The sequence below is a fragment of the Glycine max genome, chromosome 11 (genome assembly GCF_000004515.6).
Source record: "Glycine max cultivar Williams 82 chromosome 11, Glycine_max_v4.0, whole genome shotgun sequence".
Taxonomy (NCBI): Eukaryota; Viridiplantae; Streptophyta; class Magnoliopsida; order Fabales; family Fabaceae; genus Glycine; species Glycine max.
Genome location: NC_038247.2, coordinates 12,753,595 through 12,897,773, shown reverse-complemented (window position 1 = coordinate 12,897,773; position 144,179 = coordinate 12,753,595). Strand labels below are relative to the sequence as shown.

General features: G+C 38.3%; 2 protein-coding genes, 1 long non-coding RNA gene, 1 other non-coding gene and 1 pseudogene across 4 annotated transcripts; 2 read left to right on the top strand and 3 right to left on the bottom strand.

Annotated features, from left to right (window-relative positions):
* The window catches only part of LOC121173057 (receptor-like cytosolic serine/threonine-protein kinase RBK2), a 3,353-nt pseudogene extending 1,171 nt beyond the window's left edge, over window positions 1-2,182 (top strand).
* A 31,360-nt stretch (window positions 2,183-33,542) lies between these two features.
* Window positions 33,543-33,649, bottom strand: LOC113000931 (small nucleolar RNA R71). Its single transcript, XR_003266227.1, has one exon. It is a non-coding gene; the product is annotated as a small nucleolar RNA R71 (small nucleolar RNA).
* Window positions 33,650-54,881: 21,232 nt separating this feature from the next.
* On the bottom strand, window positions 54,882-55,826 carry LOC102666004 (uncharacterized). Its single transcript, XM_006591521.1, has one exon. The coding sequence runs from the start codon at window positions 55,824-55,826 to the stop codon at window positions 54,882-54,884; it is 945 nt and encodes a 314-aa protein (XP_006591584.1).
* Window positions 55,827-77,298: 21,472 nt separating this feature from the next.
* On the bottom strand, window positions 77,299-79,291 carry LOC121173039 (uncharacterized). The gene is made up of 3 exons (XR_005887159.1): window positions 79,070-79,291; window positions 77,869-77,972; window positions 77,299-77,764 (listed from the first exon to the last, which is right to left on the bottom strand). It is a non-coding gene; the product is annotated as an uncharacterized lncRNA (long non-coding RNA).
* Window positions 79,292-84,917: 5,626 nt separating this feature from the next.
* Window positions 84,918-122,893, top strand: LOC100804339 (RGS1-HXK1-interacting protein 1). Its single transcript, XM_003538020.4, has 9 exons — window positions 84,918-85,222; window positions 85,462-85,528; window positions 85,606-85,683; window positions 86,530-86,582; window positions 103,317-103,400; window positions 113,769-113,821; window positions 113,911-113,975; window positions 114,086-114,144; window positions 122,724-122,893. Exons 1-9 carry the CDS (start codon window positions 84,995-84,997, stop codon window positions 122,811-122,813), a joined length of 777 nt encoding a protein of 258 aa, XP_003538068.1. The 5' UTR covers window positions 84,918-84,994; the 3' UTR covers window positions 122,814-122,893.
* The last annotated feature ends 21,286 nt before the right edge of the window (window positions 122,894-144,179 follow it).

Genomic DNA, 144,179 nt, shown 5'->3' with positions numbered 1-144,179 from the left:
TTTTGAGCCTCAAGTGCCTCTTAAGCCTCACACATCGAATCATGGAACTTTTTATGTTCTAAATCAAATTAGGATGCTAATTGTTTGATCTGAGTAAGTTTGTTTAATGTTAATCTTATACCAGATATCTGATTTTGGGCTTGCAAAGTGGTTACCTGACCAATGGACTCACCATACTATCTCCAAAGTGGAAAATAAATTCGGGTTTGTATATTTAACATCTTTATAAGTTTTCTGTGTTTACATAATTTTTTTTACTTCTTTTCACCAATTAGAAAATATACATTATATTATATTAGCAAAAAATACTGTAAAAAACAGTATGGAGAATTTAACTAATCAGGAAAAAAATAGAACTCACGGTTAAGAATTAATAATTCAGATATGGCTGCGGGCGCTGACAAAATAGGATTGAAACGTTGATTATCTTGTAAGGATACGTTCTATTATGAAAATATTTTATTAATTAAATTCGAATAAAAAATATTTGTGAGCATATAAATTTAATTAGAATATATTAGTAATATAAATTGTTAATGTCATTTAGTCATAAACTATTATATAATCAAGGAAATATTAATTTAATATTAACTTTAAAAGTTATAATTAGAATGAAGTGTAATTAATTATTTGATTAATAATGTAAAAATCTTTACATTAATACAATATATCAAAAGTAAACTCTATTAATTCTCTCTCTCTCTCTCTATATGTATTTAAACAAAAAAATCTCTTTGTATGTAATACACATAGATTTTTTTTATAATAAATAATAAACTTATAAATGAATAACTTATATTTTTTTTATCAGAGTATCCTCCTATAAATTATTATTAATGCAAAATCAATCTTACCACCAATAATTACCAAAACTAACTTGCAATTCAAGGTTATTTGAATTAGTTGACACACACATATGGAGAGAAGAAAGACCAATTCATTTCAAGTTGATTAACAAAGAATCCTATATAAATGATTAATAATACAAAATCGTTACTAGTACTAAAAGTCTAAAACTAACTTAAAAAAATTATGTTCTTTTTTACTGATTTAACATAGATTTATTGACATGTGCCTATATAGACACATACACGAAGAAAGATCAACTTATATACTTCAAAAAAATTGATATTATTTGTCTTCTGTATAAATGTTGTAGACTATTTTCTTGTTCTCACTGGAAAAACAAAAATTGGATCCACCACTATATATTGCATTGTAATTTGCAAGTATGAATAAAAAAATATAGATGAACAAAAAAAATATTGTAAATTGTAAATCAAGTAACGAGCCATCTATATTTGTATGTCAACATCGATAGCACTATGCATATAGTTTACCAACATAAATTAGGTTTCGTGGAAAGAATTGGTCTCCTACAATATAATTGAATCAAGATTTCCAATTCTCACTAAAAAAAATCTTTACTTTTCTAATGATAACCTTAACTACTTTTTTTAATTGTGTATATCTTTTTAATTTGGTGTATCTAAATATGACGTGTTAAATTTATGCCTGGGTAATAATTGCTAAATGTACCGATTCAGAAATTTGAATAATATTTTGTGTATACTCATATGCCTATTTACACTTAAACTATGAAAGACACACAAAGTAACTTATCATGTCTTCATACTTCTTATTATAATGTTGATGCATGTCTTTGTGCTATTAGCCAATTGTGTCACTATGTCCTTACCTCTGAGGGCATAGCAATGTAGTAAAATTTTACTTCTATATTTTTTTTTGTGCTTTATTCTCTAGTCTCAACTATTAAAACTTGTTATCAGATACTCCTAAATCTATTTTATTAATGAGTTTTGATGTTTGAATTACTGGATTTTGAGAGAATGTGTTTTTCATTGAATTAGGCCAATGTGGGATTGATTTTCACCAAAGGTGACTAGGAGGTTAGTGAGGAGGTTGCTAAGTACAAGGTAAAGTGATATTTGCATACTTTTCAATTTATTTATATTCTTACTATTTAATTGATTGCATTGTTGGTGTCTCAATGATTACTTCACTTTCATAGGCTATCTCATACCCAACACTTATCGCTGCACCACACATGTTTGTCAATGCCTACAAGAATGTTCTTGCTGTTGTGGTTGAGATAGATTATTCTTTCCCTGAGACAAACAAGGTCAAGGAGTATATCAAGCTATTGGCTTTGACATTTTGATCAACTATCACCAAAATATTATAATTGTAGTTATAGTTGTTCTCTGCAGAGTGAATTTGTGAATAGTGCTTGTGCCTGATTGGTTTCTTATTCTGGAAAAAATAGATAAAATGAAAATATGAAAAAATGGACACAATGAAAATCTGAAGACAAAGTGAATCTATGGTTGTGCATTTTGTACCAAATAATTATATATTACACTGGTGAGAGAAGTGCACTTGAAATGCTTGATACAGGAAATTAAAGGAATAATTATATATTGCATTGGTTATAGTTTTCTTTATTTTTAATTTATCTGCATATTGTTTCAAGTTGGAAGGGAGAAGTTTTTAATCCCATGGCTTCTTGTGGTGAATCAAAAAAGTACAGAGGTTCTAATAATCAAAGTAGATCCGATAATGTTGTGCTTATGATAGGTCATGTACATGATGTTGTTCAATTTATTCAATTTTGTACTGGACTATACGAGTTCTAAATTTGTTTCTAATTCATGAATTGATTGGAATTTAGGAAATAATTTGCATGGTGTCACAACTAAAGTTGTGGATATGCCTCATCACTGTATGTTGTTCTTCTCTAATCATATTTTTGAAAATGTTAAGTTCTATACATAGAGGCTGGTAACTGAATTGTGACCTTTTGAAAATGAAAGTATTATTCTTAGCTTATGCATGTGACCTTTTGTCAAGACTCTTCTGAAATGTGTTGGAAATGTCAGGGAGTGTGCTTGTAAACTGTTTGTCGATCCAAAAGCTTTTTAATTCAATGTTCCTAAAGTTTATTTGAAATTTGTATGCATTTGACAATTTAAATCTTCACTTTCTTCTAATTTTATGTTTATCAAACTTTTTTTTCTCTTTTTATGAGGTGACCATTCTACTTAGAAATTTTACCTAGCATGTCTGAAGACATTCCATTCTTTGTAACTGATTAATGTTGGGAAATAAGCATTTAGTGACTTAGTGTTGATGAATATACTTTACAATAAAGTCATTATGTGGAACCTGTATATTCTGTAGACATTTAGTAAACAATTCCGGGATTCTTAGAATTGGCCAAAGCATATACTCGTCCAATATACATATATGGTTTGTCATTTGTGTTATTTTAGTTGTAGCTATATATTTCATATTATATAGTCAATCAATATTAATTTTGAAGTTTGAACTAATTTATTGCTATTGAAGCCATTGATCCAATTTTCTGGCATTTGAGGGGGTAAGTTATGTATATCCAAAGATACATGAGAGTTCAGAATTGGCTAAATCTATCCCTTACAACAATAGAAATCAACCACTTATGGAGAAGAATAGCTTGGGTTTTGCAAGGAAAGGTGACAAAATGGATGAAGAACACATGAACATTTAAGAGCTTTTTTTACCTCAATACAACCGTACAAAACTTCAAATGTTACATAATGATACAAAAGAGAAGGGCGAATCATAATATATTCGTAAGTCAAGCCTAAAAATACAAAAGGAAACATTTTCATTTTGAGTGCATACTCACTCAACAATGGATTTTGGTTGGGCCAAACATGAATCTTCATTCTTCTTGAATTTTTGTTTGTCCAAGTTTATCCTTTTTGGAGTTTCAATACTCCGAGATTGCTCTCCCAAATACTTCTCCCATCTCTGAACCTTTATCTACAAAAAGGTATAAATTACTACAAAGTAGCTAAAATGTCAAAACATTATACTAAAATTCATAAACTAATAAAGATAACGCAATTAGAGTCAATTCCTCGACCTAAGGACAATTGAAGGAGGCATGGACAAAGGAAGGATCGTCGATATAGATAAAACTGGTATTCCTTCTCTAGCCTCCATAGACAACATCTTATATGTTTGGGTGTTGCATAGCTTCCAATACATTAAAGTTGAGCTCCTTATCTTGCACTCGTATTTTGAGCTTGCCATTGTTTACATCAATCAATGCTAGAGTTGTCATCATGAATAGTCTTCCAAGAATAAAAGGAACTTCAACATGTTCTTCCATATCCATGATTACAAAGTCAACCAAGAATATGAATTTATCCACCTTCACTAGCACATCTTCCATTACTCCATATGGAACTTTGATTGATCTGTCAGTTAAAGTGTCATCCTTGTTGGCTTAATCTCCACATCTCCAACTTTAGTAAGCATTGAAATTGGCATAAGATTAATGCTTGCTCCCAAATCCAGTAGTGTTTTACCTACAAAAAGATTCCCAATTGAGCATGGAATCGCAAAGCTTCATGCTTCCATATCCATGAAGGTAAGTGATTTCTAAATTATAGCACTGCATCCAGCTTCCAATTGAATAATGCCATCCTCTATATATTTCTTCTTCTTGTTGAGGAATTCCTTCATGAACTTGTCATAGGTTGGCATTTTCTCAAGAGCTTCTGAAAAAGGAATGTTAATTTGTAGCCTCTTGAAAATGTCCAAGAAATGGGAAAATTGTCTTTATTTATATTTTCTTGTTGGCACATTAAGATAGGGTAGTCCTTGAGGTGGAATAGGCTTGGAAACTTTTTTCTCCTCCTTCAAAAGTTGGTTTTTTGTCTTCTTTGGCTCAACACCTTCAACTATACTCTTTTGTCTACTTGCCCCACAAGTTATATCTTCCTTCTTACCACTCGATGGTTTTTCTATGGCTTCTACCTCATTTTCCTCACTCAGAACCTCTACAACTCTATTTTTTTAGTTTTCTCTCTCTCCACTCACATTCCTCCCAACAACACCACTCGTAGTTGTAACTACCTTACATTGCTTTTTGGGGTTGGTTTGGGTATTGGACGAAAAGGCTCAACTTTTAAGGTTTGCCAACTCCTTAGCAAATTGGACCATTTGGAATTCAAGGTTTTTTATGAAGGCATTTGTGTTCTTTTGGTAGGTAAAGGAGACTTGCATAAACTGGTTAAGGGTCTCTTCTAACTTAGTGGTTTTGTCTTGGTGTAAGGGCTAATGTTGATAAAAGGCTTTGGTAAGAAGGTTTGTTGGAGGGTCCATCCTTTTGCTTCCATCTAGGATTATTATTCATCCACCCTTGACTGAAGGAAGGGTAGGAGTTGATGTTGTAATTACCTTGGTGGTTTTGTTTCCCCATGTAGTTTGCTTCTTCTTGGGGACCATTTATCATGTTGCACTGATAAGTAAGATGACACCTCCACAAATAGCATAATTGAAAACTTGTTGAGTAGCTTGTACACTCAGAAGTTGAGGAATTTTCTCAATTTTCTTTGCCAATGCATCAAGCCTTTGAGTGATCAACTGATTTTGAGCCAAGAGTGCATCTTAAGAGTTCAATTCAAGGGCTCCTCTCTTTTGTACAACTATAGGTGTTTTATCTCGACTCATTTCATAATCATTGCAAGCCATGTTCTCAATGATTTCCTTGGCCTCTTTCGAAGTCTTGTACAAGATCTTGCTTCCAGCTAAAACATTGAACATGAGCTTGGTTTAAGGCCTCAGTCCTGCTAGGAAAGTGTTCATTTTTGTTGCATTATTCAGACCATGGGCTTGACATTGCCTCAATAAACTATTGAATCTCTCCTATTTCTCGCATAGTGGCTTATCTGTTGACTGGGTGAATGTTGAAATTATTGTTTTCCTCTGTGTCATACGCTAATTTCGTCTGGGGACTATTGCTTGATGGCATGCAACCTTTGATTGACCGCTTCGAAGTACTTAGCACCCTTTGTTGCACAATATGTGAAGTCCCGAGACGCGCCGGAAATCAAAAGAAAGCATGGTTATGCGATCCGTGAAATTCCGTAATGTGGCGGAAAACAAAAGAAAGAATTGTTACGCAATCCGTGAGTTTCCGTAACTTCTTCAAAAGCTAAAAAAGAGTAAATATATGATCCATAAGGTTCTGTGGCCTTACAGAAAGAAAATAAGTATTGTTACGAAATTCGTAAAGTTTCGTAACGTTAAGGAAAAAGAATCACAAAAAAAACAAAGGGGGTGCATTTAGTAAAAAAAGGGGGTGTAAATAGAAATCAGGCCCACTTGGGCCTTCCAGTTTCTTCCTCCATAAGGCGGTTGCTTCTGGAGGAAGCAACCTGGCTCGCCTGGGCGAGCTGGGTGGCAAGCTCCTCCCCTATTTTGCTATAAATAGGGGGAGGGATGAAGAAGGAAGGGGTTCAGCCTTCTTGGCACTTCGTATTCTCTTAAAATTGATGAGGAAAATTGTTTCCGTGAAGAAAATCCAAGCCGAGACGCTTCCGTAACGTTTCCGTGTGTAATTACGCGAAGATTTTCAACCGTTCTTCGACATTCATCGTTCGTTCTTCGTTTTCTTCGGTCTTCAACTGGTAAGTACCCCAAAACCGAGCTTTTCAATTCATTCTATGTACCCGTGGTGGTCCCCATTTGTTTCATGTACTTTTATTCTCGTTTTCATTTACTTTCCGTACCCTCTTTTGACGTGCTTCAGTCATCTATTTAAGTCATTTCTCGCCTAATCAAAAAATAAAATAAATTTCCACCGATCATTTGATTTGTAATATCCGTTAATTTCTGTTAAAATGAATTCCGACCGTTCGGTTGTGCCGTAACCATGTTGGAAATAAAAAAAGAGGTAAAATAATAATATAATAATAAAAAAATACCTTTTAGTAAAATGAAGCGAAAAAATCAATCGGACGTTTTCTCTTTGGGATTTCTCATTCTTAATTGAATTGACTAATAACCAAAGTGAAACTAAGGCTAAAATCAACTCGCCTAGTCAAGCTCGTCCACAAAAAAGTCACTAAAAAGGGTTTTGAAAGTTTATTATCTCAGTTTTCCTTACCAAGTAAATGGATTATTTTTAAGGTCCAACGCCTTAAAATGATCACCTTTCAAGTAAAAAGAATCTCTTGATTCACTCTTAAGAAAGAACTACGTAGGTCTGATTTCCTCTTCGATGAAGGGTACGTAGGAGCAAGAGCCCCGCTTTTGTCGACCTCAAAAATAAAAAAGAAATAAAAGTTAAGATAACACAATTTCACAATTCTGAGAAATAGGTTGTTGTCCTTTGAGACAAACGTGAAAGGTGCTAATACCTTCCTCAAACGTAAATACAACTCCCGAACTTAGAATTTTCGTTTTGACCGGTTTCCTTCGGTTTTTTCCGACGTTTTCCACAAATAAATGTTGGTGGCGACTTTGCGCATCTTTCCTCCTTTGGAAAGTGCACCCGTGAGCCTCGCCTCGCACGCCCGCAAAAGGGCATGTTGCGACAGTTGGCGACTCCACTAGGGACTTTTTGTGAGTTAGGCCTATTTTAAGGAATTGTGGAATTGTGAAACTTTGTGTGTGCAATTGTTGAACTGTGTAAAATGTAAATAACTGTTGTCTATTTCACATTCTTGACATTGCATTCTAAGCACCCACGGGTTTGAGTAAAAAAGGGGCCCTATACCCGGGTTCATGGGAATCTAAGGAGTGGAGGTGAATCTATCATCATGCTAGGTCTCCGACTTGCTTGATAATAGTGAAACCTCGTCTAGAGCTTTCTCTCTTTATAATATGTTGTCGCTGGTATTCCATACCGCCACAATATTATTATTTTGAGTGATGATACCTCTAGAAAACAGCCGTGTGAGTTATGAATTGTTGGGGGTAGTGATTAGAGACCCCTAGATATTGTCCTATAGGTTCCCAAATAGGGGCAAAGAGCAAACACGCTCCGTGCCATTTGTTCTCATGCATTTTTTTTTGCAAATAGCACTAAATTATAGTTTTGCTAATGATATTTTTGTTTCTTTAGTGTAATACGTAACTTTTTAATACTTACATTGAGGTACCATGATGCCTAAAACGTAGCATTAAAAAGATGGATCTTTGCGGTCTCGTATATGTAAATTACCCCTTTGTTTTGTTTTCTTTCTGTTTCATGCATACACATTGCATCATTCATATCGGAGTCTTGATCCACCCCTTTTTTAGGTAAATGATGGGGACAAATCAAAACGGAAAAAGATTTTATCAAGTCAAGGTTAAGGGTCTAGATGTCACCAGCCTTAAGGAATTGGGACGATTGATGGGACCTCTCCAAAGGAAAGCCTTCCGCAAAGTGTACAAAAAGATTCTAGATTTGACCGCAGCGAAGGTATTTACAGAAGCTGTTGTATCCCTCGCCCAATACTATGACTAGTCATTGAGATGCTTCACGTTTGGGGACTTCCAAATGGTACCAACTGTTGAAGAGTTTGAGGAGATATTAGGATGCCCTCTTGGGGGAAGAAAACCGTACCTTTTCTCCGGGTTTCTTCCCTCCTTGAGTAAGATTGCAGCTATGGTCGGAGATTCGACAAAAGAGTTGGATCGCATGATGCAAACTTGGAACAGCGTAGTGGGCCTGCCGAGGAAATACTTGGAAGGCAAGGCAAGGGATATGGCAAGCCAAGAGAAGTGGGTCCCGTTTGCGGATATACTAGCTTTGTTGATTTTTGGGGTTGTCCTCTTTCCGAACGTGGAGGGCTTGGTGGACTTAGCCGCGATCGATGCTTTCCTTGCCTATCACCATAGCAAGGAGAGCCCAGTGGTGGCTATCTTGGCGGACTTATTTGATACCTTTGACCGAAGGTGCGAGAAGAACAGCGCACGGATTTTCTGTTGCTTACCCGCTCTCTGTGTGTGGTTGGGTTCGCACCTATTCCAACAAGACATAAGACATCCGTGCCCGCTTCAAAGTTATCGCTCGTGCGTCGAAAAAAGAAGAGTCGATTGGGACCAACACTTGGCTGGGATAGGAGGCAGCGCAATCAATTGGTTTCCTCGATGGAAGGAAGGAAAGGAGGGAGTTCTTTTCTCGTGTGGGGACTACCCTAATGTTCCGTTGATAGGGATGAGGGGTTGTATTAACTATAATCCCGCACTTGCCATAAGACAGCTAGGGTACCCCATGAAGGGAGCGCCAACAGAAGAGAGTCTCTCGCCTTTCCTTGTGAGAGATTTTGGCGCGCAAAGTATCAAGGTTATACAAAGAGTCCACAAGGCGTGGAGAAGTCCATTGTGGAAAGACAAAGAGCTTAGGGGCATCCGTAATGGCGTCATCGGTGGTTATCATGGATGGCTAAGAGTTCATACGCGAGGGTTAGATTGGCTCTCCAAGTTGAAAGTTATCAATGAGGAGAACTTCGAAGCTCCGGAGGAAGATGAAGAAGTCCAAGCACTAAAATTAGAGCTAGGGAAGGCAAGACTCGCCAAAGAAAAGTTCAAGTCAGCTGCTACAAACATCCAGAAAGAGTGCACCGAGTTACGAGAGGAAAACGCGGCCATTGCAAGAGCCCTTGAACAAGAAACCAAAAGGGCCCGCAAGGAGGAACATGGCCGAGATAAATTCTGAGGAGCTTTGTGGGGTAGCAACAATGAGCTCAAGCTCCGGAGAGAGGAAAAAGACCAGTCACAGGTGCATGGCATGATCTTAAAAGAAGAATTAGCTGCTTGCGCAAGATCCAAGAGGAGTTTGGCTCAACACTTGGAAGCCACGGAGCAAAGCATGCTAGCTATCATAGGGCAGTACAAGGAAGAGTTAAACCAGTCTGTGACCCATGAACAAAAGCTAGTAGAGGATTTCGCACAAGTGTATGCCGAAAAGGAAGCAAGAGGGAGGGTGATTGATGCATTGCATCAAGAAGCGACTATGTGGATGGATAGGTTCGCCTTGACCTTGAATAGAAGTCAAGACCTCCCGCGACTACTAGCCAAAGCAAAAGCCATCGCTGAAGTGTGTACAACCCCCAAGGAAATTCACGGGCTAATCAATTACTGTCAACACATGATAGATTTGATGGCCCATATAATTAGAAACCGTTAGGTTCTGTTGTAACACCTTTGTATGATCTTGGCTAGATAAAAGCTTTGTTCTTTTTTATAAAACGAGAAGTTCTGAACTCATCACGTTATCTACAAAGCCTTGAGGTGGATCCAAGTGCTCCGATCATTCATTTGTATATTCATGTTTTGGTGGCATACTCACCATTGTTTGTTTCTTTAGGGAACTCACAATAACTAAGAAAGCGCAAAGGCACCCCTATAACACTCGATCCAGAAAAATGGATAATGAAGAGGGCATGCAAGAACAGATGAAGGCCGACCTATCGGCCTTAAAAGATCAAATGGCTTCTATCCCGGAGGCCATGCTAAAACTCCAGAAAACTATAGAGGATAATGCCACGGCGACCGCCTCCAATGCAGTTAGGGAAGCGGAACCGGTGCTACAGCCCGCAATAAACTTGGGCCGAGATAGAAACACAACGATGTTCGGTTGGAGGTATAGTCCGCCAGCTTACCCTTATGGCTTGCCTTCGGACTTCACTCCCCGTGCCGCTCCGGAAGATTTGAGCCAAGCCCCTACCTTCGAGGGGCAACTCCCTCCTTATGCCGACTATCCCCTGCAAAAAGATGATGAAGGAGATGCCCATCTAGGCCCTCTGCTTCCCCTCAAGGATCCGGCCCCCCATGAATTACCCCAACCAAACATAGTCCGCCATGTCCCATCTTCACCCGCACCCGTAAAAGAATCCGTTCCCTTCGCAGAAGATAAGGGAAAGATTGATTCACTTGAAGAGAGGCTAAGAGCGGTAGAGGGCCTCGGCAATTACCCGTTCTCGGATTTAGCGGACCTATGTCTGGTACCTGACATCGTCATCCCTCCCTAGTTCAAAGTTCCAGATTTTGATAAGTATAAAGGGACGACATGTCCAAAAGGGCATCTTCGGATGTATTGCCGAAAGATGGGGGCGTATTCTGCGGATAAAAAGTTGTTGGTGCATTTCTTTCAAGACAGCTTGGCCGGAGCAGCAGTGGCATGGTATACCAATCTAGAAGCTTCTCAGATCCGGTCGTGGAAGGACTTGGCAACTGCCTTCATTAGGCAGTACCAATACAATACGGATATGGCTCCCGATCGGAACCAACTTCAGAGTATGACCAAGCGAGAACATGAGTCCATTAAAGAATATGCCCAAAGGTGGAGAGATCTTGCAGCCCAAGTTGTCTCGCCCATGACGGAGAGGGAGATGATCACAATTATGGTAGATATGTTGCCTATGTTCTACTATGAAAAGTTGATAGGATACATGCCAGCTAACTTTGCGGATCTCATCTTCGCCGGAGAAAGAATTGAGTCCAGACTGAGAAAAGACAAGTTTGAATATGCCTCCAACGTGGCCCCCAACAACAACAGAAGAGCCCCAGTGGTGGGCGTGAGGAAAAAGGAAGGAGATACCCACGCGGTCACCACCGCCCCAACGTGGATGAAAGCACCCCAAAATAACCAAAGCTCATACCTGCCCAACCCCCCGAACTTTTCAATCCGAGCCGAGAGTTCCCTCCCAACTCAAGTGAAAGGACCATCCACAGCAGAAAGAACGCCGGCCCAACACAAAGCTCCACCCACTCCCCGGCCAGTCAATAATACAGCTCCTGGTGCGAGCTATAATAATGCACGGCGCCCCCCCCCCCCCGAAAGATGATTTCTCTCCTATTCCCATGGCATACTCCGAGTTGTGGCCTTCATTATTGGAGAATCATTTGGTGGTGGCCATACCCGGGAAGGTCTTCCAGCCACCATACCCCAAGTGGTACAACCCGGATGCCAAGTGTGCATACCATAATGGAGCTCCCGGACACAACATTGACTCCTGCATCCCGTTCAAGTATAAGGTGCAACACCTAATTAATGCCGGCTGGCTATCATTCCAAGAGGAGGGCCCCAATGTTAAAACCAACCCACTAGCCAGTCATGGGGGGCTAGCGTAAACGCCATCGAAGAGGATGGGCCATCGCGGGCAAAGTGATTAGAAGAGGTGGCTACTTCTAGACGCTTCATCTACCAATTGCTGCGAGCAGCATGAATGGTCTCCCGTGGCGGAGATGAAAGGGACGAATGTTTGTTTCACCTCGGGGAGTCACACGACATGGAAACCTGTCCCGCGGTGGAAGAATTGCTTCAACGGCTCATGGACTGGGAGCAGCTAGAAGTGTCCAAAGGAGGGAGGGAAGAACCACAGATTTGCATGCAGTCGGAAGAAAAGAAGGTTCCCCCAACCCCCAAAGCCCTAGTAATATGTTTTACTAGGAAAGGGACCGGCTCCACGCCCATATACCCCCAGACAGCGCCCAAGCTGACGTCGTTTGCATATCAAACCAATAAGGCCATTCCGTGGAAGTATACCCCTCCCACATTTGGAGAAAGAGTTGCAACCGAAGTTGACTCCCTGTCAGCCAAGGTGACCAACATCACCGGCCTCAGTGGCGTAACCCGCAGTGGCCGGGTGTTCGCTCCCCCTCACTCGGCGGAATTGCCCTCCAAGGGGAAAGCGCCCATGGTCCAAGAGCCCACAGACGTAGCCACCCCCTCAAAAGAAGTGGATCCCCCGATGTTAAAAGGGGCTGAAAAGAAAGAGGGTCTTCAAGGAAAGACGGTGACTTTGGAAGAGGCTCATGAGTTCCTTCGCCTCATCCAACAAAGCGAGTTTATGGTAGTTGAGTAACTGAATAAAAATTCAGCAAGGATCTCTTTGCTTGAACTGCTCATAAACTCCGAGCCTCATCGTGTGCTGTTGATAAAGGTTCTCAACGATGCCCATGTAGCACACTATATCTCAGTGGAGGGTTTTGAAGGCATCGTTAATCATATAACCACCAATAATTATATCGCGTTTGTGGAAGAAGAGATTCCCATTGAGGGGAGAGGACACAACAAGGCTCTACATGTGTCGGTGAGGTGTATGGACCATGTCGTCGCAAAGGTACTTATCGACAATGGATCGAGTTTAAATGTGATGCCGAAGACCACCTTGGAAAAGCTTCCTTTTAGTGCGTCACGTTTAAAAGCAAGTTCGATGGTGGTACGAGCCTTTGATGGTACCCGACGGAAAGTGATGGGGGAAATCGACATTCCCATTCAGATAGGCCCCCACACTTGCAATGTGGTGTTTCAAGTGATGGACATAAATCCTGCCTATAGCTGCCTCTTGGGGAGACCTTGGATTCATGCGTTGGGAGTGGTCCCTTCGACGCTTCACCAAAAATTGAAATTCACGGTGGGTGGACTTTTAGTGATAGTGTCGGGTGAAGAGGATATGTTGGTGAGCTGCCCCTCCTCCGCACCATACGTAGAAGCGGCGGAAGAATCATTGGAAACAACTTTCCAATCCTTCGAGGTGGTGAGCTGCGCCTCTGTGGAACCAAGTTCGTTGCTACCTTCTCTCTCCAACGCGGCCATAATGGTGGCACGGGTGATGCTCAAGCACGGATATGAGCCCGGGATGGGTCTAGGCAAGGACGGCCTCGGGAATGCCGATGTAGTCGATATTAGGGGAAATCCGTACAAGTATGGATTGGGGTATGAACCTAGGATGCCGGGAAGGAGGAATGCACCGTCAAGATTCTGGGCGGATAGGACATGGCCCGGTCATGTTAGCCAATATTTCACCAGTGCCGGAATCATGTTCGACGAAGAGGTGGCAGCAATCGGAGATGAGTGCCCTCAAGACCCGCCAAGTTTCGTGCGGCCATGCCATCCCGATTCCCAAGTGGGGAACTGGCGCATGATAAGCCAGTCAGAGGTCTATACCGCTGATTCAATGTAATTAGAGGCTATAGTTTCCTTTCTCTCTTGTTTTTTGAAATCTACCTTATTTAAATAAACAAAGAGATCTTGTTTCATCTGTTCTTGCAGTCCCACCTTTTCTCATATCATTTTGCATGTTTTTGTTTCTTTTGTCTTGATTGGTATAGATATGAGGGTCGATTCTTTGGGGTTTCTAACGACGAGGGTTTGACAATCGATTTCGACCAAGATGTAAGCCAAACGATGAACGAGGAAGAGGAAGAGGACGTCCTTTCACCAGAGTTGGAGAGGTTGATTGCTCAGGAAGAACGCGAAATGAAGCCTTACCAAGAAGAAACCGAACTGGTGAACTTAGGGACCGGAGAAGGAAAGAAAGAAGTAAAAGTAGGAAGCGGTATGACCGCACCCATCCGCCAAGGCTTGATCACCCTTCTTGAAGAATATCAAGACGTCTTTGCGTGGTCGTACCAAGACATGCCCGGTTTGGACTTCGACATTGTGCAGCATAAGTTGCCATTGAATCCTGGGTCTTCCCCAGTTAAGCAAAAGCTACGAAGGATGAGGCCCGAGATGTCTTTAAAAATCAAAGAAGAAGTAAGAAAGCAGTTCGATGCGGGTTTCTTAGCTGTAGCTCGATACCCGGAGTGGGTAGCCAACATTGTCCCGGTCCCGAAAAAGGACGGCAAGGTGCGAATGTGTGTAGACTATCGGGACTTAAACCGAGCCAGTCCTAAAGACAATTTTCCCCTGCCACATATTGATATACTGGTAGATAATAAAACTAAGTTCGCCCTTTTCTCGTTTATGGACGGTTTCTCGGGGTATAATCAAATAAAGATGGCACCCGAAGATGTAGAGAAGACCACTTTCGTCACCCTATGGGGGACGTTCTGCTATAAAGTGATGGCCTTCGGGCTGAAAAATGCTGGGGAAACCTATCAGCGTGCCATGGTGGCGTTGTTCCATGACATGATGCATAAGGAAATAGAGGTCTACGTAGATGACATGATTGCCAAATCTCGGACTGAGGACGAACACCTCGTCAATCTGCGTAAGCTGTTCGGAAGGTTGCGGAAATACCAATTGAAGCTAAACCCAACCAAGTGTACCTTCGGGTTAAAGTTGGGGAAGTTGCTGGGATTTATCATAAGTTAGAAAGGGATAGAGATAGATCCCAAGAAAGTGAAGGCCATTATTGAAATGCCAGAACCACGCACGGAGAAGCAGGTTCGAGGTTTCTTGGGCAGGTTGAATTATATCGCGAGATTTATCTCGCAACTCACCCCTACATGTGAGCCCATTTTCAATCTTTTACGTAAGAACCAGGCGGTCCTGTGGAACAGCGACTGCCAAGAGGCCTTCGAGAAGATCAAACAGAGTCTCGCAAACCCCCCGGTGCTCATGCCACCTGTAACAGGAAGACCTCTTTTTCTGTACATGACCGTGTTGGACGAGTCTATGGGGTGCATGTTGGGTCAGCACGATGATTCTGGGAAAAAGGAACAAGCCATTTACTATCTAAGCAAGAAGTTTACCGCATATGAGATGAATTACTCAATGCTGGAAAGGACGTGTTGTGCTCTGGTATGGGCATCACATCAGCTTAGGCTGTACATGCTCAGCCATACCACGTGGCTTATTTCCAAACTGGATCCCGTGAAATACATCTTTGAGAAACCGGCCCTCACGGGACGAATCGCTAGGTGGCAGGTACTACTATCTGAATTCGATATCGTGTACATCACCCAAAAGGTGGTAAAGGGAAGCGCCTTGGCAGATTATTTGGCCCAGCAAACCCTCCAGGATTATCGGCCGATGCACCCTAAGTTCCCAGATGAAGATATCATGGCCCTGTACAAAGAGAAGCGGATGCACGAGGACATAGACAAATGGATTGTTTGCTTTGATGGGGCATCTAATGCTTTGGGTCATGGAGTAGGGGCAGTCCTTGTATCCCCGGATGATCAGTGTATTCCTTTCACGACCAGGCTAGGTTTCGATTGTACCAATAATATGGCCGAATATGAAGCATGCGCTCTTGGGGTTCAAGCGGCCATTGATTTTGATGTAAAGCTGTTTAAAGTGTACGGAGACTCGGCTTTGGTGATACGCCAGTTGAAAGGAGAATGGGAAACTAGGGATTCGAAGTTGATACCCTATCAAACTCACATCTTGAAGTTAGCCGAGTTCTTTGACGACATTTCTTTCCACCACATACCTCGGGAAGAGAATCAAATGGCTGATGCATTAGCCACCCTGGCATCCATGTTTCAACTTGCCCCACGCGGGGATCTGCTGTACATCGAATTCAGATCTCAGGGCAGGCCAGCGTATTGTTGTGCGATAAAGGAAGAGCGGGATGGGAAACCGTGGTACTTCGATATCAAGCAATATGTTGAGAACAAAGAATATCCACCAGGGATTTCCGACAATGACAAAAGAACGTTAAGGAGATTGGCTACTGGTTTCTTTGTAAGTGGTACCATCCTGTACAAACGAAACCACGACATGACCCTCCTACGATGCGTAGACGCCAAAGAGGCAAACTTCATGATTGAGGAAATCCACGAGGGTTCATTTGGGACACATGCCAATGGGTATGCTATGGCCAGGAAGATCCTCAGGGCCGGTTATTACTGGCTCACTATGGAGAGCGATTGTTGCGCCCATGTAAGGAAGTGTCATAAATGTCAGGCATACATGGACAATGTCAATGTTCCGCCACATCCTCTGAATGTTATGTCCGCCCCTTGGCCCTTTTCCATGTGGGGAATAGATGTCATTGGGGCCATCGAACCCAAAGCGTCGAATGGTCACCGCTTCATTCTTATGGCGATAGATTACTTCACCAAATGGGTCAAAGCGGCTTCTTATACTAATGTCACGAGAAGTGTGGTGGTCAGATTCATAAAGAGGGAGCTGATTTGTCGATACGGACTCCCTAGGAAGATCATTATTGACAATGGCACCAATCTGAACAACAAAATGATGTAAGAAATGTGCGAGGATTTCAAGATCCAGCATCATAATTCCACCCCTTATCGGCCAAAGATGAATGGGGCTGTAGAGGCCGCGAATAAGAATATTAAGAAGCTTGTTCAGAAGATGACGGTGTCATACAAAGATTGGCATGAGATGTTGCCTTTCACCCTGCATGGATATAGAACTTCGGTACGAACTTCTACTGGGGAAACGCCGTATTCCTTGGTTTACGGGATGGAAGCAGTACTCCCATTTGAGGTAGAGGTTCCTTCTCAGAGGATAATAGCGGAATCAGGCCTAAAAGAGTCAGAATGGGCTCAAGCATGCTACGACCAACTCAACCTTATTGAAGGTAAGCGTTTGACGGCGATGAGCCATGGGTGTCTATATCAACGAAGGATAAAGAACGCGTTCGACAAGAAGGTACGCCCGCGCAAGTTCAACGAGGGGGACCTTGTGCTGAAGAAGATGTCCCACGCTGTTAAGGATAATCGAGGCAAGTGGGCCCCGAATTATGAAGGACCTTTCATTGTGAAAAGAGCTTTTTCTGGGGGTGCTCTGATACTCACCAACATGGATGGCGAGGAGCTACCCTCGCCCGTGAACTCCAATGTCATTAAGCGATATTACGCTTGAAGTCTAGGGCAATTGAGAGGACCATTGCATGTTCTTTTACTTCTGAGTTTTTTGTTCTTCTTGGTTTCCTCCAGGGATTCCCTTTCACTGTAATTGTCTCGTTTCTTTAAAAGAAGAGAAGATGGGTGAGTCTTCAGTCCTCCCTTTGGTTTTAAACCTTGTGTTAGTTTATAATAACCTGAGCCCTCTTTGCTCGGTTCATGGAGTGCCCCAAACGCTTAAATTAAAACTGAACCTAACCAGCCTTCACTAAGGAAAATCATTGCATTAAAAACATTCATACATGTACGTACACATGCATATCTTGTGGTAACAGGGGCAGAATCGTCTTAGGCCGCGGTCAGAAGTCGAGACAAAGTTGACGGCAGAAATCAACCAAGGTAAGACAATGACCCGGTCACGATTGGCCGCACATTGTTTGTTTCCTACTTGCAGGTACTTAGGGACGGGTGCAAATGGAAGATAGGGTCACGACCGACCGATCTTCGTCCCTTCCCGGCGCTGGACAAGCAGAGCACGTCGCTGCAAGGCAGCCCAGTATCCTTTGAATTCATAGTATTTTTACTATTGTTATGTTGAATAAGTAATCGATGCCTATTTCTAACTTAAGTAGGTTCGAGTAGGCAAACGCTAACCTGTAAAAAGGGGGGGGGGGACTGTGGTTATGTTTCCCCTTAAAAAAAAAATTTGCAGGTTAGCTCGCCTGGGCGAGCAACCCCTGCACCAGATTATAAAAAATAAGGGAGGGGGACGTTTTCTGCACCCAAAAACTCCCCCCCCCCCCTCATTCAAAAGAGAGACCTCACGAAGCTTGCGTTTTTTGGTCTCCCAAGCCACTTTTGGTCGCATTTTGCTTTCATTTTTCATATTCCTAGTCACTCCAACAAGTAAGTATTCAATCCTTGAGTTTTTTGCTTTCCATTGGTGTATTTTGTTCATCTTTTGGAGCTCTAAGTTGTAAGAATGTGCTCATATTTGCGGGGCAGTTTTGGGGTTTTATATGCTTGATTTGTTAGAGTTAAGGGGTTGTAGGGGATGGCCTTAGGCCTATGTGGTATTCTGAAACAATGAGGCATGCCACATTGCCCCCATTCTCTTGCAATTTATGCCTAAACACGCGCCCACCAAGTGCTCGGTGAAATGCCCCAATGACATATGAATGTAGTTTTGTAAGATTGGGGTTGTGGGACTGTTTTATGTACATAGGGACAACATAGAGGATTCGAAATAGATGCCCACATGCAGTTCTAAGCTTAAGAACCCAAGCTTTTAGTTTCAATGCAAGGAAACATGGCTTATGTCTAAAAATCTGAATTTTGGTTTTAAAAGTAGAAAGGCATGAAAGTTAGGATATGCTTGTGAGAGTTTTTACCCGAATTTGGGCTGCCCCATGAGGGGTACTTTGCACCTAGGTAGCATGGAAAATACCTTTCAATGGTATGTAAATATGTGTGTAAATATAGGTAGCATGGAAAACACCTTTCAATGGTGTGTATATATGTGAATATATGGCATAAAATTCCTTGCAAAGTGGGAACGAGTAGCAGAAAAATGTCTTTCAACATATTCGTATTTGAGGATAGGTAGCATTATGAGCCTTTTAGAAAATGTACCCATGTCAAAAAGGGCCTAGGACGCTTCCTAAATGAATATATGATGGCTTGGAATTTCCTTTTCAAATGCAAGTATGTGCATGATGTAAGTAGCTTTCCAATGTGCATATAAATAAATGTGAGTGAAACAACAAATTTTGTATGATAAATACTTCAAATATGTGTAGTTAGTTTATGATAGCAAAATATTTAGGATGTGGTTAAGTGTAAATTTTGACACAATGCCTTGAGCACAACAATGTGTGCTCTTTTCAAAGATGTATATATTGTGTGGTAACTAGAATGTGTTGGATATCCTTGTACGTTGACATAAATAATAGGATATTTTACACATATGCATGTGCATGAATGTGTTACATTAAACGTGTGCATGAGTTCGTTCTAAATTGGAAGGATTAGCATGTCATTTTTGTGTTAAGATAAGCATTATCTTGTAAGACTAACTTCCCAAAATGTTTGTCCTCACAGGAAATGGCTCCGAGAAAGCTTCCTGCAAAGAGATCCAGGAAGGACAAAGCGGCTGAAGGGACCAGTGCCGCTCCTGAGTATGACAGCCATCGCTTCTGGAGCGCTGAACATCAGCAGCGTTTCGAGGCCATCAAAGGATGGTCATTCCATCGGGAGAGACGTGTCTAGCTCAGGGACGATGAGTATACCGACTTCCAGGAAGAGATAGTTCGTCGGCGGTGGGCATCGCTGGTTACCCCCATGGCCAAGTTCAACCCAGACATAGTCCTGGAATTTTATGCCAATGCTTGGCCTACACAGGAGGGCATGCGGGATATGTGATCTTGGGTGAGGGGTCAGTGGATCCCTTTCGATGCTGATGCCCTCAGTCAGTTCCTGGGATACCTTTTAGTGCTGGAGGAGGGCCAAGAGTGCGAGTATGGCCAGAGGAGGAACCAGGCCGATGGGTTTGATGAGGAGGCCATCGCCTAGTTGCTGTGTATACCGGGGCAGGATTTTGCCCGGACTGCTGCTGGGAGACGGGTGCGGATCATGCGCACCAACATGACTACCCTGACCCAGATATGGATGACGTTGCTGCTCAGCAACATCCAGCCCAGCGATCATAATTCCAACCTCCCCCTGCCGAAGTATCAGCTAGTGTATGCCACTCTGACATGGATGAGCATTCATGTGGCTCAGTTGATCACTGATGCCATTTGTCTATTTGCAGGTATGCCACCTACCAGGCACCCTTTAGACCCAGATAAGTCTAACAGGGCCTTGGGTTTTCTGGCATTGATCACGGGTCTCTGCCAGTCTTTCGGGGTTCCTGTTGCGCCCAGTAAGGTGATCCGATCGCCGATCACTCGCGCTTTCATAGAGAAATACTGCACAACTAGACAGGCACAGGGTGGTGACCCTCAGGCCCCAGATGCACCGCCACCACCTCCTCATGCTGACCCAACTGGGTCATTTGACACAGAGCAGTATTTATGGCATTTGGTTTTCTAGCAGACGGCCAACCACCGGGTGCACGTGCAGACCCATGACTCTCTATATCAGCTTAGCCTCAGCCTGCAGAGCCAGGGTTTTGCTTCTTTTCCATGCCCTACTCCGGATCAGTTCAGGGCAGAGGTCGCATGGCCAGGAGATTGGCTTGAGGCCCAGGCAGGGGAGGCATCCGCAGAGGCTCCCGACGAGGCAGATGAGGCCCACGAGGACGAGGAGATGACCGATTTGCTTGATTTCTTGGGAGGGAGCGGAGCCACATGATGGGGAGATCCCTAGATCCATATTTTCTTTTATGTTTCCTCTTTTATATGTTACGTATCATTTTATTTTTGTTTAACTGAGGGACTAGCGTTGTTTCATTTTAATTGACTTTTGTTTTGTGCATACATGTCGTTTGAACTGTTACGTTAGTATTTACTTCGTTGTTGTCAATAGTGTTTGTTGAAATTCCGAAATCGCGTAGAATTTTTCATTTAGGAACGTCGTCCAAAATAAAAATAAAATGAACCAAAATCATGATAAAAAGAAAGAAGCATTGTGAATAAAATGTCTACGTATATAAAGAAAAAGAAAAAGTGTTTTTAAAAAGAAAATGTGTATAAAAGAATTTTTGTGTGTAAATGATGCGTGGAAAGGAATTCTTGTGTGTGTGAGCAACGAGTGTATATAAAGAAACTTTTGTATGAACCACAAGTGTATGTCGGGAAAAACGAAAAAATCTTCGAACATGAATAGGGTTTGTATATAGACTGTGTGACATAAAGAAAAAGGGTTCTGATGTGTATACAAAAAAGGGTTCGTCATGTATAGGAATGAAAGTGTACAAAGAAAAGTTTTCTCACAAATAGCAATGGGTGTATAATTTTGTGAATATAAAAATGAAACAAAAAGAAAAAAGAAAGAAAGACCTCGAAGGTCGACATGTTATGGTTAGGAAGAATAAATCATTCGTAGAGAGCAAACGTATCTTTTGGAAACAAGGGACTGACGCTAAGAGTTTATTTTCCTGAATAACCAAGATAAGAATGGATGAATTCGTTGAACTGATGAAAGAACATAATTGGGAAACGTTGGGTCTGTTTGTGTAAATTCCCAACCGTAGTATCACAATGCCATGAACGGGATGCTTGAGTGCCCACCTGGCTGTGGCCATGACTAATTTTGCACGTTGTTTCCAAATCATTATTGTTGCACGTGCCTTGTGGAATAATATGGAAGTTCGGCCCCAGACCGACACCTTGACACGCGAATTTGTTTTGCCCCAGATATCAAGATCGGGCTCCCACGATAAAAGACCCCATTGAGACACAACCTTAGACTATTTTGAACCTTGGCCTACAAAAAAGAATCCTCATCCTTTCCCCCAAAGCAAAGGACAGCGGAATCTCCTCAAGGGAGAGCAAATAGAATACTAAAACCCGATTTCCCAAAGAAAGGAATGAAAAAGGAAAAAATGAAAAGGAAGAAAAGAAAAGAATGAAAAGAAAGGAAAAGAAGGATTCCCGATCAAAGATCGGAAGAAAGTAAAAAGGAAAAGATCGAAGGAAAACAGAGTAATTCCCGATCAATGAAAGAAAGAGAACAAAAAATCTTTAAACCAGATAAATTTTCGGCAAGGTAAGTGACTGCCGGCAAAGGAAAACCCATTTTTTGGTGGTTCTTCCTTTCGGATTCCCACTCAAAGTCATTCTCGACTGGCGATATCCCGCCCCACATAAACAAAGAGGAAAAGACCGAAACACCCAGCTTCCTCTCCAAAAACACTACCCTCGAGAAAATCCTATTGATCCGTGATCATACGTGTTGATCTTTGATTCGATAGGAAATCGTGTGCAAAATAAAGTCATGGTGCAGTTATGGTTTGGGATTAGGGTAAAGCACTTGCCTGTGTGAGCTTTTTATACACTATGAGTGATTTATTCCCAGTTTCAGCTTAACCCGATGTTTCCCCTGAATGTTCATTTAAAAGCTAAATGTTGACATCCTGCCCTTCAATTTTGGTTACAAGGAAGATTACCCTTGGCATGAGTATATTGTTTCTCTAAGATATGGTGCTCTCGCGAATGATTTATTTTTCTTTGCAGAAAGCATGTTTGCCTTCTTAGGTGGAAAAAACCCGATGGACCATTCGGTCCTGCCAACACTTTTATTCGGAGCCCCATGAATTGATTGTCGTTTATGCATCCTCCACCCATGAGTCTGGAGCCACGCGTAGTGATTGCCTAGTGCAATTCTCCATTCTCTACTTTTATTCGGAGCCCCATGAATTGATTGTCGTTCATGCATCCTCCACCAATGAGTCTGGAGCCACGTGTAGTGATTGCCTAGTGCAATTCTCCATTCTCCACTTTTATTCGGAGCCCCATGAATTGATTGTCGTTCATGCATCCTCCACCAATGAGTCTGGAGCCACGCGTAGTGATTTCCTAGTGCAATTCTCCATTCTCCACTTTTATTCGGAGCCCTATGAATTGATTGTCGTTCATGTATCCTCCACCAATGAGTCTGGAGCCACGCGTAGTGATTGCCTAGTGCAATTCTCCATTCTCCACTTTTATTCGGAGCCCCATGAATTGATTGTCGTTCATGCATCCTCCACCAATGAGTCTGGAGCCACGCGTAGTGATTGCCTAGAGCAATTCTCCATTCTCCACTTTTATTCGGAGCCCCATGAATTGATTGTCGTTCATGCATCCTCCACCCATGAGTCTGGAGCCACGCGTAGTGATTGCCTAGTGCAATTCTCCATTCTCCACTTTTATTCGGAGCCCCATGAATTAATTGTCGTTCATGCATCCTCCACCAATGAGTCTGGAGCCACGCGTAGTGATTGCCTAGTGCAATTCTCCATTCTCCACTTTTATTCGGAGCCCCATGAATTGATTGTCGTTCATGCATCCTCCACCAATGAGTCTGGAGCCACGCGAAGTGATTGCCTAGTGCAATTCTTCATTCTCCCCTTTTGTTCGGAGACCCATGAGTTGATTGCCTAGCGCTGTTCATGTGTCCTCCACCATCAAGTGCGGAGCCTCCGGTGACTGGGAAATGTGGTTTTTGTTATTTTCCCGATTGGTTCCTTCGCCAAACATGTGTATATACGTATATTATGTTATTGTTGTTTTTGTTGTTGTTTGTATTTTGTTTTGTGTTGTGCAAAAAAAAGAAGAAGTAGAGACGAGAGTCGTCATAGGCTAATCACGGAAAGGGTAAAGACGGACGAAATCAGTGTTTTTATCTTTACTTTCCTCTTATCTCCGATAAAAGGTAAGTAAAGAGGGGCAACTGTCATACCCTAATTTCGTCCGGGGACTATTGCTTGATGGCATGCAACCTTTGATTGACCGCTTCGAAGTACTTAGCCCCCTTTGTTGCACAATATGTGAAGTCCCGAGACGCGCCGGAAATCAAAAGAAAGCATGGTTACGCGATCCGTGAAATTCCGTAATGTGGCGGAAACCAAAAGGAAGAATTGTTACGCAATCCGTGAGTTTCCGTAACTTCTTTGAAAGCTAAAAAAGAGTAAATATATGATCCATAAGGTTCTGTGGCCTTACGGAAATAAAATAAGTATCGTTACGAAATTCGTAAAGTTTCGTAACGTTACGGAAAAAGAATCACAAAAAAACAAAGGGGGGTGCATTTAGTAAAAAAAAGGGGTGTAAATAGCAATCAGGCTCACTTGTGCCTTCCAGTTTCTTCCACCAGAAGGTGGTTGCTTCTAGAGGAAGCAACCTGGCTCGCCTGGGCGAGCTGGGTGGGAAGCTCCTCCCCTATTTTGCTATAAATAGGGGGAGGGATGAAGAAGGAAGGGGTTCAGCCTTCTTGGCACTTCGTATTCTCTTAAAATTGCTGAGGAAAATTGTTTCTGTGAAGAAAATCCAAGCCGAGGCGCTTCCGTAATGTTTCTGTGGGTAATTACGCAAAGATTTTCAACCGTTCTTCGACATTCATCGTTCGTTCTTCGTTTTCTTCGGTCTTCAACTGGTAAGTACCCCAAAACCGAGTTTTTGAATTCATTCTATGTACCCGTGGTGGTCCCCATTTGTTTCATGTACTTTTATTCTCGTTTTCATTTACTTTCCGTACACCCTTTTGACGTGCTTCAGTCATCTATTTAAGTCATTTCTCACCTAATCAAAAAATAAAATAAATTTCCACCGATCATTTGATTTGTAATATCCGTTAATTTCTGTTAAAATGAATTCCGACCGTTCGGTCGTGCCGTAACCATGTTGGAAATAAAAAAAGAGGTAAAATAATAATATAATAATCAAAAAATACCTTTTAGTAAAATGAAGTGAAAAAATCAATCGGACGTTTTCTCTTTGGTATTTCTCCTTCTTAATTGAATTGACTAATAACTAAAGTGAAACTAAGGCTAAAATCAACTGGCCTAGTCAAGCTCGTCCACAAAAAAGTCACTAAAAAGGGTTTTGAAAGTTTATTATCTCAGTTGTCCTTACCAAGTAAATGGATTATTTTTAAGGTCCAACGCCTTAAAATGATCACCTTTCAAGTAAAAAGAATCGCTTGATTCACTCTTAAGAAAGAACTACGTAGGTCTGATTTCCTCTTCGATGGAGGGTACGTAGGAGCAAGAGCCCCGCTTTTGTCGACCTCAAAAATAAAAAAGAAATAAAAGTTAAGATAACACAATTTCACAATTCTGAGAAATAGGTTGTTGTCCTTTGAGACAAACGTGAGAGGTGCTATACCTTCCTTAAACGTAAATACAACTCCCGAACTTAGAATTTTCGTTTTAACCGGTTTCCTTCGGTTTTTTCCGACGTTTTCCACAAATAAACGTTGGTGGCAACTCCGCACATCTTTCCTCCTTTGGAAAGCGCACCCGTGAGCCTCGCCTCGCAGGCATGTTGCGACACTCTGATTGATTTTTGAATTAGGAAATAACTTGTTTAGAAATTTGTCACATAGCTCATCCCAAGATAGGTTTGGTGGGATGGCTTCATACCAATGTCCAACCTTTCCTTCTAGTGAGAAAGGAAAAAGGCCCACACAAATAAACTTATCATCCACCTAGTCGATCTTCACAGTGTTGTAGATGCAAACAAAGGCAGTCAAGTGTGCATATAGTCTTCATGATCAAGACCATGCAACTTGTTCTGTTGGATCAAATGAATGAGAGAAGCTCCAATTTCAACGTTAACTACTAGTACATCTAGTCTTGCAAGTGAGTCAAAGTACCTTGGTCAAGTGTTGGCCAAGTAGTCATGCAATGTTCTCCTTGGTGGTTGGTTAGGTTCTTCTTCAGCCATGTTTAGTTCTTCTTCTTCCCAAATAGGTGGTAATGGAAGATTAGGAGAAAAAGAAGGAAGTGCTTCTTGGCTAGTAGATCTGTTAGTGGTTGCACTCCTCCTTGTCTAGATCTTGTTCAACTTTGCAATCCTTTCAAAAGAATAGTGGCTCAGGCGACCTCCTACTATGCATAAATAAAGAAACAAAACACTAAACAACAGGTTAGCACAAGAAAACAAAAGATACAAAAATTCAAAATACAACACAACATAAAACAACAAGTATATGATAATATGAATGCTATGTTGCCTTATTTTGGGACATGAGTCCCTGACAATAATACCAATAAACTTGTTGAGGATATTTCTAGAAAGTGCACCAGTCAAACAAGTAATACAATGGATAAGTCCATATATCATTATTAGAGATAGAGAGAGCAACATGAGCAACATAGTGAACAACCTAAGGCTAAAGCTTGAAGCTCAAGGAAAAGCTAGAAGAAGTTTTGGCTTTTACATGCCCAACTCCTTTGAGTGACATTTGTATTGGTTGTTATCTTGGTTGTTGCATCTTAGTACAATTGATTTTTGTTTTGCATTGTGCGTCATCATAGTGTGTGTGAAGAAAAGTTTCTAAGTTAGAAAAATTTCTTTAGAGGCAAAAACTCTTTGTTTTAATCGATTACAGAGTTGTCATAATGCAAAAGACTTTCTCTCAAATCTGAAGCTTAAAGAGTTATGTCTCATATCGGTTTAATCGATTACATCTATCTCATAATCGATTACAATGTTGTTTGATACAATGATTGATTTATTCAGGAGTCTCTACTTTAATCGATTACCAAGTAGATTAATCGATTACTTGTCTCTTGTTTAGTTGTTCAGAGGTGAACAAGAACACTTTAATCGATTACTTAGGTCATCTAATCGATTACATTGGTCTTAAGTTGTTTTTCAGATGTTGGATGAACACTTTAGTAGATTACTTAGATAATCTAATCGATTACTTTTTCAAAATAATCGATTACCTTATAGATTTAATCAATTACAGCTCGTGTTCACATCTAAACAATCAAGAGATCAATAGAGAATACTTAATACATCTCGAAAATAACATCTTAGCCTTGGAATAAGCAAGATTTTGTGTTGTCATTAGTGAATAAGAGAAGAGAAGAAAATAGCTATATAGTAACTCACAACTTCTTAATCGTTTGGTTATGAAGATTGTTTCTTGAAAGTGAGTTGTGTCTTTTGAGTATAAAAAGATCACCTTCTCAATCCAGAAAGGCTTTTGTGGAAAGATTGGCTAGGTTGTATCTCTCCTACTTGGTTTTTCTTGTATGGTTTTTACACGGTTTTTTTTTATTCGTGAATTGCTTACAACATGCTAGAATAGGGTTTTCTAGTTTGGGTTTCTCTTACGCTTATATTCACAAAGGACCCTAGTATTGGATGCCTTAGTCTTTTTTTTTCGAGGTGGGAATTGTTGATTGGTTGTGATTTCTTGTAAGGATTCTTAATGCATAGTGGAAATCTAATTCAGGTTGTGGATTAGATACCTGGATTAGCTTCTCTAGAAATAGAGAGTGAACCAATATAAAAAGATTGTGTCTTTCTTCTCTTGTTCTGATATTTTTCTCTCATTCAAGTATTAATCAAGTCATTCGAGTATTAATCAAGTTTTTCATAAAGATTCAAGTTTTATGATTGTGAAAGAAAGGAAGTTAATGAAGGATCATGTTTAAGGAAGGATTGATTAAGTATTGATTTACGTTCGATTCATATATGGTTTCTGACACGATCCATACAAAAGTTTTTTTTGTAACTGTTTTTTTTAAAGGTACTTGTTGTATTGAGTTTATTGAGTTCCATCATTTTTTTCAATCATTTCCCAAGAGACTCGTGTAAAATAAGCAAGGCAACAAACTATTATCTTAAGCTTAGGAATAGTACAAGAAAGCAATAAAAACATGAACTTGAAGGTGGCTTTGTTGGGTAACAAACATATCAAGTTATGAAACAAGAAAGTAGATGCTTTTATGTGATTATAAGAACAAGAAACACAATAAACAAAATGTTACACAGATGGTAGAAGCTACGACAAGGGTAGATTTCACTAAGTCTTCACTATCTTTATGCATTAATGTGCAATAAATACTTCATTCATGCTCTTATGTTAAAATCAGTCAATAAAAGTTTCTTAGTTCTAATCCCTTAGGTAAAAAGAGTCCACGTAACCTTCCCTAAGCCAAGATCCCTCTACAACATAACAAAGACACCAACATTAGGAGTTTTGACCAAAAGATTACCAGAAAACTTAGTTCCATTCCTAGACACTAAGCCTCATGGACATTTTGTTCAGTTCAAGATAATAAAAGTGCTTCACAACATCAATTACATCCCAAATTCCTGTCATGGTTGGCCAATCCACAACAAGCATTAAAAAAAGACACAAAATGCTAACATAGAAGACAAATATGCAACATATATATTTGATCAGATCCAAAGATACATGAGAGTTCAGAATTGGCTATATTTATCCCTTACAACAATGGAAATCAACTGCTCATGGAGGTGAGTAGCTTGGGTTTTGCATGGAAAGGTGAGAAAATGGATGAAGAACACATGAACACTTGAGAACTTCTTCTCCCTTAATACAATAGTACAAAACTTCAACTGGTACAATAATGATACAAAAGAAAAAGGGGAATCGAAATATATTTGCAAGTCAGGCCTAAAAATATAAAAGGCAACATTTCCACTTTTCTGCAGGCTCGTTTAACCATGTATTGTTGCTTGTCCAAATGTCAACATTCATTCTTCTTGAATTTTTGTTTGTCCAAGCTGATTTTTTTGGGAGCTTTAGTACTTCAAGCTTTCTCTCCAAGATACTTCTTCCATCTCAAAACCTTTATCTACAAAAAATGGGAAAAATTACTACAAAGTAGCCAAAATACCAAAACATTATACTAAAATTCATAAACTAATAAAGATAACACAATTAGAGTCAATTCCTCAATGTAAGGCCAATTGAAGGAGGAACGGTTGCCTTTGGAGGCATGGGCAAAGGAAAGATCACTAGTATAGGTAAAATTGGTATTCCTTCTCTAGCCTCCAAAGACAATGTCTTATATGTTGAAGGACTAAAATATAATTTGTTGAGCATAAGTCAATTTTATGACGGTGGTTATATCTTGTATTTCAACGAAGACCAATGTTTAGTCAAGGTAGAATATGGAAAGTCCTTCTTTACTACCAAACGACACAACAATTTGTATAAGATTGATCTAATAGATCTCATCCAGTAGAATGTAACGTGTATGGTATCCAAAGAATATGAGAGATAGTTTTGGCATAAAAAACATGGGTGTGCAATCTGAAACATTTCAAAATTGTCCAAAAAGAATTTAGTAAAAGGACTACCTAAGACTTATTGGAAACTCTGTCTTTTCTATGAAGCTTTTCAACAAGGGCAATGTAACGATCCGCCTCGTCACTATGATTACCACTACTCTAATACACGTAATTTCAATTTTAAGTGAAAATTCTATTAATTTGATTATGAAAACAGTGGTAAATTTATCGCGATATACATTCACCAAATGACGCATAAATATGTGCACGCATGTGTATGTGTGTGTGTATTAAACTACTATACATCATTCACATGTCAAAATATATAATTCAATTTTTTATATGTATCTAAACCTAGGATTTACATGCCCAATCAAAAGAATCAAAGAACCAACTAAGGAAGAGTTGATAACAAAACACAACTCTCTTCCAAAACATCAACATTATCATGTCGGCTTGGCAGTTCCCACAAAAGAATATCCCTCCAAAATCACCTACTGCTACTCATTTACTCCCACAAATGAAAGTTTAAGATTATCACAGGCACCAACCACATGGTACAAAAATGCAAGGGTGAGTTTATGGTAAAAGATCAACAATTATCATATGACGATGATTAGAAAGAAAACAATAATGAATAATCACAATTATTCTCAATAATCCATTAGCTCAACATACACACAACAAACTAGTCATCAACTTTCAACAATTCAAATAAATTATATTAGAATGATGCATGCACCTGACTCAACTCTCAAATGTGATGAGGTACCATTCATAGGAAATAGCCTAAGCGTGTCCACATTACACTCTCACTTAGGAAAACTAGCAGCAATCTATCGAGGTCATCCTATCGTGCACATGTCACTCCTCCCTCCATGTTGATCAACATGAGTCTTAAGGGAGTTCCAAACCGAGTGACATGCCCCTAAGTACCAGCATTTTTCCTCATGAAAACCACAAGTACTTACTAACACTATTTCCACACAATTATGCAATATGAAACATGGACACCATCAATGCATTGACCTTGAATAGTTTAAAATTCTAAACAACACCCTTCCCTCTTCAGGTACGCTTATAATTTTTAAACCAAATCCCATTCCCTCTCCAGGGATATTCAAACAGGTCATTGCACCCTGCATGTACATAAATAGCATGCATTCATCTCAATGACATTGTCAACATCAACATCATCTCATCTCAATGTCATCATCAACATCAACATCAACATCATCTCATCTCAATGTGATCATCAACATCAATATCATCTCATCTCAATGTCATCATCCACATCAACAATTATTTCACCCCAATGTCTTCATCAACATCAACATCATCTCATTTCAATATCATCAACAACATCATCATCATCTCATCTCAATATCATCAACATCACAAGCAATTGCATTCCACATATACATATATAAACTCATGACTGGGATTCACATTCCCTGGGTCTTCATACCACATAAGTCACATATAATAACAATTCACAATACAACGAGATTGATATTTTAGGCAAAATTCTGAATTAAAGAGGAGAACTATGGTATACAAAACAAACTCTTGTGCCCATTTAAAATTTAATAAGGAAGTAATAAAGAGGACATTAATAAATGTTGGGCAAAGTCTCCTCTATAATTAAGACTTTTCCTAAAAATTCCAATCAATACAATAACAACATCATTCACAGTTTTATTTATCAATAACAAATATATCACATCCTATTAGTTTAAAACACGATTTTTCTAGAAAACCAACATGCAACAGGGACAACATACAACTCCATAATTGGGTTCCCTAACCCCAACTATGGTATCAAAACCTATAAACAAACCATAAAATCCCCTCACCTATCTATATCTCCCCATTAGTTCCTCATAGTGTTGTTTAGAGATCCCCTAGGTTCACATTTGTCGGTCCAAACACAGAGCTCTATATACCAAATCAAAGACAATTCAATATAAATTTCAAAGACAGGGTTAATTTTAACATTTGGGATCAAATACCCATTCAATTTTTAAAGAGGCTACACTGGTGTTTTAGGGTCCACATCAAAGAGACGTCATTTTGAAATTCCAATCACGCTAATATGATCGGGTTTCAACAAAGGTCATTGATGTGTCATTATTTTCTCTTATTTCTAAACCCTTTTTGTCACCATTTTAATTATTGATTAGCCTTAATTGTCAAATTAATTATGCAGTTTTATCATTTGGGCCTACTTGACTAATTTTGTGTTTTTAATTTAATTTTAGGAGAATTGTAAGCAATTGGGCTTGGACTTGAAGAGAGCAGTCAATTTTATTTTATCAAATCTTATCTTATCCAGATTTTATTTCATCTAGATTTTATTTCATCCAATCTTATCTTATCTTGTCCATATTTTATTTTATTTCATTTATGGGCTTGGACTTAAAATATATTTGTAAGCTTTGGGGATGAGGACCTATATAACAGCACCAGGGTTTTAGTTTAAGGAGTTTTTGGAGAGAGGAGAATAATTTTAGGGTTTTGGCAATTCCAGTTTTTATTAGTGTTCATGCACACTGTTCACGTAGAATAAAATTCATTTTCTGCAATTTCGTTTCTGCTTCAATCTACAATTTCGTTTTTTGTTGATTAATGGAAGGCTAAGTCTCCAGCGTTGTTTTCTCTTGAGGATCAAGCACAACTCTCTTTGAGGTTTTTTTATTACTATTGAATACTGATCAATTTTTCCTCTTCACCAATTTCTCTGTATTTGTTGCTATTAATCCATGCATGCTTAGTGCTTGATTAATTGTCTATGCGCTTAATTTACGTTCATGCTTAATGATCAGTTTCGTTCATGATTAATTGGTGTATGTGTTGCTTAATCACATAATGACAGCCTTATGTTAATTTTTGCTTAGTAATTTAATTTAGGGTTGGATTAAGTGGTTGAACTGATTAGGGATAAATCATTGTAACCTAGGATAAGAGACTTGCTTGTGAATCAAGAGGGAACAACATGTTTTAATTCTGTTATTTTCTAATTAAAATTTGCTTGCTGTTTAATTTACAAAAACAAACAACCCCCCCAATTCGTAATTGTTTTATCACTATCTATTATGAACGTTTGGTTGACCATTGCTCATTGGGAGACGACCTAGGATCACTTCCTAGATACTGCATTTTTAAGGTTTATTCGATTCGGGTACGACCTTGATCAAATTTGACGACGTTGCCGAGGAGCAGTGGGCCAAAGGTTCATAATAGTGTTTAGTTGTTTTGTTTTGTGTAGCGTTTTGTTTTGCATTTCAGTCGCGTCCCCTGTTTAGCGACTGTTTTTAGCGACTGTTTAGCGACTGATTCATTGGTGTTCTGCTGTGAATAGTGATTAGCGACTGATTTTGAAATTTAATTAGCGATTTTTGTTTTGATAGTTAGAGTTGTTATTTTTGGCTGATTTTTTGTGTGGTAGTTTCTTTTGATCCATATTTTGTGTGAAAAATACCAGGAGCACTTGGTGTGGTTGAATTTGAGAGAGACAAAAATTTTGGGAACTTTTTTTTAGCAAAACTTAAAATGGCCATAACTTTTGCTTCGGGTATCAGAATGATTATTATTATATATGCATTTGGGGTAGAAAAAAATTTCCCATACTATATTAATTGGCAAAGCCGGTTAGGGTCTCCCAAACTCGAAAAATCAGCTGTTTACTAAGTTTTTTTTATTTTTCAAGTATTATTGTCCTATTTTTCTAAACTTTTCTTAAGTAGTTTTCATAATTAGACTTTGAATTTTTGTTTGAAATTTTTTGTGCTATCTTTGCATGATTTTAGGGTGTTGCTCACAAAATTTCAGCTCATTTGGATATCATTTGACTATAGTTGTAGTTTTAACCCTCCCCTGGTGCTTGTTTGAGAACACATTATTTGCTTCATATAGTGCATGACTAGGGGCAATCCAGGTGATTTACAACCCTTTGATCTTGAAATAGATAGAACATTTCATAGATTAGTTAGGCATAGTGTGCATCCTGATCATTCTGTGCATTTTGAGCATTGTGAGCATTTTGAGCATTCTGAGTATTTTGTTACTAGTGATTCTAAATATTCTGATTTTGAGCATTCAACTACTAATTTTCATATTGAGAACATGACTCAACCTCGACCTCATGAGAGGACTCTTAGGGAGATGGCTGCACCTGATTTCACTTATGAAAGCTTGTGCATTCAATATCCTGATGAGGATGTTTCATATGTTCTCAAGACTGGACTAATACATTTGCTGCCCAAGTTTCATGGTCTTACAGGTGAAGATCCTGATAAGCATCTTAAGGAGTTCCATATTGTTTGTTCCACCATGAAGCCCCCTGATGTCCAAGAAGATCATATCTTTCTAAAGACTTTTCCTCATTCTCTAGAGGGAGTGGCAAAAGATTGGCTATACTACCTTGCTCCCAGGTCCATTTTCAGCTAGGATGACCTTAAGAGGGTATTCTTGGAGAAATTCTTCCCTGCATCTAGGACCACTGCCATCAGAAAAGACATTTCAGGCATCAGGCAACTTAGTGGAGAGAGCTTGTATGAGTACTGGGAAAGATTCAAGAAATTGTGTGCAAGTTGTCCTCACCACCAGATTTCTGAGCAACTCTTTCTTCAATATTTCTATGAGGGACTTAGTAACATGGAGAGGAGTATGATTGATGCTGCCAGTGGTAGAGCTCTTGGTGATATGACCCCTGTTGAGGCTAGGAATTTGATTGAGAAGATGGCTTCCAACTCCCAACAATTCAGAGCAAGAAATGATGTTATTGTCCTTAGAGGAGTCCATGAGGTGGCCACGAATTCATCTTCATCTACTGAAAATAAAAAGCTTGAGGGAAAACTTGATGCCTTGGTCAACCTAGTAACTCAGCTTGCCATGAATCAGAAATCTGCACCTGTTGCTAGAGTCTATGGTCTATGTTCTTCTGCATATCACCATATAGATCTTTGTCCTTCTTTGCAGCAATTTGGAGTCAATGAGCAACCTGAAGCTTATGCTGCAAACATTTATAATAGACCCCCTCAGCAGCAAAACCAACAACAGTAGAATAATTATGATCTTTCAAGCAACAGATACAATCCAGGTTGGAGAAATCATCTAAATCTGAGATGGGCAAGTCCCCCACAACAACAACAGCCTGTCCCTCCTTTCCAGAATGCTGCTAGTCCAAGCAAGCCATATGTTCCTCCTCCAATACAGCAGCAGCAATAGCAGTAGTCACAACAAAGACAACAAGCAACTGAGGCTCCTCCTCAACCTTCCTTAGAAGAGTTAGTGAGGCAAATGACCATCCAGAATATGCAATTTTAGCAAGAGACAAGAGCCTCCATTCAGAGTCTGACAAACCAGATGGGGCAGATGGCTATCAGTTGAACCAAGCTCAGTCCCAAAATTCTGACAAATTTCCTTCACAAACTGTGCAGAATCCGAAAAATATGAGTGCCATCACCTTGAGATCTGGAAACCAAATTCAAGTGCCTGCAGCAGTAGCAGCACCTGCACCTGAACCTGTCAAGGTTCATTCTACACCTGAAAAAGAGGATGAGATAGTTGCACAAAAGAGAAAGCTTCCTAACAAAAATTTTCATGCAGGTGGACCTTCTTCTAGTAATTATGACTTACCGCAGCCTCCTATCCCTCTTCCATTCCCACCTAGAGCAATTCCAAACAAAAAAATGGAAGAAGCGGAAAAGGAGATCTTAGAGACCTTCAGGAAAGTAGAGGTGAACATACCTCTGCTAGATGCCATCAAGCAGATTCCAAGATATGCCAAGTCTATAAAGGAACTGTGCACCCACAAAAGGAAGCTCAAAGGTAATGAAAGAATTAGAATGGGCAGAAATGTGTCAGCATTGATAGGTAAATCTGTTCCTCACATTCCTGAGAAATGTAAGGACCCAAGTACTTTCTGTATACCTTGCATTATTGGTAACAGTAAATTTAAGAATGCCATGCTAGATCTAGGAGCACCAGTTAGTGTCATGCCTCTGTCCATTTTCAATTCTTTATCTCTTGAACCTTTGCAATCTACAGATGTGGTGATTCATTTGGCAAATAGAAGTGTTGCTTACCCCGCAGGTTTCATAGAGGATGTGCTAGTTCGGGTTGGTGAACTTATTTTTCCTGTTGATTTTTATGTTCTTAATATGGAAGAGGGATTTTCCCATGGTTTAGTTCCAATTATTTTAGGAAGGCCATTTATGAAAACAGCCCGAACTAAGATAAATGTTTATGCTGGCACATTGTCTATGGAATTTGGTGATATTGTTGTTCATTTTAACATTCTTGATGCCATGATACATCCATCTGAGGATCATTCTGTATTTCGTGCTGAGATAATTGATCATATATGTTTGATTTTGATTCTATTCTTAATGGTAGGAAACATCCATTTTTATTTGATCTGCATACTTGTCATTCCTTATTCATTGAATCTGAATCTGAGTTTGAATTTGATCATGTATCTGATTTTTATGCTGAGAATGAATCTGAATTTGAGTCTGGTTCTGATTTTCTGGGTGTTGTACCTCTTGATGTTGATTTTTTAGAGTCAGAATGCATTAACCATGTTGCAGGAAGTACATATACTTCTGACTTGCTTTATGAGGTACAGGCTGAGGAACCTTCTTCTTCTCCTACCCTGGTTCCTCCCACTGTTTAGCCACCACCCACACCAGAGTTGAAGCCCTTACCAGCAACCCTTAAATACGCTTACTTGGAGGACAAGGAAAAATTTCCAGTGATCATCTCTGCTAGTTCTCAAGAAGCACAAGAAATCCATTGGATGGACTTTAGCAGACATTCCTAGTATTAGTCCATCTACCTACATGCATAGGATACTTTTAGAGGATGGAGCTAAGCCAGTGAGGCAGCCACAGCGGCGACTCAACCCTGTCATTCTAGATGTGGTGAAAAAGGAGGTGACCAAGCTCTTACAAGCTAGAATCATCTACCCCATTTCTGACTGCCAGTGGGTGAGTCCAGTCCAAGTGGTTCCTAAGAAGACAGGCCTCACAGTAATTAAGAATGAAAGGGATGAGCTTATCCCCACAAAAGTGCAGAACAACTGGCGAGTCTGCATTGATTATAGGAGGCTGAACCAGGTAACCAGAAAATATCATTTTCTCCTGCCATTCATTGATCAAATGCTTGAGCGCTTGGTAGGTAAGTCTCATTATTGTTTTCTTGATGGTTTTTCTGGTTATTTACAAATTCATATTGCTCCTGAGGATCGAGAAAAGACCACATTCACCTGTCCCTTTGGCACTTTTGCCTATAGGAGGATGCCCTTTGGCATATGCAACGCCCCTAGCACCTTCCAGCGGTGTATGCTTAGCATTTTCAGTGACTTTTTAGAGAGTTACATAGAGGTGTTTATGGATAATTTTACTGTTTATGGATCCTCTTTTTATACTTGTTTGGATAGTCTGGATAGAGTTCTTAGTAGATGCATTGAAACTAACCTTGTGTTGAATTTTGAAAAATGTCACTTCATGGTAGAACAAGGTATAGTTTTAGGGCATATCATTTCTAGTAGGGGCATAGAGGTAGACCCTGCAAAAATAGATGTTATTTCACAATTGCCTTACCCCTCTTGCGTACGAGAGGTTCGTTCTTTTCTTGGTCATGCAGGGTTTTATAAGCGCTTTATCAAGGATTTTAGCAAAGTGGCCTTTCCACTATCCAATCTGTTGCAAAAGGAGGTGGAGTTTGATTTTGATGACCGATGCAAAGAGGCTTTTGATTGCCTCAAGCGTGCGGTGACTACCACCCCTATCATTTAGGCACCTGATTGGACAACCCCATTTGAGCTAATGTGCGATGCATCCAATTACGCATTAGGGGTTGTCCTTGCTCAAAAGATTGATAAGCTACCTCGGGTGATCTACTATGCTTTGAGAACTTTGGATGCTGCTCAAGCAAATTACACTACCACAGAGAATGAGCTATTAGCGATAGTTTTTGCTCTTGAGAAATTTCGTTCATATTTACTTGGTACTCGTGTTATTTTTTATACTGACCATGCAGCTCTGAAGTATCTGTTGAAGAAGGATGAATCAAAGCCTAGATTGATCAGGTGGATGCTTTAGCTCCAAGAGTTTGATTCGGAGATCCGTGATCGGAGCGGTGCACAGAACCTTGTGGTTGACCATCTAAGTAGGATTGATCGTGTGTTTGAGGACTCACCCATTTGGGATGATTTTTCGGATGACCATTTGTACTTTCTGTATAGTATTTCCGATTCCTTCCCCACTCCCTGGTTTGTTAATATTCTGAATTATTTGGTTGCTTCTATTTTTCCTCCCTTGGCATCTAAAGCTCAAAATGATAAAATTAAAAGCGATGCTAAGCATTATATTTGGGATGACCCTTATTTGTTGAAGTTGTGCAGTGACCAGGTTATTAGGAGATGCATTCCAAACCATGAGATTGACTCAGTCCTGCAATTTTGTCATTCTTCTGCACCAGGTGGCCATCTTGGCATACAGAGGACAGCTCGCAAGGTGCTTGACTGTGGTTTCTATTGGCCCACCATCTTCAAGGATGCGTGGAGAATCTGTAGCACTTGTGAGTCTTGTCAGAGAGCAGGCAGCTCACTTTTATGGAGACAACAAATGCCTCAACAACCCATGTTATTTTGTGAGGTGTTTGATGTATGGGGTATAGATTTTATGGGGCCTTTCCCTGTCTCTTTTGGTTTTGTTTATATTCTCCTTGCTATTGATTATGTTTCAAAATGGGTGGAAGCCAAACCCACCAGAACTAACGATGCTAAGGTTGTTGTGGATTTTGTTAGATCTAATTTGTTTTACAGGTTTGGAGTCCCTAGAGCCATCATTAGTGATCAAGGCACCCATTTTTGTAACAGATCCATGTATGCCTTGCTCAAAAAGTATGGGGTCATGCACAGAATTTCCACACCTTACCACCCCCAAACTAATGGGTAGGCTGAGATTTCAAATAGGGAGATAAAAAGGATCTTAGAGAAGATTGTGCAGCCGAACAGAAAAGATTGGAGCACCAGGCTGGATGATGCTCTTTGGGCGCATAGGACTGCCTACAAAGCACCCATAGGAATGTCGCCTTATCGGGTTGTCTTTGGCAAGGCATGCCATCTTCCTGTAGCGATAGAGCACAAAGCCTACTGGGCTATAAAGACCTGCAACTTCTCTATTGATCGGGCAGGAGAGGAAAAGAAGTTGCAACTAAGTGAGCTAGATGAGATCCGTTTAGAAGCCTATGAGAATTCCAAATTCTACAAGGAGAAGACCAAGAAGTTCCATGATAGTTTGATCGCTAAGAAGGACTTCGTGGTTAGACAGAAAGTTTTATTGTATAACTCTAGGCTTGGACACATGAGTGGTAAGTTGAGGTCAAAGTGGATTGGTCCTTTTGTGGTGACCAATGTTTTTCCTTATGGTACAATTGAGATCAAAAGTGAATCCACAGATAAGAGCTTCAAGGTCAATGGACACCAGCTGAAACCATTCCTCACAAATCCCTCCTTAGTGGATGTAGTGGTGGAGGAGACCTCCTTACTTCACCTTACTTCTCTTCCGCCATGACTTAGGGAGTTTTCTCTTTTTTTTCTGTCTCCTTCTTTACTTTTATTGCACTTGTCCAATTTTATTGATTGTTTTGATTGCTCTTAATCTTGTGATTGTGCTACATTGAGGACAATGTGTTGTTTTAGTGGGGGGGTATTGTTCTTTAATTTTGTTGATTTTGTTGGGTATTCTAGATTAATTTTGTTGGGTTTTCTAGTTTAATTTTGTTGATTTTGGTTTTATGTTTTATGTACAACATTGCATGTTTCTCTTTGAATTATAAGTTATGTACAGGTAATGGGTAATTGTTTTTGAAATAGGAGTTTCTTGGCATTTTGTGAATTGTAATCCTTGTTTTTCTCTGCATGTCAAGTTAGTTTTGAAAGTTCGAATTGGAAGTGATAGATTTACCCTTGGTGAGAATTTGAGCCATCATCATCTATTTTATTCGGTGTGTTTTGCCCCATTGATTGCTTGCACAATAGCCTTGGCTTGACTCTTGTTGATACTTATTGCTTCACATGCATGTTGGGAGATGATTTAGGCATTTTGTTCTTATAAGCCTCTAGCAAAATGAGCCTACCTTGAATTAATTCCTTTGATAGCCCCTTTGGGCCTATGTTCCCATTTTCTTTGTTTTGAAGCTCATTACAAGCCTTAAGTGAAAAACCATGATCTCACCCTACCCTTAAGGAATTTTGGAGCTTTGGAATTGTTTTGGGAATAAGTGTGGGGGGGTATGTTTCATTGGATAATATGTTTTTGTTGGTCATGCTTGATGATGTATTTTGGCAATGCTTGATGTATATACATATATTGCCTAATTGTTGCTTTATTTTTCAATTGCTACTGTTCACGTTAAAAAAAAACAGAAAAAGAATGAAGTTGAATACATGAGGTCTTGGTTTGAAGACTTGGATTGGTTTGAGGACTTGGTTGACTTTGTTTTTGGGTTTACTTTTTATGATTAATTTTTAATTTTGGTTTTGGGGTTTACTACTTTTTCTTAGTTCTCACTTATTCCCCAATTGCTCCTCTATTCCTTTGGGTTTTAGCTACTTATCCCATACTTTCCTCTACCTTGTCCTTGGCCCCATTACAACCTTAAAAGACCTTTTGATCCTCATATGCATGTGTTTGTGGTGTGGTTGTCAATTTTAGAGTCTTGCCAAGTCTATGTGGTTTTTTTTTTCATGGGTGCTCTGAGAGTAAACAGTAGCCTAGACACTTGAGAGATAGAGTGCATATCTTATGAGGCTTTATCACTTTTCATTCTTGAGCTGATTGACTATCTTGCCATGTTTGAGATGCTTGGATGATTTTCATTACTGTCTTGATTCTCTAACTCTCTATGTGTTGGATGTTGCCCATTCCTTTCATTCCTTGAGATTCAGTGAGAAATATGTAATTGTTTTTGTGTTTGTTTGTTTCTCTTTAATGTCTCTGGATTTGTTCCTTGCTTTGCTTTTTGATTTTGCCCAGGAGTGCAAAAGGCTAAGTGTGGGGGGATTTGATGTGTCATTATTTTCTCCTATTTCTTAACCCTTTTTGTCACCATTTTAATTAATGATTAGCCTTAATTGTCAAATTAATTATGCAGTTTTATCATTTGGGCCTACTTGACTAATTTTGTGTTTTTAATTTAATTTCAGGAGAATTATAAGCAATTGGGCTTGAATCCGGAATTGGGCTTGGACTTGAAGAGGGAAAACAATTTTATTTTATCAAATCTTATCTTATCCAAATTTTATTTCATCTAGATTTTATTTCGTCCAGATTTTATTTCATCAAATCTTATCTTATCTTGTCCAGATTTTATTTTATTTCATTTGTGGTCTTGGACTTAAAATAGATTTGTAAGCTTTGGGGATGAAGACCTATATAACAGCACTAGGGTTTTAGTTTAGGGAGTTTTGGAGAGAGGAGAATAATTTTAGGGTTTTGGCAATTCCAGTTTTTATTAGTGTTCATGCACACTGTTCATGTAGAATAAAATTCGTTTTCTGCAATTTCGTTTCTGCTTCAATCTACAATTTCGTTTTCTGCTGATTAATGGAAGGCTAAGTCTCCAACATTGTTTTCTCTTGAGGATCAAGCACAGCTCTCTTTGAGGTTTTGTTATTACTATTGAATACTGATCAATTTTTCCTCTTCACCAATTGCTCTATATTTGTTGCTATTAATCCATGCATGCTTAGTGCTTGATTAATTGTCTCTGCGCTTAGTTTATGTTCATGCTTAATGATCAGTTTCGTTCATGATTAATTGGTGTATGTGTTGCTTAATCACATAATGACAGCCTTATGTTAATTTTCGCTTAGTAATTTAATTTAGGGTTGGATTAAGTGGTTGAACTGATTAGGGATAAATCCTCGTAACCTAGGATAAGAGACTTGCTTGTGAATCAAGAGATAACAACATGTTTTAATTCTGTTATTTTCTAATTAAAATTTGCTTGCCGTTTAATTTACAAAAACAAACAAGCCCCCCCCCCCCCCAATTTGTTACTATTGTATCACTATCTGTTATGAATGTTTGGTTGACCATTGCTCATTGGGAGACGACCTAGGATCACTTACTAGATACTGCATTTTTAATGTTTATTTGATTTGGGTACGGCCTCGATTAGTCACTAAAATAAAATCAATTTCATAAAAACACAACTTTTATAACATCTCATTTTCAAGGGTATTTCAAAGGAAACATAAAAACATCCAAGAATGGTGACCAAATCACAAAAGATACAAAGATAGGCTCTATCTAACTAGGAGAAGGCATAGAAATCCCGATTACCTTGAAGAAACCACAAAGGGAGGGTTGAAGACTTTGTTTTCTACTAAATCCTCGAGTTAAGTTTCAAAGATTTTGCTCTGATTAAAGTGCTCCTCTCTGTGTGGTGGTTCGGGGGCAAGCAGTAGTGGCTTGTGGTGGTCACCGGTGGTCGTGGGATGAGTTAGGGTTTAGGGGAAGAAGAAGAGTGAAAAATGAGTTTTTTGGCATTGATGGACGTATTAATAATTTGCAAGACTCGCTTAGCGAGCTCATCTCACTAAGCGAAATTCAACTTTTGGCGCTGAATGTGACATTTTGTGTTGAGCAAAATTTCTCTACTGGCAAGAATTGCACTCAGTGCGTTGGTTTAGTTGAGCAAATTATTTCCTATGGGTGGAATTGCGCTTAGTGAGCGGGTTGTAGAAGCAAAGCTTCATGGTGAATCAAAGGTGATTCAAAGGTGTTTTGATGATAACAATGATGATAACAAAAGATGATGACAAAGGTGATGACAAAAAGTTCAAAGATCAATCAAAGAACAACTCAAGTGAATCAAATATCAATCAAAGAACAACTCAAGTAAATCAAGAAGAATTCAAGACTCAAGAAGAAATTTTAGAGTCAAGAATCAAGATTCAAGGTTCAAGATCTCAAGAATCAAGATCAAGATTCAAGAATCAAGAGAAGGCTTAATCAAGATAAGTATGAAAAGTTTTTCTCAAAAATTGAGTAGCACATGATTTTTCTCAAAACATGTTTACCAAAGAGTTTTTACTCTCTGGTAATCGATTACCAGATTGTTGTAATCGATTACCAGTGGCAAAATTGTTTTAAAAAAAGTTTTCAAATTGAATTTACAACGTTCCAATTAATTTCAAAATGTTGTAATCGATTACAATGTTTTGGTAATCGATTACTAGTTCCTTTGAACATTGAAATTCAAATTCAAATGTGAAGAGTCACATCCTTTCACATAAAAGCTTTGTGTAATCGATTACACTTATTTGGTAATCGATTACCAGTTCCTTTGAACATTGAAATTCAAATTCAAATGTGAAGAGTCACATCCTTTCACATAAAAGCTTTGTGTAATCGATTACACTTATTTGGTAATCGATTACCAGTGACTGTTTTTGATAAATCAAAAGATGTAACTCTTCAAAAAGGTTTTGACTTTTTCAAATTGGTTTTAAGTGTTTCTAAAAGTTATAACTCTTCTAAATGGTCTTCTTGACCAGACATGAAGAGTCTATAAAAGCAAGGCTTTGTTTTGCATTTTCATTCATTCATTCAATACTTTTACACTTATTTCATATAATCCTTTACAAGCCTTGAATCTCTTTGAACTTCTTCTTCTTCTTTGTACCAAAAGCTTTCTGAAGTTTTCTGGTTTTCTAAACCTTGAAAACTTGTGCTATTCATCTTTTCATTCCCTTCTCCCTTTTCCAAAAAGAATTCGCCAAGGACTAACCGCCTAAATTCTTTTTGTGTCTCTCTTCTCCCTTTTCCAAAAGAACGAAGGACTAACCGCCTGAATTCTTTTGTGTCTCCCTTTTCCCTTGTCAGAGAATTCAAAACGACACAGTCTGAGAATTCTTTGGATTCTTCCCTTTCCCTAATACAAAAGTGTTCAAAGGACTAACTGCCTGAGAATTCTTTTGTATCCCCATTCACAAAGTATCAAAGGTTTAACAGCCTGAGATCTTTGTCTTAACACATTGGAGGGTACATCCTTTGTGGTACAAGTAGAGGGTACATCTACTTGGGTTTGACTGAGAACAAGAGAGGGTACATCTCTTGTGGATAAGTTCTAGTGGAGGGTACATCCACTAGGTTCAAAGAGAACAAGGGAGGGTACATCCCTTGTGGATCTTTGCTTGTAAAAGGATTTTTACAAGGTTGAAAGAAATCTCAAGGACCGCAGGTCGCTTGGGGACTGGATGTAGGCACGGGTTGTTGTCGAACCAATATAAAAACTCTTGTGTGTTTGTTTCCTTCTTCCCTACTCTTTTACTTTTCGCTGTGCATTTAATTTCCGCTTTTACTTTCTGTTAAGTTTCTCTTCTACTCCATATTCTCTTAACAACATAAGTAAAAGCCTTAGAAGAGTAATTTTTTAATTAGTAAAGGTTTAGGAATAATTAATTCAACCCCCTTCTTAATTATTCTGAGGCCACTCGATCCAACACGGGTCTTGCTAAGTGAGTTGTCTAAAAATTTTATTTTGTAAATCCCAATGGTCAAAACATGCAGACCTGGGTTTCAAACCTACAGTCCAATTTTGAAGGCGATTCAATGGTTAACGAGTCCAAGATCGTGGTTTTACCGAAACAAATTTTGGGTCAATCTCGAAATCACACAGTTACAACATAGATCAATGAAACTCCACATATACTAACATCCATACCAAGCAGTTGCACATGGATAATTCAAACAACACTTCAACTAATCCAAATTAATCAAATAATCAAATAACACAAGAAATACATCAAACATCTATTTTCAGTTATTGAAATTTCAGGGTGTTACAAGCAACATATTAAAACCTCCTTTAAATCTAAAGATTTTGTTTCCACTTCCAGACCATTACAACTGTTGCACATGGATATGTTTGGACCAACTAAAACATTGAGTCTAGGAGGTATGAAATATGGTGGTCATAGCCGATGACTATTCAAGATATACATGGGTATACTTCCTTGCACATAAACATGAGTCTTTTAAGGCCTTTGAAATATTCTATAAGAGAGTTCAAAATGAAAAAGGTTTATGTATCTCTTCTATCAGAAGTGACCATGTGACTGAGTTTGAAAATGTTGAGTTTAGATCATTACGTGAAAAGAATGATATTTTCCACTACTCTTCTTCATCGAGAACACCTCAACAAAATGGGGTAGTTGAAAGGAAAAATATAACTCTACAAGAAATGCATATGACCATGCTCTATGAAAAGCCACTCCTTGAGCACTTATGGAAAGGAGAAATAAACACATGCAGGTTGCTATGTTAAAAAACATAATATTGATCAAACCTTTGATTAAAAAGACTCAACACCAAGGAAGACCCAATATTTCATTCTTTCATCCTCTTGGATGTGAGTGTTTTATCCTCAACACCAAAGATCAACTTGCTAAATTGATTCAAAGGTAGATAAAGTGAAGTGACAAAAATACCACAAGAAGGGTGGGTTGAAAATAAACAAGTTTCTAATATAAGTTCAAAATGAGACAATTCAGAATGAAGAATTGTTCTAAGCTTAGAACGAAAATGCATGCAATTATGGAAAAAATTTCTTTCAGAGTTCAGAGATCTTATTTCAAAAAGGTTGTTTATTTGAAAATACTTTGACAAACTAAGCTCAATTTTATGTGTATTTGTGAAAGGTTTGTCTATTTTAAAGATCAACAAAACTAGTAGATAAATCTGTTCAAAAATTAGTGCAATGAGAAGGAAGGATAAGAGTGCACAATGATTTTTATACTGGTTCACCCTAACCTTGAGCTTTGTCTTATCCTAGCCCTTCAAGATGAGATTTCATTAACTCAAGCAGTCATTGTTGGACCAATAACCACTAGATTTCAACAACCTGCCACTACTCCCATTGGACTTCCAACCTAGCCTCAACTAGACCAATAACACTGGATTTTGACCTTGCCAACAATTGTTGGAGTTACAATATCAAAGGGATTCTATGTTTTAGACTGCACATATACAAATTTTCACCTCACAAAGGTTTTCTGCTTAGGAAAATGAGATTGAAGAATCTTGTATCTCTTAGCTTAGGTTTTGATTTTTATCTTTTTACGTGCCAAAACATATTTTATAGGTGTGGCATTGTATTGAGTGTTCTATTTAGGCATGTGTGTGCTTAGAATACTTTTATAACTTCTACATGCTTAAGGATAATCATTCATGATGACTTGGTGCATAAGGTTTTGGAAGAAAAGCAAGTTTTTCATAGTGTAATCAAGTACCAATTAGTGTAATCAATCACAAGGTGAAAAGACTAGCACAAGAATTGACTTCTATTGAGATTTTGCCTTAGTTCATCGAATTAATCGATTACCAAATACAATATTTGATTACCAAGCTTGTTTCAAGAGAAGTTAAAGGCTATGTGAAATGAAATAATCAATTGCCACATATTGTAATCGATTACAATGCTTCTAAAATGCTTAGCTTTCTCTCTATGTATTGAATTAATCGATTATTGTTTCTTGTAATTGATTACTTTGGGTCACACAAGAAACAAGAGCTCTCTGTCAAATTAAGATAATTGATTGCCACATAGTGTAATTGGTTACCATGATTCTGGAAATGCAAAACAAGGGTATTTTAATCGAATTAATCAATTACGGGTGTTGGTAATCGATTAAAACTATTTTATTAGTTAAAACTTTAAGTATCCCATTTGTTCTTTCTCATTAGTGGCTCTTGTTATGATCTTGCCTTTTGAAAAATACTTTATGAGAGTCATCTACAGAATGTTTTCTGCATATCTTCAAGAGAGTCAAGTTGATCAAGGATCATCCATTATTCATCATGGGATGATCATCTATAGGAAAGCCTAAAAAAGTTGTGATTTGCACATTGAAGGTGTATTCAATTCCATTCTGATTTCTTTGTAGATTTTAATCTTGGTTAGTGTAACATCCCTTTTTTTAAGAATTTATTTAAGAATATATATATTATTTTATTAAATATTTTATGTTATTTATTTTTTTAGAAAATAATAATAATTAAATTATGTTGGGTTAAATGCTTTTCGATCTTTGGTCTTGGGAAGCCCAATTCTACTCTTCCATTTTTTATTTCTTTGTAGATTTTAATATTGGTTAGTGTAACATCCCTTTTTTTTAAGAAAAATATTTTAAAAAATATATTAGTTTTATTAAATATTTTATGTTATTTGTTTGTTAGAAAATAATAATAATAAAATTATGTTGGGTTAAATGTTTTTGGGTCTTTAGTCTTGGAAAACCCAATTCAACTTCTGAAAATCTAGTATGCTCCTTACACCATCTCTTTTTGCTCTCTTTGGGGTACGTGCCATTAGAATCACAAACGGAGGAGGGAGAGGAAATATAGTAGATTGTCATTTTTGCCATTTTGCTAGGAGGAACACATAATTGAGGTAAGGGGGAGTGGGTTATCTCTTTCTCTTCTATTGTCTATGATCCAAATTTATGTTCATCACTTAGATTCAATTGGACAGATTATGAATTTGTTGTTATGATTTAATCACGTAAGTGTTTGATTGTATTTTTGAATTTGTAGGAATTTTGATGAATTACATTTAGAAAAAAATGATACACTGGTATGGTTTCTAATTAAATATTTGAATTATTTTATCTTTGCAATTTCGTTGGTTGTTATTTGTAGAGCATCTTAACTTTATTTTTTGGTGATAGTGTATCGCTTCTCTATCGATACACAGTGAATCCATGGGGCATAGAAATAAGAAAAAGGCATGGTCTACATTTATTCGAATCTGGCCAAAAGATTTTCTAATTTTATATGCACTGGAGCTTTTCTTTTTAGAAAGGTTGGTTTACAAGCTGGCATTTTCATGATGTCTCATGTTCGTAAGTTTATTCACGCGCAAGTTTCTTTAATAGCTAGGTTCAGTAGTTAATTTTGAGATGTCATTTCCAATATGCATATTTGAAGTTTTGATTTATTATATATATTTTTTCTTTATGTTTTTCACTGCATATAGTTTTTACATTCCAATTATATGCATGTACTTACCAAAATCCGAAGCTAGCACATGTTAGGGTGGATGTTTCTAAGGTGGGCTGTCGAACATCACACGTCAACTTTGAGAGTTGCCTTTGTTAAGAGGATAAGAGGGGGGACCTGCAGAACAAAGGACTCTAATGCTCAAGTAAGTATACGAGTTAAGAGAATGAGCAAGAACGCATTGTGAATGTATGTATATAGGTTTTTGATGAAGCCAAGTATAAGCAAACAAGATTGCTTCAAGAAACATTCAGGGTTAAGCAAATAGAGATTGCTTCAAGATTAATTCAAGGTCAAGCAAACAAGATCAAGAAAAAGATAAGGCCTTAGTTTATTTGTTAAAATAATCTCACATTGGTTGATCAGTTTTCTCCTCAAACAATTATTTTCAACAGCTAGAGGCACTGGTAATCGATTACCAAGTATTGTAATCGCTTACCAGAGACAGATTGCAAATGGGTTTTTCAAAAAGGGATTTGAAATTTGAATTTTAAATCTTGTAATCGATTACCAAATGTCTGTAATCAATTACCAATAATGACACTTCAGAAAATACTTTGAAAAGTCATTACCCTTCAAAATATAACTGTGTAATTGATTACCAGTGAGAAAATTTCAGAAAAACTTTTTGAAAAGACACATCTCTTCAAACTATTTTGAAAATGCACAATGGGCCTATATATATGTGTGTGTCTGACTTTGAAAAGTAAGAGAGAGATGATTCAGAGAACTTAATTGTCAAATTCTCTCTAAACAACTATTGGCCAAACACTTGCAAATCTATTGAGAATTCCTCTAGGAACTTCAATTTATATCATCTACTCTAAATGAGATAAATCTTCCCGTTCATCTCATAAACTCAATTGTAATCAAGAGAGCGTTTGTCTCTTGGATTGTGAGAATATTGAACACAAGGGTGAGGGATCCCCAGGTGTGTTCAAAGACTGTAAAGGATTTACAGAGATAGTGGAAAATCTTAAGTGGGCTGCTTAAGGACTGGACATAGGCACGGGAAGTGGCCGAATTAGTATAAATTGAGTTTGCATTTCTCTCTTCCCTTATCTTAGTTATTTTATTATAGTTTACTTTGTCTTTTGCAGTTAAAAGAACATTATTAAATTGATTGCTTCTTCTTCTTCTTCTTCTTCTTCTTCTTCTTCTTCTGCATTTTGAGCCTATCATATATCATTTAAAAGGGGGTTAAAATTTTTAAGTGGGAAAATTTTGATACTTAATTCACACCCCCCCCCCCCTCTTAAGTTATTGAGGCCACTTGTACAACGTATAAGAAAGTACACAAGTAGGTGTGTGTAGTGTGCTTGAGATGTGAGTGCATAGGCGTGTTTGCTCGTGTGTTGGTGTGTGTTGAGGGTTCGAGGGAACTTGGTATTTATAAGAGTGAAATTAAGTTGCGGGTCCTTGTTTGTAAGAGCTATTATACAGATAATTATCGGCTTGTAGATAATAGTCGGTAGCTTATAGATAAAGTTAGAAATAATGTATTGGTTAGAGATAATTGCTAGTAGATAATTTAACACTTACAGATAATGAGCAGCTTTTAGATAATTGAATAGCTGCCAATAGATAAAGTGATTATGGTATATTCAAATATTTAAGGGGTTAGAGATACCTTGTCTATGGGGGAACCCGGCTACTAAGGGTTGGACGTCCATGCTCCTGTGCTAGGGCTAACATGGAGGGTGGGCACGTGTCTAGAAGTGCCATGTAGGATGCCACGTGTATTTTGTTTACCCTGGACAGTACATAAGGCCCCCAAGCTCTGAGCCAGCTTGTAGGCGAAAGAGGTTGTCCAGTGTTGAAGATTGTCTGATGTCTAGGGTAGTAGTTTTGAAAAGCAGGAGGATGATGAGTTTCTTGAGCCCCAAAGCATGGACGAGTGTTGTCCCATGTCGGGTGTGGTGACCTCAACAGGTGTGAGAATTATAGGTATGTTCAACTTGTCAAGCCCCTGAGCCTGGACAAGTGTTGTCTAGGCTGCTTCTATCAAGTTTTCCAGGTTGGACATGCTTTTGGTTTTGCAGGCGAGGTGTGGCATGTCAGGTGAGGGAAGTCTCTATATTTGACAACTCTGCCCTTTTTTGATTGTTGGATGGTGCATTGAAGATAGACATTACGTTTTGTCTACTTTAAATGGAGGAGACGTTTGATTTCGGGTTACTGTTACTTTGAGTTCTTGTCTCCTTTCTCCGAAATTCCTTTGCTTCCATGCTTGCTTATTTCGAATTTCATTCTTCCCCATTCATCCTCTTTTCTAATCTTTAAGGTATTTTTCCATGATAATGTCTTCATTTTTGTGTGACTCCGCCATCGACATGGGTGGCAATGATTCTGGGGGTTCGATTCAGTAACCCCTGATGGACCGAGAGGTCATTTCCATTGGAGGTTCCTCCTTGAAGGATAATCACCATGGTGTGATAGAAAATCCTCCTCCACAGAGAGGTTGAGGGCTTCATGCCGTACTGGTGAAGGCACCTCTCGCCTCCATGGGAAGGTGCGACCTTCCGCTGCTTCCCCGACCAGGGATCAAGGAAAAATGGTGGGGACGTTAGGGCATCCCCCCATGTGCGTTGCAATCTTAGTGTTGGGTCGCCATCGTCTCTACTTGTTGTTGCTGGCTATGAGTGGGTGCAGGATGATGTTCCGAAGTATAAGTCCTCCCTCACCTCTATGGCGAGTGTTGTTGATTTGCAACGCCAGGTGAAACTGGCGAATCTTGAGGACTCCTGCAAAATGGTCGTACAAGCTTGCAGGAGTGATGACTTCCCTTTCTTGAGGGTGGCATCGGGCAATTCGCCCTTCTTTTTCATGTACAGGTGTCTGTTTGAGGTCTTGGGTTCCCTTGACCACTTTCTTGTGTGCTTTTCTCGAGCACTTGAATGTGGCCCCTTCCCAACTTCACTCGAATAGTTGGGCCATGGTGAAGGCCTTTGAAATTTTGTGCCTCTTCTTCAACATCCAGCCTGGTGTGCCGGTCTTCCTATTTTTCTTCCAAATGAAGCTGATTGGCAAGATTGGTTGGGTCTCCTTGAACAATGTATCCAAGAAGTTGTTTGAGTTCGACTCAAACATCTTTCACCACTTCAAGGATCAGTTTTTCAAGGTCCTGGCTACTGATGTCATGGCTGATGGTTTACCACTTATATTCAATAGGGACAGCGAGCCTCATTTCTCGTTCTATTAGCAATTTGACCCCACCAGGTTCAAGTCTTTTGACAAGGATCTATTGACCCTTGTGGAGAGGGTCAATAAAGCTATTCTGGAACAGTTGTCGGCCTCACTGGACATGCGGGCCATTCTATCTCTTCCTTCAGTGAATAATCCTCTCGCTGCCTTGGACAGTAAAATGCCTAACCTTGTCTTCTTTTGTGTTTAAGGTCGGTGTTGGCCTGAACTAACACTTGCATGTGTTGTTGTCACTTGTTTTGTAGGAAATATGGGCAACTTTGCTTGGAGGCCCTTGTGAAGTAGGTCGGACCTAAAGATGGAACCGTGCCACCGTTCATTGTCACTCCTGCTACTGTAGAAAAGGGTCAACCTGCTGGTGAGGTTGGTCTTGTTGTTGTTGTTGTTGAGGTCGCCCCCAATGCCCCTTCCTTTATTTTGGCAAAGAGGAAATAAGATGATGGTGTTGGGCCATCTAGCCGTAAAAATTCAAGGGCCCCTATAAGCCTTTGTATCCTAAGGCAAGCTAGAGGGCTGACGCCTGTTGCAGGTTGCTCTTCGAGTTTACAAGATCCGCCTTCAGCTCCGTCGGTCGTCGAGGCTACTACTTCTACTATTTTTGTTGTTGCTACTACTCCTACTCCTCCCCTCTTCTTGTCATACCTGTTCGGGAGGTTACTCCTACTGCTGGAGTTGATATCCCAGCTACTTCAGCCAATGCTGTTACGGCGTCTACATCCACCATTGCCACACCCTTGCTGAGTGCCAGTGTAACGACCACTAATGCTCCTATGATTTCGTCTCCTCCTTCTCCGGCGTCTACTGTGTTGGTGGTGGTGTCACCTTCCTCGTCTTCTAGTCCCCATGTTTCTTTGGACCACCTGTACACTTCCAGTGATGCAGATTCACTGTGGGGTGCCAATTACAAACTGAAGCAGAAGACCTCGGTTGACTTTGTGTCAGCCTTTGATAGAAACCTCATTCGATCAAGAGGGGTGCAAAATGCTACGGAGTCCACCAAAGTCTTCCTCCAGAGAAGTTTGGCAATTTGGAGGAGAATGGACAACGACACCAAGAGGCTTTGGGCAAGGTGTCATCCTTGGAGACAGAGGTTGCCAAATGGAGGGCTACTGCTTGCACGATTTGGAGACAGGAGCGCCCTAAGGTAGCTATTGCCACCATCACCTTCGTTGAGGCTGTAAGGTCGAACCACCAATTGTCTTCCAAGGTTGGCAGTGTCTTGGTCAAGTTGCTGCACACGAGGTTGGATAGTGATGAACTGCCCATATGTTGTAAGGGCTTGTAGGAAGAGAAAAAGAACTTGGCCGGCAAGGTGGAAGGCATCGCGGTGAAGAGGGATGAGCTTGCCAAGGTGGTTGTTAATTTAGAGGCCTAGCTTAAGGAGTTACAGTCCAAGCTGGAGGATTTTGAGCTATAGGCGAGCAAGGAGAGGGAGGCCAACAAGGAGCTTGAAGAGGAGCTTACAATGTACAAGAAGGAGGCCATGGAGCAGCATGAAAAAGGGTTTCAAAAGGCCATCAGGAAGGTCGAGTTCTTCACCAAGGATCTTGACTTGGGTCTTTTTGATCCTTTCAAGGACGCAAAGGAAGGTGTTCTTCTTAAAGAAGAAGAAATTGTTGTGAAGGAGGAGGCTACTGATGACAAGCAAGGTGAAGGGAAAGAGGCAATGATGCCCAAGTTTAGGCTGCTTTCTGTTTATTTTCTTCTTTTCTTTACTGTTGGATTTTTTCCACACAGGCCTTATTATTATGACAATTGTTATTTTTCTTCAATGCACATGCTTTTCCTTCTGTGATGAATTTTTTTCTGTATGTTATGTATGTCTTGTGTGTTTGCCTTTGTCTATGCAATGCTCTGTTACTTGTGGTAGTATGATTGAACTGCCATGATGAAGGTGAAATCTTTGATGGCACAGGAAGCAAGACCTTATTGATGTGGAGGCAAGACTTTGGTGGTCTTGTGAAATAAAAAAGTGGATGATGCAAAGTCATCTCAAGTTTAATTCTAACCTGATTAAAGGTCTTGTCGCCTATGTGATGTTGCATTCTTTCGCTTTTTTTTTGGAATAAGGAATATATATTGCCAAAAAAAAAGAACATTACAAAACAAGCCGATCCAAGATCCAGGTCCAAACTGACAAGACAAAGGCAAGCAAGACTAAATATTCATACTACAGTACATCATGAGTTTTCTATTGGTTTCTACTCTTCTAAGAATCACATTTTTTATGGTGTCATATTGAAGCTCCTTTTTCCTACCATCTTGAAATATGATCCGGTTTCTCACACACCAAATCATATACGTCGTTTCAGCCACTGCCATCTTCAACAAACTTCTTTTACAGCCTTTACCTTTCATGTTTTGCACAATCCACTTCAGCTTCTCATCCCACATAGCAGGAGTATGGTTAAAACCAATCCAATTCAATATTTTCTCCCTAACTGGTTTAATATCACTGCAGTTAAACAACAAGTGTTGACAAGTTTCCGGCATTTTGCAGAAAACACATAGCCCATCAATTGCCATACCAAATCTATTCATTCTATCTTTAGTTAACAGGCGCTTATTACAAGCCATCCACAAGGTGAAGATTGCATGAGGCCTAGCATGGTTCCCGATCAAAAGTTTTCTCCACTCTACCTGCGATTTAACACCTCTAATCACTTGATACATTTTCCTCATACTATACTTTCCAGCATCATGCATTTCCCCCCAAGCCGTAGACTGAGTCAGGAGGTTTTTATGCTTAAAAATAGCTTTCATAGTCCAAGAGCAGCTCCATCCCGGTTGGAAGTTACTGGCTTCTATATTTTTCATATAGTAAATGTGAATCCAATGAATCGACAACTTGTCTTTTTTCTCCCAAATATTCCACAGAAGTTTACCAATTGAAGCTTTATTCCAGTCCTCAAGGCCTATCAAATTTAGTCCACCAGCATATTTAGGATCACACATGTGATCCCAAGAAATAGGAGCTTTTCTACTATTGCTGCTCTTACCTGTCCAGAGAAAACTCCTACAGATCCCCTCAATATGTTTAACCACTTTCTTAGGTAAAGGAAAAATTTGAAGCCAATAGTTAGCTATGGAAAACAACACACTGTTAATTAACTGCACTCTGCCAGCATATGACAGCAGCTTAGAACTCCAGTGTTGAACTCTTCTCAGCATCTTATCTATAAGGGGTTGACAGTTACTAATAGTAAGCTTTTTACTGTCAAGAGGAACACCAAGGTACTTAAAAGGCATTGTACTAACAACAAACCTAGATTCTTGCTGCATTTGTTTCTGAATTTCTGCATCCACCCCTCCAAAGTAGACTTTACTCTTAGAATGACTAATCTGAAGACCTGTAGCAGCAGAAAACTCCTTCATTTTACTCATCAGTAAATTCATTGATCCAAGATCTCCTCTTAAAAATATAAGAATATCATCCGCAAAACACAAATTAATGATTTTCAGCTTCTCACACTTGGGGTGGTAATTGAAGTTATAGTTTGATCCAAGACCATGAAGCACCCTATAAAGGTATTCCATAACAAGAACAAAGAGAAGAGAGGAGATTGGATCTCCTTGCCTCAACCCTCTTTGGGCTTTTAAAATACCCGATGGAGTACCATTTAGGGAGAATCTGTAGGAAACTGAAGTAACACAAGCCATCACCCAGCCTATAAATTTCTGAGGGAACCCCATCTCCACCATAATATGCTGCAAAGCTTGCCAATCCACCGTGTCGTATGCCTTCTGAATATCCATTTGCACCAAGCATCTAGGAGACACATTTTTCCTACCATACCCTCTCACCAGCTCCTGAGCAAGTAATATGTTATCTTGGATATTCCTACCAGGAATAAAAGCTGATTGAGTGTCTTCCACCACACTATTTATCACATCACTCAGTCTGCTAGTCAAAATCTTCGATATCACCTTATAAATTGTGCTACAACATGATATTGGTCTCATGTCTTTGATGGTTTTTGCCTCCGGGGACTTAGGGATAAGTGAGACAATAGAGCAGTTGACAGCTTTGTACAACTTACTAGAATTAAAAAATTCCAGGATAGCATTCTGCACATCATTTTTTACAATAGGCCAGGCAGCTTTGAAAAAATGAGAAGTAAAACCATCTATACCAGGAGCTTTGGTTTCACCAATATTCACTAGAGCAATCCAAATCTCTTTTGTATCAATAGGCCTAATGAGGTGTTGAGCAAGATCCCTAGATAAGGATTTTCCATCTCTCAATATAGGGACATCAATACCTTTCAAACCATTAACTTTAGTGCCTATCAGATTTTTGTAAAAAGTCATAATTTCTTCTTCTATCCTCTCTTGAGTGCAAAGCAACGTCCCATCTAAAGCTGTCAAAGTATAAATGCCTTTATTCTTGTTTTTTTTCCTTCACAGTTGCATGGAAATAGGCATTGTTACTGTCACCAAGTTTAAGCCAATTGACTTTAGATTTTTGCATCAGAATGTCTTCTTCCATTTGGATCAGCTGAATGAATTTCTCATTCTTCCGCCTCATATCCTCCAACATCACATTATCAAATGGATTCTATTGTAGTAACATCTGGCCCTGATGTAACTCCTGTCTAGCTTTCTGGATTTGGTTTTGCATATCAGTGAATTTTCTAGACAGGGGTCTTAAAACATTTTGAAGTCTTTTGAGCTTGCACCAAAGTTTTTCCATAGCAGTCCCTCTAGTTTCCATCTGCCAACTGCTAGCAACCAGCTGCATAAAAGATGGATCCTTAGTGATACCGTTGATGAATCTAAATAAGTATCCTTTCCTAGGATTTTGAATCTGCATGCCAATTTTGATAGAGGAGTGGTCTGATATATTAGGATCAAGAACTTCATAATAGGCATCTTGGTACTTCTGAAACCAGTCAACATTACCTATAACTCTGTCAATCCTAGAGTAAATCACATCAGCAATATGCTTATTCGACCAAGTGTAATGGTTCCCTTTCATATCAGCTTCAAACAAACCCATATTAGACATCATGTTCTTAAGATCCCTAAATTCAGCCTCAACCACATGATTACCACCAATTTTGTCCTGATAAGCCAGAATATTATTGAAATCACCAATCACAATCCAAGGCCCATTCAGGTTTATCCCTATGTCTTCAATTTTATTCCACAACTCCTTTCTTCTATCCAATTGATTAAAAGCATAAATCACCAAAGCCACATACATAAGGGATTGATCCAAGGAGTAGACTTCCACATGAATGAATTGTTCACCAGTTTGAATAAGTTTCAGGTTCACTTCCCTGTGGTCCCATAACAACCAGATTCTCCCATTCTCATGTTTGTCATAGTTGTCCATATAATTCCATCTGCCACCTATTTTATTCCTTATTCTATTAGCATTCTTCATTTTAACTCTAGTCTCTAGTAAAGCCACTATAGGAACATGAAATGTACGAAGGTAGGAGCTAACCTCTTTATTCCTAGCTACCTTGTTAATGCCCCTAACATTCCAACTCACCATCATTAATCAAATGGTGTGTTCCCCTTAGGACAATCTCCAATCCTAAGGGGTGTGAAAGTGTTTGTGTTCTGGTAAGGCACAAATGAACTTTTAGGAGTATGAATCATTTCTCTTTTACCTCTTTCCATTCTTCTTGATGTAATAACAGTCCACTCTGCAGGATTCGGTTCTTGATTTGGCTCTTCTTGGTCCTTTTGTGGCTCTTCTTGCTCCTTTTGTGGTTTTTCTTGCTTTTCTTCAATCTTCTTGGCAGCCTTAGTTTCAGTTGGCTTATTTCTATTTAGTGTCTCCTCAGTTTGCTTGGTAGGTTTCCACATCTGTACTAGTTTTTTCCCAGGAACTTTCTTAATGGCACAGTCATGTCCAATCTTCAAGCATGACTGACAGTAGCTTGGTCACCATTCATATTCAATTTTTTGCTCCATGAGTTTTCCTTTGTGATCCTTGATGTCAACAGTTTCTATAGGATTTTGAGTAATATCCACTTCAACCAGGTCCCTAGCATAAGAGATTCGTAATTTCTTCGCAGTACATTCATTTGTTGTTATAGGTTTACCAATCACACTAGCTATTTTCGAAATACTCCTTTCCCCCCATAGGTGCAGTGGCAACTGAGGTAACGTTATCCAAATTGGAAGAACACGCAATAGATCTTCCTTCATCTCAAATTCAGTGGTCCATTTGCGAAGAAATACTGGTTTACCGTAAATGAAATAGGGACCTTGTTCCATAACCAGCTCCATGTCTTCCCTGTTCTTACATTTCACAATGAAGTAACCTTCATCATTGTAAAATAGTTCTGGGAGTGAAATGAAATTCTAGGTCTTCTCCATGAACTTCTTAACCGCATTCATAGACAGAGACTGTCCTAGTGCAAAGAGAATGATCGAATTCTCCTAGAATTCCAATTCCTCATAAACATCAGATTCATCTATCGTAATTTCAGCTTTACCGTTCACGAACGTTGGAGCTATGAAATCCATCGCCATTCCACGATTCAAGCTTCTATTTCCCTGAATTACCTCCACCCAAGGTTTAGGTTTTGGTTCATCTTCTCTCACCGTAGGCTTCAGTTCTTCACCACTCTTCATCATCGGAATCTCCAATTCATCCACATTGATGCAATTTTCCTCCGGCAATGTCAAAACTCCTTCAATTTCCTCAACAAGTTCCTCTATTTCAACAGTGGCTTGTGTTATGATCGTCCTTTCCACCCCTTTCCGGCGTGTTTCCGCCTGAATTCTCGGCCGGCCAACACCCCTTTAGCCCATGGTACCAAACCCTAGCAGAGCATCGTTAAGAACGAATTTTTTGTAGCAAAACATCGTTCATGGCATTCTTTCGCTTTGCAGAGCTTCTCCCCTGATGCTGGTGAGGAGTTAGTGTGATTGGCACGTGGTTGAAGAGTGTGTTTGACTTGCCCCTGTTAAGGGTTTTGCTAACTTGTCTTGGGGTAGGTTATTTTGACTTGTGAAGCCTAGACCTTAGACTAGGATCGTCAACCTATCAGGTGATAGGTCGTCTCTGCCTATGGAGCTTTTTTCCCCTAATGGTTATGAGGAGTGTGTTTGACTAGGCCCTTGTTAAGGGTTTTGCCAACCAGTCTGGGGGTAGGTCGTTTTGACCTGTGGAGCCTAAGGTTTTTGATATTCCTGCAGACTTGTATTCATGCACAGATAAATGTTAAGAATAAAAAAGATTCTCAAAGGTAGACCTTGTGTACCTTGAGTTCTTATGGAGATGGAACTTAGCAAGAGAAGGGCTCACCAAGGGTGAACCTTGGGTTTAACAAGCCTTGGACTAGGGACGTGTTTGCCTTGGGTTTTGACAAGCCTATAGAGTTGCATTGAGGCTTACCAAGGATAAGCCTTGGGTTTTGTGAACCTGTGAAACTCACCAAGGGTGGACCTTAGGTTTAACAAGCTTTGTATATGCAGCACACATGTTGTGTTCTTGCATACATGTCACTTCATGGAGTGGCACGTATTAGAGATGTGGTGCGTAAACTTGTAGGACTCACCAAGGATATACCTTGAGTTTTTTTAGCCCTTTAGAAGATTGACAAGGGAATTGTATGACCTAGGTTTTAGGTGTTGTGCTCTTGCATACGTGTCACATACTGGAGACGTAATGACGTGTTCTTCCATATGTGTCATTCGTCGTGGGTGATGCGCACTAGAGACGTAATGACGAGCTCTTGCATGTAATGTGAGCATGTAATGAAATACAAACAAAGGAACAACATATAAAATAAAAAGGGAAGGAAACTCCTCAAATGCCATTCAAGGCACATCATTACATGAAATTGGTGGCAAGATGAAAGAGAGGTTTGCCACAAATTCCTCCTCCACTTGGGGTTCTCATGAAAAAGTTTGATTTTGTGACCGTTCACTTTAAAGACTTTGCCGATAACTTCATTTTTAATCTCAACTACACCATGGGAAAAAAACATTAGTAATAACAAAAGCATCACATCTAGATCAAAGTTTACCGGAAATAAGCTTGAGGCGGGAGTTAAACAAGAGCACTTTTTGGACAATATAGGGTTTAGGGGTCATGAAACCTCTTCACTTGCTCATTTCCTTTAAGCTTCCTCTTATGAGTGCATAAATCCTTCAAGAACTTTGCATACTTTGGAATCTTTTTTATGGCATCCAAGAGGGGAATATTGACTTCCACCCTCTTGAAAGTCTCAAGAAGATCAGAATTCAGCTCCATTTTCTTTGCAGGAATGGATCTAGAAGGAAAAGGTAGAAGGATCTATTTTGCTGCAGAATCTGTTTTGGCACTATCATCAATTTTTGCACCAACATCTGTTGGCTTTGAAAGCTCTTTGTCACTCTTCAAGGTTATAGCACTCACATCATCAATTTTGGCACCATCATTTGTTGGCTTTGGAAGCTCTCTTTCACTCTTCAAGGTTATAGCACTCACATCATCAATTTCGTTCGATTTGCTACTTGAAAATTCGGTCCATAAATCTCTGGTATGTAGTGCCCGCATTTTTTAGGCAAGGGCATGACCCTATAGCAAAAGTTGGCATCCTCAGTGATTAATGTCGTTTTCTCCTCATCTGGAGCATACATCCTAATCTGGTTGTATCCAGAGTAAGCATCCAGGAAGTGTAGCACCTAGAACCTGGACGCTCCATCAACTAGTCTATTGATGTTGGGTAGAGGGTATGCATCTTTGGGGCACTATTAGACTATTGGCAAGTGTACCAATGTCGTCGCAGGTTACAGATTTACAAAAAGAGACCGTCTCCACAGGGACTTGAGTTACTCAATACCTCTGAATAAAAGTAAACAGTTCAATAGTTATGTATAAGTTTAATCGAAATATCGTGGGTTTGTTTAACTAATGAAAAATAACTAAAGTAACAGAATAACTGAATTAACAGAGTTTAGTGCATCAAAAATACGTAAAATTACAAAAACAATAATAACGAATTTAATTAATTTAGGAAAACGTAGGATCGGAATTCATCATTCATTCCTTTAATATCTTAATAAGATTAACATATATAAATCATTTTCTAACATTATTGATGCACACATTAAGTTATCTCGAATCGATCCCTAGCACTTGAGAATCATAAGAATATTTACCGAATATCGATCCCTCGCATATGAAGTAAATATCCCAGCATTACAATCGCAATCTCGTGCATTTGCAATAAAAAAACGTTATGCGCTAAGAGTACTTCCTAGTCAAACTTAAAATCCAATATCATGAAACTAGTGATCAAATAGAATCAAGCATTACGAACAGAATGAAATCACCAATAATGAGTATAAAAATTCATACATACATATATAATATCAAAAGAGATACATAAGGGTACGAAAATTACATCAAATCCTTTGGAGAAGCTAATCGATCATTGCATAGAACACAAAATCAACAAGAGAAATGACGAAGGATGTGATCCATGGTCACAACTTTGGAGCGCTCGGGCTCCACTTTCCACTTTCTTCTTTATTTCCTGTGTTTCTCATGCTTTGTCTTTGCCTCTGGTGTATCTCTTCATCATTTGCATGCCTATTTATAGAAAAGAGCCAAGAGGTGCAGACAAATTCACCCAGGCAAGTTGATTACTTATGCCTGAAGAAACTTGATAAGCCTAATCGAGTTAGTTGCTAGCCTGGGCGAATGGATGTCTGAAATCTTGGAAAATGACCATTTTTCCCTTTCTTTTAACTTGGTTTCTAGATCCAACAAACAACCATCAAAACCTACAGAATCATGGATGAGTATTCCATATTTAAACAAAAAACATTAGTAAATGTACAATATATAAAACAACTAGAAAGAAGGGGAGTTTATAAGAAAACTATTACAATCAAAAGATAAGTGCTAACATTTTAATCCCAAAAATAACTAAATTATGGCACTTATCAGCACGCCCTATTCAGATCAGTATAGTTGGTGCACATTCACCATTTTACGTTGGCCTTTTTGACCATGATGACATTGATGAGCCAGGTGGAATATTTGACTTCTCTAATGAAGTTAGCATTGAGAAGTTTGTCTGCTTCTTCTCTGATAGCTTTGTGTCGTTCTTCTCTTATCTTCCTTTTCTTTTGTGATACAGGTTTGGCCTGGGGACAAATGGAAAGCTCATGGTAGATAATGTTGGGATGGATTCCTGGCATTTCAGATGGTTGCCAAGTGAATAGGTCCACATGCTTGTATTCATGACTGGTGAGGTCCCTACTGAGTTGCGTACACTGCCCGGGTTTGGCTCCGAGTTGTAGCTTGACTAGCTCTTCGATGGGCTTTGGGCCTTTGTCAGAGGTGTCATCATGCTGATCTATATCAAATTCTTCATCCAAGCTCGCTTGGTAGATAGTCAAGGCTCGGATTAGAGGCCCTTCGTCCACGCTCATGACTTAAGTACCTACAGTCATTGTAGGATAAGGCTTGGTAGGCTCCTTAGTGGGAGAATAGGATGCCACCTTCAGGCTCTTTGCATAGCATTGTCATGCTTGTTTTTTATCTGTCTTGACGGTCACAATCTCCTAGATCAGGGTGGGGAATTTCCTTTTCAGATGCAGCTCAGAGACTATGGCTCCAAGCTCGTTAACTATATTTCTGTCGATCAAAGTAGAATAAGATGTATCTGAATCAACAAGTAAATATCTTATTATGAAGCTCCTGGAGAACTAGCCTTGACCAAAATTGGTCATTAGGTCCACATAGTCTTTAGTTTCTACTCTTTCACTTGCAAAGCCAAAGAGTGGACTGGCGTGAGGGTGGACAATGTCAAGTGAGACTTTGAGCTTCTGGAAAGTTTTCCAATATAGGATGTCAATGGAGCTGCCATCGTTGATGAGGACCTTGGACACCATGAAGTTTGCGATGATTATGGAGACAACCATGGGGTCATCCTGGTTAATGGGGTTGATACCCTTGAAGTTTTCCAATATAGTATGCATCTTCTTGTGGCCTTCGGATGTCCAGTTTGGTCATTTAAACCCCCACCACTCTGCTCCTTCTTGGGATATGGACAATCTCTCTAAATATGCATCTTCTGTCTGTAGTTGAAACAGGTCATGTCTTTATTGCCACAATTTGAGGAGATGCGCCCCGACTTACCATACCTGTAACAAGTTATCTAAGTCGAGAAAATAAGGGGTTTGCTACCACTACCACCAGTAAACCTTGTAGCAGCAGTCCTCTGATTGTTAGGGCGATTACCATGTTGCTTAGGAGGGGTCGGGTATGGTTTTCCTTGATTTTGAGGTCCATTCTTTTTATTCTTCATTGGGCCCATACTCCTATAATAGGCCACCCTATCTCGAAAGTCCTCATCCCAAATCCGACACATGTTCACCAAGAGTGGAAACTGACAAACACCTTGATAGTTCACAGCTTACTTCACCTCAAGCCGCAACCCTTCAGAAACTTCACATATTTCCAACTTTCACCATGAAACTAGTGATCAAATAAAATCAAGCATTATGAGCATAATGAAATCGCCAACCATTAATGAGTAGAAAAGATTCATATATATATATATATATATATATATATATATATATCAAAAGAGATACATAAGGGTACGAAGATTACATCCAATCCTTTAGAGAAACTAGTTGATCAATATTTAGAGCTCAAGATCAACATAAGAAATGATGAAGGATGTGATACACAATCACTTCTCTACAGCTCCAACCCCACTTTTCTCTCTTCTCTCTCTTTGTTTGTGTTTCTTCCTATGCTTTCTCCTTTTACATGGCTTTTATACAAAATGATCCAAGAGGTGCCAGACCAACTTGCCCAGGTGAGTTAGTTCCTTCATGTTGAAGAAATCTCACTAGCCCAAGTGAGTCTATTGCTAGCCCAAGCAAGTGACACTTTGAATTTCTTCAAATTGACCCTTTGTGCTCTTCATCTTGGCTTGGTTTTTGGTTCCAACAAATAACCATCAAAACATAAGAAATGCATGGATGAATCTTCCATATTTAAACAAAAACATTTATAAATGTACAATATATAAAACAACTAGAATTAAGGGAAGTTTTAAGAAAACTATTAAAATCAAAAGATAAGTGCAAACATTCTAATCCCAAAAATGACTAAAATATGACACTTATCAAACATCATCTTAGGGGGAGCTTTTATTGTTTATATTTCTTATGTTTTTTTATGTATTCATTTTACTCTTGTACTCAAAACACATTTCCTTGACGTGAATATCCATTTTTGAATAAAATGAGATGTTTTCAAAAGTTTAAGCAGACTTTATCTCAAGGTCTTATGATGTTATGTCTTATTCTTGCTATAGTTTCTACTACATCTTATAAGACTATGAATGCTCTTAATTGATATATCTTTTAAGTTTTCCTTCAACTTTCAAACTTGTATTTGTTTGTCATCTTAAAAAGGAGGAGATTGTTAAGTCAAAAGGCATTTATGTCTTAAGACGAATCAGGACCCCTAATTATTTTGATTACATGAAAATAAATACAAAAGGTTAAAATTTGTGTCTTATGTGATATCAAACCATGCTTCATGATCCTGCATTTGAAATATCAAACGTAAGTAGACTTAAGTTATGATCTGGTACAACATTAAGTGATGACATTTAAGACTTGATTTATTTCTGTGGCTGAGATTTGTTTTACAGATACATTCTCCCAGGATCTATCAAATCCTATGAAGAATAAATGAAGTCTAAAGGAAAATATCACAAGAAAAGAGGTTGAATTGTGATTTTAGAAATTTATAAAGCTTTTTTCTTAAAAGAACAAAGTTGTCGTTTGAATAAAATTTTGTAAGATAGATAATGAATTTTCACAAAAAACACATTTAGACGATGAAATTAGATTTTGTAAAAACAAAAGAGTTTTCCAATAACGAAATCAAATTCAAACCCTAGGTTAGTTTAAAACAAAAGAGAGATGAATGAATACCAAACACAAGAAATTATATTAGTTCATCTCTACCACTGAAACTATGTCCAGTTCTTGAAAAACCACCAAATTCTACTAATTTCTCAAAATTTACATGCATTTTGTCAGAGCCACTTTTGGCTCTAACAAATCAAGCCCTATCCCATACTTGATACAATCCAATATTGTTTGTCTTACAAAGTCACTAATGGCTCTATACAAATAAAAAAATAAGTATGCAATAAAGTTTTGGACCTATCTTGAGGATAATGGGAAGATTTAACTTTCTAACAATTAGGATTATATTTTAAACTTTTAATATGTGAAGTTTGTTGATTAAAAATTAGTATATTTTATTTGGATAAATAATCAATTAATTAAAATTTAAAAAAAAATAAGAGAAAGATAGTATGCAATAAAGTTTTAGAGCTAAATTGACGATAATGAGATTATTTAACTTTTTAGCAATTACAATCATTTTTAGTACTTTTAACTAGTCTATAACCCGTGTGTACGCATAGGTCGTTTGCAAATTTTTTTGCATGTATGTTTATTTTTTTTGCAAAGCAGAAATAAAATGAAAACTAATGTGCAAATTAAAATAGATTAAACATTGATAATATATTTACATAGTAGACAAATTTTTGAGAAAAGCAAGAAAGATAAACACTATTATCAAGAAGTACCAATTTAATGTTCCAAATTTATTCAGTGTCACTGTCATCCCAGTCTTTCCTGCTGCGGATGATAATAATTTCCCATATTTTATCCCTACGTCTGTAATAGAAGGAGACCTCATCGCCGTGGGAGAAATCACTGTCGGTAAAGAATTGATATCATGGTTGTACAACATATCTGTGGCCAATTCCAATGTCAAGGACCACAACATTCCACTGTAGTGGAGGTCCAAATTTTCTAAGGATCGTCATGTGTTGGCTGCAAGCATTAAGATGTGTAATGGCACAATTTGGAAGTCTCTGCAATGAAAAAAAATAGTCTTATATATAAACAGGAATTTGTATAAGGACAACCCGTGCACATGCACGGGTTGTTTGGTAAGCGAGTTTACAAGCATTTTTTAACTGCAATATACCGTTAAACTTAATATTTATAATAAAGTGATTGTTCAAACTACAACATTCACAAAACATTTGTTGAAAATTCCAAACTACAAAAGGCACTTTAATCAGTATCTCTATCATCCCAATCCTTCTGTCTTCTAATGACAATTTCCTCAAATCAGTTCAAATTAAGTCGATTCTCATATTGGACAGCAACACAATGCTAGTAAGGCACGCATACATAAATTAATAAAAGAAAATTGGTGTGTTTTAAAGGCATAAAGGAAGACACTAAATTCATTCTACTAGTGGAGACAGATTTCAATTATTAGTACCATTCCCTTTGAACAGCCCACGAAAACCTTAAGTTCTCCATATATATTTTAGACCTTGAATTGTTCCATTGTATTTAATGTTGTGTGGATTCTGAACCTGTAAATGATAGAGGCACATCACATCATGCATATGATATTGATACATCACAGTTTGCTTCTGATACAGATGTAGTATACCTCTGCCAGAAAAGAAACATTCAGTGAAAAGAGGAGAAAGAGCTATATATGTAAGACATGGATATAAAAATTGAAACTACTTTGCCAAAGGAGTGACCATGCTTAAAGAAAACTGTTTTGAAAAAATTAAAATAAAAAAGGATGGCAGAATCCCATCATAACAAATTTATCATCATAAAACTACAGTACATCAATGTGTATTTAAAGGAAAGCTTACTTGGAAGCTTGCTCGTAACTGAAGAACTTCACAGCAGAGTTTGGGACAATTCGAGCACAATTAGTACCATCCCCTTTGAACAGCCCACAAAAACCTTAAGTTCTCCATATATATTTTAGACCTTGAATTGTTCCATTGTATTTAATGTTGTGTGGATTCTGAACCTGTAAATGGCAAAGGCACATCACATCACACGTACTCTGAATATGTGAAACGCATAATTTGAAGAAAGAACAGTTATATTCATCAACCATGCACAATGCACTCAGCAATATCGGGTTGGAAAAAAGAAGAATTCAACAAATGGAACATCAAAATTCAACTTACCTCATTTAACTCGTCTTTGCTATTTTTGCCTTGAGCTACCCGAGACGATACTCTGCACAGTACACATAATAATAATAATAATAATAATAATAATAATAATAATAATAATAATAATAATAATAATAATAATAATAATAATAATAATAATAATATAATAATAATAATAATAATAATAATAATAATAATAATAATCACAACATAAAAAAGGACCTACATCTAGAGCCTACATAATAATAATAATAATAGTAGTAATAATAATATTGATAATAATAGTAGAACCTGAAAGTTGTGAGCTCCCTTGGTCATGACGTGTGAAAACTGACTGAGATGAATGAACATCGTTGAAAATCCATAAACACAGTTGTTAGCCATTAGAACACCGTTGAACGTACACTTTTTCAACTCCTCTTGATCTATTGCCCCATTAGAATTCTCATCTATAAGAAAAGCCATAAACACAACTGTTAGCCATGATACTAAACAAAAATGTCAATAAGTCAATTTGAGTGGGCATGCAATGGTGACAAAAACATTGTGATAGAAATTTTTGCTACACAGCTAAAGCTAGTGAATGTGCTAAATAAGCAATATTTATCAGTTTTAGTGTATACTAAAATCTAATTGAATTTCAATAAATATTTAAGTGTTTAAACATAGGATTAGCTGCAGTCTTTCATCACATGGGTACAATAAAAATGACTCCAAGAAGACACTTACTGCTTACTTCCACTTTGAAATGACATTTTTAAGGTATCTACTTTCAGGTTCATATATTTTATTTACAGCATTCAAAGGCTTTTTGCTGGAAAGTATCAAATCAAAATACCAATTTAACAAAACCATAATTTTGATGATCCTACATCTCCAAATTGAAAATAGCATTATTCTAATGCTATAAAAATAATTACACACAAGAATAAATTCTTAATTGACATGTGGAGTACATAGGAAATTCATTTTTTAATAGTTTTAGACAATAACATTGCTTATCAATTAAGAAAAACACTAAAACTACTCTGAATATGTGAAATGCATAATTTGAAGAAAGAACAGTTATAATAATAATAATAACAACAACAACAACTGAAATTCTGATACTGGGGACAGATGTCGTACAGGATGTCACGACATCACGCTTCAGAACATGCAGATTATATTTGACAGTGTGAACAGTTTAAACAAGTAAATAACACTAGAGAATTGTTAACCCAGTTCGGTGCAACCTCACCTACATTTGGGGGCTACCAAGCCAGGGAGGAAATCCACTAAAATAGTGTTAGTTCGAAGATCTAACAGCCACTGTTTACAACCTTCTCACCTAACCACTACCCGTGCAATCTCTACCTAAGAGCCACTCTTAGATATGAGAAACCCCTCTCACTCCCTCTCAATCACTCTCCCGTGTTTACAATTAAATCAAATACACACCAGAGATTGCTCTCTGAACAATAGAGATCAACTCCACACACTATAGAGATCAACTCTACACACTCAGGTCCAACACTTTATGTTAGAGTAACATCAAGGTGGCTCACAAATCACTCAAGTCCCAAAACTCACAAAATAACTCTTCAATCCCGGACTTGGTAGAAAACTCGTGCAGCCTTCATGTTTATATAGCAGTGTGCGTTTCTGGGCTGCAACTACTTGTGCTGGATGAGATCTATCATTTTCTTGAAAATCTGCACTTAAAGATCTAAAAGATCAAGTTTGATCTTTTAGTTTTTATCTTTAATCTTTAATCCCTGAACGAACTATTCAAGTTTGTAATTCGAACCTTAATTATCTTTTAATTCGTTCCAAGAGATAGATCGTCTAATCTGTTGCTAACTGCACAATAATCTGTTAAAGAGATAATAGATTTATGTGTCCAGTATTTTCGGGCCGGATGTCAGGACATCGTGTCCGACATCGTGGATCCTGCACAATCTGTTAAAGATATAACAGATTTATGTGTCCAGTATTTTCGGGCAGGATGTCCTGGACATTGTATCCGACATCGTGGATCCTGCAGCTTCAATTCTTCATTTGACATTTTATCTTGCCTTGTGCATTGTGCAGCCCGATCTGATTCCTTGACATAACGTTGGACATCATGTGCAGCAACTCCAGCTTTCCTTCATTGTCTAAGTGCTTATGTTTTAACAAAATCTTAGCCAATCTTTTAAACACTCAGTAGAGCTAAGCACTAACAATCTCCCCCTTTGGCAAATTTTGTCTAAAACATACTTAGACACTTCCTGAGCAGGTACGAGCAGTTATGCAAGTGGGATCAGCAACTTTCATTATCAGAGTAATCAAGCACAGCGGAATTGGTAGTGGCGACAGCAAAATTCTGCCAGTTGCAAGTCGTTTCCAGGATGTCAAGACATCTCATGTGACATCAGCTTTCTGCTCCCCCTGTCTCCATGCTCCTACTGCTGTGAAGCAGTTCACTGCGGCATCTTCTATCAGCTACTAGTCTTTTCCAGGATGTTGAGACATCTCTTGTGACATCAGCTTTCTGCTCCCCCTGGCTCCATGCTCTTACTGCAGCATCTTCTATCAGCTACTCGTAGTTACAGTAGCTTACATCAGTCATCATCAGCAGCAGTAGTCTCCCCCTCAAAATCATATACATACAACTCCCCCTCAACATCATGAATCATGCATACACCGTATCCTACTACTCAAAAACATACATCATGACTACTATTGCATACATAGAGTCCTACTACTCAGAATCATAAATCATGCATAATACTCTTAATACTATTACTCCCCCTTTTTAGACAGAATTTGACAAAAGTAGAATGCATGAAATTAATGTGCAAATATTACAGACCAATAACTAGTAAAAGTAAAAGCAAAAATAAAGGTCTGATGGTCATGGGGTGGCTTTAGAATCATCATCATCTGATTCTGTATCCTCTGCTGCATCTTCTTCTTCCTCAGCTGCTTCTTCTTCTTCCTCAGCTTCTTCTTCATCTTCCTCAGCTGCTTCTCCATCTTCAATGCCACTATCTGAGAGCCTTTTGATCAGGCGTTCCAACTCCATTTTCTTCTCTGTGGTGGCTTTGATGGTTGCTTCCAGCACCTTGCATGTGTCCTTGAGTTCAGCAATCAAAGCATCCTTGGACACAGCACCTGAAGCAGCAGCTTTCCCTGATGTCGAGACAATGTCTGGGACATGTGTCCCCTCAAACAGTTTGTAATGCAGGGATAGAGGAGATTCTCTCTTCATCACAGAGTCAATGTTGTTTAAGATATTGGGATGTTGACTCAACATAATGCCACACAATACAGTTGGGAAGGCAATGGGTAATTTGACAGCAAAAGATTCTGAATGCTTAACAGTTTGTTCAAAAATATAGTTTCCAAAATTAAATTTGGACTTGGTTCCAACAGCATACAGAAATTTACCCAAACCTGTGGCAACAGTGGAAGTGTGATTGGTGGGTACCCAGTTTGCCGCGCCAATCCTATGCAGGATTGCATACTTCACACTCAGCTTCCTTGCAGAAAGCTTCCCTTTCTTTGGCCAATGCTGGACTTGTTTGGCAGTGATTTCCTTGGCAATCTGATGCTCAGAAACATCAATATCCACCACTCCTGCAGTAGGTCTGCCCAGGTATTTGTTGATCACAGCAGGGGAGAATCTAACACATTTTCCTCTGACAAACACTTTCTGATAATCATCACTCTTTCTGTTTGTTATGTCAGAGGGAATGTTGACAATGAATTCCCTGACTAGACTTTCATAGCAATCTCCCAACTTGGTGACAGTTTTCAGCAGTCCAGCAGCCTTGATGAGGTCCATGATCTCCTTGCAATCCAAGGCATTTCTTCCCAGTTCTCTTTCTAAAGCAAGCCTTCGTTGATATACAAATTTCCACTTTTCAACATTGCCAATGGAGTGGAAAGAGATGTTGTCCAATGGTGCATCAGGAACATTTCCAGGCACCTTTCTCCCAGATTTCTTGGCCCTCTTTGATGTCGAGACATCTAGTTCGACATCATCATCAGAATCAGATGAGGAAATTTCTTTCCTCTTCTTGGAGGGGATTGCAACTTTGCTCCTTCTGGATTTGGTGGGAGTGATTGGAGTGCTCTTCTTCTGGGCCATAGTTTTGATTCGTCCAGACCTCTTAACGGGGGTTTTCCCTTTTCTGCTTTGTAACCTTTCTGCAATGCCAGGTGCCAACCTGTTGGCAATGGATTCCTCATCAGATTCTACTTCTTCAAGGTCAATGAGGTCACCTGGAGCAGGTTCTGGTGCCCTTGGTGCAGTGGTCTTCTCTGTGGCTTGATCTTCTTCTTCTGTTGATTCTTCTTCACTGGGTGAAGGGAGGGCTTCAGCATTTGGAGTAGAAGATGTTGGAACATCTTTATCAGCATCGGGCACAGAAACATTTGGGGTGGAAGATGTTGGAACATCTTTATCAGCATCAGGAACAGAGGCATCTTTCAAAATGCTACTCACAATACTGCGAATCTTCTTATCCATCTCCATGTCTACTTCCCTAGGACTTGTTGCAAGGCTAGGGTTTTCAGAAGTCTTCACTCCCTGTTGTCGTTTGGGAATCAGTTTCTCAGGAACAGGGGCTGAACCAGGAATCATTTGTATGGGTTGGATAGTGAATTCAGGTCGTTCCTGGTGTGATGGTGCTTTGTTGGATGATGGAGATGATGTTACAGCGGGTGAACCAGGAGCTGAAGTATCTTTTGGTGAGGTAGCCATGGAGAAGCAGAGCTTTTGAAATGGTTTCGTGAAATTCTGAGAGCTGTTGGGAAATGCTGAAGACGGGATTACCACGACAATATAAGTTTGAATGAGGAATGTAAAGAGACTTGTGAGGCAACGGTCGAATCTGTTTTGGCCCAGTAGTGAATGTGCTATTAACGTTTGAGCACATTCACATAGAAGTAATTGCTATAAGTCTTCTAGCAGACAAATGCCCAGCTTGCCCCTCAGTTTTTCAAACTGATTTGCATCCAATGCCTTTGTGAAAATATCTGCTATTTGTTCCTCAGTGTCAACATGCTCCAGTGTGATAACTTTATCATCAACAAGCTCTCTAATATAGTGATGTCTAATGTCAATGTGCTTGGTTCTGCTGTGTTGAACAGGATTTTTAGAAATATTAATAGCACTCAAGTTATCACAGTACAATGTCATGACATCTTGTTCGACATTGTACTCCTTCAGCATCTGCTTCATCCAAACTAGTTGTGAACAGCTGCTTCCTGCTGCAATATACTCTGCTTCACCAGTAGATAGGGACACACAGTTCTGCTTCTTGCTGAACCATGAAATAAGATTGTTGCCCAGATAGAAGCATCCACCAGAAGTGCTTTTTCTGTCATCTGCACTTCCAGCCCAATCAGCATCACAATACCCAACCAGCATTGAATCTGAACAATGACAGTACATAATCCCATAGTCACTGGTGCCATTTACATATTTCAGAATTCTCTTTACTTGATTCAAGTGACTTATCTTGGGATTGGCTTGATATCTTGCACAAACACCTACTGCATAGGTGATGCCAGGTCTGCTAGCTGTTAAATATAGTAAGCTCCCAATCATGCTTCTGTACAGACTTTGATCAACACTGGTGCCAGCTTCATCCTTTGACAGCTTCAAGTGAGTAGGTGCAGGTGTTCTTTTATGGCTGGCATTTTCCATCCCAAACTTCTTGACAATGTTCTTTGCATACTTGCTTTGTGAGAGGAATATGGTGTCTTCCATCTGCTTCACTTGGAGTCCCAGAAAATAAGTCAGCTCTCCAACAAGACTCATCTCAAATTCAGATTGCATCTGTTGGACAAAATGTCGAAGCATCTCATTCGACATCCCTCCAAACACAATGTCATCAACATATATCTGTGCTATCATCAAGTTTTCAGCATCTTGTTTGACAAAAAGAGTCTTGTCAATTCCTCCCTTCCTATATCCTTGCTGAGTAAGGAACTCTGTTAGCCTTTCATACCAAGCTCTTGGAGCTTGCTTCAATCCATAGAGAGCCTTCTTGAGCCTGTATACATGATCTGGATGAGTTGGATCTACAAATCCCTTTGGCTGCTCCACATAGACTTCTTCATTCAGGTATCCATTCAGAAACGCGCTCTTCACATCCATCTGGTACAACTTGAATTTGAGGATGCAAGCTACACCAAGTAACAATCTGATGGACTCAAGTCTAGCAACAGGGGCGAAAGTTTCATCAAAGTCTACACCTTCAATCTGAGTGTAGCCTTGAGCAACAAGTCTGGCCTTGTTTCTGGTTATAACACCTTCTTCATTGGTTTTGTTCTTGAAGATCCACTTGGTGCCAATTACATTAGTTCCCTCGGGTCTAGGAACTAGCTCCCAAACTTCATTCCTTTTGAATTGCCCCAATTCTTCTTGCATAGCATTGATCCAGAACTCATCAGTCAGTGCCTCTTTCACATTCTTGGGCTCAATTTTGGAGACAAAGCATGAATTGGAGACAATCTCAATCTCCCTTGATCTTATAGTGACCCCTCTGTTTGGATCTCCTATAATCAGCTCCTTGGGGTGCATCTTCTGGATTCTAATGGAGGGTTTCTTGTCCGGTTGGTTGATGTTTGGTTCATCTGTAGCAGAATCAGAGTTTTCTGCATTTTCTGCACTTTTAGCTGTATCTGCTACATTGTCTCCCGATGTTCTGACATCTTCTTCGACATCCTTCATTCTTGCTGGAGTTAGATCATCAACAACCACATTGATGGATTCCATCACAGTTCTGGTTCTGGAATTGAATACTCTATATGCTCTGCTGTTTGTAGAGTATCCCAGGAATATTCCTGCATCACTCTTGGGATCCATCTTTCTCCTTTGCTCTCTGTCTGCCAAAATGTAACATGGACTTCCAAAGATGTGGAAGTGCTTGACAGTTGGCTTCCTCCCTTTCCAGATTTCATACAGTGTGGTAGGAGTCCCTCTTCTAAGTGTGACTCTGTTGTGGATGTAGCATGCTGTGTTCATGGCTTCAGCCCAGAGATTATAGGGAAGTTCTTTGGCATGAAGCATGACCCTAGCAGCCTCTTGCAAAGTCCTGTTTTTCCTTTCAACTATGCCATTTTGTTGTGGTGTAATGGCTGCAGAGAACTCATGAGTGATGCCTTCAGATGTGCAGAATTCAGTAAACTTGCTGTTTTCAAACTCTCTGCCATGGTCACTCCTGATTCTCTTGATGACACAGTCTTTTTCTCTTTGAAGTCTTAGACTCAACTCCTTGAATACTTCAAAGGTGTCTGATTTCTCTCTGATAAAATTGACCCAGGTAAATCTGGAGAAATCATCCACAACAACATAGACATACCTCTTTCCTCCAAGGCTTTCAACTTGCATAGGCCCCATCAAGTCCATGTGAAGTAGTTCCAGCACCCTGGAAGTGGTCTGATGTTGAAGCTTCTGGTGGGACATCTTGACTTGCTTTCCAATCTGACATTCACCACAGATTCTGCCTTCTTCTATTTTCAGATTGGGAATGCCTCTAACAGCACCTTTGTCAATGATTTTCTTCATGCCTCTTAAGTGCAGATGTCCAAATCTTTGATGCCATATTCTGACTTCATCTTCTTTGGAGGATAGACATGTGGAGGAGTAACTGGTTTCTTGAGGTGTCCATAGGTAACAGTTGTCCTTTGATCTGCTGCCCTTCATTAGAACTTCACTCTTCTCATTTGTCACCAAGCATTCTGACTTTGTGAAGTTTACATTGAATCCTTCATCACACAACTGACTGATGCTGATCAGGTTTGCAGTCAGTCCCTTCACCAGCAGTACTTTGTTCAGACTAGGAAGTCCATCATGGACTAGCTTTCCCATTCCAATGATCTTTCCTTTAGAGCCATCTCCAAATGTCACATAGCTAGTGGAGCAGGGCTCAATGTTCACCAGGAATTCTTTAACTCCTGTCATGTGTCTGGAACAGCCGCTATCTAGGTACCAGTCTTCCTTAGCTGATGCTCTAAGTGAAGTATGAACAACAAGACTGACAATCTTGTGTTTTGGAACCCACATCATCTTCTGTCTGCTGCTGCTACTTTGAGTTCCATGATGTGGATGGCCATGTAGATGATAGCAAAAGGGCTTTATGTGACCATACTTGCCACAGTAGTGACACCTCCACTTCTTTCTTTTACTCTTTTTCTGCTGCTTTCCATGATGTCGAGACCGATGTTGTGACATCGTGGCTCCAGTGCTGTTTTTGGCAGGAACAAATTCTGTCATGGTTGTTCTGCCAGCAGATTTAAATCCAAGTCCTCTCTGGTTTCCAGCATTCTTCCCAAGCTGTAGCACCTCATCAAGCATGTCTGAGCCTTTATTCAGCATCTTTATTGATTTTGTCATGTTTTCCAGTTTAGAGTTCAGAAAACCAACTTCTCCTTTAAGCTCAGAGATCTCCTCTTCATGTGCCTCCTTCTCAGCCTCCAGATTTGCAATGACCTTCTTCAGTTGTGCTTCTTGCTGAAGAATCTTCTCACTTTTGATGCATAGTTTTCTATAGGATATAGCAAGCTCATCAAAAGTGATTTCACTATCTGTATCACTTGAATCTTCAGCAGATTCAAATCTCCCAGTGAGTGCATTCACATCTCTGTCAGAATCACTTTCTTGTTCACTCTCTGTATCATCAGACCGACATACAGAAAGTCCTTTCCTCTGCTTCTTGAGATGAGTGGGACATTCAGCTATGATGTGTCCATAGCCTTCACACCCATGGCATTGAATTCCTTTGCTGTGACTGGGCTTTTCATCTGACCTTTTCTGGTATTTACTACCTTTCCTGATGTCGAAAGGGATGTTCCGGACATGTGGTTTCTGCCTCCTGTCCATTCTGTTCAGCACTTTGTTGAACTGCTTTCCAAGGAACACAACTGCGTTAGTCAGACCTTCATCAGTATCCAGGTCATACCCATCTTCTTCTCCTTCATCATTGGACACGAACGCCAGGTTTTTGCTCTTCTTTTCAGCCCTATCCGAGAGTCCTAGCTCAAAGGTTTGAAGGGAACCAATGAGTTCATCTACTCTCATGTTGCAAATGTCTTGGGCCTCCTCTATTGCAGTGACTTTCATGTCAAATCTCTTAAGCAAAGATCTGAGGATCTTTCTCACCAGCTTTTCGTCTGTCATCCTTTCTCCCAAGGCAGTGCAAGCATTGGCAATTTCAAGAATGTTCATGTGGAAGTCATGAATACACTCTTCCTCCTTCATCTTCAGATTTTCAAATTTTGTAGCCAATAGTTGCAATCTGGACATCTTCACTTTGGAGGTTCCTTCATGAGTGGTTTTCAGGATCTCCCATGCATCCTTGGCCACTGTGCATGTGTTGATCAGTCTGAAGATATTCTTGTCAACTCCATTGAATAGAGCATTCAAAGCTTTGGAGTTTCCAAGTGCCAATTCGTCTTCTTCTTTTGTCCAGTCTTCTTCTGGCTTCAATTCATTAGTGGGCTTTCCTTCTGTGTCCAGCATCTTGGGATGTTCCCAGCCTTTGATGACAGCTTTCCAGGTTCTGCTATCCAGCGATTTGAGGAAGGCCACCATCCTTGCTTTCCAGTATTCATAGTTGGTTCCATCCAGAATTGGTGGTCTGTTCACTGGTCCTCCTTCTTTCTCCATGTTCATCAGAATTTATCTCCCTAGATCTCACTCAGTGATTTCGAGTGCCTGCTCTGATACCAATTGAAATTCTGATACTGGGGACAGATGTCGTACAGGATGTCACGACATCACGCTTCAGAACATGCAGATTATATTTGACAGTGTGAACAGTTTAAACAAGTAAATAACACTAGAGAATTGTTAACCCAGTTCGGTGCAACCTCACCTACATCTGGGGGCTACCAAGCCAGGGAGGAAATCCACTAAAATAGTGTTAGTTCGAAGATCTAACATTCACTGTTTACAACCTTCTCACCTAACCACTACCCGTGCAATCTCTACCTAAGAGCCACTCTTAGATATGAGAAACCCCTCTCACTCCCTCTCAATCACTCTCCCGTGTTTACAATTAAATCAAATACACACCAGAGATTGCTCTCTGAACAATAGAGATCAACTCCACACACTATAGAGATCAACTCTACACACTCAGGTCCAACACTTGATGTTAGAGTAACATCAAGGTGGCTCACAAATCACTCAAGTCCCAAAACTCACAAAATAACTCTTCAATCCCGGACTTGGTAGAAAACTCGTGCAGCCTTCATGTTTATATAGCAGTGTGCGTTTCTGGGCTGCAACTACTTGTGCTGGATGAGATCTATCATTTTCTTGAAAATCTGCACTTAAAGATCTAAAAGATCAAGTTTGATCTTTTAGTTTTTATCTTTAATCTTTAATCCCTGAACGAACTATTCAAGTTTGTAATTCGAACCTTAATTATCTTTTAATTCGTTCCAAGAGATAGATCGTCTAATCTGTTGCTAACTGCACAATAATCTGTTAAAGAGATAACAGATTTATGTGTCCAGTATTTTCGGGCCGGATGTCAGGACATCGTGTCCGACATCGTGGATCCTGCACAATCTGTTAAAGATATAACAGATTTATGTGTCCAGTATTTTCGGGCAGGATGTCCTGGACATTGTATCCGACATCGTGGATCCTGCAGCTTCAATTCTTCATTTGACATTTTATCTTGCCTTGTGCATTGTGCAGCCCGATCTGATTCCTTGACATAACGTTGGACATCATGTGCAGCAACTCCAGCTTTCCTTCATTGTCTAAGTGCTTATGTTTTAACAAAATCTTAGCCAATCTTTTAAACACTCAGTAGAGCTAAGCACTAACAACAACAACAACAACAACAATAAAATGAAATAGAATTCTAAAGCAATACTTAGGACAACCTTGAAGAAAGAATGTCAAAGAAAACCAAAAATGAAATGTCACGGGCGACACACATGCTACAATGGACGGAACAAAGGATTGCGATCTGGCGAGAGTCAGCTAACTTCAAAAACCCGTCCTCAGTTCGTAATAATAATAATAATAATAATAATAATAATAATAATAATAATGAGTATGATGAAGCAAACATGCATGACAACAAAAAAGAATTAAGAGATAGGAAATATCAGTGTTAACTCTTGTCATCACAACATTAAAAAAGGTCTTCCACTAGACCCTACATAATCTATAATAATAATAATAATAATAATAGTAACAAAGAAAACATGCATGACAGCAAAAAAAATAATTAAGAGTTAGGAAATATAAGCGTTAACTCTTGTCATCACAACATAAAAAAGGGCCTTCAGTTAGAGCCTTCATAATAATAATAATAACAACAACAACAACAACAACAACAAAATTAAATAGAATTCTAAAGCAATACTTAGGACAACCTTAAAGAAAGAATGCCAAAGAAAACCAAAAATGAAATGTCCTGGGCGACACACGTGCTACAATGGACGGGACAAAGGATTGCGATCCCGCGAGGGTTAGCTAACTCCAAAAACCCGACGTCAGTTCGGATTATTATTAATAATAATAATAATAATAATAATAATAATAATAATAATAATAATAATAATAATAATAATAATAATAATAATAATAATAATAATAATAATAATAATAATGACGAAGCAAACATGCATGACAACAAAAAAATTAAGAGATAGGGAATATCAGTGTTAACTCTTGTCATCACAAGATAAAAAAGGGCCTTCAGCTAAACCCTACATAATCTATAATAATCATAATAATAACAATAACAACAACAACAAAATATAATAGATTGCACAAGCAACAAGCCTTTCTCAGTTTTTATTATATATATAAATATATAAATTTATCAGGATTAAAAAATTCTGACAGTTTAGCTTATTAATTACATCAAAATTAAAACCCAAAAAGAAAGTCCATCTATGCTTCCTAAGTGAATTCTTCTTCCAACTGCACCATTTGCAAGGTAATCTTTCCAAACATCACTGCTGATATGTTTGGGATCTTCATATAAATTAAGGAACACATGAATGTGATCTTCAATATATTTTGTCTGCATCTCATCAGAACAACATCTAGGTAGGGTCTTAGATGTTGTAGCAATCACTATTCCAAAGATGTGCAATTCTAGATGTCTATATGCATCTGATACAATACTTGAAGTTTTAGAGCTGTGACCTTGGTGAGTTTCAAAATCATCTAATCTTTTTGCATTCTTGTGGATGTTCAAATTTGTTATAGATTGACACAGGCCTGAATGGAAGGATCTAAAAGATGTTAACTTCTCATTGTTAGTAATTGATATCTCTGGAACCTTGTTGGCTAGGCAAACCATCCCGAAAAGATCACGTTCTGAAACTAAGTGCAAAACCTCAAGAGTTTCATAAAAAGACCTCTCCTCAGCCTCAAAGAAGTCAGGAAGAAGCTTCGTGGACTGAACTTTAGGACCATAGTATGCTGCATGAATAGCAGAATAAAAATCTCTCTCAAATACATCAAAATAGCCAGTTCCAACTACCATCTTCTTTTTTGCCAAAATATTATTTATAGTTAATTTGTACCATTTTAACCATTCAACAACTTCCATCTCCTTGAGCCCAGTAGCTTGTGATTTGTAAATTTGCAATTTTGAACCCTGTCCAGAATTCCTTTGCATAAGTTTTTTCTGAGACAACAAGTACATGTCATAATGGGCTCTCTTTTGAGAATCTGAAAGAATCTGCTATGCATCATAGATTATTTTGATAAGTCAATATTCCCTATAATGTAACCAAGGGAAAACCTCATTATAGTTACCCACACACACTCAATGCAATGTATGCTCTGCAAGATTTCCAGTAGTTAAAGTCATGAAGTATGTGGTCATCTTGCCAATACCATGAACATATTATAGACAATTAATCAGCAAGGACCAAAACAAAATATGTATTAGACCATGTACAACATATCCAAAATTCAAGAGAAAAAAAGAAAAGAAAAGCACATATAGTCAGTTTGCCCCAGTGCTAACTTGACCCATGCAAGCAGTACCAAAAACCAATGTAATAAAATGAACACCAAAATGGCAGAGAGACCAAACTATCAGAATGATGTTATTTATTCAAACTTTGGGCATTAGAAACTATCAAGGATCAATCAGACATCCATTAAGAAACTTCCCATTTGGTTTTTCATTTGATTAAACTATTGAATGCAAAACATCCTTGATCCTTCAAGGGCAATAGACAGTTGTTCCCCTAATTAACACACGGGAGCTTCTTCGAAGTCATTGCATCAATTTGACAATTTTTCTGTGTTCAAGAGCTAACTAAACACGCAATGGAGAAATAAAATAGACTATCAAAAGGTTACTATGAGCACGTCATTTCTCAATTTTGCAGCCATTTAATAATCAACTCCTATATACATTGGTCGTATTCAGAATATTCAAACCCAATTATTCAGTCCACTAAACACAACGACTTGAGTAATAATAATAATAATAATAATAATAATAATAATAATAATAATAATAATAATAAAATAAACCAACAAAGAATGCAACACAACACGAGAAGTTGAAAGCTACTTTTAGAATGAGGGAAATCCCTTATTCTTTGACCTATCATTTTTTTAAAAATTCTAGCTCTTCATATATATGTTCTTGCAAATGGGATGGTTGTTCTAACTATGAAAAGCAATTCTAAAATTTACTCTCACTGGATGCAGAAAAGCATGCACCTAATATATCTCTGGTAGCTAATTGAGTAAAAAGTAACATACCTATCAGCATGACCACATTGGCTAGGGCGAGATGAGATACTAGGCCAAAAGGCGACCACCTCTGAATTGTTCTTCAATGTGAGGATCAAGAACTCGGTTCTGCTTTCGCTTTTCTAATTTTCTCAAAACATGATTACTTTTTTTCACCTCCTCAGTTGCAGCTTCACCATCATGTCAAAATAGAAATACTGAATGATGTGAGAAACAATCTAAGGTTATTATAAAAACTGCAAGAAAAACATAACTTTAATAAAGAAAATCACAACTGATAAAAAAAATAGATAACCTTACACTAATTACGGTTCTGCTTTCGCTTTTCTAATTTTCCCAAAACATGGTTACTCTTTTTCACCTCCTCAGTTGTAGCTTTACCATCCTGTCAAAACAGAAATACTGAATTATGTAAGAAACAATCTAAGGTTATCATAAAAACTGCAAGAAAAACAGAACTTTAATAAAGAAAATCATAGCTGATAAAAAAAATAGATAAGCTTATGCTAATTAAAAAAAAACCATTTCATATATAGCCTTAGCAACCCAATTGCCGAACTCATTTTAGAGTTTTTTTGCTGCATAAAGACTTCACAACCCTTGAATAATCCAAAACTTACAAAATGTGTTTAATTAGACACATTGTCGGTGTAAAACATTTTTACATCGACATCCAATAGGAATTAATCACATCATGATGTCACCACATCATATTAATAAAAAAATGACATGTTAAAATGATCAAATCTCATTGGATGTTTGTGTGAAAAAGTAGTGTATATAAAATAAATTCTTATAAAATATAGAGAATTAGTGGAATGACAAAAGCTATTCTAATATCACAACACAACATTCATCTTGGAAAGTATCTAAAACAGAAACTGTACATAACAAACAAACATGCATTAGCATTTAGCACATAGTTTAGGTGAGCATTTAGCACACAGTTAAGGATGATCCATGCATGATGCCTAACCTGACATATCAAGAAGGGCTCTCTTCACTTTTCTGTAGCAGGCATTGCAATCAATATTGATCCTTATCACCATGCAAAAGTATTGCGAACCAAAGAAAACAAAAATGATTCAAATGTTATTTATAGAACTAACTTAATTAAGAAAACCAAAAGATGGTGATTAGAGCTTGCCTTCAATGTCATGAAAACAATCAGAGAGAGAGAGAAAGATGAATCACAGGATGAATTTTTTTTTTATTGCATGTAAAATTAAAATTATTCTAAATATAAAAGTATCACCAACTCTCTCACATACTGTCAAAATAGCCACCAAAATCCTGCAACACAGAAAAAAAAATTGGTATCAACAAAATCACCATTAATTTGCTTCCTGGATATGCACACTCTGCGTTTACACTCCATATGGAAGAGGCCATTTGACATCTTGGAGGCAAGATCAATCTTACTCTTGATTTAGTTCAACCACGTGAACCATACAGTACTCAGGAAGCAACAAATTTTTTGACAGAATTATTATAGGAAGCTTCTGCAAATTTTTAGAGCCAAATCACGAACTTAAAAAGAAAATAGTAAAACTGAATACATTTTCAAATTTTGACTTTGTGAAAATAGAAAACATTTTCTCTTCTGTCTTCTAATCACAATTTCCCAAATTTTTTCATGACGTCTATAATAAAAGGAGACTTTATTTCCATGATCGTATGGCAGTCTAATGTATTCCAAGTCAGTAGAACCTTGGATGTGTCAGACATTTTCCCTTAAATAGCTCTTCCACAAGCTCACAACACAACCAAGAATAAGACAGATTTACAAATTTTTGGTGCAAACAAAAAAAGGGTTCTCTTTTTCAACCAAAAGGGTCTCTCAAACTTTTAAGAAAGGCCCCATTGAATGACTATATCAGATAAACATACATAACATAATGAAGATAAAAATTAGAATTAGGATAAAATAATGCAATTATAAGGGACCATATAATAATAATAAACAATATAAATAATAACCTACAACTAAACAAAAAGATAAGATAAAAACATAAAGATAAGATTGCAAAATAAATCCGTAGAAATGAATATTACCTAGAAGTCAACAAAAAGTTCATTGAATGGCTTGAACAACCTAACTACGGGCCCAGAAACTGATGACTCTCCTCTTGGAAGGAGTTTGGCATTCAGAGTGTGACCAAAGTCATAATCAGAATGCAACTTCTCTACTAAGGCAGAAAAGTTGTCAAACTACTCTCTAGAAAAACTCCAACCTGAAAACATAAGAAGATATTATAAATAGACCAGTGTGACTTGAAATAAAGCGAAAACAAAACAATCGGTCACTTACAATAGCAACTTTATTTTCACCAACAAAAGCAGTAGGTTCATCAGCAAATTTAATTTCAGTTGAAGCAGGACCACTTTGTTTTTTTAAATAGTCAATGATGCCATCTGCTTCACGGGGACCTTTGTATTCCTGAACATTCTTTCCCTAATTTCTCAGAATGTTAATTGTGGGCAATCCCTTAACATCATATTGTGATGCAAGGTCTTTGGTCTTCTCCTCATTGGCATCTACTTTAGCCAAAATAATAGGAGGATCATGACTACTCAAGATAGAATGTTCACTCCGGTACCGTAGTAGGTAAACTTAAAAATAAAAATATAGAACTTGAAAACAAACTCAAATGCCTCACTCAATTAACACATGTAAAGTTGGAATCAAACTTGAAGGGTGGGTAATCAAGCTAAGCAGATGTATATCTAGCCAGATTCCTCTTAAAAATCAACAGTGAAAGAGATATACGTTTAGGCACTCCTACAAATATGTCCTATGCCCTGCCCCAAAAAAATGAATTAAGGAAAAATGAACAATTAAAAATAAATGCATAAACATACACAAAATGAAGGAAAGGTGGTTGCACCTCAAAAAGATTTTCACTAATGATGACATTGACAATGATAGGAATTGAAGGAGTTAATCGGAAGAAATCTTCTAAACCAACAGATATGTCCTCATCGACCTTTTAGAAAAATTGAAGCCCATCAATACTAAAAAAGATCAGAGTCCTAAACACACCACAAACAAACCTATAATATAGTATGTATATAAGATGCAAGAATATAGATCATTAGGAGGACATACATTTTATATTTATTTGATATGCACATATCAAAGGAAACTAACAACATATCAAGTTCAGAAAGTAGGAAAGAAAAAATTATGAGTATAATTTGTTTTCACCCATAAATATAAAGGGAAATAATTAAAATACACAGAAAATCAGAAAATATATTATGTAAATAAAAATGTAGGAAGCAATCAGCAAGATAAAAATAGAAACGTTATTGGACATGTACATGTAAATCATCAATCAATTGTTATTTTATTTGAAGTGTAATTTCTATGAACTGGTAGTGAAAAAAAATATATCGTCAATCAATTAAGAATCATGATATAAATTATAAGGTAATGATTAAAAAATTAATAAATTTACTACACATGTCAATTTATGACAGGATGATAGTACAACCACGCAACCAAGAAGGAAATAAATTAATCACCATCCCAAAAACATGAGCAGTTTATTAATTTTTGTACTTATTTATAAAAATAAAATAAAGTCACCAGAACATTCTGAGGTTCACTTATTACACAGCAGATAGGATCTGAGTCTCACCATGTTGCATAACACAACACCTTAAAAAGTAGAAGCCTAAACCTTTTATTAAAAATTAAAACCACGAACTTCAATAGAAGGTATAATAAAAATTATATATGTATATGGATATGTGGAAATATATGTATATAGGTACCTACCTTTGATCCAAGTGTTTACGCTTTGTTTTTAATTTTTAAGCTAAAGTAGCAAATTTTCCAAATGGGTTACGGATTTGCGAGAAAACAAACATATTACATACCAATGTTTCCACTGTTTGTTGAAAATAACCGAAGTCTTCATGGATATCAGTAATAGTATTTCTAACTCCAGCAACCTGTGAAAGATGTATCACAATTAACTACAGATTCGTTTCCTTCCCATAATGTTTGTAAATTATAATAGAAATGGATATGGCATTAATAAACTATGGTTTCAATTCCTTTATCCTGGATGAAACAACTGATTGAAATAGCTTACCATCATACCTACACTTGTAAAAAGATAGGTACCATTGAGCCACAGACACCCTAATCCTAATAAAAATCGCAAAAAGATCAAAATTAACAAAATCAAACACCCGTGAATGAGGAAAAACAAAAGAACAAATGAAGTGGGGGATTGAGAAATTTTACCAACAGTATGGAGAAAAATGGTGACAAATTATTGAAAAAGATAGAAGGAAGAAAAAAAAAGAGTGGAAAAGAAAAAACCTTTGCGAGTAACAGGAACTTGCGTGAATGATCTTAACACCAGTTTTCATGTTGGGTCGAGACCAATTGTAAGCGATTGAACCCGAAATACCACTGAGTCACAGACACCCTGATCCAAATAAAAATTGCAAAAACGGAAAAAAGATATTGTTAGGTGGAGAGCTTGCATGCAAATCCAGATAATTAAATTAGGTCAAAAATAGTATTGGAAAAGATAAGAAATTATAAGAAACAAACCTTGCGTGAAGGATCTTAACACCAGTTTTCATGTTGAGTCAAGACCAATTGTAAGCGATTGAACCCGAAATACCACTAAGCCACAGATACCCTGATCCAACTAAAAATCGCAAAAACCGCAAAAAGATCGAAATTAACAAAATCAAACACCCAGGAATGAGGAAAAACAAAAGAACGAATGAAGTGGGGGATTGAGAAATTTTACCAACAGTACGAAGCTTGTGCTCGACGACCCGCGATGCCGTTTTGGCTATTGTTGCAACCCTTGAATGGGCAAAGCCTCGTAGATTGTCTCGTAAAACTCTGAACAATATCAGAAATATGAGTTTCAGGAAAAAATAGCAACGAAGCATCCAAAAAAACCACAAAAAATCAGACAAATAAAAACATAAACACCGTTTTAATAAAATCAAAATAGAAGAACCTCTATCTTCCTCTTAACTTCTTCGACAACTTCTTTGCCAAAGCCGCCATTGTTACTGTAGCCTGTCCCAAAAATAAAACCACAAAAAATCAGATCAATAAAAGAAAAAGAACCCTAACCAAAATCACAAAAAATAAAATGAAGATGGAAGCTCTCAGCAGCTTTAAAACTCAACCAAAAACAAAAGAAAAAAGTGGAAGTGAAGAGGACACCAAAATGAAGAAGAAAGAATGGAAACAGAGGAAACAAATTGGTGGGGAAATGACACAAATGAAGGAAGCAAGTTTGAAGTTGGTAGGGAAATGACCGAAAAAGGCTGGAGAAGAAGCCACGTGCATCCACCAATAGAAGTTAAACACTCAAGCTGGAATGCCCAAAGCTAAACACTCAACGTGGCAGAAAACAAAGGCAAACCAGCAAGCCAGGCGATAGAAAACCAAGGCCAAAGCTGGAGGGGTAAAATGACCAAAAAACCAACAAAAGTGTCAGATATCAAACTCTCAGTCATGGGCACAACAGACATTTCATTGGGCTTCTCTTTTATTATATACCTTTAATTTTTTATGTTTAAAAAGTAATTTTAATATATTAAATAATTAGTTTAATTTATTAGGATAATAAATCAATTAAAATTTTTGAAAATTAGAGAAAAATAGTTTGTAACAAGGTTTTTGACCTAGATTAAGGAAAAATTAATTATGAAATTGAATATTAGTTTAATTTTTTTTAAATCTTTGATGGGGTAATTAATTAAAAATCTTAATACATTATTTTGTATTCTGATTTATAATTTGTAATAAATTAAAATAATTTATTTGAGGAATTATTATTATTTTCACAATATAAATTTATTTTCAGTGGGCTATTACACTCTTAACGGTAAATAAGAGCGACAAAACGAGACTAGCACGGAAAGAAGGTGCATCAGCCCTTGACAATGGCAATGGTGGCGGAATCACCGGAATCTGACAGTGACAACAACTCCTCAAAAACCAACAATCCTCAAACCCTCAATGAAACGGCGCCGTTTCTTGACTACGCTCTTGCGCAGGCCCAGCTTTACCACAAGGCCTTCAACGACGCCGTCGATTCGACAATCGATACTGCAAAATCCCGTTTCTCCCAAATCCGCTCAACTTCTTCCGCCCACTTTCACCAGACCTTGGTAAAATCTCTCTCTCTCTCTCTCTCTCTCTCTCTTTGTTTTCCGATAAAATTTTCAAGAATCATATATAAATTTTCTCCAAGAAGAAAAAATGAACGGACCATATATAAATTGGATTCGCCATGAGCTAATTCGATGGCATCGCTCATTCCTGTTGGTTTTGATTTCGCCATGTTCGGTTACTTCTTCAAAAAATTTCGTCATCTCATCTGCATGGTTTTGGTTTCTGTCGAATGTAGGATTCTTTGGATGATCTCAAATCTCAGTACACTGCTTATGAGGGTCTTTTGTTTGGAAAGATCAAAGGTTTGCGTTTTGTTGTTTTGTTTTCAATTTATGAAGTTTCTAATGTTTAGGTTTTTGTGTTTAATCTTTCATTGCAGAGGGTGTAGTTGTTGCAGCTTCGCATCCGGTGATTACATGTGGGGCTACTGCTTCCCTGGGGCTTCTGGTACTTAAGAGTGAGATTCGATGCTTTTTATTGTGTTGCGTTTTGATATTTCATTCTCTTGGTGGCATGTAAAAGATATTATATTTTGTAGTTTGTTGCTGAATCTCATTACGGTTGAATAGTCTTGGTTAGAGCTTTTGCAGATCATTGGTTTTAGAGTGAGATTCTATGCCTTTTAATTTTAAGTGTTGCATTTGATATTTCATTCTCCTGGTGGCATGTAAAAGAAGATATTATATTTTGTAGTTTGTTGCTGAATCTCATTACGGTAGAATAGTCTTGGTTAGAACTTGTGCAGATCATTGGTTTATAGTGAACCCTCTATTTGGTTCTTGATTAGGGTGTCAATATATACTCCTTTTAACGCTTTTGTCAGCAAATTGATCTGTTAATAATTGAAGTGTTGCCATATTTGTCTTCCAAAGATATGTCCACCAAAGTAGTCCCTTAAAGATGCACAATTGTTCCAATTTGTCCTGTTGTGTTAACGTATCACTTTAATCTTATGTAAAAATTTGGTTACTGTTTTGTGTTTGAGGGAGTACTTCGGTGAAAAAATCCTTGGAGGAATAATTTTAGTGATTAGTTTAGCTACAAAACTGTTTCGAGGGCTAATGTGGCAACTCCTTAATCTTTGAGGGACTAAATTGAGGCTTTACTCTTGATTTTAAGGCTGTGTTCTACACTTCAAAGTTTTTTCTTTGTTAAATTCAGTAAATAGCTGATAGTATATGTGTATCATTTTATACTGCTAATTATGTTATCAGAAACAATGTTATTGACCTTATTCTATATGTTTGATACGTTATTCAATTAGCAGATTATTCTTCTTCTTCAAATCTGGTTTATCTTGTAGGGCCTCGTCGGGTCTTGTACTACAACACTTTGCGCCTTTTTGTTAGTGAAGAGGTGAGTATGACCTCATTATGTCTGTTGACTTGACAAGGATAAAGATTCAGGGTTTTTATAGTTAATTTAATCATGAAATGTATATCTATACAAATGGATCTGAACACATTCAGTTTGTATGCTTTGTTAGAAGCATCATCTCTTGAAAAAAGGTTGGTGAATATAAGTTTAAAGTTTGTTGTGTAACTTTTGTTGGGCTTGTCATATGGAGCCCAAGACAAAAGTCACGCACTCCTAGAAAAGTATAGAAGGAACATAATTTGCTTGTATTTTGCTTTTATAATTTTTTGACATTCATTAATTGTAGACCACTTAGCTTTTTTCCTTTTTATGCAGGTAGAGAGCTTAGAACTTTGATTTGCAAATTTGCAAATACTAGTCTTGATTGAATTGAATATTGATGCGAGTTGTGGCTTGTGCAATATAGATGAATGTTATTGAACTCGTTATTCTCTTTGCACTTAGTTGTGAAAATTGCTTGCATTATGTCCACATTATTAATCCATTGAATAATTACTTAGTGAACATTGTCAAGAACTTTAGTATTTAGAGTCATGTGGGGACACATGTCTTAACTGTAGTCTGTTGCCAACTGAACTCGGCCTAAATAATTCTGTTATTAGAAACAGAATTTGGTTGTAGTTACTCAGCTAGCAGCATCTAATTAACTAAAAGTCTCTGTTATTAGCAACAGAATTGGGAAACAACTAATACAGACATGGAGTAGCTCCCCTTCAAACTTAGAAGGGTGAATGGTCAAACGCCCTGAGTTTCTCTCCAAGATAGCAGAATCTAAGTTTAAAGGAAGGCTTAGTTGGGACATTATCTATCTGGTCTTGAGCTGGAACATATGTGCCAATTAAAATCTTGTTAAAATGACTTTCTCTCAACCGTGGTGTCAAGTTCGACATGCTTTGTGTGAGCATCTAGGATTGGATTATGTGAGAATAGTATGCAATTTTCACTTTAGATTGAGGGTGAAAATAGGAATTTGAAGTTCAGTGAGTAGAGTTTATATCCTAATGAATTCAGCTGCAATGGAGGCCAAACTTCTGTATGTAGTCTCTGCTGGAATGAGCAACTAGTATTTGCTTCATGAAGTCATGAACCACCAAGAAATTAAGTTTGTCCAAATATGTGTGAAACAGAAGTAGAGGGGAAATCATCGTGGTTTGAAGCCCAATCAGCATCATGGAGGGTTCAAAGAGAAATGCTGATAGTGCTGTCTGAGCTTGCTGTAGAAGAAGACCATAGGGTGCCCTCTGGTAACACAAGATGCATTTGACCGCCTTCCAATGGTCTACCAGTAGTGGGATATTGTCAAAGCCTGTTTAACCAAAGTTGCTCCAAATAAATTAGATAGGATACAACTGTGGTTTAAAAATGCCAGACATGGAGTGAATGCAATGGATGGACAAACCAGGATAAATTGGATTGAGAAATTTGGACTGGAAGATGGGATGGAGTGACAGCAGAGGATAAACATAAGGAAACTTAGCTTTTGAGGTAGTGAGGAAAAAATATCACACACATCTTTCATTCAAATAACATATATATATATATACAAAGAGGAGAGAGAAGCTTGAAAGCTTTGATAAGACAGGACACACTGCTGTCTTCTACTATAAGCTAAAACAGATACAAAAATCTATTCTAAAGATACACATAATTATAACTCATAATTATAACACTCCCCCTCAAGCTGGAGCATATAAATCGTAGCTCCAAGCTTGGAACATATAACCTGAATCCTAGGCCCCCTTAAGGGTTTAGTCAAAATATCTGCTGGCTGATCACATGAGTTAATGAACTCAGTGACAATTTCTTTAGACAGTAATTTCTCCCGAATGAAGTGACAATCAATCTCAATGTGCTTAGTCCTCTCATGGAAGACGGGGTTTGAAGCAATGTGAAGAGCAGCTTGATTATCACAATATAGCTTCATTTGCATCACTTTGCAAAAATTCAATTCTTCAAGAATTTGCTTAACCCACATAAGTTCACACGTAACCACAGCCATAGATCTATATTCAGCCTTTGCACTAGGTCGAGCAACAACAGATTGCTTCTTGCTTTTCCAAGAAATAACATTCCTGCCAATGGAGACACAATATCCGGATGTGGATCTCCTGTCCATAGGACAACCAGCCCAATCTGCATCACAATACCCAGATACTTGTGTATTACCTTTGTCTTCATAAAGTAATCCTTATCCTGGAGCTCTCTTAATGTATCTAAGAATACGTATAACAACATTCCAATGATCAACACGGGGATTTTGCATAAATTGACTCACCACTCCAACAGCAAAGGAAATACCAGGTCTGATGATGGTGAGATAAATGAGTTTTCCCACAAGTCTTCTATATCTTTCAGGGTTAGGATACATTTCACTCTGATCTGCTAGAAGCTTCAAATTCGGATCCATAGGGCCATCAATAGGTCTACAATTCTGCATGCCTGTTTCCTTCAAAATGTCAAGAGCGTACTTCCTCTGAGAAATTACAACACCATCTCCTGACTGAGCCATCTCAATACTAAGGAAGTACTTCAAACTTCCCAAGTCTTTGGTCTGGAAATGATTGAATAAGTGCTCCTTTAGCTGACTAATCTTAGTAGCATCATTCCCTATAATCACTATGTCATCAACATATACTATCAAATAAACACACTTCCCAGGGGATGCATGACAATAAAAAACAAAATGATCAGCCTCACTACGTTTCAACCCAAAAAGTCGAACAATATGATTGAATTTACCAAACCAAGCCTGAGGGGATTGCTTCAACCCATAGAGGGATCGACACAGCTTACAAACAAGACCATACTCCCCCTGAGCAACAAACCCAGGAGGTTGCTCCATATAAATCTCCTCTTCAAGGTCACCATGGAGAAATGCATTTTTAATATCAAGCTGATGGAGAGGTCAATGACGCATGGCAGCCATAGCAAGAAACAAACGAACAGTAGTAATTTTATCTACCGGAGAGAAGGTGTCACAATAATCAAGGTCATATATCTGAGTATAGCCTTTAGCTACTAAGTGAGCCTTAAGTCGATCAATCTCACCATTAGGCCCAACTTTAACTGCGTAGACCCATCTACAACCCACTGTCTTCTTGCCAGGAGAAAGAGGGACAAGTTCCCAAGTACCACTATGTTCAAGAGCCTGCATTTCATCAATCATAGTCCGTCGCCATCCAGGATGACTAAGTGCCTCATGAACATTAGAAGGGACAAAATGTGAAGATAGAGAAAAAACAAAAGAAGAATATGAAGGAGACAAACGATGATAACTCAAAAAGTTATAGATAGGATGAGGATTACGAGTAGATCTAGTACCTTTCCGGATGGCAATGGGCCAGTCTGAATCAGAGGAATGAGAGATGACAGGATCCATGGCTTGAGGAGTGATTGAAGGAGAATGAAAATCACGAGGTGAACCTTCAAGTACTGGAGGACCAACATTAGTCGAATGCGGAGGAGAAGATGGAACTTCACTGACATTTTGGTTTGAAGTATCTAGAGGACAGGGAGAGGGAATTGTAAGAACATTATGGATGGAAGAAGAATGATCCATAGATGGTGAAAAGAAGGGTGTGTCTTCAAAGAAGGTTACATCTGCAGACATATAGTATCTCCTAGTAGAGGGAGGGTAGCATTTGTAACCCTTTTGAAGACGAGAAAAACCTAAAAAGACACATTTGATTGCTCGGGCAGAAAGTCTGTCTAAATCGGGAGAGAGATCTTGGACAAAACAAGTACAACCAAACACTTTAGGTGGAACATGGAATAATGGATCATGAGGGAAAATGATTGAGTGAGGAATTTGATTTTCAAGGGAGGATGAAGGCATTCTGTTAATTAAGAAACAAGCAGTAAAAATCGCATCCCCCCCAATGGTGTGTAGGAACATGAAAGGCTAACATTAGTGAGCGTGCGGTGTCAAGAAGATGACGATTTTTCCTTTCAGCTATACCATTTTGCTGTGGTGTATGGGGACAAGTGGATTGATGTAAAATGCCTTTTGAAGATAAAAGGGAGGAAAAATCATGAGAGAAATACTCTTTTGCATTGTCGCTTCTAAAAATCTTAATTGTTTTCCCAAATTGGTTTTCAATCTCATTGAGAAAGGACATAAAGATAGGCAAAAGTTCAGATCTGTCTTTCATTAAATAGACCCAAGTACATCTAGAAAATTCATCAATAAATGTTACAAAATATCGAAAACCAAAAGATGTAACCCGGCTTGGTCCCCAAATATCAGAATGAATGGTAGAGAAAGCTGAATTACATCTTTGGACAGTTTGTGGAAATGATGACCTAACATGTTTTCCTAGTTGACACGACTCACATTCTAGGACTCGAAGATTCTTCAGACCAGGAACCATCATTTTCAGCTTTGGTAAGCTTGGGTGGCCTAGACGATCATGCAAAAGTTTGGGATTTGAAGTTGCAGAACAAGAAACAGAAAAGTTGGATTTCAGGTAGTAAAGTCCTCTTGATTCACGTCCTTCTCCAATCACTCGACCCGTGCCATGTTCCTGAATAACACAGGAATTAGAAGTAAATGTTATTGAACAATTTAATGAACGAGTTAACTGACTCAATGAAATTAGATTATAGGGACACTGAGGAATAAATAAAACAGAATCCAACTTTAATGAGGAAGACAAAGAGACTTGACCACTTCCTTGAGCTGCAACTTTGGAACCATTAGTTACAATGGGGAATTTTTGGAAAAGACATGAATGTAAAAGAGGACTTGTTACCAGAAATATGATCAGAGGCACCTGAATCAAGTATCCAAGGACTAGAACCGTCAATAGATTGAGAAATACATGCTGTTGAATAACATGATACAGAGGAAGGTGAAACCTGGCTGCTGGATTTCTCAGATTTCAACTTCAAATACTCTTGGTACTCTTCATCAGAGAACTTAGACTCTGATTTTTCTGTCTGAGCTACCTTGGCAACTTTTTCAGGAAATCCATGCAAGGAATAACAATTCTCTTGAGTGTGACCCATCCTCTTGCAATATGTGCATTGAGGACGTCCACCTTTTCCATTGCGGCCTCCTCTACTATTACGGCCTCCCTCTCTTCCACGAGATGCAACCATTGTTGAAGTTTCCACCACATCAGCTGGATTTTCTTCTTTCAGCGCATGAGGCACACAAAGTAACCTAGTGATGAGAGAGTCCATTGATGGAACTTGATCTCCAGCAAGAACTTGATCACGCACATGATCAAAGTCAGAGTGTAGACTCCTCAGGATGAGGACCATGTAAAACTTATCCAGTTTTCTATTCATTTCTTCCAATGAGTCAGCTACCAGAAACTTTTTCAGCTCTTCAACTGCAGCCCTAGCCTTTCCTACATGTGCAATCATGTCATGTCCAGTTTGTTTGAGAGCTGTAACCTTCATGGTTGCATCAAAGAGGCTTTGAATGTCATTTGCAAGGATCTCTTGGGCCTTTTTCCAAAAGAATGACACGTTTTGAATGACCTAAGGATCTCCAAAATATCTGGCTCAACTGATTGCCATAATACAACACAGAGTTGATAGTCAAGCTTCTCCCACTCAAGTTTTCGGTCATTTGGAACAGCATCAACTCCTTTCTCCAAATGGTCATGATGTCCTTGGCCAAGGAACCAAAGCTCCACAGAGGCAAACCAAGATAGAAAATTTTTCCAGTTCAATTTTGTAGTTGTTATTGTTGGGGTTCCAGAAAAGGAAAAAACTGGTCCAGAAGAGGCCATTTCTGATCAACAATGGAAACCCAAAGGAACAAAGGATAGAAGAAGGCACGTGCAGGCATAAAGGCTTGCCAAAATCAAAAAACAACACCTGAAACAGGCTCAGAGAAGAATGACGAAGCTGCCGAAACAAGCTGGGCGAGCTTCCGACGTCGGGACGGCGGCGCGTGAACCACACACGCCGGAAAATGCGAGGAGCTGTGACGGCGCGTGACAACTCCAATGGCGACGCAACCTGCAGGGTTGGGTCGCGCGTTCCAGGGCGGTTCGAACCCTAGGTTCGTTGGAGAGAATGGCGGCCGGAAGTGACAGCGGACGGAACCTGGCTCTGATACCAACTTAGCTTTTGAGGTAGTTAGGAAAAAATATCACACACATCTTTCATTCAAATAACATATATATATATACAAAGAGGAGAGAGAAGCTTGAAAGCTTTGATAAGACAGGACACACTTCTGTCTTCTACTATAAGCTAAAACAGATACAGAAATCTATTCTAAAGATACACATAATTATAACTCATAATTATAACAAGGAAGATTCAGTAGAAGAGTGAGTGGAAGGAGAGGTAAAGGAGGTGGGGTTTGAGGGAGTAGTAGTAAAATGAGAGGATGGAGGAAGTTGAAATAGAAGCACCCAAAGGAGACAATGGAGGGGTGCAAAAACCAGTGGAGGGTAGGATTGGAGGAGTCTCTAAATAGGAGGTGCATAGGTGGACTTGACTTTTGAGGAGTGAATCATGTCCTTGGAGATATAAAGTCTGCCATCAAGTGAGAAGCACTAGTATTCTTCTGGACAAATGATTATGAGGATAGTACATTTGTGGAGCAAAATTCTAACTTTTTTTTTTTGCTCAGCCAAAATAAAATATATTCATTAATGAGTACCAGAGGTACTGAACAGTACATATTTTAGTAGAATACTTCAAAACTAATACAGCAACATGCATTGTGATTACACTAGCTGAAAAGTATGACAAAACGGTAAAAGTACAGGAATGAATCCTATCTCCCTAAAATCGTGCCTGAAGAAAGCCATCTTTGATATTTGAAGACCACTGATTGAAATGAGATGTGAAGTCCTTGTCTAAGCATCTGAGCCATGTCCATAATAGAAACACTGCATTGTCCATTACTTTATGAGCATTGAAAGTGGCAGTGGAGAAAATGATGCTATTTCTGTGCTTCCATATAGTATAGGTCAGTGCTAACCACCACCCTTGTCATCTTGTCGCCTGCATTCCCTCATGAACTCCATGAAAATGTTGGAGGAAGTGCTGTCTCGGATGATGTGGGAAAACCCCCACCAAATTCACCCAAGACGCCGATTCCCACCATAAGTGGATAATTTTGCTGCAGTGGAAGAATAAGTGGCTTGCACTCTCTTCCACCGATCTGCAAAAAGGGCATAAATAGTCCTGCAGCTCAACCCGTTTCCTTTTCAGATTATCCCTGGTCGGCAATCTGGCTTTGAATAACCTCCAAGCAAACATAGCCACTTTCGATGGTGCCCTTAGCTTCCATAATTCCTTGTACCCTTCCCCCTGACCCTCTCCTGATATTCCTTCTCTAATTACTCTATATGCACTCCTAGCCGAATAACTTCCATTTGGTTCTGCCGCCCACACCCACTGATCTTGTGAATCCGGGCTGATTCTGAACCCTTCAACTTCTTGTAGGAATGCGACTGCCATCTCTATCTCGCTGTCAAACAACAGTCTCCTCCACTGGAAAGGCCACTCCCACCCTTCTTCATTGAAAGCTCCTAATTGCTGGATGGATTGGTGTTGCTGATCCGATATGGTGTACAATCTTCGATACTTCTCTGGTAATTGGCTATCTCCACCTGTCCATTTATCCTCCCAAAATTTAAACTTGTCCCCGCGCCCGACCTTCCACAAAGTTGCTCTATTCATCTGCTGTCCTTGATGAGGATGTTGATATACTAGCTTCAGATCCCTCCACCATAAGGATTCAGTACTAGCCCTCTGCTCTCCAAGTAGACTCCTCCAACCTCCATACTTTGATTCTAGAACTCTTGCCCAAGTCTCACCCTGATTCTGAAACAAATCCCATTTCCACTTTCCCAGCAATGATATATTAAATGAAGTGACATCTTTGACTCCCAATCCTCCTTCTTTCTTTGGCAAACATATCGTCTCCCATTGAATCCAGGCAATCTTGTTTGATCATACACGACTCCCCATAAAAAATTCCTCTGTAGTTTGACTAACTTGTCAACCACCTGCCTAAGAACCCTGAAAAATGAGAAAAAATAAATCGGAATGGATGTTAGCACTAAAGTTATGAGAGTCACTCTCCCCCCAAAAGACATATGTCTTTTTTTTCATCTCGCTAATTTTCTCTCGCATTTGATAATTATAGGGTAAGTCTGACATCTTCTGGGATTGGCTCCAATAGGAATGCCAAGATATGTGACAGGAAAAGACATCAAGCTACAGTTGAGGTAATTGGATGCACCATAGGTCCACTGATCCGACACGCCGAAGGCCCCACAACTACTTTTAGCAATATTAATCTTGAGCCCTGATGCAAGCTCAAAAGCACGCAATATTGCTTTGATGGTTCTTACGTTCTCCATGGTTGTCTCTCCCAAAAATATTGTGTCATCTACATATTGGAGCAGGCTAATTTCAACCTTATTTGTGCCAACTAAGTATCCCCTGTAGAACCCTCTGTCAATAGCCTTTGACATTATCCCACTCAATCCTTCAGCAGCAATATTGAATAAAAGAGGTGATAATGGGTCTCCCTGTCCGAGCCCTTTCTGCGGTAAGAACTCAGATGAAGGGCTTCCATTTACCAGGACCGATACCGAAGCTTATTTTAGACATCCAAGCATCCATTGAATCCACTTTGAACCAAAACCCATTCTCCTCATCATATATAGCGAGAACTCCCAAGACACCGAATCATACGCCTTCTCGTAGTCCACCTTAAAAACGATGCACGGTTTTTGGCATCTTTTAGCGTCTTCAACTACCTCATTTGCAATCATCACACTATGAAGCATGTGTTTGCCTTCTATGAAAGCTGACTGTCATTCATTAATAATGCAATGCATAACCTTCTTCATTCTGTTAGTCAACACCTTAGCAAGAATCTTGTAGGTACATCCTATCAGTGAGATAGGCCTGTAGTCATTCAGCACTTGAGGGTCCATTACTTTCGGGATTAAGGCTATGAAAGATGCATTCAAGCCCCTCGGGAAGACTCCATTGACATAGAACTCATCAAAGAATCTGAGAAAGTTCGGTTTGATGACATCCCAAAATTGCTTGATGAATTTGAAATTAAGCCCGTTCGGGCCCGGGCTTTTGTCACTTCCACAACTTCATACCACCCTTTTGATCTCCTCCTCCTGAAATCTCTCCACTAGCATGTCATTTTGCTGAGAATTAATGGTCTTGAAACTGATTCCGTCTAACGTTGGTCCGTCAAAATCCTTTTCCTGGAATCTTTGTGAAAAGAACCTCCTAACTTCCTCTTTTACTACTGCCGGCTCATCCTTCCACACACCATCAACTGCTACTCCATTCAAACAATTGGATCTTTGCTTGGAATTTATCAGCAGATGGAAATATCTCGAATTGCAATCTCCTTCCTTAATCCACCTGGATTTAGCCTTCTGTCTCAATAATGACTTATGTGTCTGAGCTGCCTCCCATAACTCCTGCTGGAGCTGCTTTTCGAGTGCTCGCTCGCTATCTTCCAACTGCTTGTCAGCTGTTACCTCTTCTAATTTATTTAGCTCTTCCTTTATCTTCTTGAACTTGCTAAAAGTGTCCCCGTATTGTTCTTTGTTCCACACCTTTATCTTCTGTTTGAGTGCTTTGATTTTCTCTTTTAACACAAAACCTCCCCACCCACTTTGAGGAGTAGACGACCAACTGTCAGCTATCATTTTCTTGAAAGATTTATCGGATAGCCAGCAGTCTAAAATTCTGAAGGGTTTTGGACCCAGTCGACCTTTTTGGAGGTGAGCAAGACTGGACAATGATTTGAGAAATTTCTGTCCAACACTGATTGAGCCGACCCAGGCCATTTAGCAAGCCATTCTGGGGAAACCAAGAATCTATCCAGCTTGCTTTTAGTTGCACCATTCGGTCTGAACCATGTAAATCTCTTTCCCACCCAAGGCGCTTTTTCTACCTCCAGCTCCTCAATCCAATTATTGAATTCCGTAATACTTCCATCTACCTGCCCCCTCTGAGAAGATCCCATTCTTTCTGCAGGTGTCCTGATGTTATTAAAATCCCCTAGAATGCACCAGTATCCCCCCGGATTTTGATTTTTCAACTGAGAGACGTTGTCCCACAACAACACCCTTTTTTCCTGAATATTGCATGGGGAGTAGATATTAACACCATGCACTGATTGCAATTCTTGACCCCACTTCCCTGACAACATTATGAAACCAGCTCCAACTAATCTGCTCTCCACCTTAAAGGATCTCATTCCAAACGCAAAGAATGCCACCAGCTGAGTTGACTGATGGGTATGCCTCCCAACGTAATTTTGGATTCCATTTCTCTATGGAGTAAAATAAATCACCCCAACCTTCATCTTCTTCGTTCAGCATTCGCTCAGCTTTCTCTTCTGTGAGACCTTGATCAAAACCATATCATCGCCAATGTACTTTAATGATATGTTGTGCCCGCTATCCCACCATATCTCGTTCTCGTCTTCTATGCTATCAAAGCCTGCTAGATTTTTCAGTCTGCCCACCCATGCCTCCTTAAGCCATTGCTGGTCCATCAACTGTATGTCAAGGTTAACTTCGGATGTCGAATTGTAACGAGTGTAACCGATTTTGGCTGGTGCTTTTCTCTGTTCTGTCCTTTGGGTATTTCGAGTGACCCCCTCCGCAAACGACCCTCGCTGGACTCCCACCTTCGTTCCTGATTTCCTGCTCAGGTATGTGTCTCTTTTCCCCCCTTGTGGTTGTCTGACCTCTACTCTTCCCCCTTCTGCTGTTTGTATCTCTTCATTCTTTGCTCTCCCATATTTGGGGACATTAACAAACATCTTCATTCCTCCAAACAGCATACTGTCCAGCTTCTTTTGAACCTGATGTATGTCTCGCACCCCTTTGAACCTCACGAACCCATATCTCCTTCCTTGTCTATTTCATTTCCTAGGTATGAAGACCTCTCGCACGTCTCCGGTCTGCTTGAAGTGATACCACAATTCTTCTGCAGTTGCATCTTCAGGGAATCTGGTGAAATAGAAAGAAGTAACGTCCTTATGGTCTGTCCAATTTGCTTGCATGTAGCTATAATGCTGTCCTGTTGTGCTCCCTCTGATGGTCAGGCGTGAACCCTCTGTCGTTCGTAACCTGGCGCTCACTCTCCTCTCTCTTCTTGTCCTAACTCTCTCCCACCCGTTGTTTCTCTCTCTACTCTCTCTCTCTCTCTCCATTTTTCACCCACATGAAAAGGTAAAGATTTGTAATGAAGTGATACTTGATAGCAAAATTCTAACTTATAATGATTACTAGGACATAGGAAAGGATATCATGCATAGCTAAACATCTTGATGAAACTGTAATCAGGGGATTTATTGAATAAACAAATAAAGGGGATATCATGTGAAGTAATGCGGTTAGTAACTTATTGATGGTGTGTACTGTATACTGTAGTAAGGAAAGCATGATCCCAAAACATAAGGACCAGGTGGCTAGTGGTAGGAGGGATAAACCAACCTCAGATATATGTCTATGGTTATGTTCTACTGTGCCATTTTGATGATGCAATGACAGACAAGGTGATGAATAATGCCAAAACTAGCAAGAAAAAACCTTAGAAAAGACCCTGGACTCCCAGACTAGTCTGTTTCTGCTTAACTGGAGTTTACCATGATGGACATAATTGTTGAAAAATAGAGAGAGCATTACCATTGGACTTTGAAAGGTAAATCCAAGTGCTATGAGTGAATGCATCCAAAAATTAATAATATAATAATAAAATTATCCATCAAAAGAAAGCAAGGGAGATCGGATGGGCCCTCAAATCACTAAAAACATGTTCAAGAGGTTCAGTGTAATTAGTAGTGAGTGGTTTGAAGATAGGTGATAAACCTTGAGACCACATGCATAGCAAGAATGTGAAATATTACACTGTTTGAGGGTAGATTTTATAATTATGGAATGTGAACCTGATAGAAACATTAATAAGTGGGGAAAAGTGTTTAGTAGAAGAGGTAGGAGTAGGGCAGTTAGTTTGGTTACAACTAACTGATTAGTTAGTTAGCAGACAGTTAGTTAGTTACAACTAATTGATTAGTTAGTTAGCAGAATATAAAAGGGAATGGGAAGAATTAGTGAAGGGGGGATATTGAGTAAGTAGGAGGTTGGTGAGGCCTCAAACTCACTGTGTAAGCTGTTAGGTGTTGGAAGCACTAATCATAATAAAAATTCATTCAATACCTGAACCAGTTCTATCAACTGGTATCAGAGCTCCGATCTTGGAGCCCCTTTTCTGTTCATGGTTATGATCTTGGAGCCCAAGAATTTAATGGAAGCTATGGTTAAAGCATGGAGGGTGGAAGAAAATAATAGAATCTTGGAAAAATTACCTATGAATCATGGGAAAGTGGGTAATGTACAAAAAAGTGTACCAGTGGGGCAGAAGTGGGTGAAGGACTGGCTGCCAGCCAATAACAAGATGACTGGCCTTCGTAACATGGCAACAACAGGGAATGGAGGGTGGAAAGGTAGGAGAACCTTCCATGATTTGTCTCCTGCAGAGGTGAGCGAGAAGGCGAGGAAAGGGGAATGTTTCACATGTGAGAAGTATAATCCAATCCATGTGTGCAAAAATAAACAATTTAGACTGATGATGATCATGGAGGAAGAGGATGAGGAAGAGCCTAAGAACCAGCAGCAGGAAAAGGAGGAGGAAGATATGGGCAAATTTCATCAATTGTCCTTACATAGCATTGAAGGGTTGCTACCCAAAAATCTTTGAAATTGTGGGGACAAATTAAAAGTAAGAAGCTGATTGTGTTAATTGATCGTGGAGCCAGCCACAACTTCATATCAGTGAAGTTAGTGAAAGAGTTGAGATTGGAGGTAACCTCTGCAAACCCTTATTTGGTAGAAGTTGGAGATGGACACAAGATTAGGTGTCAAGGAGTATGTAAATCACTGCCTATTGAACTGCAAGAATTGAAATTCACACAGAATTGTTATCTTTTTGAATTAAGGGGTGCTGATTTGGTGTTAGGAGTGGAATGGTTGGCTGGATTGGGGGAGGTTGAGGCCAACTTTGAAAAATTGACATTGACAGTGAAATGGCAGAACAAAAAGGTGACTCTAAGAGCTGATCCAGAGTTGGTAAAGGCTGCCATTAGCATGAAAATGGTCAAGGGTACCATGCTGGAAACTGACCAAGGGTTTAGGGTGGAAAAAGGGTAGAAGAAGAGAAGACAAGGGAAGCAGTGCCTGAACTAGTGGCCCAGGTATTGCACAGTTTGAGCATGTTTTCCAGGAGCCTCAAGGGCTGCCACCACATAGAGAGAGAGATCATGCTATTAATATCCAGGAGGGCACAAGGATACCCAATTTAAGGCATTACAAATACCCCCATTACCAGAAGGATTAAATTGAAAAGATGGTAAGGGATATGCTAATTGCTGGAATTATTAGAACCAGTACTAGTCCATATGCTAGTCCAGTGATTTTAGTTAAGAAAAAGGATGGGAGTTGGAGGTCTTGTGTAGATTATAGGGCACTCAATAAGATCATTGTGTCTGACAGGTTTCCTATACCCATTATAGAAGAATTATTGGATGAAATTGGTGGAGCTGAATGATTTTCAAAACTGGATTTGCATTCTGGGTACCATCAAATTAGAATGAAGGAAGAGGACATCCAGAAAACAGCTTTTAGAACACATGAGGGTCATTATGAATTTTTAGTCATGCCCTTTGGGTTGACTAATGCACCGTCAACATTTTAGGCACTCATGAATGGGGTGCTTAGGCCCTTTTTAAGGCAATTTGCCTTGGTATTTTTTGATGACATACTGGTGTACAGCAACTGCTTGAGGGACCATCAGCTGCATTTGAAGACCATTTTGCAAGTTCTGCAGCAGCATGACTTGAGGGTGAACAAGAAGAAGTGCATTTTTGGCCAGAATTCTTTGGAATATTTGGGACACCACATCATTTCCGGGCAGGGAGTGGAAGCAGACCCCAGCAAATTGGCAGCCATGACTGAGTGGCCTAAACCTAAAGATGTTAAAGGATTAAGGGGATTTTTGAGGTTAACAGGGTATTGCAGGAGGTTTGTGAATGATTATGGGAGAATTACACAACCATTGAATGCATTACTCAAGAAGCATGCATTTCATTGGGGAGAAGAGACTACTTCTGCATTTGAAGAACTTAAGGCAGCAATGCAGAAGCTACCTATTTTGGCAATTCCAGACTTTTCTAAGGGTTTTATTCTGGAAACTGATGCATCAGGGACTGGGCTGGGAGCAGTGTTGTTTCAGGAGGAGAAACCCTTAGCTTTTTGGAGCAAGGCTCTTTCAGAAAGGGCTCAGCTCAAGTCAGTCTATGAGAGGGAATTAATGGCTGTGGTGTTAGCTGTGAAGAAGTGGAGACATTATCTGCTAGAAAAAAAATTATAATTAAAACTGATCAAAGAAGTCTGAAATTTTTAAATGAGTGGAGGCTTATGAGTGAAGAGCAGTTCAAGTGGGCTACTAAACTGATTGGTTATGACCTTGGCATCCAGTTTTTGCCAGGAAAGGAAAATATAGTAGCTGATGCACTATCTCGACAATTTTCATTTTCAGCAATTTCCATGGTGCAAGAAGAGGAATGGGCTAATTGGGAGGAAGAAATACAAGCTGACCCTCAATTATATGCACTGTGCCAAGGGGTTCTGACCAAAACAGCAGAGAAGCCAGGGTATGCTATTCATGGAGGAAGGCTATACTTCAAAGAAAGGTTAGTTCTATCAAAAAACTCCTCTAGAATTCCTTTTCTGTTAAAAGAGTTGCATGACTCCCCCTTTAGGAGGACATTCAGGGTTTTTTTAGAACCTTCAAGAGAGTGACTAATGTGCTGTTTTGGCAAGGTATGATGAAAACTATAAGGGATTATGCTGCTGCTTGTGAAATCTGTCAGAAAAATAAGGTCAACATTTAGCTCCTGCAGGACTGTTACAGCCACTACCTATTCCAACTAAGGTGTGGACAGATATATCCATGGATTTCATTGGGGGATTACCAAAAGCTCAAGGGAAAGATACTATATTGGTGGTAGTAGATAGGCTGACCGAGTATGATCATTTTTTTGCATTGAGTTATCCTTGTGCAGCCAAGGAAGTAGCTGAGTTATTCATCAAAGAAGTAGTAAGGCTGCATGGTTTTCTTGCTTCAATAGTTTCTGACAGAGATAGACTCTTCATGAGTTTGTTTTGGAAGGAGTTGTTCAAAAGGGCAGGACTCAATTGAAGTTGAGCAGTGCCTACCATCCACAAACAGATGGACAGACTGAAGTAGCTAACAGGTGCTTAGAGTTTTATTTGAGGTGTTTAACTGGAACCAAACCGAAACAGTGGCCTAACCATTTGGCCTGGGCTGAATTCTGATTTAATACCAACTTCAATAGCTTAACAAAAATGTCTCCTTTCAAAGCTTTGTATAGGCAAGAACCCCCTCTGTTAATTAAGGGAGTTGACATTCCTTCAAGGATGGAAGAGATAAATCAGTTGAGTAGAGAAGGGGATGAATTATTGTAGGAGTTGAGGAGTAACCTACTTAAGGCTCAGGATCAGATGAGAAAATATGCAAATAACCATAGAAGAGAACTGATATTTCAGGAGGGAGATTGGGTTTTTTTGAAATTGCAACCTTATAGAATGAGGTCCTTAGCAAGGAAGCCAAATGAGAAACTGAGTCCAAGATTTTATGGACCCTACAAGGTGATACAGAAAATAGGGGAGGTTGCTTATAGGTTGGAACTTCCAGAAGGAAAGCAAGATACATCCGGTTTTCCATGTATCTTTGCTCAAAAAGGCAGTTCAACCCACTTGTTCCCCTCAGCCATTACCTATAACCATGAATGAGGATTGGGAGTTGCAAGTCTGGCCAGAGAGAGTAATGCAGAGCAGGAATTCAATAGATGGCAGAAGGGAGGTCCTCATCAAGTGACAAGATTTACCCCATCATGAAGACAGTTGAGAACTTGCTGAGGAAATACAAATGTTTTTCCTCAGTTTGACCTTGAGGACAAGGTCAATCTTGAAAAAAAAGGGGGGGGGGGGTATTGATAGAAACATTAATAAGTGGGGGAAAGTGTTTAGTAGAAGAGGTAGGAGTAGGGCAGTTAGTTAGTTACAACTAACTGATTAGTTAGTTAGCAGACAGTTAGTTAGTTAGTTACAAGTAACTGATTAGTTAGTTAGCAGAATATAAAAGGGAATGGGGAGAATTAGTGAAGGGGGGATATCGAGTAAGTAGGAGGTTGATTAGGCCTCAAACTCACTATGTAAGCTGTTAGGTGTTGGAAGCACCAATCATAATAAAAATTCATTCATTACCTGAACTAGTTCTATTAGAACCCCTTAATCTACATTGCCAAGAGGACATGGTGATGGAACCATTATAGTAGAAGTATTAATGTATTATTCACAATATTATTAGGTGTAGTAGATGAATTTGAAACTGTAGAGTGAGAGACAATTAGAAGATATGAAAAGTGTATAGTCTATTATAACATTGTCAATCATCATACAACATGATTATGGAGGAATTGCCTATGATGTTGATGTAGGTTTCTACTTTCTAGCATTCATTCTTTCCTTAATTGGTGTTTTAGATACTGATTTCTCTTTTGAAAAGACATTCGAATTTTGCTTTATGTTCACTCAATAATTTGAAGAGCATGCAAAGTTGCATAATAACCTTGATTATATCTTTGGCATTTGTTTCTCGATGCAGTCCATGATTTCTAGAGCCCATGCTGAAGTGAAAGAATTGCGGCAATCAATTGAGCTTTTAAAGGCTGAAGGTGAAAAGTTGGAGGTAAAACTATACATCATTTGCTTTGGAAGTAGTTTTACAGAATTTGTCCTATTTAGTTTTCAATTATTTCACGCATTAACAGTTAATATGAAATAGCTGAAAAACCATAGAATCATAGTTGTCAATCACATAATCATGACGTGAAGCGGTTGACCCCTAAAGTGGGATAGTGGATATCGGGATGACCATTATTTTAATATTTTTTTTTACCTATTCTGAATTTATATATATATATATATATATATATATATATATATATATATATATATATAGTTGTAGATTTTTACATATTTTATACATATAATTTGTATTGTTTAATAATATTTATATATTTTTCACTGTATTTATATTCTTTTTTACTTAGTGTGTAACTCTGTATATATATATATTGTGATTTGGAATTTTTATCATTTAGTTTCTTATATTATATATTATTTTTAATTTAGTTTTTATTACTATTATTAGTTAGTTAACTATTTTTTTTATTACTATAATTTTTAATTTATTGTATGATATATTATGCCCTATTTAGTTTATTATATTAACAGTTTACAGATTTATTTTACCACATAGCAGTTTAGGTAACAAGTTAGTTAAAAAGTCACACTTGTAAAAATATCTTGCCAGATAAATGGTGGACTTGAGGCCCAAGGCCCAATACATTAGAAAAGAGGAAAAAAACACCCTAAAAGTTTAAAACCCTAAGGACCCAATCCATGTACCCATGTTCTGTTTGCTCAGCCGTCAGTGTTAAAGTATAAAATTGAAAATCACGACACTCAAATGGAAGAGGGAGGTCGGCGACGGCATAAGAGAGGTCAGAGGTCGGTGACGACGGCACGAGGGAAGTGAAAGAGTGTCCAGCACGGTGGCGGCATGAGGGTATTTTTGAGTTTTCTTTTGAAATCCAAGTCGCAATTGTGAAACCGCTACAGAGCTCGCGATAGCACCATCCTGCTCCAGTGCGATAGCGGACATGACGGCCGCTACTTCAATCCACCCCACAAAAGAGGTCTCCGTCTCGGCCAGGGGATGCTCTGCTCCGCTCCTACCGCTATTGGGTACATAGCATAGAATAAAATCTTTAGCTCGTGAAATATTTAGAGAGAGAATAGCCAAAAGATATGTAAAGACTAAAACACCATTTGCTAAAGGCTGGTGTTCCCGTTAAAGAACTAGGAAAAGCAAATGTAAAACATTGTTTACCAATTTGGTTGAATAATCCTTGATCCAAAGACTGCATCCACGTGTTAGGAGTGAGAATGAAGGTCCTAGACAGTTACAAGTTTACTATTGAAAGAGGAGGAATGGGGGAAATTAGTAACGAGGGTAGTTTGGGGAAAGTGAGAATTTTATTAGGTTGTGGTGAAATGTGAGGTCTGTTGGTATTAATAAAGTCTATTAAGGGAAAGAGAGATTCATTCATATTCATCATATTTGTAAATTGAGCTTAGGCTCTTTGTGAAAGGGTATTAGAGTATATGTAAATAACTATAAAACAGTTTGCAAGGGCTGTTAGCTTTTGCTAACAACACTACACTTGTATCAGGATGTTAGTTTACTAACTGAATTCTGTTATTTAGTTATCCTGTTATAAACTGAATTTTGTTATTCAGTTATCCTGTTATAACAGAATTCTGTTATTCTGTTTTGTGCTTAGGCTGAAGGCCTAGAGGTCTACAAATACCTCTTTTGTAACTAACTTTGTAACTAAGTTTCATACTCAATAATATCAATATCATTTCTCAATATTTTTCTCTCTTTCTCTGTTCTCTAAACCTAAAATGGTATCTAGAGCCAGTTTTTCGTGAAAGCTCTTCTCTTTGATTTTTCTAGTTTCTTCTTCCACATCCATGGCTTCCGCATCTCAAGGTTTTGCTTCGCACTCTTTTCCGACGTCCATAGCTGAGAAGCTAGACGATTCCAACTACCTACACTGGCGGCAACATGTCGAACCAGTAATCAAATCACACAAGCTGCAACGTTTTGTGGTAAATCCAATTGTTTTGCCTCGATATCTCACGGAAGAGGATTGAATTGCCAAACATGTCAATCCAGAGTATGAGACCTGGGAAGTTTAGGACCAAACGCTCCTCATTTGGCTCCAATCCACTCTTTTGAAGTCTGTTCTCACATGTTTTAGGCTCGAATCACTCCTATCAGGTGTAGGAGAAGATGCATGAGCATTTTAGTCTTCACACCAAATTGAGAGCGCGCCAGCTGCGAACTGCGATGCGCGCAGTTTCGCTTGAAGGAAAATCAATGGATGAATATCTCCATAAGATTAAAGGCTATGTCGATGAGCTTGCAGGTAATGGTTTACCGGTTCGCGATGTTCCCGACAGGGGTTGTGGTGGTGGCAGATAATGCCAACTTCGAGTGCCAAATTTGTCTCAAATATGGATATACTGCTAATGTATTCATTTTTGAACTGACATGAGCTTTCAGCCTCATGAGTCACTTACCTTTTTTGATCCAACTACACTTCAACCAATTTCTTATTCTTCTTGTTCGAGTAGATCTTCAAACACTTGGGTTAATCCTAATCCCAAGCCTGTTGCTCAGCCAACCAATCAATCAACCTAGTGCTATGCTTACAAACTCAGATTCTCATGGCAACGATCAAGTTCGTTCAACCTGGATTCCAGATTCTGGAGCTAGCTTCCATGTGACTGGTGAACCACAACATATCAAACAGTTTGCACACTTTGATGGACCTCACCAAATCTTTATAGGAAATGAAGGTTTGTATATTTCTAGTACTGGTTCCTCATCCTTTGTGCCTCCTTATGACTCATATTATTTTCAAACTTGATAAGCTATTGCATCTTCCTTCAATTTCCAAAAATTTGTTAAGTGTGAGTCAGTTTGCTAGGGATAATTCTGTTTTCTTTGAGTTGCATCCTCACTTTTGTCTTGTGAAATCACAGGCGACCAATAAAGTACTCCTTCAGGGTGTTGTTGGTGCTGATGGTCTTTATTCATTCCATAACTTCAAATTTCAAGATCACTCTCCTCAGCTGTTGTCAACTTCGACTTTTGCTTCAATCACATCTCCTACTGTTAATAAAAGTTCTGTTGTAGCTTCTAGTTCTATAAATTCACCTCCTAGCACTGTTAGTCTATGGAATGCTAGGCTTGTACTGAAGTTAGTTTTCAGACTTTTGTGTTTCTTGTTGCATGGGAAAATCTCACAGGCTGTCATCTCATTTATCTACTTCTGTTTACTCTCCTCTAGAACTTATCTTTACAGATTTATGGGGGCCATTTCATTTAACTACCTATTCTGGCTTCAAATACTATGTATCCTTCATTGATGCTTTTTCTAGATATACTTGGATATTTCCTATTAAAACCAAAGTTGAAACTACATCTGTTTTTCAAGATTTTAAATCTTTAGTTGAATTGCAGCTTAATACCAAAATTAAAAGTGTTCAATCTGATTGGGGGGTGAGTATAGACCTTTTTCTGCTGTCCTAACCTATCTCTCATAGATTGATTTGTCCTCACACACATCATCAAAATAGTGTGGTTGAGAGAAAACACATGCACATAGTTGATCTAGGTCTCACTTTGTTACATCATGCAACTTTACCTCTACAATTTTGGGACTATGCCTTTACTACTGCTGTCTACCTGATTAATAGACTGCCTACTGCATCTCTAAACTTTGCTATTCCCTTTGTCACTCTTTTCAACAAAGATCTTGACTTCCATTTTCTTAAAACCTTTGGTTGTGCCTGTTTTCCTTTGTTAAACCTTATCATACTCATAAACTCAATTTTTGTTCTCAGGAATGTGTGTTTTTGGGGTACCCCTCATCTCATAAAGGCTATAAATGTTTGTCTTCAACTGGCAGAATTTATATTTCTAAGGATGTGCTGTTTAATGAACTGAGATTTCCTTATTTGGATCTATTTCCTTCATCTTCTATCCCAGTACAGAACATTACCTCCTATTTTAGTCTTAATCTCCTCCTCGTGTAACTCCTACACCTTCACTTTCACAATTGCCTTCCTCTCACTCACCTTCTGCTTCCTATATTCCTCCTGGCTTTGCTTCTGTCTCAAATCAACCTTCATTTGAGTCTACATCTCACACTCAGTCATCCAATACAGAGTCTCATAATGAATCTATACCTGCTCCAACTTTAGTTCCTACTAATACTCATCCTATGCAAACTAGATCCAAGTCTGGAATTCATAATCCTAGACTGCATCCTTCACTGTTTCTTACTCATTTTGAACCTAAAAATGTCAAATAGGCCCTAGAATGTTTAGATTGGTTTGCAGCTATGCAAGAGGAGTATAATGCTTTACTAAAAAACAAAACTTGGGACTTAGTTCCCTTACCTGCCAATAGACAAGCTATTGGGTGCAAATGGGTTTTCAGACTAAAAGAAAATGTTGATGGTTCCATTAATAAGTTCAAAGCTAGATTAGTTGGCTAAGGATCTTCATCAGATTCATGGTTTTGATTTTCATGAGACATTCTCTCCTGTGGTAAAGCCTGTTACAATTCATATTGTTCTCACTCTTGCTCTCTCAAGGATGGGAGTTATTTCAGCTTGATGTCAACAATGCTTTTCTTAATGGGTTGCTAGAGGAATCTGGTTTTATGACTCAGCCTCCAGGCTTTGAGGTTGGAGATAAATCCCTGGTCGGTAAGCTTAATTGGGCTCTAGGGCTTGAAACAAGCTCCAAGGCAATGGTTTGACAGGTTAAAATCTACACTGCGTCAGCTTGGATTTGTGGGAAGCAAATGTGATTCTTCTTTGTTCATCTACACATATCTAAAGCATACTGTATATCTTTTAGTTTATGTGGATGACATCATCATTACAAGCAATTCTGTCTCTCTTATTCAGTAGTTAACTTCCAAACTAAATACTGCCTTCTCTCTTAAGCAGTTGGGTCACTTGTATTATTTTTTGGGACTAGAGATAAAATACATTCCTAAAAACTCTATACTAATGACTCAAAGCAAATATGTTTGTGATTTACTTCATAAAACTCAAATGGCAGAGGCACACTCTATTTCTTCTCCCATGGTTTCCAACTGTAAACTGTCCAAATATGGTGTTGATCTATTTCATGACCCAACACTCTACAAATCAGTAGTGGGTGCTCTGCAATATGCTACTCTCATTAGGCCTGAAATCAGTTTTGCTGTTAATAAAGTCTGTCAATATATGGCTAGTCCTCTGGATTCTCATTGGGTAGTGGTTAAAAGCAGTGTTATTAAAAAGCGGTTATGGCGGCGCCATGGCGGTCGTTGCGGAATTGCGGTAATGGCAGAATAGCGTTTTTTTTTTTTTTTGAAATTTGGCGCAACAGGTGTTGGGCTGACCCGACCCAACCCTACCCGAATTTCTTCTGCAAAAGGAGACTCGGAGCGTGAGCACGAACAGAACAGCAGTCTCCAATGCGACCAGCAACAGTCTCCAGCGTGATGAACGGCAGCAACGGCGACGCACACGACGAACGACAGTCTCCAGCGTGACGACAGCAGCAGGCCAGTAGCGCGACACCCCGCACCAATGTACGACAGCGACAGCGTACTACCCTTCAGTGTTCTGGTGCTGTTTTTTTGTTTTTTTTTTTTCTGTTTGACACCCATTTTTTATATTTGGAGCTGTTTTTTTTCCTGTTTGACACCCATTTTTTATTTTTGACACACCCGTTTTTTTTTTTTTTTTTCTGTTTGACACCACGCTTTTTTTTTTCTTTTCAGTCCTCTTCTAAATGGCTGAACCATCATGAAACTTTTAGTTTATTTGGATGCAATCCATTGTTTTTTAAATTTTTTATTTATATTTTATCTATTGTTTTGTTAATATTTATATGTGTATATATATATATATTTTTTTTTTTTTTGTTCGCCATGATGTCTGCCATTTTCCGTTACGCCATCTGCCATATTTTTATGGTTGATTTTTGGCTTTCCGCCATGAACCGCCATCCGTCATTAACAACATTGGTTAAAAGGATCTTGAGATATCTCAAGGGTACCTTGTCTCGTGGTTTACTTCTTCAGCTTGCTTCCATGATGAAACCTTTGGCTCTTTATGCTTTTTGTGATGCTGATTGGGCATTAGATGTAGATGATAGGTGTTCTACTTCAGGGGCTGCCATCTTTCTTGGCTCCAACTTGATATCCTGGTGGTCTCACAAGCAGAAAGTCACAGCTAGGTCCAGTATTGAAGCTGAATATCGTAGCTTGGCTCAAACCTCTATTGAATAACTTGGATTCAAGCTCTTTTAACAAAATTACACGTTTCCTTCAATACTCCCGCTCTTTATTGTGATAATCAAAGTGCTGTATCCATTGTTCATAATCCAGTGTTCCACAGTTGCACGAAACATATGGAAATTGATGTCTTTTTTGTGAGGGAGAAGGTTCTGGCTAAGCAGCTTTCAGTCTTGCATATTCCATCTTTGGCTCAGTGGGCAGATGTTTTAACCAAGCCACTTTCTTTTTAGGTTCTAAGGGACAAACACAATGTGAAGAGTTTTTTCTCTGAAAAATCTTCCCCTTAAGTTTGAGGGGGGGTATTAGAGTATATGTAAATAACTGTAAAACAGTTTGCAAGGGCTGTTAGCAAGCTAACAGCACTACACTTGTATCAGGATGTTAGTTTACTAACTGAATCCTGTTATAAACTGAATTCTGTTATTCAATTATCCTGTTAAACAAAATTCTCTTATTTTGTTTTGTGCTTAGGCTGAAGGCCTAGAGGTCTATAATTACCTCTTTTATAACTAACTTTGTAACTAATTTTCAGACTCAATAATATCAGTATCATTTCTCAATATTTTTCTCTATAACAGGCCACAAATTCTATATTTTATCAAAAGGTATATAATTTGGCAGCATGGAAGTTTGCCCTAGGAATCCGAGATACATAATATGATATATGATACAATATGGATTTGGGGGGTTCTTAAAAGCGAAGATACCACACAATCAAGGTATGTTAAGAAAATTGTATATAAAAATATGAGTGTACAACATTTGTAAACAAACATTTGAATTATTAACTACTCGTTAATATTTAATAGGCTAAAATGTTTTTCATCCTTGTAAAATATCCAAAGTATGCTTTTCATCCCTGGAAGATTTTTTGTACATTTTTCGTCCCCACAATATCAAAATGTGTGGTTTTTTTGCTTGGAGTGAGGCTTGGTCTTACTGAACCTACGTGGTAGTGGGTTATGCAACACGTGTCAAGCCATTTCTCCCTTCCCTTCCAATTCACCCTCTCCACTAACTCCCTCCATGCCACCTACTCCTTCCTTTGGCCTCTCCTCTCCCCTTCCCCTTGCCCGCTCCACCCTCCATTCCTTCCTCCTTTCCTCTCCCTCCACAACGAGCCCCTCAAATCCATCACCCACCTCCAATACCACCATTGCCTAGATCCAAACTTTCATATGCCACCCTCCCGACAACGACGACGCCTGGCCCAACCTCCTCCCCCTCCAAGATCAACCATAATCCCCTTCGTGCTCACCTGAACCCTAGCTCAATTTGAACCCAGACAAACCCTACCCCCATCTAGCCCATGTTGAACAAGTGTGGCCCCATTGCAAATGACAAAATCTTTTTTGGGGAGACAACTATGGAGAATGTTAAAGAAATTAAAACTATTCTGAGGACGTTTGAACTTGTGTCAGGCCTAAAAATAAATTTTGCAAAGAGATGCTTTGGAGCTTTTGGTGAAATAGATCAATGGAAGCAACAAGCAGCCAAATATTTGAATTGTGGATTGCTGACTTTTCCTCTTGTTTACCTGGGTATACCTATAAGGGCCAACCCAAGGCGACAACACATGTGGTATTCCATTATTCAGAAATGTGAGCGAAAGTTAGCAAAGTGAAAACAGAGACACATATCCTTCGGGGGGAGAGTGACACTAATACAATCAGTCCTAACATCGATCCTATCTACTTTTCTTTTTTCAGGGTACCTAAAGCAATGGTGGATAGGCTGGTGAGAATACAACATCGATTCCTGTGGGGAGGTGCAGCTGACCAAAATAAGATTCCATTTTAAATGATATGTGATAGATTTAGAATGTAGAAGAAGAAGCAGTAATCAATTTAACAATGTTATTTAAATGTGAAAGACAAAGTAAATTGCAATAAAATAAACGAGATAAGGGAAGAGAGAATTGCAAACTCGATTTATATTGGTTCGGCCACTTCTTGTGCCTACATCCAATCCTCAAGTAATCCACTTGAGATTTTCCACTATCCTTGTAAATCTTTTACAATCTTTGGACACACCTTGGGATCCCTCACCTTTGGGTTCGAGTTTCTCACACGCCAAGAGACAAACAATCTCTTGATTACAACTGAGTTTTATAAGATGAACAAAATGATTTCTCTTTTTTAGAGCAGATGATACAACTTGAAGTTTATAGAAGAATTCTCAATAATTTGCAAGAGTTTGGCCAAAGATGTTTACAGAGGTTTTGAAAGTTAAGTTCTCTGAGAACATATATATATATATATATATATATATATATATATATATATATATATATATAATATATATATATAATATATATAGGTCCATTGTGCCTATTCAAAATAGTTTGAAGAAATGTGTCTTTTTAAAAGATTTTCTAAAACTTTTTTACTAGTAATCGATTACATGACACTTGTAATCGATTACACAGTCATATCTTTGAAGGGTTATGACTTTTCAATAATTTTTCTGAAATCTCTTTGCTGGTAATCGATTACATGACTCTTGTAATTGATTACATGGATCAAAATTCAAATGATTTTGTGTCGTTGGTTCATCAATTCAAAATTTTCAATATGCCATTTTCACAAACTCTGGTAATCGATTACACAAACTTGGTGAAAATGACATATTGAAAATTTTGAACTGATGAACTAACGGCACAACATTATTTGAATTTTGATCTGTGTAATCGATTACATTAGTCATGTAATCAATTACCAGCGAAGAGATTTCAGAAAAACTATTGAAAAGTCACAACCCTTCAAAGATATGACTGTGTAATCGATTACAATTGTCATGCAATCGATTACCAGTGAAAAAGTTTCAGAAATTGCCAACCAATTATGCTCGCAAAAAAGTTTCAGAAATTGGATTAGGGGTCGAGTATCTTCCTTAGAGATTATGTTGTAGATTTCATTGTTGTGCTCTCATGTTTCTTGTTGCATTTCCTTGTGCTCGTTTGTTTCTTTCTGGATCTGAGAAAAGGGGTTCCATTCAGTAATTTTTTGCAATTTTGGTGGTTGTTAACCGTCAAAAATTGTATTTTGATATTTTTTTATTATATTTTATGCAATTTTTGGCGATTTTTGATCCCCAAAAAATTGTATTTTAATTTTTAAATTTTAAAAATGTCATGTAGGTTTCTTTGTGGGTGAACAATACTCGTGCCTACTATTGGGCTTGTTTGGCAGCCACCACGCTGCCCTCTTGTTGTTTTGCACCAATGATTTTTCCAAAGACCACCACGTCGTCCAAGTGCACAGCCAACTCAAAACACCGTCACACATGACCCCTTGTAGGGTCATGGCACGTGAAGTTCACGCACATGACTCATGATGCATCTCTGGCGTCACACTAATCTTCTCTCCCTCTGTCTCAAGGCATCCTCGGTGGATCTTTTTGCTTTTTTCACGGGTGATCAATACCCGTCGCCATTGCTGAAGACCACTACGCCATCTACGTGTGTAGCCAACTCAAAACACTGCCACACATGGCCCCACCCACGAGGGCCCTTGCAAGTGAAGTTCATGCACACAACGCATGGTGCATCTTTGGCGAGAGTCACACTGGTCTCCATCGTCATTGCAGGCTTCGTTGGCTACCGCCGAGCCATGTTTATTCGGCGCAACATGACTCAAAGCACCTTTAGTTTCTATTGGGTTTACCACATTAGTAACAAGCTTGGTTCATGTCACAAATATGCTATAGCTTGAGGAAGTGTGAGATTCTGTCTTAATATTATTCCTAAAATTATATTTATTATTGGAATATTCTATTTCCTATTAATTAGTAATTGATTGATCTTGTAATCAATATTGACTCCTTCTTCATATTATAAATAACATGAGGTGTGGTCTACTTTGACACACAACACAACAGTTAAAAATACTGTTATAAGTAGTAACTCATTGACCTATTACTTTGACGTAGATAAATGATGGTATTTTTATAACTACATAACAAAGGCATTACATTTAAAGTTTGTTACAGGGAGTGTGACTTTACAGTTGCCTTTGTATGTCATTGGGTTGACATACTATGAATTTGAGAAAACCCCTTTCCGATTGCTATTGCTATTCAAATATTCACGGTACTTGTCATACTTATTGTTTTCAGAAGAGTGCATTACATGCAGAAGAGCAATTCTTACATGGAAGGACAAAACTCAGGTTTGCAACTTACGAATGAAGAGCCATAACATTGATTTTCTATTTATGCATTGATAACAATTATTTATAAATATTATAATTTATAACAGACATGCAGGAAAGCAGATCCGTAACGTGATTCAATCAGCATATAAAATTGAAATACGAGCAGGGGGTATGCATAATATTGTAATTTCTTTTTTAAGGAAAAGATGTTGCCAACCAATGAGATAAGTTGGTGATTGGACCGTGTGCTTTTGATGATTTGGCTTGTTTTTATGTTAGGTTTAAAAGATATCCTTGGAGAACTCCCTAAAAGAGAAACATCTCTCTTCCGATCTCAGGTAATTATTCTGTTGGCAGAATCACATCTCTCATTGCGTAGGTTTAGATGAAAGTTTTCAAGAGTTAACCCATAAAATGGCATTGTGAAAAATGTTAACTTTTTTACTTTACTTTAAACATTCTTATCATGGATGAATGGGTAGCTATAATAAATAATAATTTAATTCATATTTACTAGACCCAACCAAGGCATTAGCTTAATTAGGGGATTGGGCGTAGCTCAGCTTGTAATTGTTGAGATCCGTTGAGCTTTCTCCGTCTGTTATTTCCTTATCTTTGTTGATTACTTGTGCATATTTAGATCTAGAGTTTACTATTTTTTTAGTCCCTAAACTTTTTTATGATTTATGTTTTTAGTCCTTAAAATGTGAATTTGGACCTAACTCAACCCCAAAAGTTAGCTCAAAGGGTGATGGTTGTCTCCCACTTATATATTCTATTGTGGTCTTGTGACACCCTCTACCCCTCACATATATATTAATAAAGGAATAAAAATTCAAATATTAATTAAAAGTATTTTTAAAACATTTTTAAATACAAGCTTTTCAAATGGATAAAAGGCTCACATTCACTTTCTTCTACATCATATTCAAACTTGTCCAAATAAATAATAAAGTCATCTCGACTAAAAGAAAATCATATAAGTCTCATACAATTAATATAAAACCTATATCCTAATGTCACATCCTATCAGAGCGTGGTGTTCCCGTGTCCTCTAGCATGAGGTTTTTCATAGTCATCCACCTATTCATCTGCTCCCCCGAACACAAGTTCAAGATCATCACAGGATCCAAACACAACAACACACAGGGAGTGAGTTATCACATTCCTAGCTAATAGAGAAACAAGACAATTAAATATACATATTATATAAATGAGATACCACTTGCTTAAACATAGCTCACGTAACTTCACCACTTCATCATTCAAAATTCACTTTTCAATTATCAATCACATTACACAAGAATCCCACACTTCGATCAAGATATAATAACACATCAATTAGCAAGCATATGCAATAGTTATGCTAAGACTCAATCCTATATGCAATGTGGTACCATGTCAGTGAAAAACCACCCTGGGGCGCTTAGGAGTACATAACAAGACACACCACACAATGGGTTTGTCCGGTCACTCTCACTAAGTAAGATCATAGGGAGACCAGTCAGGGTCACGATGTTTTGCGAGAATGCTCCAACCATATGAGATCAGAATAGGCTTAAAGGAGCACTCAAACCCGGTGACCCCCAAGGCCTACACTCCGAAGAGTCCGTCAGGGCCTCTCCCTCCTGATTCAGGTCCAACCCCTAAAATAATTTTTGCATGCAGACACTGCTCATGAATTATACAATACCCACGACCTTACACTCGTGTTTTAAACACGTTCAACACAATCGCACTATGATTTAACACTGGCTCCTAAATAGGAAACCTACATTTTCTCTTTAACACTGTGCATCAACGCTTTTCTCAAGATAGCACTGGTCGGGTTATTGTACAATTCATAGCTTACAACACAAGTAATTTCACATCAAGTGTTAACTACACACTTATCCACAACTAGAACTCATTCACAATTTCACTTCTCATAGTGTGATAATTCACCATCACATGTTTACACGTATCTCACAAATTAACACATGTTCAACTTTACACTTATACTCAATCTCAATAACAATATTATAATCTCAAAGCAACATATTCTTCTACAATTCATCACATACTCACAATTTGAATCATCATTTCATATCCTTAATATAACAATTTATATAAAACACTATCACAACATTAGGACTAAAACCCCTTAACTAATATTACACAATTATATCAAAATCATAGGTCGAAATATACAAATATCAAGAGCACAATTTATCAAGCAATTTTCATTAGGACATCAATATTTTATTTATAATCATAAAGGAAAAATTTCAATTTAATAAACATCTCAAAATAAAACCCCAATTTAATCCTCTAAGGATCCCTACACATGTTCTCACTAATCCCCAACTGTGAATAACTCATCCCTTACCTCTGAGCGGACTCACGTGTCTTCAGCCAGGGATAGCAACATCTCTAGCGGTTCCCTGAAATTCTTTCAGTTATTCCTCCAACTGTTCCGATAGAATTCCCAAACGTCAGAGAGACGGAGAAGAGATTGAAACCTCCACTTATACTGTCTTCATGCGATTCCTTTTTCTCCATCCACGAATATTATCTCGCAAATCCCAACGGTGGAAGCGTGAGGAATTGAATTTCGAACAACATATTCAAATTTCACAATAATCCAACGGTTAACGAAACCGGGATCGTAGTTTTACCAAGACAGCTCTGGGTTTCTGCGGGAAAGAAAAAGGCTACAATGCGAAGGGTTTTTCTCTCAGTTCAGACATGATATCGAAATTCCCAACGGTGAGAATGCTCGGAATTGTGTTGCAAACATGATACTCAAATTTCACGACGATCCAACGGTGAACGGGTTTGAGATCGTCGTTTTTCTGAGACTGGTTTGGTGGGCTGCGGGAAAAAGAAAGGGTTTTGAGAGGAGAAGGGGAAAAACGAAAATGAGGCCAAAAGGAGGCAGCTGACTTAACATAACTATTTATACCTAGGGTACTCAGCCTATTATTTACTCTATATTTATTTATTTATTTTACTAAAAAGGTTTTTAAATTTATTTACGAAAAATTGGGATGTTACAGGTCTTATCTCTAGTCAATGTGGAATTTGAGTTTTTCTCAACACATGCCCAACACTATTGGGTTTGGTGTGTGAATGACATGGTAGGTGACCCGTTTAATGGATCTAGGATAAATTTTGATACCATCTTAGAACTTGGGTTTGAGCCTAAATCAACCCCAAAAGCTAGCTCAGAGGGTGACCTAATCTTTGATACCATCTTTAGATTTAAGAACTTGCTGCAAATATGTAACCTAATCCCAAAATCATGGGATTTACTTTACATATTTCCTATTATTTATCAACAAATAGGACAGAAAAATCAAGAGCAAGGGTTAGTTTGATTAGAGTATGTACATAAGAGTTGTAGTATTCAACTGCACTCTTAGTTAAAGGGAGTTAGTTAAGAAGTTTGTTAGTCCTCCTAATTAGTTAGAAGTTTGTTACAAACAGTTGCAGTAACTGTTCTATATATAACTCTCTGACACAATATTCAGTGGCCAAATATATTTCTCCTTTCTTCACTCTCATGTTTTTATGTCTCAAACTCTTTCTTATCTTCTTTTATATACTGCTCCGTTTCTAATATGGTATCCAGAGCTTGGTTAGATCGATACAATAGAATGCATATCTTTCTTCTTTTCCTAACTCCATAGCACACAAACTCAATGATTCTACCTTTCCTCTTTGGCGACAACAGGTGGAGCCAGTGATTAAATCACATCGTCTTCAACGATTTGTGGCAAATCCCCAAATTCTGCTGCGATTTTTGTCAGAAGCCAGCGTATGAGATTTGGGAGCAACAAGATCAAGTTCTTGTGACTTGGCTCCAATCAACTCTCTCCACACCAATTTTATCATGAATGCTTGGTTGTGTTCATTCCTATGAAGTTTGGGAGTGCATTCACAAGTATTTTCACAACCAGACAAAGGCCACAACGCGTCAACTTCGAACTCAGCTTCGTTCGACGACTCTTGGAACTAAATCAATGCGCGAGTTCCTATCTCATCTTCGCGTGATTGCTGATTCCCTAGCCTCTGTTGGAAGTCCTATCATGCTTCAAGAGCATGTCAGCATGATCCTTGAAGGTCTCTCCTCGGAGTATCACTCAGTCATAGCGATTATCGAGAGCAAATTTGAAACTCAACCTCTTGAGCAGGTTGAAGCTTTGCTTCTTGCTCATGTAGCGCGTCTGAGCAGTCACTTGCTGAATCTCCCTCGATCAACTTCACGCACTTGCAAACAACCAATAAGTTGTACTCGCATCAAGATCCTTTGAGTTTCTCTAACTTCCGCGGTGGCTCTAGCTGTGGCTGTGCCAATGGTGATCACCGCGGCGGCGTCGGTGCTAGTGGTGGCAGTGGCTGAGGTCGTGGAGGCAGCTGCTTCGTGAACTTCCAATTTCAACTGTTACAAGTATGGTCACACTGCCTATGTGTGCCATTATTGGTTTGAAACAAACTATCAACCTAGTTCATCTCTTGTTCTTCATGATCCAACCTCTTCTAACTATGGACCTCATTCTCAGAACAATTTTTCATCTGGTCAGAATAACCCTAATTCGGGGCAGTCAAGTGGTGAAAATCAACCTTCCAATGTGTGGACTAATAGCAACTACAAGTCTGGTACTAACTCAAATCCTAGTGCCATGTTGACAAACACAGCTTCTCAACCAGCTTCAACATCCACTAATTGAATAACCTGATTCAGGAGCCTCCTTTCATGTGACTGGAGAATCTCAGAATATTCAACAACTTGAACCATTTGAGGGCCCTGAGCAAATCTTTATTGGGAATTATCAATGTTTGCCTATCATTTCCACTGGTTCTTCTTCTTTCATTTCCCCTTACAATTCTAATGTTTCTTTATCTCTGAAACATCTATTACATGGTCCTACAATTTCTAAAAATCTTATTAGTGTTAACCAATTTACTAAGGACAGTGGTGTCTTTTTTTGAATTCCACTCTAATCATTGTGCTGTGAAATCTCAGGTTACCAATGAAGTCTTGCTTCAAGGCAATGTTGGACCTGATGGTCTTGACAGATTCAGTTTCAGCACTCTTCTGCTGCTCCTTCTGGTTTTGCCTGTGTTTCCAGTTCAGAAAATACCTCTGTTAATTCATGTAAAAGTAGCTCTGAAAATCTCATTGTAAATCCATGTAATAGAATTAGATCTCTTTGGCATGATAGACTTGGCCATCCCAATCATCATGCACTTCAACTTGTTCTTCAACATTGTAAAATACCCACATCTAATAAAAACTTGATGGGTTTTTGTTCAGCTTGTGCAGTAGACAAGTCTCGTAGACTTCCTTCTACTCTCTCTAAATCTGTCTTTACTTCTCCTCTTGAATTAATCTATAGTGATCTGTGGGGACCCTCTTATGTTCCCTCCACTAATGAGTTTCTGTATTATATAACCTTTGTTGATGCCTTCTCTTGTTTCACTTGGATTTATCTCCTAAAGAGTCAAGTTGAAACTTTTACTGTCTTCCAAAAGTTTAAAATCATGGCTGAATTACAGTTCAATACTAAAATCAAAAGTCTTCAAACTGATTTGGGGTGGGGGGGAGTTTAGACCCTTGACATCCTTTTTAGCCAACTGTGGTATTCAACACAGACTTATATGTCCCCACACGCATCATCAAAATGAGGTGGTGGACAGAAAACACTGACACATTGTTGAACTTGGCCTCACCTTGCTACATCATCCGTCCTTACCTTTGAAATTTGGGGATTTTGCTTTCTGCACTGCTGTTTATCTGATAAACAGACTACCTACAGCATCTCTAAATTTTTCTGTTCCCTATCACATGTTGTTTCACAAACACCCTGACTATACCTTCTTAAGAACCTTTGGTTGTGCATGTTTTCCCTTGCCCAGACCCTATAATACCCACAAACTAGACTTTAGATCCCATGAGTGTCTTTTCTTGGGATATTCTTCCTCTCGTAAAGGTTACAAATGTCTGTCTCCTTCTGGCGGAATATACATTTCAAAGGATGTCCTCTTCAATGAGTCAGAATTCCCATATACTACCTTGTTTGAGTCTCCCTCCTCCCCTAGTCACCCAACCTCATCCACTCAATATCAGTTTCTACCTATACCTAACTCTAGGGGGTGGGTGGTGCCAGAGAACGGAGGGCATGACAGCGGTGAACGGTGGCCAGCTGCTGTTTGTGAGACAGGCATCAACAAAGGTGTAAACAAAATCTCTGATGACCACACTAAGCTTTATTTGTAATTTAGGATAAACAAAATCAGTATTTATTCCATAGAATCAATCAATTACTCAGTAATAAGGAATAAAATCTCTGATATTTATCTAATGATAAATAATGAAATCTGACAGATACCATGTTATACTTTCATTGGTGAGTTCTCTAGAAATAGTTGGATTTTCTCAATAATAAACATAGTTATTTGGCTGTGTTTGGAAACTTACAATGAAATTCTAAACTTTTCTTCCCCTTGTAGCTTCTGCATTCTATTGACATGATGTGAAAAGATGATAAAATTTGTGTTTTTAACTCGATAGCAAACACTTGCACAACGATAATGTGTTTTTAACTAGACCATACTTTCAATGAGTTAGTTAATTGTTAGATTCAATTAGTTTGTTGTAATTAGGCGGTTGAATAATAAGAAACAAGGCACATTTCCTATAAATAGGAGAAAGGATTGAGAGAGGGGGGTATGTTGTTGAGAAGTGTCACAGCCTTTGGCATTGGGAGGCGTAGACCCTCGAATTTTGGCAGTGTGTGTTCTTTGATGTAAATTGGGGATTTCTTCCCTATTCATTCTAGTAAAGACACCGACTTCTATTTAGACTAATCCTGAGCAAATACTGAATGTTGGCATCACCACTTGCGTCACTCTTTTGCAACTGAGACATAGTGAAAGTGAAAGTCTTTGATACCAATTAGCAAAAACCTTGAGAGAACCATACTATAAAAGTCGGAGAACCCAAAGCCTTGTAAACCCTAGGTATAATTCCATACTTCCAATGTCATACTTAAGTCCTTTGCCTTACAATTGGATTCTAACATAATGTTGAAGAGTACTTTTCATCATCCTTAATTCTTTTATGGATACTAATAGCATAACTCAAAACTTCCAACCATCACACTCCTCAACAAAATGGAACTGCCAAGTGAAAAATACCGGTATATTATTTAAACTGCATGTTTTATTGCCTGCCCATGCACATTTAAAATGTTTCGGGTGGATGTTTTCACTAAAGGTTTCTCTTCATAAATCAAATGTTGTCCTCTGCTATCAATAAAGTATTTTACTCCCTCTTATTTCCTAAATGGCTCCTATTTCTTGTTCTTCCTCACACCTTTGGTACTGTTTGTGATGTTGCTCTTAGCTTTGATAAATTATTTCCACGTGCTATTAAGTATTTCTTCCTCAATTATACTTGTGCCCAAAAGCGATAAAGTGTTATATCCCTTTCACCCTTTGTTTCTACATGTCAGGAAATGTCACCTCTTTTTTATGATATTGCTGATTCACTTCTTTGAAGGAATCCGACTTTGTCTTTTGGTGTTGCCTATTCCATGCCTTACTCCACTTGTCCTTCCTTCCTTGGTCTCATGTGTTAGCACCTTCACTTCTTAGGCCTTCTGTCATGTTCCTCCATCTGCCATTGATAACATTGATAAGAACCTTGGGAAAGCCATACCACAAAAGCTAGTTGTTGTAGTTGGAGAGCCCCAAGGCCTTATAAACCTCACACTAGAATCCCATACTCAAGTCAAAAGTCAAGCCCTTTGAGTTATCTCTTGTTCTGGTCTGTCCACCCACTACGACCCTGCTTGAGTTCTTTGTTGGCCAGCCTATAGACCTACATAAAGGTGCAGTTTTTACTCAACTCTCACCCCCTTTATAGTTGTGTAGATTATTATTTAGGAAGCACTTTTACATTCAGGATGACAACAGGTTATGATTGATGGGATGGCAACCCTAGAATCCAACCACTTTTGGGCTCTTGTTCCCTCTCCTCCTAGGACATCTGTAGTTGGCTGTTGCCTAGGTCTTTATCATCAAGGTTAGTCTAAATGGCTAGAAAGGCCGTTCAAAGGCACAAATTATGACTAGGGTTATACTGTTGATTTGTCTTCCTCGAATATTCTCCTGTACGTAAGGGAGATATTAGTGTTATTCCCCTTCCATCATTTTTACATGTTTGCATGTGTCCCCTTTCAAGATAATCCCTACTTCACGTCTCCAGTTGAATAAAACTTCGTCTTTCAGGTATTGCCTATTTCTTGTCTTCTCTTGGCCCTTCCGCCTTTGTTTATATAGTTTATATCTGCTTCAGAATGGATATTATATTTCTCGATAATGTTTTGTAAGATAAAAGTATGATTGCCTTGAACTTGGCATGGTCTCACGGTTGTATTTATCCTAGCTCTGTGCTGCTTGTTTGGTCCAAATTCAATTGGAATGCTTGGCAAGTGGTTGAACTTATGAGTCTGGGTTTTAGGTTGAAAATTTGGTGTAATAACTCTGGTTGGAAAATGAACTACTCCTTGCTGTCATGTTGATGAGTTTCCTTCACTTCTACTTAATTATGTAACAAATTTCCTTACATAGAGCCTTGAACTTTTAACAGCTATTAATGAATAGAGAAAATATGCCAAGATTAACAGATTTTGCTTGTTGTAATCTATATATAAAAACTGTCCAGTCTTCGCCACGTGTACGGCGGGACAGTTTACACCTTGTTTTTTTAATGTATTTTATTTTTGTTTTTAAAAAATTGAAATATGTTATTTTATTATTTATTTTTCATACTCTTTCATTTACTAAAAAACTGTGTATTGCACAGGTTCCAATGCTAGTTTAAAAGTAATTTCGCTGAAGCAAACTTTCTACTTTGTTTGGTTGACAGGTTTCCAAACTTGCTTCTGAGGCAAAGAAAGAAAAAAATACCATGTCGAAGGAGATCTCTAAAATTAGCAACTATGGCATCTCGGTTTGAGAAACTTTGCTTCATCATTCTCTAATCAGGACTAAAGACAATCCCCTGTTATTGTCATTATTTTAAATTCCTTCGGTTCATCATGTCCCCAGAGTTGGAAAATGTGAATGAAAAACGCATTGAGGCTACATAACTTGATAACAATGATTATTTTTTTGTTGTCTTTCTTTTCACAAAATATAAAGCTCAATAATAGCTACAATTACATTTTACTAGAAAAAAATTTCTGTATGGACTTAGTTAACATATCTATCAAGAATGAGCATTTTGGAATTGTTACAAATCACATGAGACTCGATTCATAGCCCTTGCTTTGAAGGGTAGGCCAATCGGCCGAATGATGTGAGTAGCTAGAAAATAAAATAATATATATGTCAAATGAGAAATGAGAAAAATTGATTTTAACTTATAGATTATAATTAAAAAAATTGATAACTGCAATTAAAACCCTAATTTTTAATACACATTTTTTTATTATTTGATTTAAATAGATACTTTTTGAACAAATTACATAAACCTCCCTTGAAGGTTTACTCATGCATCTCCTCCTTTGTTTTCACCTTACACAAATCCCCCAACTTTTTCATTCCCATTATAGTTGCATCTCCTCTCCCTCAAACTGTATTAACTCAGTTTGCTTTTATGGTCACGTACGTGATTTTAAAAAAAGAAATTATCTCCAAAACAGCCCATCTCATCTTCCTCTAGAAGCACACCAATCAAAAGAAAAAAAAATAGTAGAAGCATAACACCAAATTGGGTTCAATGAACAACAAAGTGATCACCACCACCCTTCTCTCACTCAACCATTTGTTGTTGATTATGGTTCTTTCTTGCCATCATTGAAATGTAGAATTGCAAAGATATGTCCCCAACAATTTCCAACACTCTCAACAAAGTAAATAATGAAAGGAAAATAAGGTATGATTAAGAAAAAACAAAAATAAAAAACATGAGCCATATTAAAAAAAACATGTCTTTTTTATATTTTCCAATAAAGAATGATAAAAACAAAATATGATTAAGAAGTGGTTCTTATAGTATGAGGTTCTCAACAAAAGAGAACTTTTTTTGAGTTAACAGAGAATCAATACACGAGAAACATTGTGATTTTTTTCTTGGAGTTTCTTGACAACCAATTGCAAAAACCAATTTGGAATTAGAGGATAACAATACTGATGTGATGATGAGATTCCGAAGATGAAAGAAACCCAGAAAAAGTTGGCGTGAAAAATAAAGGAAAAAAAGAAATCCAATGAACCTTAGTTACTTTCTTCACACACTCGCATGGACATTTCACCAAAGACTTGTAGTACTGTCCTCGATAGGGTCAACACCGTTACCTTTCCGTCGTGGAGGCCATAGAATCAGACCTCGACCTTGACTTCACTTTATGCAAATGTTCTTGTCGCCTGACCCTTCATCTCCCTTGATGTCCCCGTGACAATCGAAGAAATTGTCATTGAAGAAGAGACAACGAAGAAGCAAAGCGTATACAAAATCAAGAAGGGGCATAGAGGAAAAAGAGATTATAGGGTTTGCGCACGACTTCGTCATCAATATCAGAAGATCTGGCAAAACTCACCCTAGATTTGAAATATCATTGGGCCTTTCGTCGTCATCACCTTCCACACTTTGGTTGTCGGATGAGGATTGAGTCTAGGTTTAGGTTTGTGTTGGGAATTGAGGGGAAGGACATTTTGGGGTTTGCAACAAAAATCCAAGATGTTAGTTAATAATGTTAGAGGAGGGGAGGCCAAAGTAATGTGAAAAAAATGAGGGGGTGCATGTGTAATTTACTCATACTTTTTAGATCGGTCATTTAAAGAACTGATTTAAAAATTTAACTTTTAAGATCAGTTAACAATTGATTTAAAAAGTTTGACTTTCAATATTAGTTGAATAATCGATGTAAAAGGTCTTTTTTAACTGATGTAAAAAGTCTTTTACGGAAAATTGGGGTTTTAATCTCAGTCATCAATTTTTTAATTATAATTTAGCGGTTAAAATCAATTCTTCTCATTTTTCATTTTAATTTTTTTCTCATTTGATACACCCCCACACACATATATATATAGAGAGAGAGATAGGAAAAATCAAATTACACTAGTATAACTTAATCAACTATTATGACATTTTATAACTTGATATAAAATGTAATTTTTATCTATTTAACCGTTGAATTATATCTACATATTATCAAGATTGTGAGTGTCAAATTTTGTCAAAATTGAATTACAATAAGGTAATTAAATAATTCGCCCGATTGTGAACAAGACATTGCACCAAAACGAGTCAAACAACTCCCACAAATTAACTAGCACCACTTGCCAATTGCTACTAAGCCAACATGTGATAATTGTTACGCTACTAGCCAATTTAATATATATACATATTTAACCGTGAAAGGAATAATAGTAAAACATATATTATAATAAATGAAATAATAGTTAAATAACAAATAAATTATCATAAATCAAATAAAAAATAATAAACACATATCATAATAAACGAAGTAAATTTTGTCCATTTTTCATCCTCACAAAATAAAAATGTAACTTTTTGGTTTGGAGGTAGGTTTGGTTTCAACCGAACCTATGGTAAGTTGTGAACACGTGTCAAGGATTTTTCATGTGTCACTACTTGGTTGCTACTCTCTCTGTTGCATCTAACCCTAAAAGTGTCATCCTACACAATGTCACTTTCGTCGTTGACCCCATCTCTCCGCTACACACCACTGTCGCAAACCGCACCTTCACCTTTACTGTCCACCACACTGCACACCGACACCGCCATCACACTCAACACCAACAACAACCTCACTCTCCTTCCGTGTCTCTCCCTCACCAACAACCCCAAACACCAACCAAGCCACCTTAAAACACACCACCATAGCCCATGCCTTCATCCTTGTCTAAATTCGAACCTAAAATGCCCAAATCCACTCATACTTCCTCTCTACTACTCTGAAACGTGCCACTCATAAAAGCTTTTGATCTTTTGTTGTTTTGGGTGGGTTTGAGGAATATGCTTTGTGGGTTGCTTTTGAGTAGTTCAAAGTTTCAAACTTTGGTTTTAGTTTTCGGTAGTTGTTTGTTTTTGTTGGGCTGATTTAGATGTGAAAGACAATTTGATGAAACTGGGTGGATTTTTTTTATTTGATTTTGTCTATATGTTTGCTTCACTTACTACTCTTGTTATGATCATAAAAATGTAGAGTTTGTTTTAGTGGAGACAATTTGATGGAATGGGCTTTTTTAAAGAAATTTCCTTGATTTGGATATGGGTTGGGTGTTGTGTTGTTAGGGAATAAGGTTTCTTGCATTTTTTTTAAAAAAAATTTCTTGCAATTTGTGGCAGATTTTAATCCCAACAAATTGTGTTTTGATTTTTTTTTAAATTTTTCTGCAATTTGTGTCAGTTCATACCTCCAACAAATTATATTTTAAAATTTAAATTAAAAATAAATGCAATGTAGGTTCAGATAGGTTTTGATTCGTCCAAACTCAACTTTGGGCCAAAAAGTTACACATTTTCATTTTGCAGGAATGAAAAATGGACAACTTTTTTTGCAGGGACTAAAAATGAACATTAGGTATTTTACAAGGATATAAAACATATTTAAGCCTATAATAAACTAAATAATAATAATAAAATAAAAAATGTAATAGTATAATAAATTAAAGCAGAAGAAGAATAAAAATTAAATAAATATGTTTTAGAGTGAATTATATTAATTTGTAATATGATTTTTTGGACTTATTTTAAAGTAGGTTATTAAATTTTATTTTTATAATATATATTGGGCAAGTCAGACCAACTAGTGACCCATTGGTTTGATGACTGACCCACTGTCTTGATTGAGTTAGTGATCGGATCGGTTTTCACAACACTAGATAGAAGAGAGAAAAAAGATTTAATTTTTATTTTTTAAATTAAATGATAAAATACCATAAAACCATCAAATTAAATTTTGGAAAACAAAACAACCAATGATTTATAGTCCCAAATTTTTGGTATTGAATACTAATGTATTCCAACTAAGATGAATATTCATATTAGCATTTTCCTCTCTCTCTCTAAATATGTAACTTCCAATGTGGATGGACTATATGCTATTTTTTAAAACGAAGGGATCAATAAACCAACCAAGATGTATATTTCAAATAAAAAGCAAAAAAATTGACTAATAATTAAAGGATCTATTTGGGTAAGTTTCTCTAGAAGTACTTATAGAAAAAAAAGAAAAAAAAAAGAAATAAACTTCTCCATAGGCTAACATAAGCTTTCCATTAACTAATCATTAGTTAACTTGTAGATATCATCTCATCTTTTAGAGAAGTTATATGAGAAAGATTTTACAAATTAGTTAATTGTTAGCTAATGAAACATTCATTTTTGCTTATAAATAAGTTCATTTTTGTTTTTTCTTCTTATTTTTTCTCTTAGAAATTCTTTTAGAAAAATACATCCAAACAAACCCCTTGCTTTAGAAGTATAAGGTTGGATAATATGCTTCTATGGTCTATAACTCTCTTACAAGCAAACCAAAATTAAAAAATACAATAAAAGTTACAAAAACAAATATTTTTTCAATCAAAGTAAATAGAAAAATTTACACTTAGTTCTCAGGTATGAATAATTTTTTTAAAACATATTAACATTTAAATTGGTCGAGTGATACCTCTTTCTTGAAGATCCTCGAGTGATACCTCTTTCTTGCCGGCCTCCTCGAGTGATACCTCTTTCTTGCCGCAGCCCTCTCTTCCCTCGGCAAAATCCTTTGTCGGAACATCCTCGTCCGGTGTGGGGATCACCTTGACATTTTGTCCTTCGGTCACCTTTGATTTCCATTTTGTCCTTCATTGGGGTGATGTTGGTCATCCGATTATGATTATTTTTGAAAATTTTTGCAGGTTTTACTTTCTTCATCCAGAGACATTCAAGCCCGACGACACACAAGATTTTTCTCTGCTAGGCAGGGACGATCGTGTTTGATAGCATGTGGAAACGTCATGGTTATCCCGTTTTATCGCTTTCAAGGCATTGAAGTTTTGCTGACGCCCCTAACGCCTTTTTCTTTCTGAATGACAGGTTCCGCTGGTTGGGATGTTCATCGGCCAGATGATGTTCCGCACGCACGAAATTAGTGTCTTATCTTTACTTCCCTTTTATCACCAATAAAAGATAAGTAAAGAGGGGCAACTGTCATACCCTAATTTCGTCCGGGAGCACTTGCAGTCGGTCCTTGAACCTTGTTTGCTCCCTTTGGAACCCTCGAAACAGGCATCATTGCGTAATCCGTAAAGTTTCGCAACCTTCCGGAAGGAAAAACAAGCATCGTTGCATAATCCATAAAGTTTTGCAATATTCCGGAAGGAAAAACAAGCGTCATTGCGTAATTCGTAAATTTCCGCAACATTTTGGAAAGAAATCAATAAAGAACACCAAGAGGGGGTGTACTTAGTGAAAATGGGGGTGCAAATAGCAACCAAGCCCACTTGGGCCTTCCTGAGTGTTCCAAAAGAAGGTGATGCCTTCTGATGGAAGCAACCCAGCTTGCCTGGGCAAGCTGGGCGGCAACCACCTCCCTCTTTTCTCTTATAAATAGGGGAAAAAGGGCAAAAGGAAAGGGGCAACCACTTCAGGTATCAAGAAATCCCTCGAAATTGGTGTGAAAAATTGTTTCCGTGAAAAAAATCCAAGCCGAGGTGTTTCCGTAACGCTTTTGAGACATTTCTATAAGCGATTTCGTGGAGATTCTTCACCGTTCTTCGTTCGTTCTTCGGTCTTCAACCGGTAAGTTCCCAAAATTGAATCTTTTAATTCATTCTATGCACCCTTAGTGGTCCCTACTTGTTTTGTGTACTTTTTCATTACGTTTGTTTTCCATACCCCTTTTTAACGTACTTTAACCATTTATTTAAGCCGTTATCTCGCCTAATAAAAGATAAAATGAGTTTCAACCGATCATTTGTGTTGTAATCTCGTTTAATCATTGTTAAAATAAAATCCAACCGATCGTTCACGCTGTAACCTCGATTAAATAAAAAAAGACAAAATAATAATAAAATAATCAAAATATCTTTGAATAAAATAACAAAAAAAATCAATCGGACATTTTTCTTTGGAAGTTTCCTTGAATGAATTGACTAATAACCAAAGTGAAACTAAGGCTAAAATCAACTCAAAAATCAAGCTTTGTCCGCAAAAATCACTAAAAACCGTTTTAAGGTCCAACACCTTAAATAGTCCTCTTTGCTTTTATCGGTTGACATGGACCGTTCAAAAGCATAAAATCAACATCTAACTTTACCGCTTTTGTCGACCACCCCAAGAGATCGTTAATGGTCCAACGCCTTAACGTTTCTCTCCTTTCAAAACCAAGAGATCGTTAATGGTCCAATGCCTTAACGTTTCTCTCCTTTTCAAAAATTAAAAGATTGTTAGAAGGTCCAATGCCTGAAACGACTTTTGTTCGATCAAAATCGATCTTGCGGAAAAAGATCAAAACAACTTAACCAACATTTAGTTCTAAAAGAACTACGTAGGTCTGATTTCCTCATCGCAATTGAGGATACGTAGGAGCGAGGGAAACACCCTTGTTGACCACAAAAAGATAAAAAATACAAAAAGGCATAAAAATACATAAAAACGTAAAAAGGGAAAATAAAACAAATTGAAGACATGATATTGCACATTTGATTAAAGGTTGTCGTCCCTTGTGACGGACGCGTGGGGTGCTAATACCTTCCCCATGCGTAAAAACAACTCCCGAACCTTTCACACTTAAAGTTCGTAGACCACACCTTTTCTGGTTTTTCCGACGTTTTCCACGAATAAACGTTGGTGGCGACTCCATGCATTTTCCTTTTTTGGAAGACGCACCCATGAGCCCCGCATTGCCCTCCCGCCGAAGGGTAGGTTGCAACAATTATCAAAAGATGCGGGTTTAAAAAGAAAAAGGAAATGACTTGATCATCACTGTCAACCTTCAGTGGACAGAGGTTGAGGGATAGGAGGTGGTGATTTTGGTGGCGTAGGTGGAGGCTCAGGCATAGGATCATTAGGTATGGCAGCCTCTGATGTAGGAACCATTGGTACGGGAACCCCAGGGTGAGGTTTCACAACAGTGGTTGGTGGTGGTAGAGGTGGTTGAGGTATGGGTGCATACTGGTGTTGGACAATTGATTGATGGAGTGGAACCAAGTTAGGAGGCAGCCTTTGTTGCATCATCAGTTTCACGTTGTAGAGAATAGAATCGTTGAAGGATTTGAGCAAAGACTCCAGAGTGTTCTAGATCAACAAGTTAGTCTCAATGCGTTCAACAATGAACCTTGTTTCCATAGTCTCTTCCAATTGGTCTGTGGAAGACACAATAGTTCTTGAATCCTTTCTTCAGATACACAACTTGGAGCAATGATGGTCAAAAGAGCTATCTCTCGAGGAGTACTGGAAGTGCCAATGGTGGCAAGGTATCTTCCATAACTTGTGGAGGTTGTGAAGTAATATCAAACAGAGGAGGTTCAAGATGCGCATGAAGATTGTTGAACTGTTCGTCAAATTCAAGCTTCTCCTGCTGTTGTTTTGCCTTAGCTTCTATCTAAATTTCCATCAATTGGAGGTTCAACTTGAAAAAGATGATGAAACTCACAAACCAAGAGGTGAAAAACTTAAAAACTTTTGAAAACAAAGTTTTGAAAAACTTTCGCTTCCAAGGATCGTATCATTAACTTTTGTTAAAACCAATATCTAATCAATAACTCGTACACAATATCCTTTTGTTAAAGTTCTTTTCAAAAAGGAATTTTCTTTAAACTCGGCAAGATCAAGATGCGGTCTCAAACTAAACTGTGTAATCGATTACAGATAACAGGTAATCGATTAAACCAAACACAAAATCTCTCTGCAAGCTCCAAACAACTTGTGTAATAAATTACGAATAGCCTGGTAATTGATTAAAACAGAGAGTTTTATGCACTGAAGAGGTTTATAACTTTATAAACAATCTTCTTACCTCTACATGATGATGCATGATGTATGTAATGACCTGCCTCGTCGCTACGATATCACTAACTCTAAAACGCGATATTTCAATTTTTAAGTGAAAACTCCATTAATTTGATTATGAAAAACAAGAGTAATTTTTTTTCAAGATATACATTCACCAAACATTGCACAAATACTTAAATAAATACATATATATACATATAAATTTCATGTCTGGGATTCACATTTCTCAGGTCTTGAGATAGCACAAGTCTCATACAACAACAAATATCATTCACAATTTCATTCATTAATAACTAATATATCACATTCCATTAGTCAAAAACTCAATTTTTCTTGAAAACTAGCATGCACAGGGACATACATACATCCCCATAGTTGGGTTCCCTATCCCAAACTACCGTATCAAAATCTGTAAACCAAAAATAAACTCCCTTCACCTATCGATGTCTCTCTGTTAGCTCCTCTTTGCGTCTCTCAGAGGTTTCTTACGTTCACATCCATCGATCTAATCGCAGAGCTCTATATACCAAATCGAAGACAATTTAGTATAGATTTCAAGGGCACGGTTAATATCAACATTTGGAGTCAAATACCCATCCAAATTAAAAATTGGCTAAGGGGTGTTTCAAGGTCTAGATCAAAGAGACGTCATTTTGAAATTCTAATCACGCCAATGTGATTGGGGTTCAGCGAAGATCACGAAAACAACATCAATTTTATAAAAGGGTAACTTTTACAACATCTCATTTTCAATGTTTTTTTTTCAAAGGAAGTGTAAAAACAACATATTACGGTACCCAAATCACAAGAAATACTAAGAGAGGCTCAAACTAACTAGGAGGAGACAAGGAAATCATGGTTACCTCGAAGAAACCAAGAAAGAAGAGTTGAGAGCTTCATTCTCTACCGAATCCTTGAGGTGGATTTTGAGGATTCTGCTTCGATTAAAGCGTTCCTCTTTGTGTGGTGGTTCGGCGGCAAACAACGATGGCTTGTGGCGGTCAGCGGTGGTTGTGGGTGGTGGATGAGGAGAGTTGGGGTTTTGGGCGAGTGATCGAGGCCGTACCCGAATCAAATAAACATTAAAAATGCAGTATCTAGGAAGTGATCCTAGGTCATCTCCCAACGAGCAATGGTCAACCAACGTTCATAATACATAGTGATAAAACAATAACGAATTGGGGGGGGGGGGTGTTTGTTTTTGTAATTTAAACAGCGAACAAGTTTTAATTAGAAAATAACAGAATTAAAACATGTTGGTTCCCCTTGATTCACAAGCAAGTCTCTTATCCTAGGTTATGAGGATTTATCCCTAACCAGTTCAACCACTTAATCCAACCCTAAATTAAATTACTAAGCGAAAATGAACATAAGGCTTTCATTATGTGATTAAGCAACATATACACCAATTAATCATGAACGAAACTGATCATTAAGCATGAATGTAAATTAAGCTCAGAGACAATTAATCAAGCACTAAGCATGCATGGATTAATAGCAACAAATACAGAGTAATTGGTGAAGAGGAAAAACTGATCAGAATTCAATAGTAATAACAAAACCTCAAAGAGAGCTGTGCTCCTCAAGAGAAAACAACGCTGGAGACTTAGCCTTCCATTAATCAGCAGAAAACAAAATTGTAGATTGAAGCAGAAACAAAATTACAGAAAACGAATTTTATTCTACGTGAACAGTGTGCATGAACTGTAATAAAAACTGGAATTGCAAAACTCTAAAATTATTCTCCTCACCCCAAAACTCCTAAACTAAAACCCTGGTGCTGTTATATAGGTCCTTAGCCCCAAAGCTTATAAATCTATTTTAAGTCCAAGCCCATAAATAAAATAAAATCTGGACAAGATAAGATAAGATTGGATGAAATAAAATGTGGACGAAATAAAATCTAGATGAAAGAAAATCTGGATAAGATAAAATTTGATAAAATAAAATTGTCTGCTCTCTTCAAGTCCAAGCCCAATTCCGGATTCAAGCCCAATTGTTTATAATTCTCCTGAAATTAAATTAAAAACACAAAATTAGTCAAGTAGGCCCAAATGATAAAATTGCATAATTAATTTGACAGTTAAGGCTAATCAATAATTAAAATTGTGACAAAAATGGTTAAGAAATAGAAAAAAATAATGACACATCAAATCCCTCCACACTTAGCCTTTTGCACTCCTGGGAAAAATCAAAAAGCAAAGCAAGGAACAAATCCAGAGACATTAAAGAGAAACAAACACACAAAAACAATTACATATTTCTCAATGAATCTCAAGGAATGAAAGGAATAGGCAACATCCAACACATAGAGAGTTAAAGAATCAAGACAGTCATGAAAATCATCCCAGCATCTCAAACATGGAAAGATAGTCAATCAGCTCAAGAATGAAAAGTCACAAAGCCTCATAAGATATGCACTCTATCTCTCAAGTGTCTAGGCTACTGTTTACTCTCAGAGCACCCATGAAAACAAATACCACATAGACTTGGCAAGACTCTAAAATTGACAACCATACCACAAACACATGCATATGAGGATCAAAAGGTCTTTTAAGGTTGTAATGGGGCCAAGGACAAGGTAGAGGAAAGTATGGGATAAGTAGCTAAAACCCAAAGGAATAGAGGAGCAATGGGGAATAAGTGGGAACTAAGAGAAAGTAGTAAACCCCAAAACCAAAATTAAAAATTAAGCATAAAAAGTAAACCCAAAACAAAATCAACCAAGTCCTCAAACCAATCCAAGTCTTCAAACCAAGACCTCATTTATTCAACTTCATTTTTTTTTTTCATTTTTCTGGTTTTTTTTTAACGTGAACAGTAGCATATTTGAAAGCATTTGAAAAATAGAGCAACAATTAGGCAATATATGTATATACATGATGGAAGCTTGCTTGTGGAGCTTCTATGGAAGCTGGATCTTTGAGCTTCAATGAAGTCCTTCAATGGTGATTTTTCACCATAGGGATGCAGCGGAAGGCAAAGGAGAAGAGGAGAGGGGAGGCACCATCCACTAGGGAATAAGCCAAGGAAGAAGGAGCTTCACCACCAAGAATTGCCTTGGATAAGAAGCTTGAAGAGGATGCTTTAATGGATGAAAAGAAAGAGAGAAGGGGGGAGCATGAAATTGAAGGAATAAAAGAGGGAGAGAAGTGGAACTTTGAAGTATGTCTAACAAGACTCTCATTCATCAAAGTTACAACAAGTGTTACACATGCTTCTATTCATAGACTAGGTAGCTTCCTTGAGAAGCTTCTTTGAGAAAACTTCCTTGAGAAGCTAGAGCTTAGCTATACACACCCCTCTCATAACTAATCTCACCTCCTTGAGAAGCTTCCTTAAGAAGATTCCTAAAAAAGCTAGAGCTTAGCTACACATACCTCTCTAATAGCTAAGCTCACCTCCTTTAGATGAGAAGCTAGAGCTTAGCTACACACCCCCTATAATAGCTAAGCTCACCCCCATGACAAAAAACATGAAAATAAGAAAAAAGTCCTTATTACAAAGACAACTCAAAATGCCCCGAAATACAAGGCTAAAACCCTATACTACTAGAATGGCCAAAATACAAGGCCTTGATGAAGGAAAAACCTATTCTAATATTTACAAAGATAAGCGAGCTCATACTTAGCCCATGGGCTCGAAATCTACCCTAAGGCTCATGAGAACCCTAGGGCCTTTCCTTGGATCTCTAGCCCAATCTACTTGGAGTCTTCTAACCAATGCCCTTGCGGGGTAGGATTGCATCATTCCCTCCACCTTGGAAAGGATTTGACCTCAAATCCCGAGGTTCTTCATACTCTGGGCTCCTTCCCTCAACACCTGTAAAAAGAACAAAAACACATGTATTAGTGGTGTTTGGTATGTTGAAGTAAGGTAAGGTCTGAAAACCCATTTCCTGGGCATCTTCCCATGAAGGAACATGGTTTCTCACCAACTCAATGAGTGGTGCTACAAGTATAGAAAAATATGAGACAAACCTTTTGTAAAAGTTTGTTAAGTCATGGAAGCCCCAAATTTTTCTTATACTTGGTGGAGTGAGCCACTCAGGAATGACCTTTATTCTCTTAGGGTTCATAGGAACCCGTTGATCACTATTTGAAAAATTAAGAAAAGTAACGCAATAAAACATACCTTTTTCTGTATTTTCATATTGATTATTCCTACCAAAAAGTATGACAAACCTAAGGTGTCCCATATGAGTACCTAAGTTTGTATTGAAACTAAAAATAAGAACAAACCTACCTAATGGGTCCCTATGTACACACACCATGAACATGTTAGGTGTACGAGTGATTTTACAAAAGAGGGTTGCACCACTCAAAACATTCATCATACCACCTATTTTAGGGACTTGGTGCCTAATAATACCTATTTTGGGCACCAAAAAAGCACAAGGATTTAAGCTCTTGCGAACCAAACCCTCATCCAACAACTTCTTTACTTGAGGAATAAACTCAAGCCCAAGAGGTGTGGCAATGCTAGCAAGTGTCTTTTTACAAAAGAGAAAATATGGAGGTTGTCTAAGAGGAAAAGTTTCTTTAATGTTTGTCTTTATTGTAAAATGAGTTTCCTTCTTAGCTAACCTCTTGGAGGAGACACTTACCTCCTTACACTTCTCTTTAACCACTAATGGTTGTCCATCTTCTTGGGGGTAGATTTCTTCACTAGATTCTTCCCATTTTGCTTCTTCACTTTCACTAGAGGAAGGTGAAGTAGTAGCCTCATCTTGGCTACTATAAATGTCTTGGCCCCTCATAATCTTGGTTTTTGTGGTGGGGCATTGAGAAGTAATGTGTCCTCTTCCAAGACATTTAAAGCACTTTATAGAGCTAGTTTTCTCATGCATACTAGCCTTAGGGGCTTGCTTTTCTATTGCCTTCCCCTTATCATCTTTGGGCTTAGAAGGTGTCACCCCAAAGATGCCTTGACCTTGGTCTTTCTTTGGATAAGAGTGAGAGCCATAAGATTTTGAAGTAGACTTCTTTTTAAGTTGTTGCTCTACCCTTATTTCCCAATCTAAGTTAGCCTCTACATTGTCCTTCCCATGGAAGTATGAGAGGTTAATGTTAGCCTCTTGAGGCTTTCTTTCCTTTTCTCTTCTATGGGAGTGAGGTCTAAGATGTGACCTATGCCTTCCTTCGTAATAGTCACGAAGTTCTTCACTTAGGCTCTTGCAAGAGTTATGACTACTATAGGAGGCATGTTTTTCTCTTTTCATTTCTTTCATTATTTTTCTTCTTTCTTCCTCTCTTATTTTCTTTCTTTCATCTTGACATATTTCTTCCACTCTTTTTTTCCTTTTTCTTTTCTCTCTTGTTTTTCTTTCCATAACTTGAGGGAACTCAACTCATCTAAGATTCTAGATAAAGGGTCTTTATGACTAGTACCCTCGCCATTAACACTAGATGAATGATGACTCATGTTGGTTCCTAATTTGTTGTTCTTTCTTGTTGGAGGTTTGAAAAGAAAAGGTAAAAGAAACTATGGTTGAAACTAGCCAAATAAACACTAAAAGAGGTGTGAAAGATAAGGTAAAAAAACTAATTGGTAAAATGCAAGCTATCTAGGCGGTTTGACAATGGAAGGTAAAAGAAATAAGCTATGAAAGTAAGCAAGAAATGTAAACTAGGTGAATCCTAAGAGTGTTTGGATGACCACATTCAAGGTTCCCAACAAAACACTCACTATCCTAAGTAAAAATTGCCTAAAATTATTACACACAAATGGAAGTTTGGTAACCTATTGGAGGCTCCCAACACACTTCCAATGAAAGGCCTTTTTGTTACAAAAACTTGAAAGCAATGAAGGTAAGTAAATTGCAAATTACAAAATTACAAAACGGTCCTCAATTTTGGTGGTTGTTCTCTCTTTGGTGATTCACTCAATTTGGAGTGCTTCTTAGTCCAATAGCTCTTAAGGTGGTTGGCCCCTTACTTCTGGACTCAAATTCTTCAAGGGATGGCACCAATCCTCCTTCCAATTCCTATATGGCAACCCACAAACAAGGAAACAAAGAGACAAGCAATAACCAAAGACCAAAAAAAATAAAATGAAAGCTAAACCAATGGAGTTTTAACAAGACAATTTTTCAAGGATTATTCAACAATTAAAGCAATGAAAAGGACATAGAAGCAAGCTAGGACTCAAAGAGAAACTTAGAATGGCTCTAGAGTAGAGTAAAAAAAACTGAAAAAAAAGACTCAACAAAACTCTAGCTTTGGCACTTGTCTTCACACTAATTTTGAATTGAAATTTCCAATTATAGAATAAATTTTGAGCCAAAACAACAAGCACACTTCCCTTTCACTTTTTTTTCCTGGATACTGATTTTTCTGAAAACTTGTGTGATTTTTATTATTTTTTTCTTTTACCCAAATCACTTGGTTCTTTTTTTATAACTTTTTTCAAGATGTCTAGAAAATTCAGTAAAACTTTCAGCTCAAAATTCGAAGTAACCAATTCTCAGTAATTTTTACAAGTTTGTATGTCCAAGTTGCCAACACCAGCGATTTTTTTTAAGCATGGTATATTGATTGCCTTAGGCTTACTTTCAACCTTCCTATGTATGTTGAACTCACTAGGATTGTTTACCACAGTCTTAGGAGTTCAATATTCACTTAGGATCAACATTTCAGCCAACAATTCAATCACCAAAACTCAAATTCACAATAGACACAATCATAAGGAAATCTAAAAGTTCAAGAAAAGGTTCACAATCAAAGACTCTCTAAGAATTTTGCATGAACATGTTAAGGACTAATTAACATGAAAGATTTGACTCAAATCAACTAATAGGCTAAAAGAATTTCATACACTCATGAACAAATGAGTTAGACAAAGAAACAAGAAAAATAAAATTCAGCACAACATAAGAAATCTTATGTGACAAGTTTCATGACTAGACATGACTTCTATGACAAAACTACAATAGGTGAACAAGTCACTCTAGATTTTTGAGGCTTTCTTCTACTTTAATATTTTTGTAAGAATTTTATGGTTTAGGTTTCAGCCACAAAAAATAACAAGACAAAACTCAAAGGAACCTAAACTCAACACAATTCATGGTTCAAGAACAAGAACAAGAAATTTGAACCATAGAAAATCAAATCTAGCTTCTATAGCAAGTATAATTGGTGGAAACTATAAAGAATCATGTTAACAACATTTAGCACAAGACATGTGAGGAGATACATGGAGAAAAAATGAAGAAACAACAATGGAAGAGAAGGTAAAGCAAAAAAATTAATGGAGGTTTAAGGAGCACCTACTTGAAGCTCTTGTGCTCTGATTACCACTTGATGGAAGCTTGCTTGTGGAGCTTCTATGGAAGCTGGATCTTTGAGCTTCAATGAGGTCCTTCAATGGTGATTTTTCACCATAGAGATGCAGCGGAAGGCAAAGGAGAAGAGGAGAGGGGAGGCACCATCCACTAGGGAATAAGCCAAGGAAGAAGGAGCTTCACCACCAAGAATTGCCTTGGATAAGAAGCTTGAAGAGGATGCTTTAATGGAGGAAAAGAAAGAGAGAAGGGGGGAGCACGAAATTGAAGGAATAAAAGAGGGAGAGAAGTGGAACTTTGAAGTATGTCTAACAAGACTCTCATTCATCAAAGTTACAACCAGTGTTACACATGCTTCTATTCATAGACTAGGTAGCTTCCTTGAGAAGCTTTCTTGAGAAAACTTCCTTGAGAAGCTTCTTTGAGAAAACTTCCTTGAGAAGCTAGAGCTTAGCTACACACACCCCTCTCATAACTAAGCTCACCTCCTTGAGAAGCTTCCTTAAGAAGATTCCTAAAGAAGCTAGAGCTTAGCTACACATACCTCTCTAATAGCTAAGCTCACCTCCTTTAGATGAGAAGCTAGAGCTTAGCTACACACCCCCTATAATAGCTAAGCTCACCCCCATGACAAAAAACATGAAAATAAGAAAAAAGTCCTTATTACAAAGACAACTCAAAATGCCCCGAAATACAAGGCTAAAACCCTATACTACTAGAATGGCCAAAATACAAGGCCTTGACGAAGGAAAAACCTATTCTAATATTTACAAAGATAAGCGGGCTCATACTTAGCCCATGGGCTCGAAATCTACCCTAAGGCTCATGAGAACCCTAGGGCCTTTCCTTGGATCTCTAGCCCAATCTACTTGGAGTCTTCAAACCAATGCCCTTGCGGGGTAGGATTGCATCAATACATCAAGCATGGCCAAAATACATCATCAAGCATGGCCAACAAAAACATATCATCCAATGAAACGTACCCCCCCACACTTATTCCCAAAACAATTCCAAAGCTCCAAAATTCCTTAAGGGTAGGGTGAGATCATGGTTTTTCACTTAAGGCTTGAAATGAGCTTCAAAACAAATAAAGGGGAACATAGGCTCAAAGGGGCTAGCAAAGGAATTAATTCAAGGTAGGCTCATTTGGCTAGAGGCTTATAAGAACAAAATGCCTAAATCATCTCCCAACATGCATGTGAAGAAAGAAGTATCAACAAGAGTCAAGCCAAGGGTATTGTGCAAGAAATCAATGGGGCAAAACACACCGAATAAAATAGATGATGATGGCTCAAATTCTCACCAAAGGTAAATCTATCACTTCCAATTTGAACTTTCAAAACTAACTTAACATGCAGAGAAAAACAAGGATTTCAATTCATAAAATGCCAAGAAACTCCTATTTCAAAAACAATTACCCATTACCTGTACATAACCTATAATTCAAAGAGAAACATACAATGTTGTACATAAAACATAAACCAAAATAACAAAATTAACCTAGAAAACCTAAAAAAATTAAACTAAAAAACCCCAAATAAAGAACAAAAAAAAAAAGAACAGTCTCCCCCCCACACTTAAACAACACATTGTCCTCAATGTAGCATAATCATAAGATCAAGAGCAATCAAAACAATCAATAAATTTGGACAAGTGCAATGAAAGTAAAGAAGGAGATACAAAAAGAAAACTCCCTAAGTCATGGCAGAAGAGAAGTAGGGTGATGTAAGGAGGTCTCCTCCACCACTACATCCACTAAGGATGGATTTGTGAGGAATGGTTTCAGCCGGTGTCCATTGACCTTGAAGCTCTTATCTGTGGATTCACTTTTGATCTCAACTGTACCATAAGGAAAAACATTAGTCACCACAAAAGGACCAATCCACTTTGACCTCAACTTACCACTCATGTGTTTGAGCCTAAAGTTATACAATAAAACTTTATGTCCAACCATGAAGTCCTTCTTAGCGATCAAACTATCATGGAACTTCTTGGTCTTCTCCTTGTAGAATTTGGAATTCTCATAGGCTTCTAAACGGATCTCATCTAGCTCACTTAGTTGCAACTTCCTTTCCTCTCCAGCCTAATCAATAGAGAAGTTGCAGGTCTTTCCAGCCCAGTAGGCTTTGTGCTTTATCTCTATAGGAAGATGACAAGCCTTACCAAAGACAACCCAATAAGGATACATTCCTATGGGTGCTTTGTAGGTAGTCCTATGCGCCCAAAGAGCATCATCCAGCTTGGTGCTCCAATCCTTTCTGTTCGGCTGCACAATCTTCTCCAAGATCCTTTTTATCTCCCTGTTTGAAATCTCAGCCTGCCCATTAGTTTGGGGGTGGTAAGGTGTGGAAATTCTGTGCATGACCCCATACTTTTTGAGCAAGGCATACATGGATCTGTTACAAAAATGGGTGCCTTGATCACTAACGATGGCTCTAGGGACTCCAAACCTGCAAAACAGATTAGATCTAACAAAATCTACAACAACCTTAGCATCGTTAGTTCTGGTGGGTTTGGCTTCCACCCATTTTGAAACACAATCAAAAGCAAGGAGAATATAAACAAAACCAAAAGAGACAGGGAAAGGCCCCATAAAATCTATACCCCAGACATCAAACACCTCACAGAATAACATGGGTTGTTGAGACATTTGTTGTCTCCATGAAAGTGAGCCGCCTGCTCTCTGACAAGGCGCACAAGTGCTATAGATTCTCCACGTATCCTTGAAGATGGTGGCCAATAGAAACCGCAGTCAAGCACCTTGCGAGTTGTCCTCTGTATGCCAAGATGGCCACCTGGTGCGGAAGAATGACAGAATTGCAGGACTGAGTCGATCTCATTGTCTCGAATGCATCTCCTAATAACCTGGTCACTGCACAACTTCCACAAATAAGGGTCATTCCAAATATAATGCTTAGCATCGCTCTTAATTTTATCATTTTGAGCTTTAGATGCTAAGGGAGGAAAAATAGAAGCAACCGAATAATTCACAATATTAGCAAACCAGGGAGTGGGGAAGGAATCAAAAATACTATACAGAATGTACAAATGGTCATCCGGAAAATCATCCCGAATGGGTGAGTCCTCAGACACGCGCTCAATCCTACTCAGATGGTTAACCACGAGGTTTTATGCACCGCTCCGATCACGGATCTCCAAATCAAACTCTTGGAGCCAAAGCATCCACCTGATCAATCTAGGCTTTGATTCAGCCTTCTTCAACAGGTACTTCAGAGCTGCATGGTAAGTATAAACAATAACACGAGTACCAAGTAAATATGAACGAAATTTCTCAAGAGCAAAAACTATCGCTAATAGCTCCTTCTCTGTGGTAGTGTAATTTGCTTGAGCAGCATCCAAAGTTCTGGAAGCATAGTAGATCACCCGAGGCAGCTTATCAATCTTTTGAGCAAGGACAACCCCCAATGCGTAATTGGATGCATCGCACATTAACTCAAATGGGGCTGTCCAATCAGGTGCCTGAATGATAGGGGTGGTAGTCACCGCACGCTTAAGGCAATCAAAAGCCTCTTTGCACCGGTCATCAAAATCAAACTCCACCTCCTTTTGCAGCAGATTGGATAGTGGAAGGGCCACTTTGCTAAAATCCTTGATAAAGCTCTTATAAAACCCTGCATGACTAAGAAAAGAATGAACCTCTCGCATGCAAGAGGGATAAGGCAATTGTGAAATAACAGCTATTTTTGCAGGGTCTACCTCTATGCCCCTACTGGAAATTGAAATTCTGATACTGAGGACAGATGTCGTACAGGATGTCACGACATCCCGCTTCAGAACATGCAGATTATATATGACAGTATGAACAGATTAAACAAGTAAATAACACAAGAGAATTGTTAACCCAGTTCGGTGCAACGTCACCTACATCTGGGGGCTACCAAGCCAGGGAGGAAATCCACTAGAATAGTATTAGTTCGAAGATCTAACAGCCACTGTATACAACCTTCTCACCTAATCACTACCCATGCAACTTCTACCTAAGAGCCACTCTTAGATATGAGAACCCCTCTCACTCCCTCTCAATCACTCACCCGTGTTTACAAACAAATCAAAGACACACCAGAGATTGCTCTCTGAACAATAGAGATCAACTCTACACACTCAGGTCCAACACTTGATGTTAGGGTAACATCAAGGTGGCTCACAAAACACTCAAGTCCCAAAACTCACAAAATAGCTCTTCAATCTCGGACTTGGTGGAAAACTCGTGCAGCCTTCATGTTTATATAGCAGTGTGCGTATCTGGGCTGCAACAACTTGCGCTGGATAAGATCTATCATTCTTCTGAAAAATCTGCACTTAAAGATCTAAAAGATAAAGTTTGATCTTTTAGTTTTTATCTTTAATCTTTAATCCCTGAACGAACTATTCAAGTTTGTAATTCGAACTTTAATTATCTTTTAATTCGTTCCTAAAGATAGATCGCCTAATCTGTTGCTGACTGCACATTAATCTGTTAAAGGTATAACAGATTTATGTGTCCAGTATTTTCGGGCAGGATGTCTTGGACATTGTATCCGACATCGTGGATCCTGCAGCTTCAATTCTTCATTTGACATTTTATCTTGCCTTGTGCATTGTGCAGCCCGATCTGATTCCTTGACATAATGTTAGACATCATGTGCAGCAACTCCAGCTTTCCTTCATTGTCTAAGTGCTTATGTTTTAACAAAATTTTAGCCAATCTTTTAAAACTCAGTAAAGCTAAGCACTAACAATCTCCCCCTTTGGCAAATTTTGTCTAAAACATACTTAGACACTTCCTGAGCAGGTACGAGCAGTCATGCAAGTGGGATCAGCAACTTTCATTATCAGAGTAATCAAGCACAGCAGTCTCTGTAGTGGTGACAGCAAAATTCTGCAAGTTGCAAATCTACAAGTCTTTTCCAAATCACTAAAAATGCTAAGCATAAACTGCTGGAAGGTACCAAGGGCGTTGCATAGGCCAAAAGGCATCCTCCTATAGGCCAAAGTGCCAAAGGAATAGGTGAATATGGTCTTTTCTTGATCCTTAGGAGCAATATGAATTTGTAAATAACCATAAAAACCATCAAGAAAACAGTAATGAGATTTACCTGCCAAGAGCTCAAGCATTTGATCAATGAATGGCAGGGGAAAATGATCTTTTCTGGTTACCTGGTTCAACCTCCTATAATCAATGCAGACTCGCCAGCTGTTCTGCAATCTTGTGGGGATAAGATCATCCCTCTCATTCTTGATCATTGTGAGGCCTGTCTTCTTAGGAACCCCTTGGACTGGACTCACCCACTGGCTGTCAGAAATGGGGTAGATGATTCCAGCTTGTAAGAGCTTGGTCACTTCCTTTTTCACCACATCTAGAATGACGGGGTTGAGTCTCCGCTGTGGCTGCCTCACTGGCTTAGCTCCATCCTCTAAAAGTATCCTATGCATGCAGGTAGATAGGCTAATACCAGGAATGTCTGCTAAAGTCCATCCAATGGCCTTCTTGTGCTTCTTGAGTACTAGCAACAACTTCTCCTCTTGCCCAGCATCAAGGGAGGCAGAGATGATCACTGGAAATTTTTCCTTGTCCTCCAAGTAAGTATATTTGAGGGTTGCTGGTAAGGGCTTCAACTCTAGTGTGGGTGGTGGCTAAACAGTGGGAGGAACCAGGGTAGGAGAAGAAGAAGGTTCCTCAGCCTGTACCTCATAAAGCAAGTCAAAAGTATATGTACTTCCTGCAACATGGTTAGTGCATTCTGACTCTAAAAAATCAACATCAAGAGGTACAACACCCACAAAATTAGAACCAGACTCAAATTTAGATTCATTCTCCGCATAAAAATCAGATACATGATCAAATTCAAACTCAAATTCAGATTCAATGTATAAGGAATGACAAGTATGCAGATCAGATAAAAATGGATGTTTCCTACCATGAAGAACATAATCAAAATCAAACATATAATCATCAACAATCTGATCAATTATCTCAACATGAAAAATAGAATGATCCTCAGATGGATGTTTCATGGCATCAAGAATGTTAAAGTGAACAACAATATCACCAAATTCCATAGACAATGTGC

Excerpts from the sequence above, each read along its gene's own strand:
- LOC102666004 (XM_006591521.1), bottom strand. The coding sequence starts at position 55,826 with ATGGTGAGTTGGAATGTTAGGGGCATTAACAAGGTAGCTAGGAATAAA.
- LOC100804339 (XM_003538020.4), top strand. The coding sequence starts at position 84,995 with ATGGCAATGGTGGCGGAATCACCGGAATCTGACAGTGACAACAACTCC. Across the intron at positions 113,976-114,085 it reads AATTGAAATACGAGCAGGGG|GTTTAAAAGATATCCTTGGA; the intron begins GTATGCATAATA and ends TTTTTATGTTAG. Across the intron at positions 114,145-122,723 it reads CATCTCTCTTCCGATCTCAG|GTTTCCAAACTTGCTTCTGA; the intron begins GTAATTATTCTG and ends TTTGGTTGACAG.